At 40.7% G+C, this 142,284-nt stretch overlaps 8 protein-coding genes, 9 long non-coding RNA genes and 1 pseudogene across 20 annotated transcripts; 8 read left to right on the top strand and 10 right to left on the bottom strand.

The window, feature by feature from the left end:
- Nucleotides 1–15,681: 15,681 nt before the first annotated feature.
- Nucleotides 15,682–17,802, bottom strand: LOC124337826. The gene is made up of 2 exons (XM_046791840.1): nucleotides 16,587–17,802; nucleotides 15,682–16,457 (listed from the first exon to the last, which is right to left on the bottom strand). The coding sequence occupies exons 1-2, from the start codon at nucleotides 17,800–17,802 to the stop codon at nucleotides 15,682–15,684; spliced, it is 1,992 nt and encodes a 663-aa protein (XP_046647796.1).
- Nucleotides 17,803–24,907: 7,105 nt separating this feature from the next.
- On the top strand, nucleotides 24,908–25,692 carry LOC124335941. Its single transcript, XR_006916962.1, has 4 exons — nucleotides 24,908–24,994; nucleotides 25,056–25,333; nucleotides 25,400–25,596; nucleotides 25,663–25,692. It is a non-coding gene; the product is annotated as an uncharacterized LOC124335941 (long non-coding RNA).
- A 19,981-nt stretch (nucleotides 25,693–45,673) lies between these two features.
- Nucleotides 45,674–47,764, bottom strand: LOC124337825. Its single transcript, XM_046791839.1, has 2 exons — nucleotides 46,579–47,764; nucleotides 45,674–46,449 (listed from the first exon to the last, which is right to left on the bottom strand). Exons 1-2 carry the CDS (start codon nucleotides 47,762–47,764, stop codon nucleotides 45,674–45,676), a joined length of 1,962 nt encoding a protein of 653 aa, XP_046647795.1.
- Nucleotides 47,765–54,933: 7,169 nt separating this feature from the next.
- Nucleotides 54,934–56,123, top strand: LOC124338608. 2 transcript variants are annotated; one of them, XR_006917903.1, is made up of 4 exons: nucleotides 54,934–55,020; nucleotides 55,082–55,367; nucleotides 55,426–55,622; nucleotides 55,689–56,123. It is a non-coding gene; the product is annotated as an uncharacterized LOC124338608 (long non-coding RNA). The 2 variants fall into 2 exon arrangements; XR_006917902.1 differs by having other exon boundaries at nucleotides 55,082–55,359; nucleotides 55,689–56,122.
- A 2,457-nt stretch (nucleotides 56,124–58,580) lies between these two features.
- On the top strand, nucleotides 58,581–59,563 carry LOC124336706. Its single transcript, XR_006917158.1, has 2 exons — nucleotides 58,581–58,759; nucleotides 59,070–59,563. It is a non-coding gene; the product is annotated as an uncharacterized LOC124336706 (long non-coding RNA).
- Nucleotides 59,564–84,137: 24,574 nt separating this feature from the next.
- On the top strand, nucleotides 84,138–87,568 carry LOC124337824. The gene is made up of 3 exons (XM_046791838.1): nucleotides 84,138–84,184; nucleotides 84,238–85,456; nucleotides 85,511–87,568. Exons 1-3 carry the CDS (start codon nucleotides 84,138–84,140, stop codon nucleotides 87,566–87,568), a joined length of 3,324 nt encoding a protein of 1,107 aa, XP_046647794.1.
- Nucleotides 87,569–87,945: 377 nt separating this feature from the next.
- On the top strand, nucleotides 87,946–88,265 carry LOC124335744. Its single transcript, XR_006916889.1, has 3 exons — nucleotides 87,946–87,967; nucleotides 88,031–88,105; nucleotides 88,165–88,265. It is a non-coding gene; the product is annotated as an uncharacterized LOC124335744 (long non-coding RNA).
- On the bottom strand, nucleotides 88,237–89,403 carry LOC124335743 (mRNA-capping enzyme-like). 2 transcript variants are annotated; one of them, XM_046789175.1, is made up of 3 exons: nucleotides 88,787–89,403; nucleotides 88,461–88,612; nucleotides 88,237–88,406 (listed from the first exon to the last, which is right to left on the bottom strand). In XM_046789175.1, exons 1-3 carry the CDS (start codon nucleotides 89,290–89,292, stop codon nucleotides 88,252–88,254), a joined length of 813 nt encoding a protein of 270 aa, XP_046645131.1. In that variant the 5' UTR covers nucleotides 89,293–89,403; the 3' UTR covers nucleotides 88,237–88,251. The 2 variants fall into 2 exon arrangements, with proteins under 2 accessions (XP_046645131.1, XP_046645132.1); XM_046789176.1 differs by having other exon boundaries at nucleotides 88,237–88,397.
- Nucleotides 89,404–93,118: 3,715 nt separating this feature from the next.
- Nucleotides 93,119–94,011, bottom strand: LOC124335742. The gene is made up of 3 exons (XR_006916888.1): nucleotides 93,900–94,011; nucleotides 93,554–93,736; nucleotides 93,119–93,486 (listed from the first exon to the last, which is right to left on the bottom strand). It is a non-coding gene; the product is annotated as an uncharacterized LOC124335742 (long non-coding RNA).
- Nucleotides 94,012–94,937: 926 nt separating this feature from the next.
- Nucleotides 94,938–95,222, top strand: LOC124338493. Its single transcript, XR_006917854.1, has 3 exons — nucleotides 94,938–94,996; nucleotides 95,051–95,070; nucleotides 95,179–95,222. It is a non-coding gene; the product is annotated as an uncharacterized LOC124338493 (long non-coding RNA).
- A 1,415-nt stretch (nucleotides 95,223–96,637) lies between these two features.
- Nucleotides 96,638–98,605, bottom strand: LOC124338539. The gene is made up of 4 exons (XM_046792633.1): nucleotides 98,392–98,605; nucleotides 98,135–98,322; nucleotides 97,909–98,066; nucleotides 96,638–97,842 (listed from the first exon to the last, which is right to left on the bottom strand). The coding sequence occupies exons 1-4, from the start codon at nucleotides 98,525–98,527 to the stop codon at nucleotides 96,810–96,812; spliced, it is 1,515 nt and encodes a 504-aa protein (XP_046648589.1). The 5' UTR covers nucleotides 98,528–98,605; the 3' UTR covers nucleotides 96,638–96,809.
- An 11,114-nt stretch (nucleotides 98,606–109,719) lies between these two features.
- On the top strand, nucleotides 109,720–110,320 carry LOC124336663. The gene is made up of 3 exons (XR_006917152.1): nucleotides 109,720–109,792; nucleotides 109,980–110,094; nucleotides 110,163–110,320. It is a non-coding gene; the product is annotated as an uncharacterized LOC124336663 (long non-coding RNA).
- Nucleotides 110,321–112,307: 1,987 nt separating this feature from the next.
- On the bottom strand, nucleotides 112,308–115,436 carry LOC124338448 (mRNA-capping enzyme-like). 2 transcript variants are annotated; one of them, XM_046792522.1, is made up of 8 exons: nucleotides 114,616–115,436; nucleotides 114,290–114,441; nucleotides 113,956–114,226; nucleotides 113,637–113,895; nucleotides 113,382–113,567; nucleotides 113,191–113,291; nucleotides 112,918–113,123; nucleotides 112,308–112,846 (listed from the first exon to the last, which is right to left on the bottom strand). In XM_046792522.1, the coding sequence occupies exons 1-8, from the start codon at nucleotides 115,119–115,121 to the stop codon at nucleotides 112,737–112,739; spliced, it is 1,791 nt and encodes a 596-aa protein (XP_046648478.1). In that variant the 5' UTR covers nucleotides 115,122–115,436; the 3' UTR covers nucleotides 112,308–112,736. The 2 variants fall into 2 exon arrangements, with proteins under 2 accessions (XP_046648478.1, XP_046648476.1); XM_046792520.1 differs by having other exon boundaries at nucleotides 113,956–114,235; nucleotides 114,616–115,435.
- A 1,511-nt stretch (nucleotides 115,437–116,947) lies between these two features.
- Nucleotides 116,948–121,429, bottom strand: LOC124337822 (annotated as a pseudogene).
- Nucleotides 121,430–121,626: 197 nt separating this feature from the next.
- On the bottom strand, nucleotides 121,627–122,162 carry LOC124337931 (E3 ubiquitin-protein ligase rnf213-alpha-like). The gene is made up of 2 exons (XM_046791944.1): nucleotides 121,875–122,162; nucleotides 121,627–121,801 (listed from the first exon to the last, which is right to left on the bottom strand). The coding sequence occupies exons 1-2, from the start codon at nucleotides 122,134–122,136 to the stop codon at nucleotides 121,644–121,646; spliced, it is 420 nt and encodes a 139-aa protein (XP_046647900.1). The 5' UTR covers nucleotides 122,137–122,162; the 3' UTR covers nucleotides 121,627–121,643.
- Nucleotides 122,163–126,965: 4,803 nt separating this feature from the next.
- On the bottom strand, nucleotides 126,966–128,057 carry LOC124337821. Its single transcript, XM_046791837.1, has 6 exons — nucleotides 127,871–128,057; nucleotides 127,553–127,777; nucleotides 127,391–127,471; nucleotides 127,250–127,330; nucleotides 127,109–127,189; nucleotides 126,966–127,048 (listed from the first exon to the last, which is right to left on the bottom strand). Exons 3-6 carry the CDS (start codon nucleotides 127,449–127,451, stop codon nucleotides 126,966–126,968), a joined length of 306 nt encoding a protein of 101 aa, XP_046647793.1. The 5' UTR covers nucleotides 127,452–127,471; nucleotides 127,553–127,777; nucleotides 127,871–128,057.
- Nucleotides 128,058–134,909: 6,852 nt separating this feature from the next.
- Nucleotides 134,910–135,493, top strand: LOC124337933. The gene is made up of 3 exons (XR_006917580.1): nucleotides 134,910–135,045; nucleotides 135,103–135,346; nucleotides 135,413–135,493. It is a non-coding gene; the product is annotated as an uncharacterized LOC124337933 (long non-coding RNA).
- A 5,335-nt stretch (nucleotides 135,494–140,828) lies between these two features.
- On the bottom strand, nucleotides 140,829–142,047 carry LOC124337935. The gene is made up of 3 exons (XR_006917582.1): nucleotides 141,894–142,047; nucleotides 141,737–141,827; nucleotides 140,829–140,913 (listed from the first exon to the last, which is right to left on the bottom strand). It is a non-coding gene; the product is annotated as an uncharacterized LOC124337935 (long non-coding RNA).
- Nucleotides 142,048–142,284: the final 237 nt, after the last annotated feature.

The raw sequence follows: 142,284 nt of genomic DNA, 5'->3' as shown, positions 1-142,284 counted from the left end.
TTCTCTCTGCGCCTTCCGACAACCTCGACGGACATGTTGAGCAATACAATAATGGTTTACGTGCAGTGCTTGATTTTCATGCTCCTGTCCGGACCCGAACTGTAACTCTTCGGCCTGTCAACCGCTGGATGACGACTGAGATTATTGACACTAAGACGAAGCTTCGTCATTTTGAGCGCTGTTGGCGTTCTCGGCAACTGGCGATTGATTTTGAAATTTTCCAGACGCATCTTCTCGCCTACTCGGAGATGCTCAAGGCTGCTCGAACTCTTTTTTTCTCCACCGAAGTCCGTCAGTGTCGAGGTGACATGCGTGCATTATATCGTCTCGTCGGCGACCTTATGGGTTCAACTACCACGCCATCACTTCCCACTTGCTCGAGTGACCAAGAAGTTGCAGACGACCTGAACCAGTTTTTTCTGCGCCAAGGTCTCTGCTCTCACATCGCGCTTTCACTCCGACACTGATTCTCCTCGTTTCCCACCGCGACCAGCTACCAGCTCCTTCGTCTCCACTCATGGATACGACGTGCAGCTGCTCCGCTTTGACCCGGTTTCGAGCGACGATGTTACTAAACTCATCAACTCTTCCAAAACGACGTCCTGCAGTCTTGATCCTTTTCCCACACAACTGGTGAAAAAATTTGTCCACCTTCTCGCCGGTCCGATCTCTCTCATCATCAACTTATCCATCACTACTGGCTGCTTTCCTTCTACCTTAAAGCATGCTGTCATCACACCCCTCATCAAGAAGCCTGGACTCGACCCTGAGGATCTCGCAAACCATCGTCTGATTGCTGGACTCTTCTTTCTTTCGAAGTTGATTGAACGTGTTGTCCACCGCCAACTCTCTACTCATCTTGGGGCTTTCAACCTTCTTCCTGATCGTCAGTCTGCCTATCGCACAAATTACTCCACTGAGACTGCGCTTCTTGGACTCTACAATGACCTTCTCTGCACTGTCGATGCCGATCAGGCCACTGCCGTCTGCTTCCTTGATCTGACAGCTGCCTTTGATACTATCGATCAAACCATTCTGCTCGACTCTCTTTCAACTCGTTGTGGCGTTGCTGCTGATGCCCTACTCTGGTTTGCATCTTACCTTTCTGGTCGCACCCAGTGTGTTCGTGTTGGTGACTGCTTCTCCTCGAGTGTTCCAGTTCCTTATGGTGTTCCTCAAGGCTCCGTCAATGGTGCAATCCTTTTCATTCTTCTGGTTTCTGCTCTTCCTGACCAAACCGCAACCGATGGTGTCATTATTGATCAGTATTCTGATGACACAAATGGCCGAATCACCTTCCAACTACACTCTAAAACCAACCACTCTGACCAACAGGCTGCTATTGCAAACCTCAGTCACTGGACTTGTCGCACTGATCGATGGCTTTTTGATCAACACGTCATCCTCAACCTTTCTAAGTGTCTCTTCTTCTAAGCCGTCTCACCTCATCAAGACCACAAACTTGCTCCCCTACCGTTGGAAATGGGCTCCGGCATTCTTCAACCGTCTGCTGAAGTCAAACACCTTGGTGTAACTTTTGATTCTCATCTTTCGATGTCCTCCCACATTTACAATATTTGTCGGTCCTCCTTCTTTCACTTGTGGCGTATTGGCAAAGTTCGGCGCTTTCTTGATCCTCTTACTACTAAGTGCCTTGTTCAGTCTCTTGTCCTCTCTCGCGTTGACTATGCCTGTTCTCTCTTCGCTGGTCTTCCTGGCACTTTGCTCTCTAAGCTGCAGCGCGTGATAAACGCTTCCGCTCGTCTCATTCTTCGTGTGAGGAAGAGAGACAGCATTCGTTCCCATCTGCGCTCCCTTAATTGGCTCTGTGTCAACGACAGAATCACTTTTCGTATTGCCACCCTGACCTATCGCTGTTAAAATGGCTCCGCACCTCCTTACCTGACTCGTCTAATTATTCCTCTCGAAAACTCACGCAGCCTACGCTCATCTTCATCTGCTCTACTTCGCGTTCCTCGCACTCGCCATGTTAATCTTGGTGATCGATCTTTTGCAAAGGTCGCTTCCATCTGGAACCGACTCCCTCTTGCTGTTCGTAATGCCACCACACTCCCCAAGTTTCGTTCTCTTTTATTCAAGCACCTTTTCGATTGATGTGTCTTACGCTTTTTCTGTGACTCTTACTCTGACTGTACTTTCCGCGTCATTAGAACTTTATTTGGATAATGCGCGTTTAAATAAATCAAATCAAAATCGAATCAAATCTAAATCAAGGTCTCGTAAGTGGCTCCATTTCTGCTTCTCCTTTTCCCAATTCACGTTGAAATCGGCTCCTTTTAGCTCGGGAACTACGAGGGCGCGTTTCACATCAAAGAGTGGCTTTCTTGTTTTACACGGTGTAATTTGGCAACGTACGATAGTTATCGGCGAGGAAGGTGCTGCTCCAAAAAATGCTCCGATCCTGCGTGGTATCGTCTTCCCTTTAAGCCCCAGCACGTCCGCGACTCTTCGAGTGATGAGTGTGGTGTTGCAGCCGGTATCTAACAGCGCCAGCACTGTTATGCTCCGAGGGCCGTTATGTACTTGTATCCAGACATACAGCGGTAGATCGATGGTTTTCTTCACGGCTCCGAATTCTCTAAATTCACCGTTGGTTGAAACATTCCAAGGCGTGGTTTCGGTGCTGGGATCGGATTTCGCCTCAGCTGCCGGGCCATGTCTCGTACGTTTCTGGTGCTCATCAATTCTTCTTCTATCCAAATATCTAGGTCGCGGAGCGTAGGTACCTTTGGTAGCAGCTTATGCATTTTTCTTCCCCAGCGTGTTATCATTGATGGTGGTAGCTTATGAACTATCTCGGCCAATGCCACGCTTGAATTAAGCTCATGACCGTATCCAGCTGCTTCGAGCGTCGTTACCGCCCCGTGCAATTTTGCCGCAAACTCGTCGACTTCTTCACTTTCTTTTAGTGACGGGAGCTCCATGAGACTTCGTATGTAGCTTCTAACCACAAGGTGCGGATGTCCGTATTTCCGATGCAGTTCTTGGGGGGCATCACGGTAAGCCATCGGCGTCGTCAGTACTTGGCTCATCCCTATTCGTAATCGATTTTCCAGTCTTGAATGCAGCATTGCCAGGCGTTGGGCGTCAGAAGTGAAAACGTCGTGCACCATGCTCTTGAATGCTTGTATGAACATGGGCCAGTCTTTTGGGTCGCCTCCGAATAGTGGTAGGTTGGGTAGCATGGCCATGGTTACTAACTGCTGATTTTCTGCACCGGTGCTGACTTGGTTGAATGGCTGGTAGATCCAGGCATCGATTAGTACTCCTGAGTTTCTTCCTTCCGATGTCGATTGGTTGGATGGATAACTCAGTGGTGTGATGTTCAACGGCGGCCCTTGGTTACTATTTTGTCCCGTCTTGGGCGTCGAATTTAGCGGTCCTCCCGGCTGCCCGCTTTCATCCGTCCGTTTACGCGCTATGGCCAACTCGGTCTCGATTGCTTGTTGTTCTCGTTGCGACCGTCTGCGAATATCTTCAACACGCCTGGCTTCTTCTATCCGGGAGTCTTCGAGATCGTCTTCCAGTTTTCTTTTCTTAGCGCGAAGCGTCGCTTCCAGCGTCCTTGGGCTCCTCGGGTTCACGATCGGCTCCTCTTCTTCGCCGCCAGTCTGGTCGTTCTCGTTTATTAGCCGCGTCATCTCGGCCAATTTTCTTCTATAGGCGGTGTCTAGATCTTGGGCCTATTTAGTCGCCTTTTCGTTCTCGTCTCCTTCGAAGGCCACCTTGTTGACGTACGGGGTTGGTGTCACATACACTCTTCGTATATTTCGGACAAATTCTCTCTGTGTACCATTAGCGCGGCTGACGGTCCTCTTCTTTCCACATGGGTGTCAATGGTTCCCAATAGTCGTGTGAACCTAGCCTTAGTTATCATTCACAGCTTCTTAATTACCTCCGGTTCTTGGCTTTCCTCTTCTAAATCTGACATGGTGTCGTTCCTGTTGATTTTAAACGTTTAGTGAATTTGTTTGCCTTAAGGCCTTACGATGATTGCGATTACCACTTTGGTTACTGACGACGAAGTGCTAGTTATCTCAAGAGGGTTTCTGGTACGACTGAGTTTCTCCGTTCAATGTTTCGTCTTGTTGTCTTGGACCTTTCTTCCTTTATCTATGTTCGTTCATTTAATTTGATTAGCCGATTACGAATTTGTTTTTCACGATTTGCTTTACCTTCGATTATTGTTAATTTGTTTTGTACGTCGATACTTCAGTAAGGCGACTTGAGTCCGTACGAGGGTGTTTTATCTCTCAATTCGCGCTTGGTTTACAGCTGTAGAAAGGTTTAGAATTATAACTACATGAATTTGATAGATTTGTGTGATGATTGATGCGACGCTAGGGTTTGATTTGATATAATATAAATTTGACGAAATATCTGTTTAAGTTTTTTTTTTTTTTACATGACAGAAAAATGGGTTTGGCTAAGTTGCCATCAAGGCGAGATAATTTCCCTGTGACGCGAGGAACAACAAGGGACCAAGAAGGTATGGGAATACGGGCCAGAGGTATAAGGGAGGTATTAGGGACAAGATAAGGGCGGCTGGTGGGATCATTTTAGAGGAAGCCGCTTCTGACCCGGCAGAGAATTTGGCTACCCATCACATATTCACTTTAAGGAATAATGATATTCAAATTAGTTTGAGTTTCCCGTAGAGCCCGAAATTTCAATGTCAATGTCTACTTAATATCGTGATTGCTGATTGCCTAGTGCGATTTCTGCACTACGCGTATCAGCCTTATATGTTTAGTCCCTTGCCCAGCCTCTATGTGCTAATGGCTTCGCCTTTACCCTTAGCGCTTCCTTTAAGTATAGTTTATAAAGTTTATCTGTGGAGCAATCCCAAATGTCAAGGCTATTTAAGTTATTACAAAACTACATTCCCAGTACTCTAGTACTTTACATGCCCGTCATTGTGTGTCCTAAACTCTAGAATAATACACGTTTATTACAGTCGCACAGTACCTTTGCTTGCCTTGCTGTCAGCGTTTGGGGCGTATCGTCTCAAATCTTGTATTGCGGGTTTGCCCGTCCCGGGTTTCGGCACCAAATGTTCCGTTTGGAACTTTAAAGAACACGTTGTTTAAACCGGCCGGGATATCGAGAAAATACACGAGACTTGATTTGCTTTAAACACTTTTATTCAACGTCTTTCTCTCTCCGTCTGACAGTAATCCACTCACTGTTCTGCCAGCCTCGATCCTTCCGCCCCCTTTTTTTGTCCGCTCCTCCGCGCCATTACCTCTCCTTCATTTACGCGTTGCCAGCTCGTTTTTATGGATCGGTTGATCCGTAACATCCTCTCTTTCATATGACTTGAGGACGTTTTCCTCTGATCTCAATCGTTGAAGGAGATTGTCGATTGTTCGTTCGTTGAGAGGTACACTGGACCAAACCGACCTGACAACTCTGAATTTTTCTGGAAGGGTGGCTAGAGCCTTCGTCACCAACTGCATCTCGTCTAAAGGTTGACCAAGTTGTCTCAGCTTGTCCGAAACGCTTGTTAGCTTTTGAATATGTTTGGTCATGTCGTCATCTAGTGAGAGAGAGGACGTTAAGTATAACCTGGGTATTATCATCTTGCATTGTGTTAACGTACCAGCATGGTGAGTAAAGTCATAGAAGCTTTGCCACAGTAGATGTAGATTTTCAGCTGCTCTGAGTTGATATTGAGTGTCCAGTCTAGTCCACATGGCAGCTGCAGTCTCACATGAGTAGAGATTTTGCTTCATGGCTTTCGTCAGAGTTGTGAATATATAATTTCTGGCGGTGACATCCTTCAGGTGCCAAGCTTCAATTTCTGCAGCGTTGATAACAACCTGATTATCGTCCATTGCCTGTGATATAATAGGTGTTGATTAGTTTAGGTAATATATTTGTACATAGATCTCTCTTGATTAAAAGAGTTGCTATCATGATTGTGTACACGCTAATTACTGTATGCTGGAACAGTGTTGGGTAATCAGATTACATATGACTGTACATGTGTGTAGTTGAACACTTGTCAAGTGTCAAACATGTGTGGTCAACCGCTATAACAGTATCGAACATATGTAAGTGTACATGTGTTTAGTGTAGCACTAATGTTGCATGGAACATGTGGATCGAACATGTGTAACTGTACATGTGAGTGATCTGAACATTCAAAAATAAGTATTTCAGATCGTTGGGATTACCTCTTCTGGGAGAGTGTGTCCAGCTCTTGCTTCCACAAGTTCAATCAGTCCCAATTGTTGGAACATCATGCGGAGTTCATAGCTCCACTCACGAAAGTTGGTGCCATCGAACTTGGGCACGTGATTGACATCCTTAAGGTGATTGTCAATTAAATTTCCGGCCATTTCACTTTAGAAAATGCGTATACCTGGGCCCATAACCTGTTGATGTTAGTTAGTGAAATGATATAACAATAGAGACAATGATTTAATACTAGTCAGTCTGTATTTGACGTACCTTCTGCTTCTAACTGTAAGATACCTTTTCTGTCTTTGTAAAAGACAAGCGACAAGAGTTCTGTCATACAGTACAATGTGACAAGAAGTGAGCGAGATACGGGGCAGTAGCAGCCGACAACAGATTAACATTTTGGACACCAGAGGGATAGAGGTATGAGTTAAAGCAAACAGATAGGGTTCAGCAACAGCGTGTGGGTTTGATAAACTTCAACAATTTCAACAAACACGTGAAAACGTACTATTTTACTCATTCCTTTTTTCACGCTCACCAAAATAACCCTTTTCGTACTGCTTGCTTACTACAACCCTCTTTTGCCCTTAGGGCCTTAAGGCGAAATACGAAAAGGGTGATTTTGGTGAGCGTCGTCTACAAATTCATCAGACATTAAGCTCCGCCCCTAAAAAATGGCTGAGAGCCCGTTTTGTAATGGGAGGCGCTTATTTGAACTTTGAATGATAAATACACATAGTTAGGTTCATTTAAAAAATACTATGAGAATCAGCGTAAAAAACTGATTCTAAACAGGTATGTTTAAAACAAATCGAAATTTCATGCAACGACCCTATTGAAAAATAAAAACTAAAGACGCGTAGCGCAATAAGACGCCATGTTAAAAGCGGCCAAAATTGGTACAGTGTACCAATTTCGTTGGTAGGAATTGTATATTCTTGAAATTCCCTTATTTACTTTTTATCGGTGTCTCAACTTAGGAAGGTGTTCGGCCTATACTAAAGCATGCGACATGAAGTGTCCCGAAAACCCACCATAAGCTCCTGCCTTGCCAATGTGGCATTGCGAAGCTGATGATGATACACCCAGCAAAGAAGAAACCGAAGCTATTGATGATATATTTTATGAAAACTATGCTCTTAACCTAAGAGTTATGTTTGCGATTTAAAGAATTTTTCTAAAAAAGGAAAGTAATCATATTTCGTGGAAATTTTTTGACTGTAGAAGAATGCTAGCAAGATTCGCTTCCTTTTCCCCTGCCATAACACTTTTCACAATGCTTTTGAATGAAGAATTTCTTGGGTTTAAAAACAAATTTTACCCATTGAGATAGAGCCTGTACGATCTTGGGAATAGCAAATGCTTTTCTCAAGTCCGTAGTGACCATAGACGTGTTTACTGAGCATTTCAATCCCTCGGGTACGATACTGACAACCCTATTGGAAGTGGAACAAATGGACGATAAAAATAGCCGAAATCTTTAAGAAATGGCAATAATTTTACCAAGTTGGATTCAGAAGTCTGGTCATCAGGGTGGATACAAAAGATGATGTAAACGACAAAGCTGCTGGCGGAAGGAAAAGAAAAACAATTCACCGAGTTTTGCAGTAATTGGTGTGGCGGAATTCAACCACTTGGTTAATTTGTTTATGAGTTCGCGTTACAAAAAGAATTTTAGGAACAAATCCATTATCAGATCCATAACCTATTTTATGAATTGAAATTATTTGAAAGAATATTTAACCTCCCTATTCAGGAATTGATTTTTACCAACTCCTTTTCCTTCGATCACAAATTGAGCTTCTACAGGTTCAACTCTTCCTTGTAAATTTTTACCCAGTCCTTTACCCGGTTTATAGCCCATCTAAAGGTACAGCGAAGAGACTATTATAAGTAAAATAGAGTAGGGCCTATGAATAAAAATAGACAAGTTTAAACTTTAAGAAGCATCTTTGAGCCCATTCCTCTAGTGTAATTTTCCCACTCGTCAATCTCCGTTGCCGTTGTTGTTTGAAAATCGAAATCAGCTTGAGCTTCTACTTGTTTTCCTGCCATGCGTTAAAAGTAAAACAAAACTTAAGTTTTTACTTATTAAGGATACGACTATTTTATACCTTTTTCCGCTTTCTGCCACGCTAGACTTGCGCACAGCAAAGCTAAGGTTTTTCCAGAGCCAGTAGGACTCTCCAAAAGGCAGTTGCGATTGCGCTGCAATCCTTTAATCACCTAATAATTGCAAGAAATACATTTTATGTAATTAGAGCTAAAAGGTAATGACCATCTAGGAAACTTAAATTGATTACTTTTTCCATCATGGCAATCTGAGAGGGATAAGCCTTTGCTGAAAACTCCAAGATTCAGCATTTCAAGCCATATTTTTGAACTCCAGAATTACCATAAAACACAAGCAGCACCGACCAATCTGCTCTACATCAGTGTCTGTTGGTATAATCGAACAATGTGGGTTAGACGCCTTCGCCACAGGAAAGTGTGGGTGCTTACCAACGAGATAATCAACGAAAGGAAGTTGATCTGAAATAGAAGCTGCAAATAGCGGAGGCACGTCTAAAAATCTCTTCTGTTTATCTAGTGAGTAATTTCCAGTAATTGTGACAACTGATCCTTGATCGACCAGATCCTTCAGTTTAGTAAGGTTTTGGTTTTAAACTTGAACCAGAAGCGAGTCCATCTGTCTATTCTCTGGGAGATGTCTTTCAAATTCAGGTGTGGTATCTTCCTCGGGTCTGGTTCCAGAATCCATAATTGTGCTTCAGGTTGGTTGTATCCTCTGAAGTCTGCCCTGTTCTTAGAAGTTCTAAGTAAAAATACAATGAAAAATATAAGACAATTATCAATAAATACCTGCTAACACGATGGAAAATTGAACGCACTGCACGCCACGCCAACGTGTTAAAACCATTTTTTAATTACAGGATGTGTAAATCAATGTCCAATACACCATTTCAAGTCTATTGAATCAATAAATTCATAGAGCAAATCATGAACAAAACTTTTTAGAAAAACGCACATCACAGCAATTGAATTTTTAAAAATTATTCAAGTTATTTGAGTTCTATTGTCGGGTAGTGGATTTCTATTGTCAAGCACTTAAGTTCTGCATAGAAGAGCACGCCAGAGCACGCCAGAGCACGCCAAAGCACGCCAGAGCACGCCTGTGCACGCCAGTGCACGCCAGAGCAAGCCAATGCACGCCAGAGCACGCCAATGCACGCCAGTCTACGCCAGAGCATGCCAGTGCACGCCAGAGCACGCCAAAGCACGCCATTGCACGCCAGAGCACGCCAGAGCACGCCAGTGCACGCCAGAGCATGCTAGTGCACGCCAGTGCTCGCCAGAGCACGCCAATTCACACCAGAGCACGCCAGTGCACACCAGAGCACGCCAGAGCACGCCAGTGCACGCCAGAGCACGCCAGTGCACGCCAGAGCAAGCCAGGGCACGCCAGAGCACGCCAGAGCACGCCAGTGCACGCCAGAGCACGCCAGAGCACGCCAGTGCACGCCAGAGCAAGCTAGTGCACGCCAGAGCAAGCTACTGCACGCCAGAGCACGCCAGAGAACGCCAGAGCACGCCAAAGCACGCCAGAGCACGCCTGTGCACGCCAGTGCACGCCAGAGCAAGCCAGTGCACGCCAGAGCACGCCAGTGCACGCCAGAGCAAGCCAGTGCACGCCAGAGCACGCCAGAGCATGCTAGTGCACGCCAGTGCACGCCAGAGCACGCCAATTCACACCAGAGCACGCCAGAGCACGCCAGTGCACGCCAGAGCACGCCAGTGCACGCCAGAGCAAGCCAGTGCACGCCAGAGCACGCCAGAGCACGCCAGAGCACGCCAGTGCACGCCAGAGCACGCCAGAGCACGCCAGAGCACGCCCGTGCACGCCAAAGCACGCCAGAGCACGCCTGTGCACGCCAGTGCACGCCAGTGCACGCCAGAGCAAGCCAGTGCACGCCAGAGCACGCCAGTGCACGCCAGAGCAAGCCAGTGCACGCCAGAGCACGCCAGAGCACGCCAGAGCACGCCAGTGCACGCCAGAGCACGCCAGAGCACGCCAGAGCACGCCAGTGCACGCCAGAGCAAGCTAGTGCACGCCAGAGCACGCCAGAGCACGCCAGAGCACGCCAATAAACACCTGAGCACGCCAGTGCACGCCAGAGCACGTCAGTTCACGCCAGAGCAAGCCAGTGCACAACAGAGCACGCCAGTGCACGCCAGAGCAAGCCAATGCACGCTAGTGTACGCAAGAGAACGCCAGTGTGCGCCAGTGTACAATTCGCAATTGGCCGTGATGTTAACTTCCCCATCAACAAAATATTAGGGGCGGTCCCAGACCCAGTCCCTTCTGCTAATTATGTTGATTCCCTTTTAGAGAGGCTTCGTTATAGTTTTCAACGAGCCCATGAGCATAACAAAAAAGCACGGGAACAACAGAGGGAGCAATATAATAAGCGGGCTAAACTTTTTAATTACAAGCCGGGTGATAGAGTTTTATTAGATGTACGAGTAGTTCAAAAAGGCGATAATAGAAAATTTACTTCAAAATTTAAGGGCTCATATAGAGTGATCAAAGTAAATAAAAATCGAACGGTCGAAATAGCCGATAGTTCATTTAAAGCCCAACTTGTACACTGTAATTGACTGAAACCGTTATATGAAACTATGTTATGGACGGATGAAGCTATGCCTCCAATAGAGTCAACAATCGATCCGACTGTACGCTCACGAAAAAATTTAGTCACTCAGCCTAATTGTAATTCTGATGAAGAAGCTGATGACGAAAGGGATGGATTGAATAACATTGACTCTGATTCCCCTGACGAAATGGATGATCCCCCTTTACTTAATAAAGCTGCTAAAAATCCTGATCGTATTGAGATTTCTCTCCCAAATCTCGACTCAATTGTACGAAATGATTCCCCAATGAATGTTCCCAATCCTCGCCCTTTATCTACCATTGTTACCATTATTGAAAAAGAAACTGCTCTGCAACCAACTGAACTTCCCCGCCTACGATCGCGATCGGCTATCAAGCCGAGGCAGCGTTTAATTACGGAAGTTTAGTGGAAATGCGGTGTTTCGAAGAAAACGTATGATTCTATAAAAAAAGACAAAAAAACATAGGCGTGTTTCATGTACAAAGTAAAAATATATGTGTACGGAGAATCATTTGTTATATTCCCAAATCGAAATTTCAAAGATAAATAACATGCGCGATATTACAAAAATATGTCCCTTTTTGTCACCTTGTTCTTTTCTCTCTCTGTCTCTCTCTCTTTTCCTCTTACTATTTTTTACTTACTTATTTATTATTACTTATTCCTATACTTAAAATTCCTTAACTTACAACTACGCTGCATATGTTAAACGCGTATTCCATTAATCCCAAATCATGTTGCTCCTCATCATTATTAACTGTTCATCAATGAAAACGATTTAATTTGCATCATCCGAAGAACAACGTCACATCAAACATGCGCAAGTAGTGCCAACAGCACCGGATGTGTCAACTATTCAATACGCACTCATTCCTGTCAATTTTACTATTGAAATCACTATTTGTGGCGCACAGCCTCGTTTCAAAAAATTTTACTGTCAGCCGCACCGGATGGAAGTTAACTACTTTCACTCCTTGTTATTGGACTACGGGGACCGTGAATTTTAATGACTGTCTACATTCGTATCGCAATCACACCTGGGAGCTAGTTGAAACTTCAATCGTAGTCCCTCAACGTGATCTTGCCGACATTTTTCGCTATACTGACGTCAACTTTTTCGAATATCAGCAAAAAGCAAATCCTGCATATGCTGACACACAATCAAGTCCGATGGATATTATTGCCGATCTCACGGCCTCAATCAACGAACATTCGGCGAAAGATTCTACTCAAGATACTACTATTGGCGCATCAAATGTTATTGTCGCTACGGTGGAAAAAACCAATTCTACATTCCAAAATTTCAAAAACTTTATGCACATTTGTGTCATCGTTCTCTTTCTCTCGTTGGGTGCCGCCATCTGTCTTGTGACAAAATGTTTCGGGGAAGCGCATTTCTTAGCATTCTTGCATAAGAAATTCAAATCACCCGAAGGTTCTATATATTTGGATCACTCCGAATATGACGAGGCTCCTGTTTAGATTCCGTGACGTAATCTCATAGGGCCGGGAGCGATGTAACAGAACGCTCGGCTCACTCCCGTATCTGTTCCCTTTTTCCTGCTGCAAAACAATCGCCAAATCTGACTACTAGATGTCAGCGCCAACCGCGCTTATTCCACCAGAAGCGATTTATCAAGAAGCGCAAAAGCAAGACTCAACCGGGCGACAAGAGCGCGTTTAACTTTAATTACATTTTTCTCTTATTCCCTTACCTTTTATCTTTTACTCCATTACATTTTACTTCATGTTTTTCTCTTATCCCTTTAACCTTATCTTTTATTATATTTTGTGACTCATTTTACCCTTCTCGGAACTCTAGAAATAGTTGTTATATAACCTTTGTCGGTCTCGTCTGAACTTGGTTTTTGCCTCTTTTTGGCAAGGTCGGGCAGGATTATATAACTTTTTAACTTGTCTGAACCTGTTTTTCCCTATGCCTTGCGTGTTAAAAAACGCAGCCGGCATGAGTATATAAACCCGATGTAAAAGCTATTCTGTCTCCGCACTCCTATACCGCAGCTCGGCCGCACTTCTCTCTCTCATTTTACCCGTAACTTACCATGGCGTTCGCTCCTCTTTTCGTACTGTTTTGTATTAAATTAAATTCCATTTAAGTGTTGTCAAATCTTCTTTAAACTAGTATCGACCCTTTACTAGTTCATCACCTAGCCTGACGCTCGACCGCCGCCTACCATTTGTACTCAAGTAAATTGTCGCTATCGTTTATTCTTGTATAATTTATATTAGGCCTATTGTTCTGTCTTACTAGTAAAAATACACGGGTTAAACCAAAATCGTTCATGTTTGTCTTCATCATTTGTGCCATAACATTGTGAGTAAATTCGCCTCTTTAGTTATTAAGTATCTTCGTATTGGTGACACAATGATTGTGTTGGGTCAACCTTTACAGTACCACAGCCGTCAGAGCGCCCATAGTGGCCTGACGGTGCAATAGCTTTTGCATGTTCGACGACGTGTGGTTTGCATGGGGTGCCGAAAAGGTTGAAGTTGGTGCCGAAACGATCGAAATTGGTGCCGAAACGGTCAAATTTGGTGCCGAAATGGACAATATTTTTTCATAATCGAGGAAGTGTGGTTTGCATCGGGTGCCGAAAACGACGAAATCGAAGTGCCGAAAAAAAGTGCCGAAACTGGTGGACACCCACTATTTGATACTATTTGACAGATAAAGAATAAATAATGCCTCTTTCCCTATTTCTGTCTTTTTTGGTATAAACGCGCGAATATCCGAAATATCCTAAATGGTTGGCCAATTATTAATATCATGTTATAATAGACAAATTCATTTTCAATAATTTGTTAACCCTCTCTTCGAATACTCAATTTCTACATACTCGAGCAGACCAGGTTTTATAACAATTTTGTGATTCATATTTAATAATTTGTTAAGTCTCTTTTCGAATAATCAATTTCTACCTACTTTAGCAGACCAGGTCTCGTAATTATTATGTGTATTTCTCGAAAAATAAATCGATGTTACCGACTATCTTAACAGACCAGGTTCTGTGAACAGCCTCCTTTTCCGCCACCATCAAGTTAGACCAGGTGTCAAAGCAATAGGTTTCCTCAACTTAATGATGTCTGTTTCCTAAGCCAGTTGCGCATACGTGTGTTCCGCGCGATCTATATACCGTCTGCTAGACTTTATCTTTACATAGTTCGCGTCATCTCTTATACACATCTCTCCTTGTCTCCGACCGGTTTATATTTTATGTTACCCCTAACGATTTATTTTCATCTTGAATCAATCTGCTTTAACAATTAAAGAGAAGGATTTTGAGGGATTAGACTTGCAAATTGTTCATTACAATCAGCCTGCACTTGTCACCGTGTACAAAGATCCTGAGACACAGCAAGAGAAGGTCTAAATTCTTATTTCTCTACCAGAAGGCTCATCCGACGTAAAATTCTCTTTGGTTGGCAACGGCCCTGGTTCTTCAACCGCCCATATGCAGTTCGCAATCGCAACCGCCCAAGACATAGTTTGTCCCCTAGTGATGTACGATATTGATTCGTTGTTTGCCAAAGTTAGTATAAGAAACGAAAAAAATCTCTGAGTTTCACCCCCAAAAAATGCATTGAAATATTAATTGGAAAGCAACCGTGATTCGGTGGATTCTATTCCCCAAGGATTTATATTGAGATTCCCCTTACCATCCCAGTCCAGACGGCTAAAAATTCGTATAAATTTATTGGGGGTAAAAAGCCTGACGGGAGTATGTTTGTCAAGGCAGATCTAACTGCGTACCAAAATACTTTCAGTGTGAAAAAATCTGACATGAGACTTCCTTTTGTCGAGATTAAAAAAAATGGTTTTTGTCAAAGTCAAATTGTAACTATTCCCAAATTAAATTAAAAGAGTTCAAGCATTTTTTTATTATCTTTTTTTAAATTGAATTGTGTTCTGGCAGCTTTTTACCGCAGCTTCAAACTCTGTATTTTAGTATCAGTGTAAAAAAAAAAAAAAACAAAAAAAACAACAGATACTTTAGATACTTTTTAGTTACAGGAAACCGGGTTGTTTCTGTCGCCCAGCTCTTGCAACACAGAAAAAATTGAATTAAAAACTAATTTGCGGCTATTTGCTAGCGAAATTCATAACTTGGATGAAGCATTGACAAATTTGCTATCAGCTTTCTGTGATAAAAAAAATTGATAACAATCAATACATGAACAAAAAAATACATAATTATTCATACTGCAACTGAAACTGCAACTAAAGATCCATTCTCACGTGCAGTAACAATATCAGCAAAAGAAGAAATCCATATCGGCACAGTTTCTCATGCATTTATTATTATTATATTTATTATTATTATTATATTTAACATTTATATAGCGCCCTGTAACAAGACTTGATCAAAGGCGCTAACATTTTCATGGCCAGGGAAACAGTACAGTTTTGAATCAGCGGGGACAGTTAAACAGATGGGTTTTTAGGGCGGATTTAAAAGTTGAGAGTGACTCCTTGGTTCTAATATTCGGTGGCAGGCTGTTCCAAAGGACCGGCCCAACTCTGCAGAAAGCACGATCCCCATAGTGAGCTGTTCTTGTTTTCGGCACCAACAGATGTTTTGCACCTGCCGACCTGGTCAGTACCGTCGAGTCGCGCAGCTTCACCAAGTCGGCAAGGTACTGCGGCGCCAATCCGTGCAGACAGCGGTAGACTAGTACCAGGACCTTGAATTCAATTCTCCTCTTAACCGGCAGCCAGTGCAGGTCTCTCAGATGACGAGTGATGTGCTCTCGCCTTCCAAGGCGCAGAATTAGCCTAGCCGCTGAATTTTGTACTCTCTGCAGCTTTCCAATCACACTCTCTGGCAGGCCGACTAGTAGAGCGTTGCAGTAATCGATAGTCGATATCATCAGCGCTTGTACCAGCGTCCGTGTTGCGTTGATGTCCAGATATCTCCTGATTCTGGCAATATTTTTGATCTGATTGATCCCCCTTCAGGAGATTAAAGCTAGTATAAAGCTCGTTGTCATCCGCATAAGTATGTAGATTGATCTCATGCCTACTCACGACATCATGAACAGGACTCAGATGAGCGGTGAAAATTGTCGGGCCGAGTACTGAGCCTTGTGGCACACCCGACATTAAAGGCAGCGGCTCAGATTTCACACCGCACACACTGACGGACTGAGTTCGTTCGCTTAAATACGATTGGAACCACTGAAGGGCAGAGCCAGTTATCGAGAAGCGATTCTTGAGTCTCTCCAGTAAGGCTGTATGGTCTACTGTATCAAATGCCGCGCTCAGGTCAAGCAGCATTAATACTGAGCCATAGCCCCCGTCCGCAGCCATGAGCAGGTCGTTCACAACTTTCACCAAAGCCGTCTCCGTCGAGTGATACACTCTATAGGCTGATTGCGTCGGGGCCATTCGCCCCCCGTCAGTTAGGTGCACATTCAGCCTTTTAACAGCGATCCTCTCCAGAAGTTTGCCGATGAAGGGAAGATTTGATACTGGACGGTAGCTCGAGAGTAGTTCAGGGTTCAATGTCGACTTTTTCAGAAGCGGCGGAATGAGTGCCTGTTTTAGCTCCACTGGGACAAATCCAGATTACAGGGAGTCATTTATCATTCGAGTAAGCGATGGTGACAAAATGCCCACCATTCGTTTCAATAGAGACGTTGGAGTGGGGTCCAGGGAGCAGGACTTAGTTGGTGACGAACCAATTGTCAAGGCTACATCTTCCACCGAGACCGGCGTGAACTCTTCCATCTGTAATCCTTCTGACTGCTCCTGGTCGTCCGGAAACTCACGTTCATTAACTGCTCCGTCAAGTTCAGTCCTTATCTTGACAATCTTATCTTGAAAGTACGCCCCGAACTGGTTCAGGATTGCATTAAGGGATTCATGACTAGGTAACGTTAGTCCACGCTGCCGCCCAAGCATTCGGTTCACCACTTTAAATAGCGCACGCTGGTCTTTTCCACATTCACTTATACGCGAGCTGTAATAGCTGATTTTTGCAGTTCTGATGGCTTCCGACAAGCGGTCACGCATCCCGCAGAGGATCTGTTTGTCGATTTCCAGTTGACGGCTCCTCCAACGACGTTCAGCTGCTCTACTACTTCTCCTTGCCGCCCTAATCTCATCATTGAACCAAGGGTTCAGTGGACGTACAACTATTGTCTTCGACCTTGGTGGGAGTTGTTTATCCAAGCAGGAAATGATGCCAGAGTTGTATTGCCGCACTAGTTCATCACATGATTCAGCAGGCTCGCATACAAATGGCAGTTTGGCAACATCTTCTGCGAATGCCTCGTAGTCAATGGTTTTGAATGGGCGATAAGATATCTTCTTTGTCGGGAGAATGGGGCGGGACAATTTGAGCACGCACTCGATTGCAAAATGATCACTGAACAGGCCACCTACTTCCGCCGAAAGAATCAGGTTGTCCGATTTCCGTGATAGTACCAGATCAATGACGCCACCACGTATGTGCGTCACTTGCGAGACATGCTGCACGAGACCAAAGGATTCAAAGAGGTCCGAAAGACCCCGAGAGTACACATCTTGACTCTCGCCCCCCAGCATGTTGATGTTGAAATCACCAGTGATCAGCAGTTTCTCCTCCGAAACAATTATCATCTCGAGAAGTTCCGAAAATTGTTCGATAAAGACTGCTTTACTTTCCTTGGGTGGGCGGTATATGATCACTTGTCTAATTGTTGTTGACTTCACGGAAAAAGATACATCCATGTATTCAAACGAGGAGAAGGTGGTATTCTGGCGCTGGGTAAGTCTGATCGAATCTCTGTAAAGGAGAGCAATTCCTCCACCTTTTGTTGGTCCTCCCCGGGGTTTGTGTACTGCCGTGAAACCATCCGGACAGATAGAGAGTAGTTCCTCATTAGTCGATAGCCAGGTCTCTGTTACAGCCATGATGTCCAAGTTCGAATGTAGAATTAAATCAAGGACCCGTCCGCCTTTCTTGAGCACCGATTGTGCATTGATCAGGGCATATCTGGGGTAGCATTTGTTGGATTGCGCCCGACGTGCGTCAACGCCCGCCCGACAGCCTCTCTGTGTTGGATGCGCGCGTAGCACACATTGTTTGATCACCTTGAGGTAATTGAGCGGCAGCCGGGGGGCTACTTGTGGGGAATGGGCAATTGCCACTAGCGCTTGTTTGGTGTATGACAACAGTGACATAATGCTGAGATGGCCGTCACTCTAAAAACTCACAATAATTCACGATAACTAGACCAAACTAGTCAGGTGATGCCGCAAAACTGACCACTGAGCACTCATCAACATTTAAAAACTCGTTAAACTCCACAATTAACCGTCCAAGTACACAAAAAGTACAGTTTTTGATGGAACCGATGAAACTCGTGCAGCCACCAGGGCGCAGCAGACGAAGTATTTACAAATTCCAAAAACTGTACAAGGTATGCTGGAAGCGAAAATAAAGCCTGAAGGGTTGTGTTTACGTAACAAGTGTTACACAGTTATTCAACCTAAGACAGTAATGCACTAAGGAGAATTGTGAGAAATTTAAAATGAAACTTACCATATCTCGTACGGTTTGAGAACGTGTACGTTTTTGTGCAAAAACTATGTCTCACAAATCATAAACATAACATCTAGTGGTCTATCTAGTAAGAATTAATGAATAAAAAAGATGATTAAGAACATCACCATGATCTTTATTGAACGTCCTCAATAGTCAAGAAAGTGACGCAAATGAAGATAAATTGTATAAAAAAAACTATCGGGGAACTTTGATATTATTTTGTAACATTTCACAAGAAACAGTTTCAGACAGAACCCCTCCTTATTATTTAAAATCAAATGCTCTATAAAGTTAAGTGAATACACTGATTGGAAACTGTAAAATAATATTTATTTAATAAATTTTCCTGCATGGAAGCATTTGTTTGGCCAAAAAAGGCCAAAGAGTTGGTTCAGCATTTTCAGATGCAATGTTTCCTCCGAACCACTTTCTACCAACAAAAATTATTAAACGTAATGCTGCAATTACATCTGCTATTATACCTGTCTCATTTATACACAATAGCAATATTCGTATTAGCAATTGCTTTGAGTTTACTAAACTTTTCTAAGCATCTTTAACACCATGAATTGGTTCATTGTGACAGGATTGTTCCAATGCTTCCAAAATTTTTGTCCAAGCAAGATTTTTTTGTTCTCCCTAGACCAATTACCAGCAGCAAAAATTAAGTTTACATTAAAGTCATAAAAGTAACACCATTTTAGTTCACTTTCTTGCGACAATACCATCAAAAAGTTTATATTTGAAATAACTACCTCTTCTCTTTTATTGCTGGGGCGTGCAAGCCCTACTAACACAGCGATGTACCATGGATATGACTGCAGCGTACTCCCAAGGATAAGGGAGATACAAACAGCATATCCATGGAATGCTTCATGTTGATCCTTATTTCCCCTTCCCCGCTCGTACCATTTGTATGTCCCTTGGATATACCGGTTTGCGTATACATAGTATCCTTATATTGCATCCATCTCTGAATATGATTTTTGTTAGAAATAAAAAATAAAAGTCTCACCCCAGATTTGAACTGCAGACGTTCAGTTCTATAGCTCTCCTCTCTCACCTGACCAACTGTTCATACTATATTTGAACAAAAGTTTGGGAGTAATGGAAATTGAGATATTTTTTAGCAGTTTCATCCACAGTGTACCTAATATGGTTATACTGTGATGCACATTCTGTGTATGTACCAAATGGTATCACAACAAAATCATACCCCCGGGTATATTACTTTGACGTACAATCAGTATATTAATGAATATACGCTGGTGGATCTACGATGAATATTCTTTATTTGATCCCATCCTAGATCCGAATAAATTTATACCCACGCTATACTACCGCCCCCCAATTGCGACCTGGATCTATTCATCCCATATTTACCTACATCTTACATCAAGTGGATGGGCCGTGTTAGTAGGGATCGAAGCAATCATAACACGTATATCGTCTGCTCTTCTTGACACACTTGTTATGCGTCCAATTTGGACACTTTACACATTTAATCCATTTCTCAATAGAAACATTTTCAAGCCAGGACTCTTGACAGACGACGCACCACACATTTTCATCATTCTGTGCATCGTTAGGCCGAACAGCTGGTTTCTTTACCTTTTTTTGGTGTTTTTTTTTGCTTATAAGTTGTCCTATAACCAATAATTCTTCTCCTCAACGAAGGGTTTTTCTTTGCAAGAGTGGTCATTTGTTCCTCTTCAAGTCGTTTTTTAACTGTTGAATCAGTGAGGATTGTCGAGTTGAACTCCTTGGCGCGGCTTTTGGGAAAGGTCGAATGTCTTCCAGGACGTCCAGTTTATTGGCTCCATCAGAGAGACAGGTGATATCGGGTAAATAAAAATTCTAAAGAAATATGCAATATTGATCATTAGTTTAACTGATGAAAATGAAATATAAAAGTATTCTTACTTGGCCCTCAGTCAAAGTAATTTCGTTTGAATCATCGTCAACTGGCACATTTTCGCCAGGACTGTGTGGCTCTCGATTGTTGACTTGCACAGCATCTACGACAGGACTAGTTGGTTGACTCAGTTGTGGTTGGATGTGGTCTAGAGTTGGAGGTTGTGGTTGGATGTCGTCTAGAGTGGGAGCAGGTTGATCTGTCACGAAGGATGGGGCAAAATCGAAATCATTTTCAAAGATGAATCGATTAAATGGCACTAGGCCAGAGACTCTGAATCCTGACATTATGTTACAGGGCGTTGTCACTTACGGGAATGATTTTACCACAAGTCATGCAATATCATTGATTGTCATTGATTTCGAAGAATTATCTCGCATCCAGTTAGTTACAAACGAGTTGAAATATCTTTTCAACGGCCCAAATATTCTCCTGTGCAAAGGCTGGAGCTTGTGAGAACAATGTGGCGGGAAGGATATCATCACTATTCCATTATCCTTGGCAATATTCAGAACATCAATGGATAGATGAGAACTATGATTGTCCTGAAAAAGTTCAACCTTGTTGTTCTTAGTTGGCCGGACATGGCGGATGAAATGATTCATGAACTGAACGAAATCCCCATTTGTCACCCAACTGGATTTGTTAGCTGATCCCGCAGAGCCGAGAGGAGCACCATTCATAAAATGATTCTTGAAACGAACCCTGCAATACAAAAGGGATTAATAGGAATAAATCATTCAGATTACAAATGGTGTAACTTATCTTGGGAAGACAAAATATGGTGACATGGCAGTTCCACCAGAACTAACTGCTACACAAACTGTTACGAGAGCGCCACGCTCAGCAGAGGTTATTGAACCTATTTGCTTTTTACCTCGCGTGGCTAAAACTCCGTCTGGTCTATGAACAGTATTGAAACCTATTTCGTCAGCGTTGTAGAAACTGGTTTCAGGAATTCCCCTTTCCTTGAGATTTTTGACAAGATCAAAGAATTCTCCTACGTTATGACGATTGAAACTTGTAGCTCGGCTGAGGGATGTAGCTTGTTGCTTTCTGATGCACAGTTGAGGATTCTGTTTTAAAAGCTAGCCAGCTAGTCAGCAAGTCCTTCCCCGTTGTCAAATTCTTCGTCCAGTTTTGAGGGCATTTCAACTGAAGTTTGGTAGCAAAATCATATGCCAATTTTCTGGTATCCTTAGTCGTGAGAACAAAAAAGATGTCACTTGACCTTTTCAAATACTTGACGAGTAATTTTTCATGTGGATCAGTAAAAACCTGGAAAGAATGTAGACGATTACTATGTGAAAGGATGAATGGAACATCAAAAGACACTCACCTTCCAGTTTTTTATAGCCTCCCAAGGAAATTTCGAATTGAAGCTTAAAAATCTCAATTTTTTTGGTCTTTTTCAAATACCTCAAAAGTATCTACGTGGAATCGAGAATTTGAGTGAAAGACTAGTCACAGTTTGATTTTGCAACAATATTTCATGGACAGCTGTTACAATATGACCTGGTGGATAATCCACACGTTCGGTCTTACGAATATAATTTCTAACCATCGTTAAAAGAATCTAATTGCAAGGTAAAATGAAAAATGACACTTACGATTCGAGATCCTTTTGCAGCCATATATATTGACATTTTGCCCCATGTTGCACTTTCTCCACACAGGGGTGTCTACGCATTATTAGTATTTAACAGTTAAAAATAACTAGAAAAATAAAACAAACACCACTGAATAATAAGAAATAAAATTTTCTAACATAATCATACATTTTTTAAAATTTTCGCCATAGGTAAAGGTTAATACAACTAATTTACATTCACCAATTCTTAAAACGGAAAATTTAAAAAATTAATTTATTTGTTATCTTTCAAACCGTTAGTAATACAAAATCCAAACTTTAAATATTAATGTGCGTTCCTATAACGCATATACGGTTAAAAAATGGAAATTTTTATTGACAAATAACATAATATTTAAATATGAGCTACCTGCCCCCAGGCCGTATAGCCCCACTCTCCCCTAATTACGTTACGGCAACATTACAACATAGAAAGTACGAAACAGAAATTAAATGTCTACGAAACAACCCAAAAAGCTTGGAAAATAAAAAAGAACACCTAGAATATCGCATACACGATTTAAAAGCAAGGAAAAAAGCATATCAGGACCAAAACGAAAAGAATTTTCAGGAAATTGCAAATAAAACTTTTGAAACCACAAAATTCTTGGACGAACTCCAAAATTTTACAACAGGAGATTCTATTGATAGATCAATACACACCGAGCTGGACAACGAAAAAACAAACACCATAATATATCTTCAAGAAATCGTAGACAACCTCACAGCTCAGAATAACAGCCAAGCAACAACCATTTTTCAACTACAGAAACGAAACACAGTACTAAAGAAAAACCGTAGAGTCAGTATCTCAGTCATAGTATTAGACACCGGAGCCAGTCACTCAGGTGAAGACGACGTGAGCACATCACAGGGCCCTTTAACATAACAATTAAGAAAACTTTAATTAACACTCCTGATACGACCATTTTAGACAGCGGAACCAAACCGATGGCAAATGTACTAGGCGAATTATTTTCTCGAAAAGACAAAAATCCATACCAATATTTAAAGGTAACAGTACCGAAAAACTTATCCCCAAATGTCTAAATGCCACAGAACACGTAGCAAGAAACAACGATTGGGACGATGATCAAAAGATCCATTTCTTTGCAGACCGCCATAAGGGAGAAGCTCTTGAATGGCATGATAATTACGTAGAAGAATAGAGAAACGAATTAGATTATGACGATTAAAGATATGAAATCATTGAAAGATTCTAAGATTCATTTGACTTAGCGGCCCTTAGAATCTTTTTTAAAATAAACTCAAAAAATACCAGAGGAGAATTGTAGAGCATTCGTGTCGAGACTCACCATCCTCTAAGACAGCATTGAAGTAAGAATGGAAAAATTAGACGCCAAAAATAAAACTAAGAAAAAAAGTAGAAGACGGCTACATAGTGTGGTCAAGAAAATGAGAGTCGACATTAAATTAAGCAACTACTACAAGGACTATTACCCAAAGTAAAAGCCGAATTATATTTACGCATTCCGGAGGATTTTAACGACTTTTACCAGTTATGCAAACAATTATTCATTTCCGAACAAATCTTAAAAAATAGAAAAAACAAAGATAAAGAGATAACAGCAGTCATTGCTTGCATTACTCATCACGAGAAACAGAAAGACGATGCATTAACTAAACAAAAAACTGAAATGGACATAATCAAACAACAATTGGTGGATTTAGGTTCAATTGCTAAAAGACTACACTCTTCACAGGAAAATATTTCAACTATTGGGGCAGTGGATCGTTATGATCAACTTTTGGACAGCCGTCCAAAGGACTCCCAAGTTCGTTTTGACGGGACAAGAGCATAAAACACTTTTCGTTCACAAGAAAATCGTGATTCCAGTTACAACCGAGGCAGTGACAACGGTTACTCTCGTAGCAGAGAACAAAGTCCATCAAGCAATAGCTACCCCCAGTAGCTATTCACGTGGCGACGGACGTTCACACTCGAAAGGAAACGAGCAGAGATACCAAAATAACAGCTTTAGAGAACCCCATGAACCTAATAACTATAACCACAGATTTACCAATACACCCTCGACAAGACTACGGTGACCAAAGAAAAAATTATAATAACGCACCAAGAGCATGGCCTACCGTTCAAAATAATAGCGCATACATCGAAGGAACATAAAATGGAGTGCTGATGCATCGCGAACAGGGATATATTAAACATTAAAAAATGGAACATAAATGCGAAATAAATCCAGTTTATTATTAATTTGCCAACGAGCGTTAAAACGAATCTCTATCCGTCTCTATCCATGCAAATAAAATTATACTTATAAATTTATTTCAATTTTCAGACTGGACTAAAATACGAACCGTAAACTTCGACAGTGGTAAGTGAGTAGGCTAACCATTACCCCAATTATTATCAAAAATAAGTGAGGAAGCAAAAGAGTATCTATACTTTATGCCCACGTCTACACGAAAGTTAACAAAACTTTCAATAATGGTGGTGGAAAGCATTGCATAATTATCTAATTCTGTTCTGCATGTTATATTAAATGAGAGTAGGCCCTATTATTTCAATGAAATTTTTTTTCTTATCTGATGATTCAGTTTAAAAATTATTGAATAAATGTTGGCGAACATGATTAAAAAATTCATACATCTGTCATCTGCTATATCAATTATCAGAAAATTCACCATACCGTATCAGATTCATGTCATTTATTTGCAATTTTGCATTTCATTTTATCTTTTGCTTTATTATGTTCCTACGGGAACCTCGCACACCAAAACGGGATGCTAACATCCCTTTAATTACGTGACTTTGGAGAGCAAATTAACTGCTGTCAGACTGTAATATTCAAATATTGTTTTCATCTGAACTTGCAGATCTAGCGCTAGATGGCGAGGGATGGCGAGATTCTGATTTGGTGTGCCCCCTCTAGTGTGCGTTTTGATATCCACAAACTGTTTTCTGCCAGTGGTCCGCCATTGTTGTTTTGGTTTTCAATGCTTGAATTTTGTTATGTGAAACGTCACTCAGGTATTTTTTTTAATTCTATTTAATGGTTAATTATGTTATTATTATATTGACATCAATCCAGACGAAAGTCCAGCCCTATTTATACTAATGCTAGAGAAAAAAGTGATAGCTCTTTCCCATTTCCTTTACCTGAATTGCCAACATCACCAAAGATTCAGATCAAACCCAGACCAAGACAAGGTGGCAACAATTCTAAGAGTGTGGTTCTTGTAACTCCTCCTTTCCCCAAAAGTTCACAATCACCAAATTCAATGAATCTGTTTATTTTGATGTCAACATTTAGGGCCAGGCCCTAGGCTCTCGAAGACTCTTTCCTTTTTCAAGAATTAGATTTGGCAGGTAACGTGGTAAGAAAATATACATTTCATAATAACTGAACCATCATTATTTATTTATTATTTCCAGTTCCTCATGTTGCTATGGTGACCTTGACTGTTGGTTCAATTGTTGTCGACAGATTACAGACTAACCTTTACCAGTATAGGGACTCATTGCAATCAGGAAAATATCATTGCAATTATGAAATGACGAGTAGCAATAACACGAATTCAAATTTTGGATTTCTCATGAAAGATGGAGTTCTCTGTCGTGTGCAGCTCAGGGTAAGTGTTATAACATCTTATATATTTCATGAAACAATTTGACTAAAAATCGGTATTTTTACGTAGTACCGTAAAGCAGAAGTTGAAAAACCGGTGGAAAAGAAAGAGAGAAAAAAAGTAAAGGAAAAAAGTGATGAATTCAGACCATTCATGTAAGAACAGCTACTATCATAAAAGTTACCCAGCTGAAAAAGAACTGCAGTATTTTGCCGAAAACTGCAGTATTTTGCAAAAAATTTAGTTATTCTAATTTTACTTTAGTTTTCCATTACTATATTTATTTTACTGTAGTTTATCCTTGTAAAACTGTAGTTTTACCAAGTCTGTTTTTCCAAAATTTAAACAACTGAAGTTTTTTTAATAAACTGTAGTATAAATTTTAAAAACTGCAGTTCAGCAAAATGTATTTTAGTTTTTTATTACTATGTTTAGTTTACTGTAGTATAAATTTTAAAAACTGCAGTTCAGCCAAATTTACTCCAGTTTTTATTACTATGTATCTGTAATACTGAAGTTTAAACAGTTGTTTGATTTATAAAAATAGTTAAACGAATATGAAATTGTACGTGAACAATACATTTAATAGGAATTTTTCACATACACATATGACTTGGCAGTTATAAAATTCACAGTGAAAAAAAATTATTAAATATTATACAGCAGGAACACATTTAATCCATTTCAAATCTACAATTATTTGGGACAAATGACTAACTCTTTAAAAATAACCCTTACCCGAAATGATTCAGAAACAATAATCTTCATAAAATTAACGAGATTTATGTTTCTTGACTTTACAAGTTTAGTTTTCTCTATATGCAACAGCGGTACAGAATTATTTAAAGTCTATTTAATAGTTTATAGTATATCCATTAACCACTTTAGGCCTATTTAGTCAAGTAGATAAATTTTCATTTGCACTTAGCCATACATCACATTTTCCAACTTGAAATATTTTTATGCATCTCCCCTTGCTTATAATTTTACCAATTTCTTAAAACGTAAGTAGTCTAACGTATAATGTTAAGTCTAAGTACTATAATTGTATTTGTGAGTGTTTTCGACAAACACGCCCGCTACCTTCTTACTCCTGTTTTCTAAACTAACAAAGACTAGAAAACTTTCCAAGTCCATAGGTTATAGAAAACAAAAATCATAACCTATTTCATAGATGTCTACCAATTTTGTAGAAGGTTCGATCCTTTTCAAGTCGAATCTTTTTTTGTCGAAGTTTTTTAGCAGTGATAGTAATAAAACTGCATTTTTATTGAAGAAAAACTACAGTAATTTGATTTAAAAAAACTATAGTATTTCGGCCAAATTACTCTAGTAATGGAAACTATAATTAAACTACAGTTAAACTTAAGTTCTTTTTTAGCTGGGTAATTACTTGATGCATTTGTTATTCATTATTATTTGATATTCGTTATCCTTACAGGGTTTCCCAGCAATGTACAGAGGCAAGTCCACCATTGAGTCCTCAAAAGCAAAGAAAAAGGGCATGGTTTTTTAGGATGAATGGCATGAAGCCAGTTTTTTATTCCAAACCAAGGGGATCTTACAGTGTAAGCTTTTAACTTCATCCCAATCCATCAATTTTTGTGTTTTTAACTAATCCTTTTGTTGCTACATAGATTGATAACGTATCGTTACGAGCCAGGCTGTTTCAGCTTATGATCACGCGAATTCCGAAGTTGGGGTAGCCCGTCGATCACTCTGTCTGGGCCATGCAAGAATTAACTGATATCAACACAAAGTGCATGAAACGAGCAGCCATAAGCCAACCGGAAAGACCTTACAACATCATAATCAGAGCTCTGGTGCCTTGGCATCAACAATATCTCATCGCCCTTGAATTCGCCCCCCACAATCTTTTCGCCACGCATTCAGTGTCACTTGAGATCCGCAAACTTTGGGATTTGACATACCGTTCCTGCCACCTGTTTGAAAGTTCCTGGGACAAGAAAAATTCTCTGGATCCCGACGTATTTTTGGAGTTGATCCAGAAGCAATGCCTGTCACCTTTAAAGAACCCTGAAGTCCCCTTCAGAGTTCTTTAATTGAAAAGTGAGTGTTTTTTCATTATTATTAAAATAGGAGAGGGCACCGTTAAAATCGTCATTATGTTGTTACAGATAGATACCGGAATGCTGCGCAGTTTTAAATCGCCAAAAACCCACCTGGGCCTCCATGGTCCCATTAAAACGAGGCGAATCGTTGCAGCAAATCCTGCGCTTTTTCAACAGTTTAACGCGACTTAATTAACGCGAGTTAGTCAAAATCTTTTATTTTGTCACTGACAGTCTCATTTATATTTCTTTTTAGTTTAGTGTTTTAATTGAAGATCTAGGTCATGTGAGCTACGAATCGACTTTGGCAAAGTCGATAATGGATTACATTTTCACTAGAGAGTTATGCTGTAAAGTGTAGTGGAAGGGACGAAGTGGTAGAAGCAAAGACACTAGACCTGGAATTGGCCATCTAACCAATATGTTAGCCATTTTTGGAGGTAATGAATGTGCTGAAACTGTCGGAATTTAGTTCGTTCTTTTCATTTCACAGCTGTCATGGCTATATCTAACAAACAGACTAGAAGAGAACGTTATAACTACGTCGCTCTGTTGAAGCCGAATTCTTCCAACTTTTAAATTTGCAATTTATCCTTGATTTTCTTCTAATATAAAAAATATGCAATGCGACGCATTGTAATAAGGTCGAGCGACGTAGTTATAAGGTCTTCTTTTAGTTTGTTTGTTATTTATTAGTCAATTTTTTAGTTATTTGTTTGTAAAAAATTCTGATGATTTTTCATTTTACAGTTGTCATGACTAATGTCTTAGACCAGCACAAGAAGCCAATCCATATCTCCAAAGCACTCGAGTGTGTCCAGGCTGCCAGAAGAGTTCACCAATTTAATTATCAGAAATCAGTAAATGTTCCAGATGTTGCGTCCCATGGGGACGATGAAGACAATGGGGGAAATCTTGAAAAAAATGAAGTAATTTCTTTAGTGAAGCCGCGAACAAAATCTATTGTTGAAGCGCTTGAAAACTATCGAGAGCTTTAACAATCGGTGAGTAATTCAGTCATAGTATATCTCTGTCAGTGTTTTCTCAGTTGACCATCAGTATCTCTGTGAGTGCAATTTCTCAGTTAGAATGTCTTGCGGTGTCAGTGCAATTTCTCAGTCATAATCTCTTGCTGTATATCTCTGTCAGTGCAATTTCTTAGTCAGAATTTCTTTCGGGTATTTGTGTCAGTGATGTTGTGTGTGCTGTTTCTCTGACAATGAATAAAATGATGTTTCTCACTTCAATGCATGTGTCTAAAACTTCACTTTTAAAAATGTGTGGAGAAGAGATAAGAAAATAGATGAGTAAAAGTTGTTTATAAAAGGTAAACTTTGATGCGGGAAAAATTCAATTCAAATGCAAAATAAATATATAAAAACGCATTTTGAAACGAATTTTGGTTGCTTTTCCAAAAACGCATCCAGTGATGAAGAAAAAAACGGAAACAAGGCGTTCTAGAATGCAATAATAATGCATTATATGGTAAGCGTTTCAACCAAGCAGTTCCATTTAAAGCGTATTTCCACCGCGTTTCGCTACGGGAAAAATCTTCTCGGGTTACTTGAACCCATCTATTCAAAATATTACGCCATAATAATAAACTTACTATTAAATAACAAAATATTCATACACTTCCTAGAATCCCCTATTAATATCCAAGCAAAAGAATTGAAAGACATCAGTGCTACCGCTAGTCTATTTTCTTCGGAAGAATTATTCAAACTCCGAAACAAAAACATATTTTTTTTTACTTATTAATGGAAACCCCAGTCATGAGTAAATACTAAATACTAATGAAAGTAAATACTAAAAATATGGGGACCCATTACGATCACGTTCATAATGCGCAAATGTTACAAAACATCTGCCCATATATTTTTTTTGTGAACAGTCTGCCTATCGCACAAATTACTCCACTGAGACTGCGCTTCTTGGACTCTACAATGACCTTCTCTGCACTGTCGATGCCGATCAGGCCACTGCCTTCTGTTTCCTTGATCTGACAGCTGCCTTTGATACTATCGATCAAACCATTCTGCTCGACTCTCTTTCAACTCGTTGTGGCGTTGCTGCTGATGCCCTACTCTGGTTTGCATCTTACCTTTCTGGTCGCACCCAGTGTGTTCGTGTTGGTGACTGCTTCTCCTCGAGTGTTCCAGTTCCTTATGGTGTTCCTCAAGGCTCCGTCAATGGTGCAATCCTTTTCATTCTTCTGGTTTCTGCTCTTCCTGACCAAACCGCAACCGATGGTGTCATTATTGATCAGTATTCTGATGACACAAATGGTCGAATCACCTTCCAACTACACTCTAAAACCAACCACTCTGACCAACAGGCTGCTATTGCAAACCTCAGTCACTGGACTTGTCGCACTGATCGATGGCTTTTTGATCAACACGTCATCCTCAACCTTTCTAAGTGTCTCTTCTTCTAAGCCGTCTCACCTCATCAAGACCAAAAACTTGCTCCTCTACCGTTGGAAATGGACTCCGGCATTCTTCAACCGTCTGCTGAAGTCAAACACCTTGGTGTAACTTTTGATTCTCATCTTTCGATGTCCTCCCACATTTACAATATTTGTCGGTCCTCTTTCTTTCACTTGTGGCGTATTGGCAAAGTTCGGCGCTTTCTTGATCCTCTTACTACTAAGTGCCTTGTTCAGTCTCTTGTCCTCTCTCGCGTTGACTATGCCTGTTCTCTCTTCGCTGGTCTTCCTGGCACTTTGCTCTCTAAGCTGCAGCGCGTGATAAACGCTTCCGCTCGTCTCATTCTTCGTGTGAGGAAGAGAGACAGCATTCGTTCCCATCTGCGCTCCCTTAATTGGCTCTGTGTCAACGACAGAATCACTTTTCGTATTGCCACCCTGACCTATCGCTGTTAAAATGGCTCCGCACCTCCTTACCTGACTCGTCTAATTATTCCTCTCGAAAACTCACGCAGCCTACGCTCATCTTCATCTGCTCTACTTCGCGTTCCTCGCACTCGCCATGTTAATCTTGGTGATCGATCTTTTGCAAAGGTCGCTTCCATCTGGAACCGACTCCCTCTTGCTGTTCGTAATGCCACCACACTCCCCAAGTTTTGTTCTCTTTTATTCAAGCACCTTTTCGATTGATGTGTCTTACGCTTTTTCTGTGACTCTTACTCTGACTGTACTTTCCGCGTCATTAGAACTTTATTTGGATAATGCGCGTTTAAATAAATCAAATCAAAATCGAATCAAATCTAAATCAAGGTCTCGTAAGTGGCTCCATTTCTGCTTCTCCTTTTCCCAATTCACGTTGAAATCGGCTCCTTTTAGCTCGGGAACTACGAGGGCGCGTTCCACATCAAAGAGTGGCTTTCTTGTTTTACACGGTGTAATTTGGCAACGTACGATACTTATCGGCGAGGAAGGTGCTGCTCCAAAAAATGCTCCGATCCTGCGTGGTATCGTCTTCCCTTTAAGCCCCAGCACGTCCGCGACTCTTCGAGTGATGAGTGTGGTGTTGCAGCCGGTATCTAACAGCGCCAGCACTGTTATGCTCCGAGGGCCGTTATGTACTTGTATCCAGACATACAGCGGTAGATCGATGGTTTTCTTCACGGCTCCGAGGCAGGCCGTGTCTGAATTCAGTTCTAGTCATTTTCGCGCTACTCGGTCTGCTCCGTGGAGCAGTGTATGATGATGCTGGCCGCAATTGGCTACACCACACGTCGCATCTGTTTTCCGGCACTCGTTACTGTTGTGGTTCCTCCCCAAACATCGGAAACAATTTTTAAGATCGTATACAGCTTGTGCTCGTTTAGTAGGTTCCATGCTGATAAACTTGGGGCATAATGCTAATCGGTGACCGGGTTCTAATTTACACAGGCCACATTTATTATTTCCGGGACGTTGATCTGCATCCTTTTCAGTTGGCTTTTGGTTAACGAAATTCACCGTCGGTTGAAACATTCCAAGGCGTGGTTTCGGTGCTGGGATCGGATTTCGCCTCAGCTGCCGGGCCATGTCTCGTACGTTTCTGGTGCTCATCAATTCTTCTTCTATCCAAATATCTAGGTCGCGGAGCGTAGGTACCTTTGGTAGCAGCTTATGCATTTTTCTTCCCCAGCGTGTTATCATTGATGGTGGTAGCTTATGGACTATCTCGGCCAATGCCACGCTTGAATTAAGCTCATGACCGTATCCAGCTGCTTCGAGCGTCGTTACCGCCCCGTGCAATTTTGCCGCAAACTCGTCGACTTCTTCACTTTCTCTTAGTGACGGGAGCTCCATGAGACTTCGTATGTAGCTTCTAACCACAAGGTGCGGATGTCCGTATTTCCGATGCAGTTCTTGGAGGGCATCACGGTAAGCCATCGGCGTCGTCAGTACTTGGCTCATCCCTATTCGTAATCGATTTTCCAGTCTTGAATGCAGCATTGCCAGGCGTTGGGCGTCAGAAGTGAAAACGTCGTGCACAATGCTCTTGAATGCTTGTATGAACATGGGCCAGTCTTTTGGGTCGCCTCCGAATAGTGGTAGGTTTGGTAGCATGGCCATGGTTACTAACTGCTGATTTTCTGCACCGGTGCTGACTTGGTTGAATGGCTGGTAGATCCAGGCATCGATTAGTACTCCTGAGTTTCTTCCTTCCGATGTCGATTGGTTGGGTGGATAACTCAGTGGTGTGATGTTCAACGGCGGCCCTTGGTTACTATTTTGTCCCGTCTTGGGCGTCGAATTTAGCGGTCCTCCCGGTTTCCCGCTTTCATCCGTCCGTTTACGCGCTATGGCCAACTCGGTCTCGATTGCTTGTTGTTCTCGTTGCGACCGTCTGCGAATATCTTCAACACGCCTTGCTTCTTCTATCCGGGAGTCTTCGAGATCGTCTTCCAGTTTTCTTTTCTTAGCGCGAAGCGTCGCTTCCAGCGTCCTTGGGCTCCTCGGGTTCACGATCGGCTCCTCTTCTTCGCCGCCAGTCTGGTCGTTCTCGTTTATTAGCCGCGTCATCTCGGCCAATTTTCTTCTATAGGCGGTGTCTAGATCTTGGGCCTATTTAGTCGCCTTTTCGTTCTCGTCTCCTTCGAAGGCCACCTTGTTGACGTACGTGGTGTGGTGTCGCATACACTCTTCGTATATTTCGGACAAATTCTCTCTGTGTACCATTAGCGCGGCTGACGGTCCTCTTCTTTCCACATGGGTGTCAATGGTTCCCAATAGTCGTGTGAACCTAGCCTTAGTTATCATTCACAGCTTCTTAATTACCTCCGGTTCTTGGCTTTCCTCTTCTAAATCTGACATGGTGTCGTTCCTGTTGATTTTGAACGTTTAGTGAATTTGTTTGCCTTAAGGCCTTACGATGATTGCGATTACCACTTTGGTTACTGACGACGAAGTGCTAGTTATCTCAAGAGGGTTTCTGGTACGACTGAGTTTCTCCGTTCAATGTTTCGTCTTGTTGTCTTGGACCTTTCTTCCTTTATCTATGTTCGTTCATTTAATTTGATTAGCCGATTACGAATTTGTTTTTCACGATTTGCTTTACCTTCGATTATTGTTAATTTGTTTTGTACGTCGATACTTCAGTAAGGCGACTTGAGTCCGTACGAGGGTGTTTTATCTCTCAATTCGCGCTTGGTTTACAGCTGTAGAAAGGTTTAGAATTATAACTACATGAATTTGATAGATTTGTGTGATGATTGATGCGACGCTAGGGTTTGATTTGATATAATATAAATTTGACGAAATATCTGTTTAAGTTTTTTTTTTTTTTTTTTACATGACAGAAAAATGGGTTTGGCTAAGTTACCATCAAGGCGAGATAATTTCCCTGTGACGCGAAAAACAACAAGGGACCAAGAAGGTATGGGAATACGGGCCAGAGGTATAAGGGAGGTATTAGGGACAAGATAAGGGCGGCTGGTGGGATCATTTTAGAGGAAGCCGCTTCTGACCCGGCAGAGAATTTGGCTACCCATCACATATTCACTTTAAGGAATAATGATATTCAAATTAGTTTGAGTTTCCCGTAGAGCCCGAAATTTCAATGTCAATGTCTACTTAATATCGTGATTGCTGATTGCCTAGTGCGATTTCTGCACTACGCGTATAAGCCTTATATGTTTAGTCCCTTGCCCAGCCTCTATGTGCTAATGGCTTCGCCTTTACCCTTAGCGCTTCCTTTAAGTATAGTTTATAAAGTTTCTCTGTGGAGCAATCCCAAATGTCAAGGCTATTTAAGTTATTACAAAACTACATTCCCAGTACTCTAGTACTTTACATGCCCGTCATTGTGTGTCCTAAACTCTAGAATAATACACGTTTATTACAGTCGCACAGTACCTTTGCTTGCCTTGCTGTCAGCGTTTGGGGCGTATCGTCTCAAATCTTGTATTGCGGGTTTGCCCGTCCCGGGTTTCGGCACCAAATGTTCCGTTTGGAACTTTAAAGAACACGTTGTTTAAACCGGCCGGGATATCGAGAAAATACACGAGACTTGATTTGCTTTAAACACTTTTATTCAACGTCTTTCTCTCTCCGTCTGACAGTAATCCACTCACTGTTCTGCCAGCCTCGATCCTTCCGCCCCCTTTTTTTGTCCGCTCCTCCGCGCCATTACCTCTCCTTCATTTACGCGTTGCCAGCTCGTTTTTATGGATCGGTTGATCCGTAACATCCTCTCTTTCATATGACTTGAGGACGTTTTCCTCTGATCTCAATCGTTGAAGGAGATTGTCGATTGTTCGTTCGTTGAGAGGTACACTGGCCCAAACCGACCTGACAACTCTGAATTTTTCTGGAAGGGTGGCTAGAGCCTTCGTCACCAACTGCATCTCGTCTAAAGGTTGACCAAGTTGTCTCAGCTTGTCCGAAACGCTTGTTAGCTTTTGAATATGTTTGGTCATGTCGTCATCTAGTGAGAGAGAGGACGTTAAGTATAACCTGGGTATTATCATCTTGCATTGTGTTAACGTACCAGCATGGTGAGTAAAGTCATAGAAGCTTTGCCACAGTAGATGTAGATTTTCAGCTGCTCTGAGTTGATATTGAGTGTCCAGTCTAGCCCACATGGCAGCTGCAGTCTCACATGAGTAGAGATTTTGCTTCATGGCTTTCGTCAGAGTTGTGAATATATAATTTCTGGCGGTGACATCCTTCAGGTGCCAAGCTTCAATTTCTGCAGCGTTGATAACAACCTGATTATCGTCCATTGCCTGTGATATAATAGGTGTTGATTAGTTTAGGTAATATATTTGTACATAGATCTCTCTTGATTAAAAGAGTTGCTATCATGATTGTGTACACGCTAATTACTGTATGCTGGAACAGTGTTGGGTAATCAGATTACATATGACTGTACATGTGTGTAGTTGAACACTTGTCAAGTGTCAAACATGTGTGGTCAACCGCTATAACAGTATCGAACATGTGTAAGTGTACATGTGTTTAGTGTAGCACTAATGTTGCATGGAACATGTGGATCGAACATGTGTAACTGTACATGTGAGTGATCTGAACATTCAAAAATAAGTATTTCAGATCGTTGGGATTACCTCTTCTGGGAGAGTGTGTCCAGCTCTTGCTTCCACAAGTTCAATCAGTCCCAATTGTTGGAACATCATGCGGAGTTCATAGCTCCACTCACGAAAGTTGGTGCCATCGAACTTGGGCACGTGATTGACATCCTTAAGGTGATTGTCAATTAAATTTCCGGCCATTTCACTTTAGAAAATGCGTATACCTGGGCCCATAACCTGTTGATGTTAGTTAGTGAAATGATATAACAATAGAGACAATGATTTAATACTAGTCAGTCTGTATTTGACGTACCTTCTGCTTCTAACTGTAAGATACCTTTTCTGTCTTTGTAAAAGACAAGCGACAAGAGTTCTGTCATACAGTACAATGTGACAAGAAGTGAGCGAGATACGAAGCAGTAGCAGCCGACAACAGATTAACATTTTGGACACCAGAGGGATAGAGGTATGAGTTAAAGCAAACAGATAGGGTTCAGCAACAGCGTGTGGGTTTGATAAACTTCAACAATTTCAACAAACACGTGAAAACGTACTATTTTACTCATTCCTTTTTTCACGCTCACCAAAATAACCCTTTTCGTACTGCTTGCTTACTACAACCCTCTTTTGCCCTTAGGGCCTTAAGGCGAAATACGAAAAGGGTGATTTTGGTGAGCGTCGTCTACAAATTCATCAGACATTAAGCTCCGCCCCTAAAAAATGGCTGAGAGCCCGTTTTGTAATGGGAGGCGCTTATTTGAACTTTGAATGATAAATACACATAGTTAGGTTCATTTAAAAAATACTATGAGAATCAGCGTAAAAAACTGATTCTAAACAGGTATGTTTAAAACAAATCGAAATTTCATGCAACGACCCTATTGAAAAATAAAAACTAAAGACGCGTAGCGCAATAAGACGCCATGTTAAAAGCGGCCAAAATTGGTACAGTGTACCAATTTCGTTGGTAGGAATTGTATATTCTTGAAATTCCCTTATTTACTTTTTATCGGTGTCTCAACTTAGGAAGGTGTTCGGCCTATACTAAAGCATGCGACATGAAGTGTCCCGAAAACCCACCATAAGCTCCTGCCTTGCCAATGTGGCATTCCGAAGCTGATGATGATACACCCAGCAAAGAAGAAACCGAAGCTATTGATGATATATTTTATGAAAACTATGCTCTTAACCTAAGAGTTATGTTCGCGATTTAAAGAATTTTTCTAAAAAAGGAAAGTAATCATATTTCGTGGAAATTTTTTGACTGTAGAAGAATGCTAGCAAGATTCGCTTCCTTTTCCCCTGCCATAACACTTTTCACAATGCTTTTGAATGAAGAATTTCTTGGGTTTAAAAACAAATTTTACCCATTGAGATAGAGCCTGTACGATCTTGGGAATAGCAAATGCTTTTCTCAAGTCCGTAGTGACCATAGACGTGTTTACTGAGCATTTCAATCCCTCGGGTACGATACTGACAACCCTATTGGAAGTGGAACAAATGGACGATAAAAATAGCCGAAATCTTTAAGAAATGGCAATAATTTTACCAAGTTGGATTCAGAAGTCTGGTCATCAGGGTGGATACAAAAGATGATGTAAACGACAAAGCTGCTGGCGGAAGGAAAAGAAAAACAATTCACCGAGTTGGTGGCGGAATTCAACCACTTGGTTAATTTGTTTATGAGTTCGCGTTACAAAAAGAATTTTAGGAACAAATCCATTATCAGATCCATAACCTATTTTATGAATTGAAATTATTTGAAAGAATATTTAACCTCCCTATTCAGGAATTGATTTTTACCAACTCCTTTTCCTTCGATCACAAATTGAGCTTCTACAGGTTCAACTCTTCCTTGTAAATTTTTACCCAGTCCTTTACCCGGTTTATAGCCCATCTAAAGGTACAGCGAAGAGACTATTATAAGTAAAATAGAGTAGGGCCTATGAATAAAAATAGACAAGTTTAAACTTTAAGAAGCATCTTTGAGCCCATTCCTCTAGTGTAATTTTCCCACTCGTCAATCTCCGTTGCCGTTGTTGTTTGAAAATCGAAATCAGCTTGAGCTTCTACTTGTTTTCCTGCCATGCGTTAAAAGTAAAACAAAACTTAAGTTTTTACTTATTAAGGATACGACTATTTTATACCTTTTTCCGCTTTCTGCCACGCTAGACTTGCGCACAGCAAAGCTAAGGTTTTTCCAGAGCCAGTAGGACTCTCCAAAAGGCAGTTGCGATTGCGCTGCAATCCTTTAATCACCTAATAATTGCAAGAAATACATTATATGTAATTAGAGCTAAAAGGTAATGACCATCTAGGAAACTTAAATTGATTACTTTTTCCATCATGGCAATCTGAGAGGGATAAGCCTTTGCTGAAAACTCCAAGATTCAGCATTTCAAGCCATATTTTTGAACTCCAGAATTACCATAAAAACACAAGCAGCACCGACCAATCTGCTCTACATCAGTGTCTGTTGGTATAATCGAACAATGTGGGTTAGACGCCTTCGCCACAGGAAAGTGTGGGTGCTTACCAACGAGATAATCAACGAAAGGAAGTTGATCTGAAATAGAAGCTGCAAATAGCGGAGGCACGTCTAAAAATCTCTTCTGTTTATCTAGTGAGTAATTTCCAGTAATTGTGACAACTGATCCTTGATCGACCAGATCCTTCAGTTTAGTAAGGTTTTGGTTTTAAACTTGAACCAGAAGCGAGTCCATCTGTCTATTCTCTGGGAGATGTCTTTCAAATTCAGGTGTGGTATCTTCCTCAGGTCTGGTTCCAGAATCCATAATTGTGCTTCAGGTTGGTTGTATCCTCTGAAGTCTGCCCTGTTCTTAGAAGTTCTAAGTAAAAATACAATGAAAAATATAAGACAATTATCAATAAATACCTGCTAACACGATGGAAAATTGAACGCACTGCACGCCACGCCAACGTGTTAAAACCATTTTTTAATTACAAGATGTTTAAATCAATGTCCAATACACCATTTCAAGTCTATTGAATCAATAAATTCATAGAGCAAATCATAAACAAAAATTTTTAGAAAAACGCACATCACAGCAATTGAATTTTTAAAAATTATTCAAGTTATTTGAGTTCTATTGTCGGGTAGTGGATTTCTATTGTCAAGCACTTGAGTTCTGCATAGCATAGCACGCCAGAGCACGCCAGAGCACGCCAGAGCACGCCAGTGCACGCCAGAGCACGCCAGAGCACGCCAGAGCACGCCAGTGCACGCCAGTGCACGCAAGAGCACGCCAATGCACGCCAGAGCACGCCAGAGCACGCAATTGCACGCCAGAGCACGCCAGAGCACGCTAGTGCACGCCAGTTCACGCCAGTGCACGCAAGAGCACGCCAGTGCACGCAAGAGCACGCCAGTGCACGCAAGAGCACGCCAGAGCACGCCAGTGCACGCCAGTGCACGCCAGATCACGCCAGTGCACCCCAGTGAACAGCTCAGCACTTGAAGTTGCTATAACATTTATTTCACTTGTTAAAACCATTTTTTAATTACAGGATGTGTAAATCAATGTCCAATACACAATTTCAAGTCTATTGAATCAATAAATTTATAGAGCAATTCATGAACAAAAAGTTTTAGATAAATGCACATCAAAGCACTTGAATTTTTAAAAATTATTCAAGTTATTTGAGTTATATTGTCGGGTAGTGATTTTCTATTGTCGGGCACTTAAGTTCTGCACAGCAGAGCACAGCAGAGCACGCCAGAGAACGCCAGAGTACGCCAGAGCACGCCAAAGCACGCCAGAGCACGCCAGTGCACGCCAGAGCACGCCAGTGCACGCCAGAGCACGTCAGAGCACGTCAGAGCACGCCAGATCACGCCAGTGCACGCCAGAGAAAGGCTCAGCACTTACAGTTGATATAATATTTATTTCACTTGTTAAAACCATTTTTTAATTACAGGATGTGTAAATCAATGTCCAATACACCATTTCAAGTCTATTGAATCAATAAATTCATAGAGCAAATCATGAACAAAAAGTTTAAGAAAAACGCACATCACAGAAATAGAATTTTTAAAAATTATTCAAGTTATTTGAGTTCTATTGTCTGGTAGTGGATTTCTATTGTCAAGCACTTAAGTTCTGCATAGCAGAGCACGCCAGAGCACGCCAGAGCACGCCAAAGCAAGCCAGAGCACGCCTGTGCACGCCAGTGCAAGCCAGAGCAAGCCAGTGCACGCCAGAGCACGCCAATGCACGCCAGTCTACGCCAGAGCATGCCAGTGCACGCCAGAGCACGCCAAAGCACGCCATTGCACGCCAGAGCACGCCAGTGCACGCCAGAGCATGCTAGTGCACGCCAGTGCACGCCAGAGCACGCCAATTCACACCAGAGCACGCCAGTGCACACCAGAGCACGCCAGAGCACGCCAGTGCACGCCAGAGCACGCCAGTGCACGCCAGAGCAAGCCAGTGCACGCCAGAGCACGCCAGAGCACGCCAGAGCACGCCAGTGCACGCCAGAGCACGCCAGAGCACGCCAGAGCACGCCAGTGCACGCCAGAGCAAGCTAGTGCACGCCAGAGCAAGCTAGTGCACGCCAGAGCACGCCAGAGCACGCCAGAGCACACCAAAGCACGCCAGAGCACGCCTGTGCACGCCAGTGCACGCCAGTGCACGCCAGAGCAAGCCAGTGCACGCCAGAGCACGCCAGTGCACGCCAGAGCAAGCCAGTGCACGCCAGAGCACGCCAGAGCACGCCAGTGCACGCCAGAGCACGCCAGAGCACGCCAGAGCACGCCAGTGCACGCCAGAGCAAGCTAGTGCACGCCAGAGCACGCCAGAGCACGCCAGAGCACGCCAATAAACACCTGAGCACGCCAGTGCACGCCAGAGCACGTCAGTTTACGCCAGAGCAAGCCAGTGCACAACAGAGCACGCCAGTGCACGCCAGAGCAAGCCAATGCACGCTAGTGTACGCAAGAGAACGCCAGTGTGCGCCAGTGTACAATTCGCAATTGGCCGTGATGTTAACTTCCCCATCAACAAAATATTAGGGGCGGTCCCAGACCCAGTCCCTTCTGCTAATTATGTTGATTCCCTTTTAGAGAGGCTTCGTTATAGTTTTCAACGAGCCCATGAGCATAACAAAAAAGCACGGGAACAACAGAGGGAGCAATATAATAAGCGGGCTAAACTTTTTAATTACAAGCCGGGTGATAGAGTTTTATTAGATGTACGAGTAGTTCAAAAAGGCGATAATAGAAAATTTACTTCAAAATTTAAGGGCTCATATAGAGTGATCAAAGTAAATAAAAATCGAACGGTCGAAATAGCCGATAGTTCATTTAAAGCCCAACTTGTACACTGTAATTGACTGAAACCGTTATATGAAACTATGTTATGGACGGATGAAGCTATGCCTCCAATAGAGTCAACAATCGATCCGACTGTACGCTCACGAAAAAATTTAGTCACTCAGCCTAATTGTAATTCTGATGAAGAAGCTGATGACGAAAGGGATGGATTGAATAATATTGACTCTGATTCCCCTGACGAAATGGATGATCCCCCTTTACTTAATAAAGCTGCTAAAAATCCTGATCGTATTGAGATTTCTCTCCCAAATCTCGACTCAATTGTACGAAATGATTCCCCAATGAATGTTCCCAATCCTCGCCCTTTATCTACCATTGTTACCATTATTGAAAAAGAAACTGCTCTGCAACCAACTGAACTTCCCCGCCTACGATCGCGATCGGCTATCAAGCCGAGGCAGCGTTTAATTACGGAAGTTTAGTGGAAATGCGGTGTTTCGAAGAAAACGTATGATTCTATAAAAAAAGACAAAAAAACATAGGCGTGTTTCATGTACAAAGTAAAAATATATGTGTACGGAGAATCATTTGTTATATTCCCAAATCGAAATTTCAAAGATAAATAACATGCGCGATATTACAAAAATATGTCCCTTTTTGTCACCTTGTTCTTTTCTCTCTCTGTCTCTCTCTCTTTTCCTCTTACTATTTTTTACTTACTTATTTATTATTACTTATTCCTATACTTAAAATTCCTTAACTTACAACTACGCTGCATATGTTAAACGCGTATTCCATTAATCCCAAATCATGTTGCTCCTCATCATTATTAACTGTTCATCAATGAAAACGATTTAATTTGCATCATCCGAAGAACAACGTCACATCAAACATGCGCAAGTAGTGCCAACAGCACCGGATGTGTCAACTATTCAATACGCACTCATTCCTGTCAATTTTACTATTGAAATCACTATTTGTGGCGCACAGCCTCGTTTCAAAAAATTTTACTGTCAGCCGCACCGGATGGAAGTTAACTACTTTCACTCCTTGTTATTGGACTACGGGGACCGTGAATTTTAATGACTGTCTACATTCGTATCGCAATCACACCTGGGAGCTAGTTGAAACTTCAATCGTAGTCCCTCAACGTGATCTTGCCGACATTTTTCGCTATACTGACGTCAACTTTTTCGAATATCAGCAAAAAGCAAATCCTGCATATGCTGACACACAATCAAGTCCGATGGATATTATTGCCGATCTCACGGCCTCAATCAACGAACATTCGGCGAAAGATTCTACTCAAGATACTACTATTGGCGCATCAAATGTTATTGTCGCTACGGTGGAAAAAACCAATTCTACATTCCAAAATTTCAAAAACTTTATGCACATTTGTGTCATCGTTCTCTTTCTCTCGTTGGGTGCCGCCATCTGTCTTGTGACAAAATGTTTCGGGGAAGCGCATTTCTTAGCATTCTTGCATAAGAAATTCAAATCAACCGAAGGTTCTATATATTTGGATCACTCCGAATATGACGAGGCTCCTGTTTAGATTCCGTGACGTAATCTCATAGGGCCGGGAGCGATGTAACAGAACGCTCGGCTCACTCCCGTATCTGTTCCCTTTTTCCTGCTGCAAAACAATCGCCAAATCTGACTACTAGATGTCAGCGCCAACCGCGCTTATTCCACCAGAAGCGATTTATCAAGAAGCGCAAAAGCAAGACTCAACCGGGCGACAAGAGCGCGTTTAACTTTAATTACATTTTTCTCTTATTCCCTTACCTTTTATCTTTTACTCCACTACATTTTACTTCATGTTTTTCTCTTATCCCTTTAACCTTATCTTTTATTATATTTTGTGACTCATTTTACCCTTCTCGGAACTCTAGAAATAGTTGTTATATAACCTTTGTCGGTCTCGTCTGAACTTGGTTTTTGCCTCTTTTTGGCAAGGTCGGGCAGGATTATATAACTTTTTAACTTGTCTGAACCTGTTTTTCCCTATGCCTTGCGTGTTAAAAAACGCAGCCGGCATGAGTATATAAACCCGATGTAAAAGCTATTCTGTCTCCGCACTCCTATACCGCAGCTCGGCCGCACTTCTCTCTCTCATTTTACCCGTAACTTACCGAGGCGTTCGCTCCTCTTTTCGTACTGTTTTGTATTAAATTCAATTCCATTTAAGTGTTGTCAAATCTTCTTTAAACTAGTATCGACCCTTTACTAGTTCATCACCTAGCCTGACGCTCGACCGCCGCCTACCATTTGTACTCAAGTAAATTGTCGCTATCGTTTATTCTTGTATAATTTATATTAGGCCTATTGTTCTGTCTTACTAGTAAAAATACACGGGTTAAACCAAAATCGTTCATGTTTGTCTTCATCATTTGTGCCATAACATTGTGAGTAAATTCGCCTCTTTAGTTATTAAGTATCTTCGTATTGGTGACACAATGATTGTGTTGGGTCAACCTTTACAGTACCACAGCCGTCAGAGCGCCCATAGTGGCCTGACGGTGCAATAGCTTTTGCATGTTCGACGACGTGTGGTTTGCATGGGGTGCCGAAAAGGTTGAAGTTGGTGCCGAAACGATCGAAATTGGTGCCGAAACGGTCAAATTTGGTGCCGAAATGGACAATATTTTTTCATAATCGAGGAAGTGTGGTTTGCATCGGGTGCCGAAAACGACGAAATCGAAGTGCCGAAAAAAAGTGCCGAAACTGGTGGACACCCACTATTTGATACTATTTGACAGATAAAGAATAAATAATGCCTCTTTCCCTATTTCTGTCTTTTTTGGTATAAACGCGCGAATATCCGAAATATCCTAAATGGTTGGCCAATTATTAATATCATGTTATAATAGACAAATTCATTTTCAATAATTTGTTAACCCTCTCTTCGAATACTCAATTTCTACATACTCGAGCAGACCAGGTTTTATAACAATTTTGTGATTCATATTTAATAATTTGTTAAGTCTCTTTTCGAATAATCAATTTCTACCTACTTTAGCAGACCAGGTCTCGTAATTATTATGTGTATTTCTCGAAAAATAAATCGATGTTACCGACTATCTTAACAGACCAGGTTCTGTGAACAGCCTCCTTTTCCGCCACCATCAAGTTAGACCAGGTGTCAAAGCAATAGGTTTCCTCAACTTAATGATGGCTGTTGCCTAAGCCAGTTGCGCATACGTGTGTTCCGCGCGATCTATATACCGTCTGCTAGACTTTATCTTTACATAGTTCGCGTCATCTCTTATACACATCTCTCCTTGTCTCCGACCGGTTTATATTTTATGTTACCCCTAACGATTTATTTCATCTTGAATCAATCTGCTTTAACAATTAAAGAGAAGGATTTTGAGCGATTAGACTTGCAAATTGTTCATTACAATCAGCCTGCACTTGTCACCGTGTACAAAGATCCTGAGACACAGCAAGAGAAGGTCTAAATTCTTATTTCTCTACCAGAAGGCTCATCCGACGTAAAATTCTCTTTGGTTGGCAACGGCCCTGGTTCTTCAACCGCCCATATGCAGTTCGCAATCGCAACCGCCCAAGACATAGTTTGTCCCCTAGTGATGTACGATATTGATTCGTTGTTTGCCAAAGTTAGTATAAGAAACGAAAAAAATCTCTGAGTTTCACCCCCAAAAAATGCATTGAAATATTAATTGGAAAGCAACCGTGATTCGGTGGATTCTATTCCCCAAGGATTTATATTGAGATTCCCCTTACCATCCCAGTCCAGACGGCTAAAAATTCGTATAAATTTATTGGGGGTAAAAAGCCTGACGGGAGTATGTTTGTCAAGGCAGATCTAACTGCGTACCAAAATACTTTCAGTGTGAAAAAATCTGACATGAGACTTCCTTTTGTCGAGATTTAAAAAAATGGTTTTTGTCAAAGTCAAATTGTAACTATTCCCAAATTAAATTAAAAGAGTTCAAGCATTTTTTTATTATCTTTTTTTAAATTGAATTGTGTTCTGGCAGCTTTTTACCGCAGCTTCAAACTCTGTATTTTAGTATCAGTGTAAAAAAAAACAAAAAAACAAAAACAACAGATACTTTCAAAGGTTGGGTTACCTTAGGCAACCTAACGTTAAACTGACAATAAAATATTGTAATTTTTTAATGAAGGAGACAACTGCGCTAGAATGTCATTATTTTTAAATATATGAAAAATATGAAACAAAGATTTTCATTGCCACAGTATAGAACAAAAATCTTAATAGAATTTCATCTAGTAGTCAACTGGTAATTGGGCAAATTCAAGACCATTGTGACACCCTAAGAACACTAGACCCGCAATTAAGCGCAATCGATGGGTCAATTTTTATAAGTAATGCTGGACTTGTCTGTCACCAACAACGTCTTCCAGCCACCAGGTGAAAATTTAAGTGTACAGAAGTTGATTTTTCGCCCGCAGGAAGGAGCGTTAGTTACAGGAAACCGGGTTGTTTCTGTCGCCAAGCTCTTGCAACACAGAAAAAATTGAATTAAAAACTAATTTGCGGCTATTTGCTAGCGAAATTCATAACTTGGATGAAGCATTGACAAATTTGCTATCAGCTTTCTGTGATAAAAAAAATTGATAACAATCAATACATGAACAAAAAAATACATAATTATTCATACTGCAACTGAAACTGCAACTAAAGATCCATTCTCACGTGCAGTAACAATATCAGCAAAAGAAGAAATCCATATCGGCACAGTTTCTCATGCATTTATTATTATTATATTTATTATTATTATTATATTTAACATTTATATAGCGCCCTGTAACAAGACTTGATCAAAGGCGCTAACATTTTCATGGCCAGGGAAACAGTACAGTTTTGAATCAGCGGGGACAGTTAAACAGATGGGTTTTTAGGGCGGATTTAAAAGTTGAGAGTGACTCCTTGGTTCTAATATTCGGTGGCAGGCTGTTCCAAAGGACCGGCCCAACTCTGCAGAAAGCACGATCCCCATAGTGAGCTGTTCTTGTTTTCGGCACCAACAGATGTTTTGCACCTGCCGACCTGGTCAGTACCGTCGAGTCGCGCAGCTTCACCAAGTCGGCAAGGTACTGTGGCGCCAATCCGTGCAGACAGCGGTAGACTAGTACCAGGACCTTGAATTCAATTCTCCTCTTAACCGGCAGCCAGTGCAGGTCTCTCAGATGACGAGTGATGTGCTCTCGCCTTCCAAGGCGCAGAATTAGCCTAGCCGCTGAATTTTGTACTCTCTGCAGCTTTCCAATCACACTCTCTGGCAGGCCGACTAGTAGAGCGTTGCAGTAATCGATAGTCGATATCATCAGCGCTTGTACCAGCGTCCGTGTTGCGTTGATGTCCAGATATCTCCTGATTCTGGCAATATTTTTGATCTGATTGATCCCCCTTCAGGAGATTAAAGCTAGTATAAAGCTCGTTGTCATCCGCATAAGTATGTAGATTGATCTCATGCCTACTCACGACATCATGAACAGGACTCAGATGAGCGGTGAAAATTGTCGGGCCGAGTACTGAGCCTTGTGGCACACCCGACATTAAAGGCAGCGGCTCAGATTTCACACCGCACACACTGACGGACTGAGTTCGTTCGCTTAAATACGATTGGAACCACTGAAGGGCAGAGCCAGTTATCGAGAAGCGATTCTTGAGTCTCTCCAGTAAGGCTGTATGGTCTACTGTATCAAATGCCGCGCTCAGGTCAAGCAGCATTAATACTGAGCCATAGCCCCCGTCCGCAGCCATGAGCAGGTCGTTCACAACTTTCACCAAAGCCGTCTCCGTCGAGTGATACACTCTATAGGCTGATTGCGTCGGGGCCATTCGCCCCCCGTCAGTTAGGTGCACATTCAGCCTTTTAACAGCGATCCTCTCCAGAAGTTTGCCGATGAAGGGAAGATTTGATACTGGACGGTAGCTCGAGAGTAGTTCAGGGTTCAATGTCGACTTTTTCAGAAGCGGCGGAATGAGTGCCTGTTTTAGCTCCACTGGGACAAATCCAGATTACAGGGAGTCATTTATCATTCGAGTAAGCGATGGTGACAAAATGCCCACCATTCGTTTCAATAGAGACGTTGGAGTGGGGTCCAGGGAGCAGGACTTAGTTGGTGACGAACCAATTGTCAAGGCTACATCTTCCACCGAGACCGGCGTGAACTCTTCCATCTGTAATCCTTCTGACTGCTCTTGGTCGTCCGGAAACTCACGTTCATTAACTGCTCCGTCAGTCCAGTACGCCCCGAACTGGTTCAGGATTGCATTAAGGGATTCATGACTAGGTAACGTTAGTCCACGCTGCCGCCCAAGCATTCGGTTCACCACTTTAAATAGCGCACGCTGGTCTTTTCCACATTCACTTTTACGCGAGCTGTAATAGCTGATTTTTGCAGTTCTGATGGCTTCCGACAAGCGGTCACGCATCCCGCAGAGGATCTGTTTGTCGATTTCCAGTTGACGGCTCCTCCAACGACGTTCAGCTGCTCTACTACTTCTCCTTGCCGCCTTAATCTCATCATTGAACCAAGGGTTCAGTGGACGTACAACTATTGTCTTCGACCTTGGTGGGAGTTGTTTATCCAAGCAGGAAATGATACCAGAGTTGTATTGCCGCACTAGTTCATCACATGATTCAGCAGGCTCGCATACAAATGGCAGTTTGGCAACATCTTCTGCGAATGCCTCGTAGTCAATGGTTTTGAATGGGCGATAAGATATCTTCTTTGTCGGGAGAATGGGGCGGGACAATCTGAGCACGCACTCGATTGCAAAATGATCACTGAACAGGCCACCTACTTCCGCCGAAAGAATCAGGTTGTCCGATTTCCGTGATAGTACCAGATCAATGACGCCACCACGTATGTGCGTCACTTGCGAGACATGCTGCACGAGACCAAAGGATTCAAAGAGGTCCGAAAGACCCCGAGAGTACACATCTTGACTCTCGCCCCCCAGCATGTTGATGTTGAAATCACCAGTGATCAGCAGTTTCTCCTCCGAAACAATTATCATCTCGAGAAGTTCCGAAAATTGTTCGATAAAGACTGCTTTACTTTCCTTGGGTGGGCGGTATATGATCACTTGTCTAATTGTTGTTGACTTCACGGAAAAAGATACATCCATGTATTCAAACGAGGAGAAGGTGGTATTCTGGCGCTGGGTAAGTCTGATCGAATCTCTGTAAAGGAGAGCAATTCCTCCACCTTTTGTTGGTCCTCCCCGGGGTTTGTGTACTGCCGTGAAACCATCCGGACAGATAGAGAGTAGTTCCTCATTAGTCGATAGCCAGGTCTCTGTTACAGCCATGATGTCCAAGTTCGAATGTAGAATTAAATCAAGGACCCGTCCGCCTTTCTTGAGCACCGATTGTGCATTGATCAGGGCATATCTGGGGTAGCATTTGTTGGATTGCGCCCGACGTGCGTCAACGCCCGCCCGACAGCCTCTCTGTGTTGGATGCGCGCGTAGCACACATTGTTTGATCACCTTGAGGTAATTGAGCGGCAGCCGGGGGGCTACTTGTGGGGAATGGGCAATTGCCACTAGCGCTTGTTTGGTGTATGACAACAGTGACATAATGCTGAGATGGCCGTCACTCTAAAAACTCACAATAATTCACGATAACTAGACCAAACTAGTCAGGTGATGCCGCAAAACTGACCACTGAGCACTCATCAACATTTAAAAACTCGTTAAACTCCACAATTAACCGTCCAAGTACACAAAAAGTACAGTTTTTGATGGAACCGATGAAACTCGTGCAGCCACCAGGGCGCAGCAGACGAAGTATTTACAAATTCCAAAAACTGTACAAGGTATGCTGGAAGCGAAAATAAAGCCTGAAGGGTTGTGTTTACGTAACAAGTGTTACACAGTTATTCAACCTAAGACAGTAATGCACTAAGGAGAATTGTGAGAAATTTAAAATGAAACTTACCATATCTCGTACGGTTTGAGAACGTGTACGTTTTTGTGCAAAAACTATGTCTCACAAATCATAAACATAACATCTAGTGGTCTATCTAGTAAGAATTAATGAATAAAAAAGATGATTAAGAACATCACCATGATCTTTATTGAACGTCCTCAATAGTCAAGAAAGTGACGCAAATGAAGATAAATTGTATAAAAAAAACTATCGGGGAACTTTGATATTATTTTGTAACATTTCACAAGAAACAGTTTCAGACAGAACCCCTCCTTATTATTTAAAATCAAATGCTCTATAAAGTTAAGTGAATACACTGATTGGAAACTGTAAAATAATATTTATTTAATAAATTTTCCTGCATGGAAGCATTTGTTTGGCCAAAAAAGGCCAAAGAGTTGGTTCAGCATTTTCAGATGCAATGTTTCCTCCGAACCACTTTCTACCAACAAAAATTATTAAACGTAATGCTGCAATTACATCTGCTATTATACCTGTCTCATTTATACACAATAGCAATATTCGTATTAGCAATTGCTTTGAGTTTACTAAACTTTTCTAAGCATCTTTAACACCATGAATTGGTTCATTGTGACAGGATTGTTCCAATGCTTCCAAAATTTTTGTCCAAGCAAGATTTTTTTGTTCTCCCTAGACCAATTACCAGCAGCAAAAATTAAGTTTACATTAAAGTCATAAAAGTAACACCATTTTAGTTCACTTTCTTGCGACAATACCATCAAAAAGTTTATATTTGAAATAACTACCTCTTCTCTTTTATTGCTGGGGCGTGCAAGCCCTACTAACACAGCGATGTACCATGGATATGACTGCAGCGTACTCCCAAGGATAAGGGAGATACAAACAGCATATCCATGGAATGCTTCATGTTGATCCTTATTTCCCCTTCCCCGCTCGTACCATTTGTATGTCCCTTGGATATACCGGTTTGCGTATACATAGTATCCTTATATTGCATCCATCTCTGAATATGATTTTTGTTAGAAATAAAAAATAAAAGTCTCACCCCAGATTTGAACTGCAGACGTTCAGTTCTATAGCTCTCCTCTCTCACCTGACCAACTGTTCATACTATATTTGAACAAAAGTTTGGGAGTAATGGAAATTGAGATATTTTTTAGCAGTTTCATCCACAGTGTACCTAATATGGTTATACTGTGATGCACATTCTGTGTATGTACCAAATGGTATCACAACAAAATCATACCCCCGGGTATATTACTTTGACGTACAATCAGTATATTAATGAATATACGCTGGTGGATCTACGATGAATATTCTTTATTTGATCCCATCCTAGATCCGAATAAATTTATACCCACGCTATACTACCGCCCCCCAATTGCGACCTGGATCTATTCATCCCATATTTACCTACATCTTACATCAAGTGGATGGGCCGTGTTAGTAGGGATCGAAGCAATCATAACACGTATATCGTCTGCTCTTCTTGACACACTTGTTATGCGTCCAATTTGGACACTTTACACATTTAATCCATTTCTCAATAGAAACATTTTCAAGCCAGGACTCTTGACAGACGACGCACCACACATTTTCATCATTCTGTGCATCGTTAGGCCGAACAGCTGGTTTCTTTACCTTTTTTTGGTGTTTTTTTTTGCTTATAAGTTGTCCTATAACCAATAATTCTTCTCCTCAACGAAGGGTTTTTCTTTGCAAGAGTGGTCATTTGTTCCTCTTCAAGTCGTTTTTTAACTGTTGAATCAGTGAGGATTGTCGAGTTGAACTCCTTGGCGCGGCTTTTGGGAAAGGTCGAATGTCTTCCAGGACGTCCAGTTTATTGGCTCCATCAGAGAGACAGGTGATATCGGGTAAATAAAAATTCTAAAGAAATATGCAATATTGATCATTAGTTTAACTGATGAAAATGAAATATAAAAGTATTCTTACTTGGCCCTCAGTCAAAGTAATTTCGTTTGAATCATCGTCAACTGGCACATTTTCGCCAGGACTGTGTGGCTCTCGATTGTTGACTTGCACAGCATCTACGACAGGACTAGTTGGTTGACTCAGTTGTGGTTGGATGTGGTCTAGAGTTGGAGGTTGTGGTTGGATGTCGTCTAGAGTGGGAGCAGGTTGATCTGTCACGAAGGATGGGGCAAAATCGAAATCATTTTCAAAGATGAATCGATTAAATGGCACTAGGCCAGAGACTCTGAATCCTGACATTATGTTACAGGGCGTTGTCACTTACGGGAATGATTTTACCACAAGTCATGCAATATCATTGATTGTCATTGATTTCGAAGAATTATCTCGCATCCAGTTAGTTACAAACGAGTTGAAATATCTTTTCAACGGCCCAAATATTCTCCTGTGCAAAGGCTGGAGCTTGTGAGAACAATGTGGCGGGAAGGATATCATCACTATTCCATTATCCTTGGCAATATTCAGAACATCAATGGATAGATGAGAACTATGATTGTCCAGAAAAAGTTCAACCTTGTTGTTCTTAGTTGGCCGGACATGGCGGATGAAATGATTCATGAACTGAACGAAATCCCCATTTGTCACCCAACTGGATTTGTTAGCTGATCCCGCAGAGCCGAGAGGAGCACCATTCATAAAATGATTCTTGAAACGAACCCTGCAATACAAAAGGGATTAATAGGAATAAATCATTCAGATTACAAATGGTGTAACTTATCTTGGGAAGACAAAATATGGTGACATGGCAGTTCCACCAGAACTAACTGCTACACAAACTGTTACGAGAGCGCCACGCTCAGCAGAGGTTATTGAACCTATTTGCTTTTTACCTCGCGTGGCTAAAACTCCGTCTGGTCTATGAACAGTATTGAAACCTATTTCGTCAGCGTTGTAGAAACTGGTTTCAGGAATTCCCCTTTCCTTGAGATTTTTGACAAGATCAAAGAATTCTCCTACGTTATGACGATTGAAACTTGTAGCTCGGCTGAGGGATGTAGCTTGTTGCTTTCTGATGCACAGTTGAGGATTCTGTTTTAAAAGCTAGCCAGCTAGTCAGCAAGTCCTTCCCCGTTGTCAAATTCTTCGTCCAGTTTTGAGGGCATTTCAACTGAAGTTTGGTAGCAAAATCATATGCCAATTTTCTGGTATCCTTAGTCGTGAGAACAAAAAAGATGTCACTTGACCTTTTCAAATACTTGACGAGTAATTTTTCATGTGGATCAGTAAAAACCTGGAAAGAATGTAGACGATTACTATGTGAAAGGATGAATGGAACATCAAAAGACACTCACCTTCCAGTTTTTTATAGCCTCCCAAGGAAATTTCGAATTGAAGCTTAAAAATCTCAATTGTTTTGGTCTTTTTCAAATACCTCAAAAGTATCTACGTGGAATCGAGAATTTGAGTGAAAGACTAGTCACAGTTTGATTTTGCAACAATATTTCATGGACAGCTGTTACAATATGACCTGGTGGATAATCCACACGTTCGGTCTTACGAATATAATTTCTAACCATCGTTAAAAGAATCTAATTGCAAGGTAAAATGAAAAATGACACTTACGATTTGAGATCCTTTTGCAGCCATATATATTGACATTTTGCCCCATGTTGCACTTTCTCCACACAGGGGTGTCTACGCATTATTAGTATTTAACAGTTAAAAATAACTAGAAAAATAAAACAAACACCACTGAATAATAAGAAATAAAATTTTCTAACATAATCATACATTTTTTAAAATTTTCGCCATAGGTAAAGGTTAATACAACTAATTTACATTCACCAATTCTTAAAACGGAAAATTTAAAAAATTAATTTATTTGTTATCTTTCAAACCGTTAGTAATACAAAATCCAAACTTTAAATATTAATGTGCGTTCCTATAACGCATATACGGTTAAAAAATGGAAATTTTTATTGACAAATAACATAATATTTAAATATGAGCTACCTGCCCCCAGGCCGTATAGCCCCACTCTCCCCTAATTACGTTACGGCAACATTACAACATAGAAAGTACGAAACAGAAATTAAATGTCTACGAAACAACCCAAAAAGCTTGGAAAATAAAATAGAACACCTAGAATATCGCATACACGATTTAAAAGCAAGGAAAAAAGCATATCAGGACCAATACGAAAAGAATTTTCAGGAAATTGCAAATAAAACTTTTGAAACCACAAAATTCTTGGACGAACTCCAAAATTTTACAACAGGAGATTCTATTGATAGATCAATACACACCGAGCTGGACAACGAAAAAACAAACACCATAATATATCTTCAAGAAATCGTAGACAACCTCACAGCTCAGAATAACAGCCAAGCAACAACCATTTTTCAAATACAGAAACGAAACACAGTACTAAAGAAAAACCGTAGAGTCAGTATCTCAGTCATAGTATTAGACACCGGAGCCAGTCACTCAGGTGAAGACGACGTGAGCACATCACAGGGCCCTTTAACATAACAATTAAGCAAAACTTTAATTAACACTCCTGATACGACCATTTTAGACAGCGGAACCAAACCGATGGCAAATGTACCAGGCGAATTATTTTCTCGAGAAGACAAAAATCCATACCAATATTTAATGGTAACAGTACCGAAAAACTTATCCCCAAATTTCTAAATGCCACAGAACACGTAGCAAGAAACAACGATTGGGACGATGATCAAAAGATCCATTTCTTTGCAGACCGCCATAAGGGAGAAGCTCTTGAATGGCATGATAATTACGTAGAAGAATAGAGAAACGAATTAGATTATGACGATTAAAGATATGAAATCATTGAAAGATTCTAAGATTCATTTGACTTAGCGGCCCTTAGAATCTTTTTTAAAATAAACTCAAAAAATACCAGAGGAGAGTTGTAGAGCATTCGTGTCAAGACTCACCATCCTCTAAGACAGCATTGAAGTAAGAATGGAAAAATTAGACGCCAAAAATAAAACTAAGAAAAAAAGTAGAAGACGGCTACATAGTGTGGTCAAGAAAATGAGAGTCGACATTAAATTAAGCAACTACTACAAGGACTATTACCCAAAGTAAAAGCCGAATTATATTTACGCATTCCGGAGGATTTTAACGACTTTTACCAGTTATGCAAACAATTATTCATTTCCGAACAAATCTTAAAAAATAAAAAAAAACAAAGATAAAGAGATAACAGCAGTCATTGCTTGCATTACTCATCACGAGAAACAGAAAGACGATGCATTAACTAAACAAAAAACTGAAATGGACATAATCAAACAACAATTGGTGGATTGGATCGTCCAAAGGACTCCCAAGTTCGTTTTGACGGGACAAGAGCATAAAATACTTTTCGTTCACAAGAAAATCGTCATTCCAGTTACAACCGAGGCAGTGACAACGGTTACTCTCGTAGCAGAGAACAAAGTCCATCAAGCAATAGCTACCCCCAGTAGCTATTCACGTGGCGACGGACGTTCACACTCGAAAGGAAACGAGCAGAGATACCAAAATAACAGCTTTAGAGAACCCCATGAACCTAATAACTATAACCACAGATTTACCAATACACCCTCGGCAAGACTACGGTGACCAAAGAAAAAATTATAATAACGCACCAAGAGCATGGCCTACCGTTCAAAATAATAGCGCATACATCGAAGGAACAGGCCCAGGAAACAACCAGTGGTTAGGTCAGAGAGATATTGTTTGGTATAATTAAGGAGAAAAGGTTAGAAAAAAGGGAAAAGCCAGCCCAACCTCATCAGGCACCGCCCATCGTGACCAACCGATTTAACGCAGTTATAAACGGTTATAAAATGGAGTGCTGATGCATCGCGAACAGGGATATATTAAACATTAAAAAATGGAACATAAATGCGAAATAAATCCAGTTTATTATTAATTGGCCAACGAGCGTTAAAACGAATCTCTATCCGTCTCTATCCATGCAAATAAAATTATACTTATAAATTTATTTCAATTTTCAGACTGGACTAAAATACGAACCGTAAACTTCGACAGTGGTAAGTGAGTAGGCTAACCATTACCCCAATTATTATCAAAAATAAGTGAGGAAGCAAAAGAGTATCTATACTTTATGCCCACGTCTACACGAAAGTTAACAAAACTTTCAATAATGGTGGTGGAAAGCGTTGCATAATTATCTAATTCTGTTCTGCATGTTATATTAAATGAGAGTAGGCCCTACTATTTCAATGAAATTTTTTTTCTTATCTGATGATTCAGTTTAAAAATTATTGAATAAATGTTGGCGAACATGATTAAAAAATTCATACATCTGTCATCTGCTATATCAATTATCAGAAAATTCACCATACCGTATCAGATTCATGTCATTTATTTGCAATTTTGCATTTCATTTTATCTTTTGCTTTATTATGTTCCTACGGGAACCTCGCACACCAAAACGGGATGCTAACATCCCTTTAATTACGTGACTTTGGAGAGCAAATTAACTGCTGTCAGACTGTAATATTCAAATATTGTTTTCATCTGAACTTGCAGATCTAGCGCTAGATGGCGAGGGATGGCGAGATTCTGATTTGGTGTGCCCCCTCTAGTGTGCGTTTTGATATCCACAAACTGTTTTCTGCCAGTGGTCCGCCATTGTTGTTTTGGTTTTCAATGCTTGAATTTTGTTATGTGAAACGTCACTCAGGTATTTTTTTTAATTCTATTTAATGGTTAATTATGTTATTATTATATTGACATCAATCCAGACGAAAGTCCAGCCCTATTTATACTAATGCTAGAGCAAAAAGTGTTAGCTCTTTCCCATTTCCTTTACCTGAATTGCCAACATCACCAAAGATTCAGATCAAACCCAGACCAAGACAAGGTGGCAACAATTCTAAGAGTGTGGTTCTTGTAACTCCTCCTTTCCCCAAAAGTTCACAATCACCAAATTCAATGAATCTGTTTATTTTGATGTCAACATTTAGGGCCAGGCCCTAAGCTCTCGAAGACCTTTTCCTTTTTCAAGAATTAGATTTGGCAGGTAACGTGGTAAGAAAATATACATTTCATAATAACTGAACCATCATTATTTATTTATTATTTCCAGTTCCTCATGTTGCTATGGTGACCTTGACTGTTGGTTCAATTGTTGTCGACAGATTACAGACTAACCTTTACCAGTATAGGGACTCATTGCAATCAGGAAAATATCATTGCAATTATGAAATGACGAGTAGCAATAACACGAATTCAAATTTTGGATTTCTCATGAAAGATGGAGTTCTCTGTCGTGTGCAGCTCAGGGTAAGTGTTATAACATCTTATATATTTCATGAAACAATTTGACTAAAAATCGGTATTTTTACGTAGTACCGTAAAGCAGAACCCGTAGAAAAAGTTTAGCTTAGCCGATAGCGCGACTGCCTGGTGCAAACTGGTTCCAAGCTTTAGGCTTGGAACCAGCTTGCACCAAGTATACCCTAATGAAGTATTTGATGGACTTCTTTTTAATGCTGAAACTAAAGCCACTCCAAGCATGTTATTTTCTGTATTATATTTCCCCTTTTTATTTATGCTTGCGCAAGGCTATTTCAAGGCAATAGTTTTTAACTTTTTAAATTGATTGCTCAGAATGAGGCTATTCCAAGCACAGCAAACATGAAATGTTTGCTGTGCTTGGAATAACCTTGGCGCAAGCATAAATATTAACAAATTAACTGATTATATATTATAGGCTAATTATGAAATAAATATTGCATATATGTTTCATTTGAATTCCTTATATGAATAAAAATATATTTATACTTTAAAGTTGCATTTTTTCTTTCAAGATCAACACTGCAAAGCAGCGGTAGGATGCTTATTTTAGCCCTATTTCAGCACTTTAAGATTACTTAACACGTTAAGCATTTTGGTAAGAATTATAAACAAACTGAAAAGCAAAATGTCATGCTTCTTCGAAGTGTAACATGCTTACAAAAAAATAAGTATGTTTATAAAATGAAATTAAGTATGTTTACAGAACAAGTACTTTTAGCAACACACTTATCATAGATTTAACGTACTTATAAAGTTTTAAAAAGTATGTTAATGCTTATAAGTATGTTAAATAAAAAAGAACAAGTCCTTTAAGCAACACAATTATCATAAACTTAACGTATTTACTTTATTTATAAACGTACTCCAATGTTTTCTCTGCTGCAACGAAAAAATGACAGAGTCCATTTCATTAACCATTAATGTAATTACTACATACAATTTGCCTCTATTGATAAGGTCTCTATAGCTGAGTGGTTAGCAAGCTGGGTTAAAACTTCAGTGGTTGATGGTTCAAACCTCATCAAAGTCATAGCTTTTTTTCAATAATACGTAAAGTTTGCTTATCACAACATTAAAATAAAAGGCTTGGGGAAACCTTGAATAAACAAGTTTGGTCCAAGCTTAAAAACAGTATTATTAAAAGTTAAAGTTTTTAAGATTGGAATCCGCGAGCTTGTGCTGGGCTTGGCAACAAGTCTAGCGCAAGCCTGCTCTAAGCCGTTTATTTTCTACGGGAAGTTGAAAAACCGGTGGAAAAGAAAGAGAGAAAAAAAGTAAAGGAAAAAAGTGATGAATTCAGACCATCCATGTAAGAACAGCTACTATCATAAAAGTTACCCAGCTGAAAAAGAACTGCAGTATTTTGCCGAAAACTGCAGTATTTTGCAAAAAATTTAGTTATTCTAATTTTACTTTAGTTTTCCATTACTATATTTATTTTACTGTAGTTTATCCTTGTAAAACTGTAGTTTTACCAAGTCTGTTTTTCCAAAATTTAAACAACTGAAGTTTTTTTAATAAACTGTAGTATAAATTTTAAAAACTGCAGTTCAGCAAAATGTATTTTAGTTTTTTATTACTATGTTTAGTTTACTGTAGTATAAATTTTAAAAACTGCAGTTCAGCCAAATTTACTCCAGTTTTTATTACTATGTATCTGTAATACTGAAGTTTAAACAGTTGTTTGATTTATAAAAATAGTTAAACGAATATGAAATTGTACGTGAACAATACATTTAATAGGAATTTTTCACATACACATATGACTTGGCAGTTATAAAATTCACAGTGAAAAAAAATTATTAAATATTATACAGCAGGAACACATTTAATCCATTTCAAATCTACAATTATTTGGGACAAATGACTAACTCTTTAAAAATAACCCTTACCCGAAATGATTCAGAAACAATAATCTTCATAAAATTAACGAGATTTATGTTTCTTGACTTTACAAGTTTAGTTTTCTCTATATGCAGCAGCGGTAAAGAATTATTTAAAGTCTATTTAATAGTTTATAGTGTATCCATTAACCACTTTAGGCCTATTTAGTCAAGTAGATAAATTTTCATTTGCACTTAGCCATACATCACATTTTCCAACTTGAAATATTTTTATGCATCTCCCCTTGCTTATAATTTTACCAATTTCTTAAAACGTAAGTAGTCTAACGTATAATGTTAAGTCTAAGTACTATAATTGTATTTGTGAGTGTTTGTTTTAACTAATCCTTTTGTTGCTACATAGATTGATAACGTATCGTTACGAGCCAGGCTGTTTCAGCTTATGATCACGCGAATTCCGAAGTTGGTGTAGCCCGTCGATCACTCTGTCTGGGCCATGCAAGAATTAACTGATATCAACACAAAGTGCATGAAACGAGCAGCCATAAGCCAACCGGAAAGACCTTACAACATCATAATCAGAGCTCTGGTGCCTTGGCATCAACAATATCTCATCGCCCTTGAATTCGCCCCCCACAATCTTTTCGCCACGCATTCAGTGTCACTTGAGATCCGCAAACTTTGGGATTTGACATACCGTTCCTGCCACCTGTTTGAAAGTTCCTGGGACAAGAAAAATTCTCTGGATCCCGACGTATTTTTGGAGTTGATCCAGAAGCAATGCCTGTCACCTTAAAAGAACCCTGAAGTCCCCTTCAGAGTTCTTTAATTGAAAAGTGAGTGTTTTTTCATTATTATTAAAATAGGAGAGGGCACCGTTAAAATCGTCATTATGTTGTTACAGATAGATACCGGAATGCTGCGCAGTTTTAAATCGCCAAAAACCCACCTGGGCCTCCATGGTCCCATTAAAACGAGGCGAATCGTTGCAGGAAATCCTGCGCTTTTTCAACAGTTTAACGCGACTTAATTAACGCGAGTTAGTCAAAATCTTTTATTTTGTCACTGGCAGTCTCATTTATATTTCTTTTTAGTTTAGTGTTTTAATTGAAGATCTAGGTCATGTGAGCTACGAATCGACTTTGGCAAAGTCGATAATGGATTACATTTTCACTAGAGAGTTATGCTGTAAAGTGTAGTGGAAGGGACGAAGTGGTAGAAGCAAAGACACTAGACCTGGAATTGGCCATATAACCAATATGTTAGCCATTTTTGGAGGTAATGAATGTGCTGAAACTGTCGGAATTTAGTTCGTTCTTTTCATTTCACAGCTGTCATGACTATATCTAACAAACAGACTAGAAGAGAACGTTATAACTACGTCGCTCTGTTGAAGCCGAATTCTCCCAACTTTTAAATTTGCAATTTATCCTTGATTTTCTTCTAATATAAAAAATATGCAATGCGACGCATTGTAATAAGGTCGAGCGACGTAGTTATAAGGTCTTCTTTTAGTTTGTTTGTTATTTATTAGTCAGTTTTTTAGTTATTTGTTTGTAAAAAATTCTGATGATTTTTCATTATACAGTTGTCATGACTAATGTCTTAGACCAGCACAAGAAGCCAATCCATATCTCCAAAGCACTCGAGTGTGTCCAGGCTGCCAGAAGAGTTCACCAATTTAATTATCAGAAATCAGTAAATGTTCCAGATGTTGCGTCCCATGGGGACGATGAAGACAATGGGGGAAATCTTGAAAAAAATGAAGTAATTTCTTTAGTGAAGCAGCGAACAAAATCTATTGTTGAAGCGCTTGAAAACTATCGAGAGCTTTAACAATCGGTGAGTAATTCAGTCATAGTATATCTCTGTCAGTGTTTTCTCAGTTGACCATCAGTATCTCTGTGAGTGCAATTTCTCAGTTAGAATGTCTTGCGGTGTCAGTGCAATTTCTCAGTCAGAATCTCTTGCTGTATATCTCTGTCAGTGCAATTTCTTAGTCAGAATTTCTTTCGGGTATTTGTGTCAGTGATGTTGTGTGTGCTGTTTCTCTGACAATGAATAAAATGATGTTTCTCACTTCAATGCATGTGTCTAAAACTTCACTTTTAAAAATGTGTGGAGAAGAGATAAGAAAATAGATGAGTAAAAGTTGTTTATAAAAGGTTAACTTTGATGCGGGAAAAATTCAATTCAAATGCAAAATAAATATATAAAAACGCATTTTGAAACGAATTTTGGTTGCTTTTCCAAAAACGCATCCAGTGATGAAGAAAAAAACGGAAACAAGGCGTTCTAGAATGCAATAATAATGCATTCCATGGTAAGCGTTTCAACCAAGCAGTTCCATTTAAAGCGTATTTCCACCGCGTTTCGCTACGGGAAAAATCTTCTCGGGTTACTTGAACCCATCTATTCAAAATATTACGCCATAATAATAAACTTACTATTAAATAACAAAATATTCATACACTTCCTAGAATCCCCTATTAATATCCAAGCAAAAGAATTGAAAGACATCAGTGCTACCGCTAGTCTATTTTCTTCGGAAGAATTATTCAAACTCCGAAACAAAAACATATTTTTTTTTACTTATTAATGGAAACCCCAGTCATGAGTAAGTACTAAATACTAATGAAAGTAAATACTAAAAATATGGGGACCCATTACGATCACGTTCATAATGCGCAAATGTTACAAAACATCTGCCCATATATTTTTTTTGTGAAACCCAATACGAGATAAAGAAATACCTAGGCTGAAATTCTCACTCACTCAACATCTAGTCTAGAAAAATTTTGTTTTTTTATTTTCCGTTTTGCACTATTTTTTATGCAAATTGATAGAAGACTCCTTAGAACAGTAGAATAAATAATTTTATAATTTTATATTTATTTATTTAAAAAAAGGTTTAAAAAATTAAATTCTTCCGGTCCGGGAGGGGGGGGGGGGGCTCTAGACCCAAAGCCCCCGCCCCCCCCCCCCCCTCGTACTCTACGCCTATATCTAATGAAAGTTTGAATAATGGAGTATTGGTTCGAATACTATTACCAGCATCTTTTTAATTATTTCGAAAATCACTCAAGGGGTGTTCCGAATTTATAACAAAGTCAAACCCGTAAAAAAATTCGACAGGAAACACAATTTCCCTCAGATATTCGATGTAGAAAAAATTCGTTGTTCTCATGGTGCAATGGGTTTAGTGCTGACATGAATGTCATTTTCATTGAATGTCATTATCATTGAATGTCATTTTCAGCCCCGTGTTCAAATTCAGAAAATGTTCGAATTCAGAAGATGTTCGAATTCAGAAGATAATTTTGATAGACTTCAGATTGAAATATTATTCAAAAGATAACCACAGTAAGTTTGGAACCCAGAACCGATAACTAAAACTTTCGTTAGAGGCAGGCACTAAACCACTGTGACAATACAATATATGAATAGTGTTCGAACTCTTTAATGCATGATAAAACCAATGAGAAATGGCCGTCGAATTAATTTTACTGGTATCTTGACTGTGTAATAAATTCGGGACAGCCCTGAGGCGATTTTTGAAATAATTTAAAAAATTTCTTTTCTGAGATTCGAACCAACGAAAAATAAAGAATAACACTTCCTAGGCAGTCACTTAATCACTGTACCATGGATACATATCAATTTATTTCGATCTCTTCAATGTATGATGCAGACCAAACAGAAATGGCCGCAGAATTAATTTTACGGGTATCCTTACTGTGTTATAAATTCGGGAGGCAATTTTCTAAATAATTTTCAAAATGCCGTTCCTGGGATTTGAATGATGAAAAAAACGATTTACTACTTCGTTAACTGTGAACTTAATCCACTTTGCCATGAGACACTGTCGAAAATAAACTCTTTATGTTTATTACTATTAACAATAGTCGCGCAATAAGGAATAAGAGGGATGCTGACGGATGCTGACTGTTAAAAATTTTGATTAACGATTATCCATACTATGATAACAATTAATGTGAAGGGAATCGATCCCGGACCGGGGTGCATATTGATATGGTAGCTCAACATGTTATCCATTAGACCATTTAAGGTTGTTGATTTTCATTACTGTGTTTTCATTACTGGTTTTCATTACTTTCATTACCGCATTTGGTTTCTTTGTCCCATACTTTTTATCGGTGTCTCAACTTAGAAAGGTGTTCGGCTTATACTAAAGCATGAAAAATGAAGTGTCCCGAAAACCCACCACCAGCTCATATCCTGCCTTGCCAATGTGGCATTGTGAGGCTGATAATGATACACCCAGCAAAGAAGAAACCGAATCTATTGATGGTATATTTTATGAAAACTATGCTCTTAACCTAAGAGTCATATTCGCGATTTAAAGAATTTTTCTAAAAAAGGAAAGCAATCATATTTCGTGGAAATCCTTTGACTGTAGAAGAATGCTAGCATGATCCGCTTCCTTTTCCCCTGCCATAACAGTTTTTGCAATGCTTTTGAATGAAGATTTCCGTTTTTGATGAACAGACTTGCAATTTCCGTTCTTGTCTCATCATGATGACCAATTTCTGATTTCTGCGACTGTGCCTGTTGGGAGTGCAACACGGTACTATCTGTTGGAATCCAAACTGTCACGCTGGGACTATTGGACTCGCAACTTATAATCCTGTTGGACTCCCAGCGGGGATTTGAACCCACCCCTTTCTTGTTTCCAATTGACGCTTTAACCCACTCAGCCATACCTCCCCATTGCAATTCAGTTTGAATGACAATTAATTCGGCAGATTAAATACAGTGAAATTTTTTTCGTAACCCATTTTTTATTTTTTGTTTCGATAAACAGCATCCAGTTTGATTGGAGAAACCGCCTATGTAATTTGAGTTACAGATCTCTTCTTCCTCCTTTTTAAATTTCCCTCTGTCATCATGTATATACCGGAATTAGTGTGGGTGTATTTGCGGGTCTGGGGCCCTTTTCCCAATTCTGCCTGGAGGATTCAACTTATCAGCGGATGGATGAATGCTTTGGCGTATTTCCCAGGTTAAAAGGTAGGAAAAACTTATCTCTATTTTTCATTTTTTACCATTTGGTGGCGTTGTAAACCGTAATATAGCACGGAATACGATTATTCTTGAGCTATGCCATTGACTGGAACTGTTTTTCTCTTGCCGATTTTGTTTAATCAGTTAGGTTAGTTAAATAACTCACACAGTAGCCCTGCGAATTATTTGACGATTGATATTTATCGCCCATTTCTTAGCAAAGATTTTGAACATGAAAACGAAGGAAAGAGAATCAAATCATTTGCTTTTGATTTGCATTCAACAGTCAGTATTCCTCCACGATTATCTTTATTGCAGAGCTATAAATTGCTTATATTAGGCATACATAAGTAATAGGCCTACACTAATCTGTATAGAAAAGGAGAAAAAAAAAAGACAGCTGATGATATTTTCGGATGGGCGCAAATTGGAGATGGCGAATCGTTGGCTGTTTCTCTCTTTTTTCGTCCTTGACTCTCCTACACACAATGTAGCATACAATTATTATTTCTCTTTTGTTGTTGTGTTTCTCTCTCTTTTCTTTCTTTCGTAATCTGAAACGTATAACGCCACGAACGCACGAACTCGGCAATCTAAATAGGTAGTCGTAGTCGGATTACGTATACAGTACCTACCCGAAGTTTGGAAACGCGCGAGAGAAGCTTATGTAAAAAGCCGATTTTCGCCGCGTTCCCAAAAATCAGGTTTTTCACGGAGAGTATTGAAATTTTTTTTAAAAGTAGCCATAATGGTTGGCTACTTCGTGAATTTTTTTCAGATTTTTATAACTAGGGGGAGGGCATCTACAAATGGATGTAAAAGTTTGGAAACACGCTGTAGAAGCGTATTAAAAAGTGGCTACTTTGCCGCTCTCTAAATAGGTAAAAAATAACCCTATAAAAACGTTAAAAAGTGCAAAATAAAGAGCTTCGTTAGCTCTATGACATTTGTCATTTTCAATTTTTTTGACTTTCATTTAATATAATGAATTTCAAATTGAAAATGAGATTTATCATTTTTGCCCATTTCCACCCTTCTATCCCACAGCGCGGTGTTGTCGCGATTTCTCCTTTGTTTCATTTTCGGAGGTGGGAAATTTTCGCCTTTGCTCTAGTAGGCGATATTTACCCTTCCTCTAAAAATAAAGAGCGGCAAAGTAGCCACTTTTTAATACGCTTCTACAGCGTGTTTCCAAACTTTTACATCCATTTGTAGATGCCCTTCCCCTAGTTATAAAAATCTGAAAAAAATTCAGGAAGTAGCCAACCATTATGGCTACTTTTAAAAAAAATTTCAATACTCTCCGTGAAAAACCTGATTTTTGGGAACGCGGCGAAAATCGGCTTTTTACATAAGCTTCTCTCGCGCGTTTCCAAACTTCGGGTAGGTACTGTATGTGTTTAAGGTCTAATGACATGTTAAAGGGAAAGACACCAAAGACACATCGGTTGTTGGTTGTTGTCGTTGGCCAGAAGGGTAACGAGCGAGGTTTCAACTTGGCGTGTTATTGTGACATCACGCAAGTGATATTACTACGCTACTAGAGCGAATGACGAAAACGCCAAAACCAATGGGGCGAAAGTTGATACCTGTTAGTATCCCATTTTGGCCAATACATTTTTAAGGGGAAAAAGAAAAGGAAAGAAAAAAAAGGGAAACGAGTGTAGACTATTATTTTCGAAGAAAAAACAACGCCTATATCGTCTATGATCTCCATTAAAGTGCCTATACTGCCCTTTAGCGGCTTGACACTGTGGCGATGTGACCGAGATCGGCCGCGTGAAATCTTACACCAACCTCTAAAAAAGCGAAAGCATCGCGTCGTTGGAGCAAGCAGGGGCCAGCACACAGCTGCTGCAGCAACTCCCCAATGGAAAACGAGTCCCGGTACAACCTTTTTCGACACTATTATGTATACACACGCTAGATAGATGCTATAATACCGTGCAACATTAAAAAAGAAGAAAAAAAATAGTAAAACGTTTTGGGGAAATTTTTGCTATGTTGGTTTTCCTTTGTCGCCGTTGACATATCAAATCCTTTTGGATTCATTCCCAAATTTAAAAAAAGCGACGACGAAGACTCCTACCATGGACGAGGATGGATTTTAAAAAGGAAAAAATAACGCGGCACAGGATTTCGCCGAAACGCGTGTATAAATAAATAAGATTGCTTTTTTCCTGTTTCATATTTAGATTTTTGGGGAGATATAATGCATTCATGTTGTTAACACTTTCCCTCCGTCGTGCCTGTTACGCACTGATATCAATATAAAATTTAAAAAAAAAGTACAGACAATAAGAGAGAGTAGATATTCTATGTGATAGTTTTTCGCAGATGCCTCTCTCACCTTTCGCTGATCAGCTCGTCCATTTGGCGACGCGGTCACTCAGTGGAACATCCTCGGTCCGATTCGACAATCATAAAATAAAATTCCGCCCGATTACGAAGCGACTCTGTATATAAATGAGTCGATAAATTGACATTTTACGGCTCCGTTCTCATTCGTTGTACTAGGTTACGCAAATATGCACGCACCAACAATCGACGCGGGCGACATGTCGGCGCGCTTGTTTATGAAATCACATTTTCTCTCTTTCTCTCTCTCTTTTTCTTGTGTGTGTGTTTGTTTGTGTGTTCGTCTTATTCTTGTTTGAGGTGCTGGACGAGAGAGTGAGTGGCGCGAGTGATGGTCTTCGCATCGCCTGGCTGCACGAGATAGATTTCTCGACGGCATCACGGCGGATGAGAGCAGCGGCAGCCTTGCCGGCGGGTTTCTGAAGAAGATCCCGGAAGATCCCTCATCTATACAGATTGCTTTTTATAATTCCCATCCAAATACCTTTGATAAGATTGCTGTTCGCCCACCTCACCCCCATTTTTAGCTTGGGCCTGATGAATGCGTGCACTTTTCTGTGCATAGCTCGAAAGGGAAAAAGAAAGAAAAAAGGTTCCCAGAAGAAAAGTTGTGTGTGCTGTATTATAACGAAGACAAAAACCGAGAAATTTCGCGTGTTTTGGACTTTGGAACCTGGCTAATCACCTGCTTCATCAATAAAAATCAAGAAAGAAAACCATGCATTGTGTAAAGCTAGCTCGGGAAAAGAAAAAAAAATAAGAACGCCTTCGGAATGAAGAGGAGCACGTCTTATGAATAATTCACGAATCATTTGGATTTCGTCATGACTAGACTATGCGGAGGCCGCATGGCCTTGGGCAGCATGGTTAGTCTTTTCTCTCTCTCTTATTCTCTACGGCGAAAAACAAGCGACTCGCAACGGTGGGCTTTCTGTTGATTAGATTCTTACATAAGACTCTTCATTATTATGTAGTCGGTCGAGAATTGAATTGTAATCAATTTGGTGTGTCGTTATATCGACATTACGGCCAGCACCATCATCGTATTGTCGCGTACAGTTTAACACAAACGTCGATCATCGAGACGATTCTGGGAAACGACGATAAGGGGACGACTGTACTTAGACGATGATGACATAAAGTCACCTTGGATTTCCCTACATTTAAGACGACCCCCCTAGTAGTCGTAAGAGTGGAGTGGAGTTGGGACCTGTCTGGTGTGTGGGTCTCTCGTTTTACTGGTGTTGGGCACTGTCGTCCGTTTTCGTGTCTTGGGAGTGACGGCAGTGCATGTGCTTTGGTGGAGGCTGGGCTCGTGCAATCACAGAGCCAGCTCCGTTAAACTACACCACTGGTCGGCCACAGCAACGTGAAGCCCGCATTGACCCGCCCGTGACAGTATGATGATATGATGATATCATATCATCATCATATTTGGCGCTGGGTATTTTCTTCTCATCATTCGTGATTTTCTAAAAAGAATTTCACCAACGACTTCAACGCAAGAGATATGACCCCCCCCCCCCTTCGCCAGATAGTTGAAGAGAAAGTCAGCGTTCTGGCGCCATCCAGAGCCCAAAAGTCTGATTTTTTTTAATTAGTTGGTATTTTTCTCTCCTCTTGGTCTCATAACGCCATTGTTCCAATGGAAAATAAAATTTGGATCAAGAGTAAACCACCTATAGCGTAACAACTGTCATAATCGCTATTTGGCGAAATTATGCATCCGCGCCCGCTCCACCCGAGCTCCGCCGAGACATTCTCTTTTTTCTCTTCTCTTCACGCGGGAACCTCTCCCGTAGGTAAGCTACACGATTTGAGATATAGAACGTCGTTTGTAAACGGATGCGTGAAGGTTGGGATCGACAAAAGGGACGCGACAATGTCGGAATTTTCTTTATCGATTCCAATTTGTGTTGGGGATTTTAAATTTTTTCGGTAAAGTGTACCTAGAGGCGAAATATCTGGGACCTTGTCGAAATCGATGCCGTTCAATACATGGGGAAAGATGTTGCTGGAGCCCTTCTTTCATCCATCTCACCGATGTCCTTGTAGCGGTTTGTCTTCCCCAACTGACATTTCAATGGTCGGGCATGGAAAAATTTCCCTGCCAATTTGGTCGGAATCAAATGTCGAAAGTGCCGCTATGACGAATACGGTAACGAAGAATATTGGCAGAAATGCTATTTGGAAATCGGTTGATTGTGCAATCAATAATCGCTCACACTGATGCTTCGCGCGAAAGCCGCAAACACCTTGTGTTTGTTTTCGTTGCCGCTTCGGGAAAACGGAAAGCCAAGGCAATAAAAGAAAAGTTGCCATAAAGATGGACGGTGCTGGGTTTCCCCAATTCAGCATCTCGTAGTCGTAGGCAGGGTGACAGTTCTTTCTCAGCTTCTTCAACTTTCTTTCATCAATAAACGTTACATCCATTTTGAAAGAACAATATAGTACGTATACACCTTTCAGGTGAAGGCCAAAAAAATCCGCTTGAATAATTAGACGAATTACAAAATAAGACACCATTCTTTGTTTTCTCTTTTGACTCCGTGAAGTCTTTTTTCAACCTTAAGGAAGAAAAAAATCTTAAGTCAAGATTCTGAAGATGTTAACGAGGAGGTGCCAGATGTGGTGGCAGGTCCCTCTTGGTTAAAAAAATGTTCTCGTTGAACTTAGCTTTTTAAATATTTTTCAAATTTGATTATTTGCCCACAGACAAAGTTGTGATAATGAACCAAGCCTGATGTGCATTCATTCTTCAAGTGAGTTATTTAAAAAAAAAACTGATTAAGCAAAAACGGCAAGAGAAAAACAGTTCCAGTCAATGGCATAGGTCAAGAATAATCGTATTCCGTACTATGTTACGGTTTACAACGCCACCAAATGGTCAAAAATGAAAAATAGAGATAAGTTTTTCCTACCTTTTAACCTGGGAAATACGCCAAAGCATTCATCCATCCGCTGATAAGTTGAATCCTCCAGGCAGAATTGGGAAAGGGGCCCAGACTCACAAATACACCCACACTAATTCTGGTATATACATGATGACAGAGGGGAATTTAAAAAGGAGGAAGAAGAGATCTGTAACTCAAATTACATAGGCGGTTTCTCCAATCAAACTGGATGCTGTTTATTGAAACAAAAAATAAAAAATGGGTTACGAAAAAAATTTCACTGTATTTAATCTGCCGAATTAATTGTCATTCAAACTGAATTGGAATGGGGAGGTATGGCTGAGTGGGTTAAAGCGTCAATTGGAAACAAGAAAGGGGTGGGTTCAAATCCCCGCTGGGAGTCCAACAGGATTATAAGTTGCGAGTCCAATAGTCCAAGCGTGACAGTTTGGATTCCAACAGATAGTACCGTGTTGCACTCCCAACAGGCACAGTCGCAGAAATCAGAAATTGGTCATCATGATGAGACAAGAACGGAAATTGCAAGTCTGCTCATCAAAAACGGAAATCTTCATTCAAAAGCATTGCAAAAACTGTTATGGCAGGGGAAAAGGAAGCGGATCATGCTAGCATTCTTCTACAGTCAAAGGATTTCCACGAAATATGATTGCTTTCCTTTTTTAGAAAAATTCTTTAAATCGCGAATATGACTCTTAGGTTAAGATAGCGCTCCCACTCGAATCAATTCGCGTCAAAAATCGCAATTCGAGCTGAATTGCTTTTTTGACGCGAAATGTCTGCTCCATCTGGTGGAACCGACTGGTGTTTGACTCTTTGCATTTGCGCAAGGGTTTCATATCCAGTATAATATTTTCTTCGTTTCTTTTTTGGTTTTGTTTTGGTTGTTGTTTAGTTTTGCCGTTGGAGGAACGCGGAGAGATTAGAATACGAAAAGCGTCTATAAAAGAAACTTGCCGAGTTCTTTTTTTTTGGGTTTCGGTTAACGGGTGTTTATTTCTTCTCGATTAACCGAGGTAAATCGTTCTCGACTTCCTCTCGAGGAATAAGAGATGATTCGTTGCCGTCTGATGTTATTTGAATGATGGACGCCGAAAGCGGGTCAGAACTTGAGATAGAGAAAAAAAACCAAGAGATCGTGAGGGTCTTAGCGTCGAAAATTCAACCCTGGAAGAAGAAGAAGAAGATAAGGCAGCCGACAAAGCGTGCAATGTTGAAACCGTTTTGAATAACATCAGGGAGGGCCAGTTTTCTTCCGAGCAAACCAATTAAAACGACGAAGCCAAGGAGTACGCGCGCGCGCGCACACAATTTAACGCTACGAGACGAAGAAACCATTTAACTGGCGATACGACCGGGTGGGAAAGTAGAAAGTTTCAAAAGGGGGCTCTTCTCTTCTTCTTCTTCTTTCGTTCAAGAGGGTGGCGTATCAAATACCCACACCAGTGCAAATAGGGGTTAATGCTGGCTTGATTGGTGTCAAGGAAGTTGGCTGCTGATGCAAACACAAGCTCTCGTCTATCTTTATATCCTTTTTTCTGAGTGCGCGACGAGCCAGAAGAAATCACAGAAAAAGAAAGTCACCTGAAAAGGTGATGGGCGCTCAAGTCGAAAGTCCGTGACTCGACGATTGCTGGGTTGTTTGGGAACCACCCTATTATTGTCGATACCAATATAGTACCGTGCGTTGTGTTGCAACTCGAGATAACTCCGCACTTTCTTCTCCATCCACTACCTGGAACTTTGATTTTCAAATGTTTTGCGATCGTCATTGAAATGAAAGCGCGTGTGGGATTTTTTTCCAGATTCCAACGGCGATTGTATTATTATTATATCCGTCATTATTAATTTATAAATTCCTTTTTGCCCCGTTACTTCTTGCAGCTGCTGTGTGAGGAGTTGAATACCGAGAAATTCGTACCTGTTTCGTGGCCCAAGTCGTCGCCGCTGATCGCCGCCTACGACGAGCACGTCTTAGTCAACCACTTCAAATTCGGCTTGCTGCACCAGCGGTTCGGCCAGACGACCGAGGAGGACATTTTTAACACTAATTCACCGTGAAAAAAACAAACATTATTTATGCGCAGCACATCGTAAACTGTGTCGAGCCATAGGCGCTGCTCATCTCGTTAAACTATCAATTAAAAAAAAAATAACCATTGCCGCAACGTGAAAATAATTTTTTTTTCAAGTTCTTTTTCTTTTTTCGTGATTAGAATTTATTGCGTTTAGTTTTTTTTTTTTTGCTTCGTGGCAATTTGCTGCCTGGCACCAAAAGTCCCTCGAGTGCAATAGCCATTCATGACATGTGGGTGTATATCAATTAGCGCAGTCACCAGGTGCTGTGTTGAACCGGTGAAAGTTGAAGGAATTGATCAGCAGCCCGGCGCTAGAAATAATAGAAAATAAAGGGGGAAAAGAAAACTAATCGAATCAAAAGGAAGAGAGAGCGTCGATATAATAAACGGGGCCGTTGATGGCCGACGTTGCCCATTCTACAACCAGGAGAGTCGTGTGCACCTTTTTTATACGGCCGTTTCAAATAAAAAGGCTCGTAATAATAAAAAGGCAGAAACAAAAAGGAGAGCCGGGCAAAACAAACATTACGTACATTTGGCATTGGCTCTTCTCTCTGGTTGTCTATGTGTTGTGTGTGTACCATTTTGATGATTATTATTTCTGTCGTATATAGCGCAGCAGCAGCAGTAGACCCAATAACCTTTTGGCAGATAAAAAACCATGGAGAAAAGAAGATGACGAAAGCTGCAGACTAGACGACCTTTTACATTATGTGCGGTACGCTAGCCTATAGAGCATATAGGAGTGCTCGCATGTCCTTTTTTAATATTCTATGGCGACCGTGTGCTGCTGCTTTCCATCTGTTACGCGAACCGCGAATATAAACGCCGAAAGCACTGCCGCCGTCGAACAGGGGCACTGTATACACACGCAACAATCAAATGTTTTATGCAATATCTATCGCAAAAGTTGAAAAATGCTAATCTAAGTAGGAGAGCTAGCTTTTGACGGGATGTATATTTTATTTTGCAGGACGAAAAGTTGTCCCCAGTTGCCTTATAGTTCCCCGTAGACATCAGTAGACAACATAGTCGAAATCTGCTGTTGTTGTTTTTCCAAATAGTTGTGCGCTTTATTTTTAGACTTTTTTTTTGCTCTACTTGTTTTTCTCTCTCTCTGAGGAGTTGGACTGGAGGCGAACGTAATTCACGGAAGATAAGGTCAGGGTCCTTGTGCTCCATCCGTCTGTTTATATAGGAGCGGGAGTTATAGTGTAATTCCAAGAAATCAAACCAAACGGCTAGACTTGATCTATTTAGCTGGAAATATGTAGGCTACAACCTCGATATGCGCATTTGAAATTGAGGTTGAATATACTGAACTGGTCGAGGGAGGGAGATAGAAAAGACTTTTCTAGTCGCGTTGAGGGGTGAACCCATCGCGGGTCTCTTTTTTGTCTTTAGCTTCATTTATATTATCCGTATACACATAAAGAGAGAGTGTGAGAAGGGTCTTTGAACTGCGCTTTTCCTTTTTCCCAGCACTGCTATGCTCTCCTCCGCACTCAAGTCTCTCTTCTCCTATTACCCAAACGCCGCCCAAATGACTCTTTCACCAATTTTCCCTTTTTTTATTTTTTATTCCTCTCGTCCAGCAGCACAGCTTGAAAAATAAAAAAATAAAAAAAGGTCTCTTAAATATCAGCCCATAGGGATTGACAATCGAAGATTATTTTTCTTCGGGGCGACTCTGAAATTGATGCCTTTATATGCGATGCCTATGCGCTTTGGAAGACGAAGAATTCTCCTATGCGCGTTTCTTTCCTGTCGGCTGGACAACATGAAAAGGATCCTCCTCCTTTCGACATAGAGAAAAAGAGGCGAAAGAATTCTAAAAAGCGGCAGCAGTTAACATTCGTTGATTAAAGACGGCCCTCCTCAGAATGCGCTAAAATGGGAATTTTTGTCAATTCCTTCTTTTTCGCGCTCTCTACCATCAGGATCTTCTTCTTCTTCCGAGATGATAAAAAACTGAGGGACTCTTATTATCTTTCTCTCTCCCCTCACACACACAGACATTTATACTCTGTGTGTGTGTACATGTGATAGTGGTGATGATGATGATGGAGCTCTTTCTCGTCGTCGTCTTTTCCGTCCGTCGTCTCATCATCAACATCGAGGTGCTAATCGCTTTCTTCTGCGGATGAACCCAACTCCTTTTGGGTGGGGGTTTCTCCGCCGGGGCCCCTCCTATTTTTTGGTTGTTTCGGTTCGTCAGCACCAACATCGCATCGTCCGTTGTCAGCTTTTCCGTGGGAAACGGATCGGGGTCATGTGCGGAGAAGAGACGACCATCATTCTTCGTCTGCATATTTTTATCACCTTCCATATCCAGCAGATAGAGTGGAAGACGGACACACCAGTGAAAAAAGATAAACTCTTTTTATTTCATTTTTCCGGGTTTTCTGCTGGGCTGTCGGTGCGCTAAACAGAAAGTCCGTGATGAATTCAGTTGGCAGCCTTGAACTGCACATTTCGGATTGAAATATATTTCACGTGACACACCTTGAACTGGAAAAATAGAAATTTATTTTTTGATGATTTATTATTTTTCGTTTATTTTCTTTGTGGGGTGTGTAAAGGGAATGATGGGCGTGTTGCCAATGATGACATCCACGGGAGCAGGTTGATCCGAGATTGGCGCCTCTTTTCTCCGCCGACGTCTGTTTCGACGAAATTGAACGCCGGGACTTCGTCGGTCGGTCGGTTCTACTACCCTGGGAAATCAATGCCACCAACGACAGCTTACCTTTCTGTCTCTTCTTCTTCTTCTTCTCTTCTCCTCCTTCTTTCTATCTCTTGTGTAAAAGAGAGAAGCGAATGGACGACACTTTTTGTGATGTGTTCCGGGGGGCCGGCCTCCGCCCGTCTCCCAAAAGCCCCCTACTAGTAAAAGATATCGGGTGTTTACCGGCTCTAAAAGGTTTTCTCTCTCCTTGTATGTATTCTTATTTTTTTTTCTGTTTTTTTCTCTCCTTCCAAAATGGTTTAGGAGGGGGGTTGCTCACATCCACGTCGCATACCTCTTTATATACTTGTGTATGCACGTAGTACGGTACATTTATAACAACCACCACCCCGTTAACACGAAACTGCTCGCATGGAAATCTGTTAAAGAGGTTTCTGCGTTGGAGAGGTGTCCAGATGTGAACATGTGTGTCAGTTTTGGGGCTCCTATAGATCGCACAGGGACGACCGACCGACCGACCGTGGGGAGTTATATGTTACACCCGTCTCCCTATTACCTGAGGGATGTGGCTATTCTTTCTCCTGCTTCTCTCCCCCTCTCTCCATCGTTCTTATATCTTCCTATTTTTATTTATAACATAGGCCCTATATATCTTCAGCGCGTCTCTATGTATATGCAGCAATCTTTTTTGGCCTAACTCCCCCCTCTCTCTACACTTTCAATCTCCATCATCCATAAATGGGGTGGGACTCGCATTCGGTTAACTGTGGACGAGACCGAGGCAGGAGGTGACGGCCGTGGTGGTGGCCACACACTTGAGTAATGGCTGACATGCCATCGACGCGTTCGCCTCTCATTCGCTATACGTAATAATAATAACCCAAGAGGAAATAATATCTAAAATAAAAAAAGATACACAACGGGAGCTGTTTGGCACTTTTTGTAGAGTTTTCAGGAGCCTATGGGCGCGCAAACAAGAGAGAAAAACAGGGTGCTGGCTCCTGTTTTGTGTGTGTGTGCTGCTGGGGTTGGAAGACACAATGGTTGTAACCATCTGAATATATATGGAGAAGAAGAAGGGGGGGGGAGAGTTATACAGGAGCTATGGCCTCCCCCCCCCCCTTCTCTCATCCCATTGATTGAGATGCTGATGAGTATTGGCTGGGCTTCATGGGGAGACCCTTTTTTCCTCCCTCTATACGTAGTAGTAGGGGGTGGCCATAAGTCTGTAACTGACGTTTTGTGTACAACGCACGTAAAAGTCAGACGCACTCGCATCCAATAAATCTCGGCCATTTCAAACTTTCCATTTCATTTAAATTTTATTTTTATTTTTAAATTCACAACCCCCCAAATTCACGCGAATTTTGTGACTCTCGTCAACTGCTAAGGGGTGTGGCTTGAGAGATCGTGATTGCGTCACATGATTTCTATTCGCAGTGAACGTTTTAGGAGCGCCGATTCCGGCGGGGGGATCGTCGTCGAAGAGAATCGATGCGATCCTGATCTGTTGACACGATCTCGTGAGAGAAGGAGGAGGGAGGGATAGAGGGATGGAGGGGAGCAGCCCATGTTCAAATAAATCTGCTTCAGATCATTTCACGCTGGTTGGCTTATTCGGGCAGACGCATACACAAAAATAGGGGTGGGGCGCGGTCCGTGATTCTCCTTCTAATAGATACGACGACAGTTTGCTCTCCTCCGTGCCCGACATGTTCGTTCAATGTTCAATCCCGCACCGATTTTATTTGGTTATTTGAAATTCCGTTGTCCCCTCTGCATCTATCTGCAATTCAAAAATGTCGTCCACCTTTCCATCTTCTATTGAAGTGCGTGTGTCGGTTGAGGAGGAGCTGGGGAGTGTATTTGTGATGATATAAACGCGGTCAACTGTGTCGTCACCAAAAGAGAAATGGCTGCTGGGCATCATCTTCTTTAGACTCTGATTCATCCCAGTTCTTCTTCTTCTCCCGTTGCCTGTGTTGATTTAGCCCGTCCAGGTCAATATCCGATCTCCTTGTATTATTATTATGTATGTCTAGTGTATAGTAGTAGGGGGGAGTTTGTGCATAGGAGAGAGCCGAGGAGCTGGATGAAAGACGGACGGACCCAGCAGAAGCAGCAGAGAAACCTCCCTCCTACATTTATACATCCAGACTTCCAGAGAGAAAAGGAACGGACGGACTGCTGTGTGTCGAGCGCCGATTCAGCACAAGCCGCTCGTCAGCAGGGCCGCCGCCGCCGCCCCTCATCCAGTCGATCGAGTCAGCACAATGACAACACACGAGCAGATATCAGCACACCTCAAAGTGTACAAAATGGATGTGTGTGTGTGTGTAGTAAAAGGAGGGGCCAGGGCTCAGCTTGATAAAACACACGTAACTCTGTAATGCCTTTGCCGAAGGTGCTTTATAAAGCAAAAACCCATCCCCGGCGGGCGTGTCTCAACATTATTTGTGGTAAATGAATCGTTTTTAAAGCGACTCTATTTTTTGGTGACGACAACATTATCAACATGTACTACTCTCAAATGAACATTATTACACAGTATCCAAGTGAATGTTTACCATGGTCCACACTATAATATTCCAATTTAACAATCTACAGTAACTGATTAGTTGGCAATTGTTTCACAATGCGAACTTTAAGAATGGCAACGTATATAATGTTTGAGAATTGTTTAGTGTTGTGAAGTCGCCTAGCGGGATTCAATTTCGATTCGTTAAGGAACGATGAAGAATGAACAGACAACAGAACTGTCTGTTCAGACTCTTCGACCGGTGACAAAAGAGATATTTATCCCCCTTTGATACGCATTGAAATTAATCAAAGTAAAGAACATATTTAAGGGGTCGTAAGTGGTAAATTGAAATGGCGAAACTCGTCATCTTACTGCAGCAGCACATGGTGCTCTAATTTCCTGACCGCAAACAATTTTGTCAAATCGTATCCACTGCCTGCGCCCAGAAAAGTTCATTTTCAAAATTAATTGTATGAGTATAAAAAGAGTATGGCGATTGCCGTTTAGGGCTCAGCTTGATAAAACACACGTAAATCTGTAATGGCCAAGGGAGAAAAAACAAAAAGGTTGAAATGATGACGGCGTCTTTTCAATTGTCTTTTTTTTTTTTTTTTTTTTTACCTCCGACCGGACTCGATTTGGATAAAGCGTTTGGGCTGCATACAATGACGTAAGGTGAGCAATCTAATTTAAATAGCAGTCAGCTTCAATTTCCATTTGAGATATGGGGAAATGTCACGACAAAGAGAGAAATGACATGTGAAAGGATCGCGAGAGCCCAACCTTTGAGCATCGAGAAGAAAAAAGAAATTTCTGCCGAATAAGAATAATAATAAGAAGAGCGTTATGTAATAATAATAATAAAGAGAGGTAGACAGGTTGGGCGCCTCTCCTCTTATATATGGGGCGGGATATATTGGGCGGCATTTCATCCGAGTAAAGAAGGGGTTTATAAAGGAGCTCCCGGAATGAAAAATCTGGGAGAGAAAGGAAGTGTTTAAAAAGAGGAGAGACTAGAGAGAGAACACAGTGTAGGCCTCCCTCCCTCCCGCCGCCACCCCACCCCCACCCGTGAGCCTATGGGGAAATAATAATCACAGGCAGACGAAAAAAATAGATAAGGTGGAAGGGAGAAAAAGGAAAAAAAACGAAATAAGAAGAAGGAGGTGTGTTTATATTCTTATATATTTATATGTAAGATCTACACAAGACACGCCTACAGCAATCCCCCTTCCTTTCCTTCTTTCTCCTTCCAGGGAACAGGGAACTGGGAACTGGGAACTGGGAACTGGGAACTGGGAGAGAGACGGAGACCAGACGAGCCCCGATCAATGTGAACCTGGCGCAACTCCATAGGGAAACGGTGTGCCTCGGGCGGCAGCAGCAGCACCGGTCGTGACGTCGTCAGCGTCCCTATATAATGTACCGGAAGGAAGTCAAAATCCAAAAAAAGGAAGAAAAAGGAAGAAGCGTCATCAAAATATTATTATACACTTTGATTTTTTTAGGAATCAAATAAAATTTTCGGACAAATTTAAGAAATTTTAATTTTGTTTGTTATTTTCGATTCAGTTTTGTTGTTGTTGCAACAACATTTTATACTCATATATCATCCTGCTCAACATGTAAATTAGGAAGGAATGATGAGTGCAGCAGCGTTGATTGGTGAATGTCGTCAACGCCTTTTTGACGGCGGAGAGTAGAGAGAAAAATAAGAAACGAGCCGAGGAGTCAACGAGTTGAGAATTGATCGTGACACGAAAATCCCATCCGCCCCGGGGGGAAATCGTTGCACAGCACAGAGTGGCTGGGCTGGGCTGGCCATCGGGTCAACTGTCGACGGGACAGGCTCACACGCCATACACACGTGATGAAATCTGGACGCGTGTAAATATTCATTAAAAAATTGGAGGAAAAAATAAATTCGTCGCCGATTGATGTTGAGAAATCGAGCAACATCATCGGCTTTTTTTATTTTCATTTTCTCGTGCCCTCAATTTTTCTCCTGAACATTTCTAAATTTTTTCGTTTTGTTTTCTGCACCAGTCAACTGAAATAATCAGTGACGTCATAATCTGCTGCTGCTGCCCTGCTGCTGGGTGTCCGTGTGTTTATTGACATTTGTCTTTTGTCTCTCTCGTTCTCTTCTCCTCGGAAAATAAAAGACAAATCGAAAAGCGATGACGATGTGATGAAAGAAAGTTGACGGGATAAAAAGACATTGGCGAAGGGCAACGGAAGGATGTGCCCAGCCGTGCTCTCTCCTTATCAATTGCGCAAAAGCTTTTTGCGGCCACATCTCGTCGGCGGCCACCGATCACCTCACGCTCGTCTCGTGACTGCACTTGTCAATGATGACGGCCTTGCCCAGCAGCAGCAATTCTGGTTCATCCAGGCAATATCTAATATTCTTTATATTATAACTCGCCCCTTTTATTCTTTGTTTTAATTTTCAGACGGAAGAGAAAATTCCGCCTCCTACATGAGCAAATATTGTGCGGATCTCTGAATTGACCGGAATTATAATATGAAACACGGACGTGACAGCTGTCGTCTGCTGCTCTAATGTCTTGCAATGTACGTGTGAGCCGCGTTGCTTATTATTATTATTAATATGAATCGATGGCGCAATGATTTCTTATCGTTTTCACGTCCCTCCAGCCATACTTATAATGAAGAGAGTCGTCTCGAAAAATTGCGCAGAGATAAAAAGAAAAAGTAAACGAATGCGCGCGGACGGGATTAAAGGTTGATGGCCAACGGGATGCGTCAAATCAATTGCGTATCGATTTCGAGCGTCATGTCAAATAGAGTCGACGATCGGCAATTCGATTGCTCCTGATGCGCACGACTTTTGATTTCTCCAAATAAAAGTTGCGTCACCGTGTAGTAGCTGCTGGTGATGCCCTACAGCTGGGCCAAAGTAAACAACAGGCAGCAATTGACGATAAGCAAAAAGGACGATCCTCTCTGGGCGATCCGGCGAGATCCATCATTTCCATCCACCCTCCGTCCCTCCCACATGTCGCGATATTACGGAAGCGGAGGAGAAAAATAAGAGAAAGAAAAAGACCAGATGAAAGAGGGTGGATAAGAGAGAGAGAGAGAAAAACAGTGGATGCTGCTGGGCCGGGCGTGGAATATTGGAACACACAAAGAGAGAAAAAGGTAACGCATTAAGAAGAGAAGAGAAAGAGAAGAAAAAAAAGCTGAATGTATTAAAAGGGGCCAGTGTGTGGGGTAGAAGGAGGGGGGGGGAGTTATGGCAGGGGGGTGTAGGAATATTAGAAGAAGAAGAAAAAAAAGATTTTGGCTTTGGCGCGTGCGACGTCGACGTCGAAGGGTGGGTGGGTGGGTGGGGGGAAGTAGAAATGGCTTTTCGCTTCAATGCGTTTGCTCTGCTGCTGCAGAAAACCACCCGACGCACAGCCTCCCCTTCATATTTATATATCGAAAAATAAGCGGACGGGGGTGGTGGTGGTGGGGATGGATGGATGGATGGAAGGTGGACTGAAAAGGTGCTCAACGCGCTCGGCTGCTGCGACTACCTCCGTCGGAAGCAGCACGCGCGCCCGCCCGCCGACGTTGCACATGCTGACGCCCAGATTTTTCACGGCCATTCAGACCAGTCGCCATTGGACATGGGAGAAAAAAAAATAACCAAATTTAAAGCGACGACACACACAAAGACCTCGGCATCATCGTCATAATAATAACAATCGGCGTCGGCCATTTTTCGGGTGGGGGGAAATCATAATATTTGAATCGCCAAAGATTTTTGGCGCCCGTTTTGAAATTTTTTCTGCGATCGTGTGATGACTCATAATCGGTCGCTGGCCAGTCCGTGACTCGACAACAGCGGCGGGCTCTGTCATCCACGTATAACGACTCTGTTTGGTTTTGTTATAAATTATCGCCTGATCGTTTCCCGATGTAAATCAAATCATTGAGTCCCATCGTGTATGAAGACGAGTTAATCGATAACTATTGTTTTCCCTCCCCAATCTTTTTTCATCCCAGAAGATCTCGTTATTAAAACAATGTTTGGGAATAAAAACAAATCAAATCGATTTATTTTCTTTTTCTTTCTCTCTCCGATCATCATCATAATAATAAAGTTATTTTTTTTTGTTGGTTGTTGTGTTGTGAAAAAATAGCCGACGCGACTTTATTCTAATCATTTCCAACGCCATTTTAATACCCTATCAGAAACCTCCGGATATTACAAAATATAAAGAGGCGGAGATCTCTCTCCCACTATACAAGGAGGAGGATATAGAAAAAGAAAGGGGGGGGGGGGAAATAAAATCATAATCTTAATATAAGAGATTCGCTGTTGCGCTATCGCGTTGGGCAGCAGCAGCAGCGACCACCGCGGAAAAAGACTTTTCCATGTGAGCCAGCATAACTCACCTCTACTGCTGCTGCTGCTGCTGCTGCTGTTGCTGCTCTTATATATAAAAATACAATTCTTTTCTATCGCCCACTTTTATTCTTCTTATATACAACATCCCACCCCTCTTCTTCTTCTTTCTTTTTTCTTTTTTTGTTGGCTATAGATGTATCAGTTCCGACAACGGCCATTACCGGTCCGAGTTTACCCCGCCCATACATCTAACTGGCCCCTGTCTATATTTTTTATTTTTTGGGTTGTTGTTTCTTCTCTCTCCTATACTGTATGTGTGTAGTACTATATAAAGATAACCGACTATCCCGTTAAATATGATTCAATTACGTCGGCTGTAAAATTTAATTATTTGTTCTTTTTTTTTACAAAATGGGAGGAGGGAAATGATGATGATTATTCGATTCATCATTCACCCACACCTATACACTGGCTGATTTAATCCCCCCCCCCCTTCTTTCTCTATTGGATAGTTGCGACGTTGTGTGTGTGTTATAAATGGAGAAAGCCACATTTGTCTTTGTATTTTGCGGTGGTTGTCCCGGAACATAACGAGCGGTGCGGGTCTTTTAGCCCCTTCCCCTTCGCCGGATTATGCGTAATCAATGTCGCCATATAAGAAAGAATACGTCAAACACCTTCTGCACATTACGGCCGTGCTGCGGATGGCTTCAATATAGTATATGGGTCTCTCTACACATACACAAGAGCTCTAGGCTGATGATGGCAAAATACACACGGCGCATTAAATCCTAATAGAGTCGAAAGACGTCTGCTATAACGCATTTACAATAATATCTTTGATATCTCAGCCAGGCCAGCCAGCAGCCAGCCCGTCGCATGTTTATATACGTACTTGTGTGTGTTGTTGTATATAATACCTATACATACTGCCTGGCTTTTGTGCTGGATGTTTGTCACTGTGTGCTGTGTGGTGGGTCTATATCCATTTTGCGGCGGTTCTTCTATAACCGCTGCTGCTGCTGCATGTGGCCATCACGTCGCACCCACAATAAAAATAAAAAAGACGCCTGTGCTTTGCTTTGGCTCCGATTGATCCTAATAAAACCCAACGACAACAACAACAACAACGGGCTCTGTGTGTATTAGATTTTTATGAGTAACAGGACGACATATGGAATCAGCAGCCGATACTTTTTTTCCAAAAGGCATTTTTTTCTTTTTCGTTTAACAAAAAAAGGGGAAGATGGACTCTGACGCCACGTAAATATAAATACTACGTAATAACGTCATATTGTCGAGAATTGAACTGACACGACGACGCTCTATGCATTTCTTTTTCTTCTTCCGGCGGATAAGTTGTAAAAAAGGGCGGAAGGCTTTACGGTTTTCGTGGAATTTTCTGAATGTAAGGGTTAAACTATTCGTTTGGGAGGGGGGGGATTTATTATTCCTATTTTGGCAACGTGTGAGAATATGTCGGCGTGCCGAGCTGCTGGTTGCTGTGACTCTGTAGCCAGGGATTTGATCGAAGAGCGCTGATATAGAAACAGTTATCAAAATAATATAAATATAGTAAAAAGATGGCAGTGGTGTGCGTCGTTATGTAATAAAAGGTACATACACACATAGTATACCATAACCCTGCTGCCAGATTTATTTTGCTTTTATATATAGTTGGGAGATGAAGTATAAGAGAACCCCCCTCTATATCCCCCCATCACCACCACCCAAAAGCTAATACTCGACGACTACTACTACTATACTAAAAGAGAGCTGGAAATCTGCTACTGAAGAAGAACGTTAAAAAGAGTATAGTACAGTGGGGGGGGGGGGGAGGAGTGGGAGGTGGTAATGCGGTGGCGGGTGGGGACGTCGAGTTTTTCCTTTTTCCTCCGCTGCTGCTGCTGTACACCTAAAAACCTGGGCCGGTGCACACGGACAATGGAACGTCGTCATTGCTTTTTTTTCCTCTCTCTTTATACAAGGGGGATGGGGGAGGAGGGGGAAAGGTCGACGGGTTAGAGCGGCGTCGGCTTGTTTAAGCTTTGACAAACGTTTGCACAGTCGATCACGTCCGACATCGACGGGAGTTTCATCGGTGGAGATGGAGGAGGAAGGGGGGAGAAGCAGTTGCTGCTGCTGGCCCGTAGCTTTTTCTATTCATTCCAATCCCCTCCACTACCTCCTCCTCATCTTCTCCCTGTGATCTCTCTCTCTCCCTTTTCCTCCTCCTTCTCCTCCTCCTTCTCCTGTTGTTGTTATAAAAACCGACGCTCGGCTGCGCACGCGCCCGCACACATCCCAACTCATCCCGGCGATCATCCGAAAAACGGACAGAGCGATGCTCTGCTCTGCTCTGCTCTCTCCTACACACATAACACACAATTTGTTACAACATTTATTCATCAGGGGAAAAAGGAGGGTGGTGGGTGGGTGGATGGGAGGGAAATAACAGGCGTCCATCCGACCATGTTGCGCGTAAACTACGTCGACGCTAAAGTGAAGAAGAGAAGAAGAGAAACGACGCCACACATACCTGGACACAAAGTCCGACGCCGACGCCGACGGCGGACCTTTTCTACTTAATTGCCTTTTTCTTTTCTTTGTTGGGCGCCTTTTCGCCAAGAAGATGAAAATAAACGTCTCGAGATGAATTATTTCCCCCCTTTTCCCTTCATCTAAATAATAATAATCATAATAATAATAATCATCATCATCATAATAACGACTTTGGTCATTTCCTTTTTCCAGCGTCCGTCCGACTAGCGTACAACGACGTCAGCCTCCTACGTCTATGTACCGATGATAATTTATATATTTTTATAGGCAGGAAGGAGGGTAAATAAATAATCAAATTGATCCGCAAAGGCCAGTGCCGGCCAAAGCAGAAGAAGAAGAAGGAAAAAATGGTGAGATCCAGCAGTGGATACGGGAGGTATATCATGAAGAATGGGCCCTTCTCTTCTTGTACATTTCGGATGACACGCGCCTGCGTCCTTGTTCCTACACAGACGGGAAATGATGGTGGTGGTGGTCGAGAAATCTCGCCACGTGTAGTATCTCTTTCTCTCCCTATATGCACACTGTTCCGTTTGTAACGCAAAATAAAATGAGGGAGAGCAGCCAAGAGTTCCCCCCCCCCCCCCCACCCCGGTATAGAGAAATGGACGGACGTCTAGACGCTGCGCTCATTGGCGGCCGGGCGAAAAGAGAGAGGGAAAGATGAATAGGACGGTGATGAGTCCGACTCTACACAGGAATAAAAAGGGAGAGAGAGAAGAGTGCTCCTGCCCGTCTGCTACCGTGTGTGTACGGTGCGGATTAGAAGCCAACCCCACTCCGACCGACGCCGAGATTAGCATCACTAGAAAGAGAGAAGAGGAGAGAAGAGAGAAAAAGTTACAAGGATCTTTGGCGCTGATGCGTTTTATTATACAAGAGAGCCAACTCGATTCTTATTGCGACAACAGACTATGGCTATTTGCTGCGTTGGAGAAAAAAAGTCTTATCTATATGTTACGAATAAAACAGGGGAGTCTCATCTCCATTTGCATCCGCTTTTGACATTTTTACATAAAGAGATTGAGGAACCAGTTTGACGAGAGAGATATCTCAATTGACCTTGTCTACCCAATCAACGGCAATCGATCATCTTCGTTTAAAAACATTCGCAATTGGGCGGCAGGGTTTTTTGGTTTTTTTTAAATAGTCGGAGAAAATGGCCTTGTCATTTCCCTGAGGTTATCCTATTATCATCGGCGTGTTTGTGTTTAACCACCACCCCAAAAAAAGGGGAAAAACGAAATTTTGGTTTGGCGGTTTTTTCGGTAACGGAAGCCGAGGAAAAAGAAGGCGGTGTTGAACCGGACCCAGAGTACACGCAACTTTCAGGAAATATTACTTACGTAATTACATGTGTAACCACCACACGTGAAGTGGCGTCTTCCAATTGATCTCGTAACAAACCTTGAAAGGCAATTATCCCGAAAAAATGTAATTGATATTTTTTTATTTTTTTATTATTTAAATAGAAAAAGGAAATGAATGAATTGAAACTGAATTATAGATAAGGGGAGATTGAACCCCTGCGGGTGGTTAACTGGATTTTGACAAATTATATGGCGAATGAAGGAATCATTTCCACTTTGTATTGATCAGAGGAGAGCTGCACAGCAGCAGCACACATACACAGTGGCACACACACACACATCAGTAGCAGCCGATTCATTTCCATGCGTCACTCTCTCTTTCTACTTCCCTTCTCAATTAGCATAACAAAAGAGGTGTCGGGGCTTCGGAGCTGACACTATATAGCGTCTGCACACAAAAAAGCGAAATAAAAAAATACCAATAATAAAAAAGGGGGGAGAGATAAATCGTGCCTTGCGGAATTGTTCGACGACACGAACACACAAAGTGTTCACATCCCCCCCAACTCCATTTGATTTTTTTTCTACGAAGGGGGAGGGGAAGGTCATTCACGAACGAAAAAAATAAAACCCAATGGATCGACAATTTCTTTTCGCACTTTACACACACCTGGTCTGGTTGTTGTAATGACGAACAGACGAAAAAATAATAAATTCGCCAACAACGCGCAAAGACGAAAAACGTGTGTGGTGGAATGAAATAAATCTGCTGGCGATAGAAATATGTTGATTGCCTATTCAACAGCTGTTTGCAGTTAAGAGAAGACAAAAGATTATGAACCAACCGCCATCAGGAGCCGATTGGGTTGGCTCATCCGTGGCGTAATAGCAGACAGCATCACTGTTTCCGCTGTCCGTATCCACCACGTCACCAGCTCTGCTCAACTGGAAGACATCGCTTACGAATTACGCCGTTTCTGTGATACAGAAAATTTTGGAACGGAATCTACGTTGGTGGCCATGTCTGCAGACGACCGACAAGCTATCAGCATTTTGGAGACCGGTACGAAGAAGCTGGATCTCGGTTATGAAGTACCTATTACCTGGAAATCCGGGGAGCCGAGTCTAGTGTGCAATCGACAAATGGCTCAACAGCGTTTTGGCGGATTGCTCAGGCGTTTCAGCAGAGACGCCGGATTTGAAGCCGACTATCGTGCTGCGGTGCAAAAGACCATCGACAAGGGTTACGCAACCATCCTATCCGAAGAAGAATCCCTTTCGGCGAAATACTTCCTAGCTCATCATGGCGTATACAAAGGACCGAAGCTCAGAGTGGTCTTCGATGCTGCAGCCCCATTCCAGGGGAAATGTTTGAATGATGCCATTTTAAGCGGTCCAGCTCTTCAACCTTCTCTTCCGTCAGTATTGATTCAATTCAGAGAAGGAGCAGTTGCCTGGGCCTCAGATGTGGAAGCTATGTTTAGCCGGTTTAGGCTTAATCCCTCGGATGCCAAATATTTTTGCTTTTTGTGGCAGGATCTTTCTGCTAATGTGGTAGTGTGTCGGATGGATCGTTTACCTTTCGGTGCCACATGTTCTCCTTTCATTGCTATTCACACCACACGTCGAGCAGTTTCGGATGCAGATGTTGGTGAAGAAGCTGTCAACGCGGTGAAGAAGAAAATGTACGTTGATGACTACCTAGGGTCCGCCAGAAACGTCGAAGAAGGATCGAAGGAAGCGTCGATCGTCAGAAAAGCATTAGCTGACGCTGATTTACATTTCCCAGTTTGGATTTCTAATTCCGAAGAATTTGTTCGAGTGATGCAAGGCGAAAAGAATACCACTTCATCTGACGTTCCTTTAATCGACGATGGCAACAAGAAGGTGCTGGGCGTGGTGTGGAATACCCGCGATGACACGCTTGGTTTTCGAGTCGTCAGCATGATGGAAGAAGAGTATACGCGTGTCAGCCTCACCAGCAAAGTGGCCACCGTTTTCGATCCGCTTGGACTAGCTGCACCACTCATCGTCAAGGCCAAGATCCGTCTTAGAGAATTGGGCGTGAAGGGATTGAGATGGTCCGATCCAGCGGATGAAACTGATCGCGTTTGGTGGGAATCCTGGTTTGCAATCATGCGTGAACTGAGTCACGTCTCCCTTGAACGCTGTCTATTTCCGGAAGAAACTGAAATCGTCAATTCTTAGCTGCACGTGTTTGGAGATGCTTCGGAAGAGGCGTATGCAGCTGTTGTGTATATCCGCAACACCTACAGTTCCGGTCAAGTTATCATCCGACTTGTTAAAGCTAGTAGCAAACTGGCGCCTAAGAAGACTATATCCGTGCCAAAATTGGAACTGAACGCTGCTCTACTTTCTTCTCGCGTTGCTGCCGCTATCCAGAACTGTATTACTCATCCTATTCATCAGAGATTCTTCTGGACGGACAGCAGCACTGTGCGTAATTGGATACGTGCAACGGCGTCATTTTATCAGGTCTTCGTGTCCAACCGGATCGGAGAAATCCAAACTTTGACTGAAACAGAAGAGTGGCGGTTTGTTCCCGGAAAATTGAATCCTGCTGATGCTGCTACTCGGTCTACCATTGGAGAAGAAGTTTGGCCCAAGATCTGGGTAGATGGTCCAGAATTTCTCCTCAAACCCGATTCTGATTGGCCGACCGATCTACCTTGGTTGGCTGCCACAGCGGAACTGAAACACACGAAGCAATATCACGTTCACGCCATCGCGGATCCGTTTGATTGGTCAGACTTCCACCTGGATCAGACTAACCTTTCCTCTTTTCTTAAATTAGATGACAGTGCTCTCAAATTCGTAAAGCAGTGTCAAATGGAAGCCTTTGCCGACGACATCTATCGACTCAAATCGGGAAAAGCACTACGTCCCTCTTCTCATCTGCTAGCTCTGAGTCCAACCTTGGGAGAAGATGGATTATTACGCTTAGGAGGTCGAATTGGACGAGCGAAGTTGCCCTATGATGCTCTTCATCCACCTCTGCTACCGAACAAACATCTGTTGACAGAGAGATTCGTCAGAGTTCTACACGACCAGATGCATCACGCTGGAACGGATTATTTGCTTTCTAAACTCTGCCAACATTTCTGGATTATTCGAGGAAGAGAATTAGTCAAGAAGACTCGTCGACTCTGTCTCAAATGCATCAAGGAGAGAGCTGCTCCCGCTGCTCAGATGATGAGTGACCTTCCAGCCGAACGTCTGAATTCTTATTCTCCACCCTTCACCCATGTAGCAACAGATTATTTTGGACCTATCGAAACCAGTGCGGGTCGTAATAGAGTTGTGAAACGTTACGGAGCTTTATTCACCTGCCTGGTAACCAGGGCGGTTCATTTGGAGTTGGCGGAATCTCTTTCAGCCGAAGATTTTCTGTTAGTCTTTCGGAGATTCATCGGACTTTACGGAAAACCAGCATCAGTCCATTCGGATAACGGAACCAACTTCGTAGGAGCAGAACGCGAATTGAACGAGTTGATCCTAGTGCTGAACGATGACCCGAAGCTTGTGAAATTTCGAACAGAAAAACTCATCGATTGGCATTTCCAGCCACCACGAGCACCGCATTTTGGCGGAGCTCACGAAAGCCTGGTACGCTCTACCAAGAGAGCTCTGTATCGAGCTCTGGATTTGGAAAAGGCTGGACTTCGCTACCCAGCCGATGAGATGATGCGGACTTTGTTATCAGAGATCGCAGGCTTCCTGAATGCACGTCCTTTAACTTACGCGAGCTCTGATCCGGAAGACTTCCGGCCATTGACACCAAACGACTTCCTCAATCGACCGCCAACAGCTGATCTGTTACCAGGATCGTTTGATAATGCTCTACCGAGAGAGCGATTTCGCTACGTCCAGCGAATGGCCCAGCTATTTTGGGATTTGTGGACGAAGTTGTACCTGCCATCCCTCATTCCGCGAAAGAAATGGCGATCCGCTCAGCAAAATCTCTCTGTAGGCGACGTTGTTATGATGCTGGATCCCAATCAACCACGCGGACAGTGGAAAATTGGGCACGTGAGCCAAGTCCACCCTGGAGACGACGGCCTCGTTCGAGTCGTCAAGGTTCAAACTGAAGATGGAGTTTATTCAAGAGCAATCCATCGTTTGTGTCTACTAGAGCGAGCTCCTATCTCCGATGCCGAGTCCAAAGAAATTCCGATCAAGGCTAAAGTCACCTCTCTTCAAACAATTCATTGTCTTTATTTAAAACGTATGTTTTCCACCTTATAAGAAGCTCATCAATATTCCTATTCCGCCGGATCGTAATCTGATTCGGGGGAGAATGTTCCGGCGAGAAAACTTTTAGTTGGATTATTTCCACTTGGCAACGTTTTGGTTTAAGTCAAATTCTCTTCCTTATATTTCCCATACTCTTTCTCCATTGTCTCGTCTGCTATTTAATGGAAGTCTAAAACCACGCGAGTGTCACTTCTCGTTTTGTTACCTCTGAACATAATTCTACTCTGTGTGTGTTCTAAACTTCTGTCAATCAGGTACGATAATGTTAAATCATGTATGCAACTCTTTCTTAACTAGTTTGTATTTCCCTATCCAGTTTTATATTGATTTGACTGTCTGTCAGTCTATGCATAATCTGTCCAGTGAGTGTTTGGCTATCCAACTCATCTGGTAATTATTCTATTCATCGATTATTGCAAGTTTACTTTATGCTCATGTTTCCCCTTTCTTAAGGTCTTGCTCTTTTGCACATTTATCTGTGGTTTATGGTCTGGGTGGCATCTCAGCATTCTACTCGTGCCATCCCAGGTATTAATTTCTATAGTTTCATTCCGTGCTTTATTGTTAACATCTTTATTATCCTGCAGATACCACTGGTCAATCTCCTTTGTAATTCATACTCATTTCGTGTAAGAATTGTCATCATAATATACCACGTAAAGTAACGAGGCTCCTTACAAGCATAGCGTCGAAACAATCTCCATATCGGTAACCAGATTGACGTTGGGTATCCCTTCCATGAATTTGGCTTTGGCTTGAGCCGCTTCTCGTCGTGGTTTTTTCTTCTTGTCACCCGTACTGCCGCCGGCTTGGTCATCATCTTCGTTGTCTTTAATCGTGAACATGACTCTTAGGTTAAGAGCATAGTTTTAATAAAATATACCATCAACAGCTTCTGTTTCTTCTTTGATGTGGGTATCATCATCAGCCTCACAATGCCACATTGGCAAGGCAGGAGCAGGTGTGGTGTCATCTATGTCACCATAGAGAGTGAATAGTTGTCGTATATAGTCCTCCTTGTAGATTCCAGGGGGTCTATTAAAGAGAGGAAACACATGTTTGTTTGTTAAAGGTAAATAAGCATATTAGTAAATAGTAGTTGAAACTAAAGAGCACGTCTTTGTCAACCCTTTTTTTTAAAATTCAGGCCGATTTATTCATCTGTAGACTAAATGTTATCCTATTATGGTTCAAACTGGTGAAAGTTACCTTGCTTTAGAAAATTCATTGACCGCAGCTTCTACTGACCAGTCCATGGCCTGTACCAAGTATGAAACAATGAGAAAGCCAGTTCTGTTGAAGCCGTGGGTACAGTGGACTCCAATAATTTCTAAAGGATTTTGAGAAATGAATTCCGTGCATTGCTTGATGAAGAGGTCCACAGTTTCAGGGTTGGGAGTTTCACCATGTCCTTTGCATTTGAGTTTCACATATTTACATGAATTTTTTTCTACTACATTCTTGTCGTAGAACCGGCTGGTATTAGTAAGATCGATCCAGAGCCCAATTTTCATCTTCATATTCTTGACTGATGAAAATACCATTTCAGGGTGAAAAGTATATTCATCGTCGACTTGATTTTCGTATCTTGCATCAAGTGGAGTTTTGAATGCTAAAAATGTTCCTCCAACTGTAGAAAAGGCTTTTCGAGGACAGTGTAGCCACCGTTGAGGAATCGGGCCTGGCCCATCGTCAAGATGCCTTTTGCGGCTCATTTTTCGATATCAGACAATTGTTGTCAAAGTTGCTAAAATTTTACGAGATTTTAACTTTAATTCGCTTTACTTCCTGAGCTGATAGACGACGTCTGCCCACTACGCGAACGAAAATTGTTCTAGCCTCTGGGTTTCTTCTGACGGTTATTTTACCTTTTTGTTTTTTTCCTCAGTCCTCATGCTGTCGTAAACATGCTACAGCGTTCCGCAAGGGGGACAACAAATTTAGCTTTTTTCAAACCACTGTCGGCTGAATTTGAAATTTTTAACCGTTGAAAAATTTCTTGCACAAATGATGTTGATTTTCGGCACAATCAAAGGAACAGATCCTATATCCTTCACCTTCATCTTTCTTTCTCGCACTTTCTAGCTGCAGATCAGCGAGATTCTTTATTTGTTGACTAATAGATGGCGCCACTGCTCGGGTTGGCCCGAGAACTAGTTGTGGTGCGACTCGATGCCCTCCCCGGACAAAAAATACCTCGGTGGACGGTGGGTTCATATTTTTTTTTTTTTTCTTTAGCCCCGGGTGGTCCGGGTTGTCATGGCCCGGGCTACAGAATCGGCACAATATTTGTAGCAGGGCACAATATTTGCAATAGAAAATCTTTCTCATAGTAGTTCACAGAACAACAGTCAACTGGTTGCTGTTTACTAATTAAAATTTGGTTTTCCCGCCTGAAAGTAAAGCGTCCAAAAGGATTAGATCAGCCAGTGTATAGGTGTATGATTAATCGAATAATCATCATCATTTCCTTCCTCCCTTTTTATAAAAATAGAAAAAAATAAATTTTACTGTCGACGTAATTAAATGAAATTTAACGGGATAGTCGGTTATCTTTATAGTACTACGTGTACATCATCATCTTCGCTGTGATTAACGGCAAAGAACCACCATCAAATATTATTGAAATAACAATAAACGAACGGAATTCGTTTATTCCTTTTCGGCAAAATTATATCAACAGTGTTGGGCATGAAAATTGATAAACTAAGAAACGGAATAATTTTGACTTCAAGCCACGAAGGTATAGAATACACATTAATCACAGTTACCGATCGGTGATTCCACTCGCTGTAAATTTAAAAAATTGCATCCACCCATCGACACACGCCTATAGATACTGCCCCTTCATGGCGCTAACCTCCTATTAATTTCGGCTATAGCGGTTGCTAAATATAAGTATTAGCGGCTAAAATGAATAAAACAAATCATTTCGATTAAAGGAGATGACGGTAGACACTATTGCTTTCTTAGTCATAATCACCGATGTAATGGGAAAGAGAATGACCAGGATAATGAAGAGATACAGTAGTTACAACAGGATTTTTGGTCCTACAAACCTACAATATGTCCTACAATAGCTGAACCGAAGGACCAGACAACGCACATGTCCTTATTATCACCACCTCCTAGTGACCGGGTGTGAAAGCAGCTAAGCCCTCCAGGAGAGTCGAACTCAGTTCACTAAATGACACTATTACCTGACTCCGCCTTATCCGACTCAACCACCCAATCTATTAGAATAAGTATAAAAAATAGCATATCATTTGGCTTTTACGATAAACATGGAATCTGGAGTATAATATAATTAAAACTGTAATACAGGTAAATTGCAATTGGTTTCACATTCTCCGATTCAGTTTAGCCAGGAAGTGCTGGTTTATAGCGCAGCATCGAAAAAATAAAATTGAAAAAAAAGATGTGCAATTCCTTTCTTTGCCATTTCTCATTTTTCTCTGAATTGCCTTTGGGTTTCGACTTCCTTCTCCCGCCTTCTCCGATCGGGTTCCTTCTTTTGCCCCCAATTCCACATCTTTTGATTGATTCAATGGATGTGGCAATTGCCAGCCGAGTTTACACCCCATGCTATGATCGCGAAATCATCGGTGCAACTCAATTACTGATGCCTTTACGAAGTTGTTTTGTTTTCGTATGTGTTGATTCGCCTATCTGCCTGCTCCAATTCTATCGAGGGGTTGTCAACTCGATCCGAAGGTGTACGGATCTTAAATCCAAAAATGATTTTTTCAGATTTTTGGGATTTTTTCAGATTTTTTCAGATTTTCTCAGATTTTTTCAGATTGCTATAAAGTCTTATTTTACCAGATGGAACACCCATTGATTGACGTGGCTTTACTTTACAGATAATTGTCCAGCGCTGGACAATTTCTTTGCAAACCTCTGACAAAATTTGGAATGTAACTTTGTGCCCAGGTGAAAGTTTGAACTTGGACGGGCACCGTGAAAAGATAGATCCAAATATTTGTAGTTTTTCTTCTTTATTCATAATTTCGAGAACATCAGGATCACCAAGTACATCTCGGATGTACTCTTCAATCATGACACTTGACTCATTTACTTTAGCCAACGCTCGAATTCCACTAAAATTGAGATCGTTAAGTATTTTTTTAATACTTTCAGGTACAATGACCTTGTTTTCTTTAACAATTCCCATGTATCGTCATCCTCTCTAGAAATATAAGAATTTATAGAAGTCATTTTTCCCATCAAAAATTCCTAGCATGGCACTGACAGCAGACAGACCAAGAGACAGACAGAAGCCCAAGGGGAATTATTGACACAGTAAGGGGAATTAGAATCGATAACGAAAAAAATCGATTCTTGTAAAATTTTGTCGATTTATTAAACCAAAATTCTTGGAATTTTGGGATTTTTGGGATTTTTTGATTTTTTGATTTTTGGGATTTTTTAGGGATTTTTTTGAAAAAATCCGAGGGTGTACGAGGATTTTTTTGAGTTGACAACCCCTCGAATTCTATCTGATTCGATTCACTAGGATTTCCCAAATTTGTGTTGTTTTTATAAAGCATAAAGATGATAAAATACTATTATAGTGTCGAATTCAACGGATTTTTAAAAGGAAGTTTTTCAGATGTTGTTTTTCTGCAATAAAAGTATTTTCACAGCTTAAAATTATATGATGGCAAATTGCCAATCTTGACACAGTCTTCCGTCTTGGGAAGATTCATCTTCAAATTCTTTACGTCGAATGCCGATCGGCTCACGTTATCGGATAATCAAAAACTCCTATACCGTGACAGTGCAGCCACCTTTGGGGAATCGGACTTGGGCCAATGTCAAGATTCACTTAACGGCTCATTTTCTCGATATCAGAAGATTATTAAAAAAATCAAACTGTAGATTTATGGTGGCTTGTGTTATTCCATTCGTGGTTTTCACTTCTTTCAAATCTTAACTTAAAACTACGTAAATGAACAACCCGCTCAACTGGAGAGTTCAACCCGTCAACGGCTACTGAAAATGAATGAAGTTAAATTGTATACTGATAGATGGCGTACATTACATTCGAGGGCGGGATTTTCGATTTCAAACAAATAGTATATTTTTACTTGTGTCCAAAATCAGCCCATTTCATCTTGACAGAATTCTTGTTGGAAACTAAAATGTTTTCAGGTTTGATTGTAGTGTAATACTCTGGGACCTTGGTGAGGAAATAAACCGGAGCCTCTGTTCGGTATTGGATGGAGTAATACTTTGGTTTTTCGGTGTAGTAAACTGTGGCAGCAAACGCGGTTGCGTAATATTCGGCTTTTTCGGTGTAGTACTGGGGAACTTCGGTGTAGTAGCTAGGAGCAGCGTAGGTGGTGGTGTAGTAAACTTGAGTCACAATATTTCGGCTCAACGTAGTACGAAGGAGCAGCCGCTGTGTAGTAAGTATTTGCTGCGTAATAGTGGACCGCCTCAGTTTTAGTTTCGTAGCTCGGGGCAGAGTAGTATTTGTGCGCTTAGGTGTAGTACTCAAATGCCTTGGTGACGTAATAAGCTGGAGTTTCGGTGTAGTAGCTGGGCACAGAGTAGTACTTGGAAGCCTCGGTGTTGTAGGCTGGGACAGCATACGTAGTCTTGTAGCAATCCAATACCTGGGTGGTGTAGTACTTGGAAACCGCGGTGTAGTACTTGACGTCTTCGTTGATGTAACTCGGGGCAGAGTTAAACTTCATGGCTTCGGTGTAGTAGCTCGGAGCATCATAAGGTGTGGTGTAATACTCTGGTGCCTTGGCGGTCTAGTAACTGGTAATTGCGTATGCTGTGTAGTAAGGCGGCGGCGTTGCGGTTCGGTATCCGCCATACCCAGGAGACATGAGTACACCAGGTCAACCCAGTCGTCAACGGTACAACAACCAACAGCAGCACGACACTATAGTTAACTAGGCGGTAAATAATTGGAACATTAATATTAAATAACTGGAAAACTCCATGTAACAGAATATTTACCCGATTGCGTACTAATAATATGACGAAGAATGCACTTGGTGACAGTGCACTGCAGATGTTCATCCATGTTTCGTTGCCAGTATTCTTCTCTCCAGCCAATCGCCCTAATACAACAGCATGGTGGTGATGTTTCATACGATGACGATCCAATTTGCTATCACAAAAGAAGGCAGCATCTCCAGCCTAATACAAAATAAAGTCCAAAACCAATAATTAGAATCTAATTTAACAAGAACTTCATATCTACCAACTACCTAACAGCAACATCAGAGCAGTCAATGTTGGTTAAGTTTTAATCACAAGTATTACAATTAATATGAAATGAAAAATGTTCAAGGATTCTTACCAACCGGACGTTTGGTCGTGATTCAAGCTCAGCATTGACTCGATAACCACCAAAATTGGAATCTATTTTGAATCCAGAAGCGACAGCCAAATGCGTGTTTACGTCCACACCGACAGCATACGACGACATGGTCAGTTTAAATCTGCTGAAATATTTTTTAAATCACCTGTGTGTGTGACAAAAGAAAAGAAGAAGTTTAGTGAACGACGAAGAAAAGGGCGATGACCTTCCGAGAGCAAACGTACAGACACACACGCGTGCGCCATTTCGAATAGAGAAACCAAAGACTCTCGGGTGATCCCTCCTCCTCCTTTCGGCTCCACCCATCCATCATTAGTATTTTGATAATTCCTGTTGTGCTAATTCCTCACCCGCCCAATTCCCAACAACAAATGCAATAAGAATAGGCTGATGAAAAACCGACTCGCGTGTTTGCTGTTTCTGATCATCTCGAGCCAAAGACGGCCAAAGATGAACAACAAAAACGAAAGTTTCTCGCAGAAATCCACACTCACTTGCGATCGAACGAACGGCGCACACAAGGAAACAAGAGCACGTAGGCCTACTCGATAGATATTGGAAAACATTCAAGGAGTTGTTAAGAACGAGGAGGGCGGGGGTGTAGGAATAAAGGACAGCGGCAATAGTGAAGCGCGCACGAACGGTGAAAATGTTCACGATGGGCTCTATTAGTGACCGACTGATGTACAGCTAAAGAACGACGGGCTTGGGAGCCCAGCCCTGACAAACAGACATAATAGTCATGGGGACGATAATAGGAGGGCAAATAAAATAAATGAAATAAAACACGCACACACACCCAAGGGCTCCTTTCTGGATTCAGCGAGAAAAAGAGAAGATGGGTGAAACCATGGATCGTGATCCATGGCAAACGTATCGGATCGACCTTGACGTTTAACCGCTCCGCTTTTGGCTTCAATGTAAATGACGTCATCAATTTCAACACGTTCCTTCTGGGGAGATTAGTAGATGGAACATGGAAGGATCCCACCTGAGCTGCTTTGTTCCTTATGCTGTCTTCTGTCCAATGATTACATGACTGACAGTTTTGCCGTATCCTGCAAAACAAATAACTGGTAGTAAAATTTGACATAAATATCAACTGGGTTTTATATCTTTTACCTCCATAGGATTCTCACTTTCAACTGGGGTAAGTTCAATGACTTGTCCTTCATAAACTTCTTTAGTTTCCTTGATACGAAGGCCAATTTAGCTCTACGAAAGTTTTTTATTGAAACCTCAGTTTTCTTGATTTCAGTGCTGAAGACTTCTGAGCCCACCATAGGACAAAAAGAAACCTGTATGGGAAATGTTAATTTTCAATTTCAATAATTTGTAAACCGTTAAAGAAGGATTGACCTTGTTGCCTAAAACTTGGCGAGGGCAGTTTTGCCAGTTCCTGGTGGCCCGGCAAACAACACAGCCCTTTCAAACATACGTTTAGACCTGATCAACGTTCCACCACCAAACCAGCTGCCTGTGAAATGTAGAGCAAACAGTTGTTGTGTACATTTCTCTTAGAAAATTGAAAAGAATTGTGTGCTGTTACCTCTCTGGCTCGCGTTTGGACAACAAGGCTGGCAGCAATGTTTATGGCATTTCCAGATTCATCCAAACCGAGACCCTTCACGTGGTTGTGAGCCGAACTTCTTTGAGTTTTGAGACCGTGCTTCTAACTTTTTCAATCTTCATTCGATGTTAATTATAAAAGACTTTCAAATTTACAGAAAAATGTGGACGCCTAGAGGAGAACACGAGATGAAGTCGCTTCATGGTTTCTATGGTAACATACGTAACAACCGGCAGTCCTCCAGATTAAACGCCACCTGGTAGACGTCGATTCAACTGTGTAGTGAAATGACATTGACACGTCAAATCTTTTCCGCAGATATTTGGTTAATAATTCAAACCTTGCCTGTCTGGCGATGGTTTCCGGATCATTAACTTGGTTGAACTTAACACCCTTTTTCTTTACAATAAACAAGCATAAAGTCTCTGACTGATTTCGACTAGATTGTATTGTCAATTCGTCAGTTCTTCGGCTTGTTGTTTTGAAAACATTGCGACTAGTGACACCATCTACTGGCAGATGAAAATTGGATTCAGTTATGCAAATTTTCATTCACGTTCACTTAACTCTTCGTTTTTCACTCTTTGTTTTTCGCTCTGGACATCATTATTTCAAGTCTTTGTTTGAATATGTTGCTGTTGATCCATTCTTTTTTTATTAGAACTTTCGTGTTAGTTGGTGTTTTAACTCAGCAATTTTGATGTTTATGTAAAACAGGGATTCAGTTAAAAGAAATTTTGGATTAAAACGACTTTGAAATCCAATATATACTAAATTTTCCCCAACAACTTCGAACACTAACCTGTAAATCGATAATAATAGGTTCCAAGTTTGATGCTGAAACTGTGACTTTATTCTTTCCATTTTGATAAACAGTTTTAAAGCAAACGCTGAGCTTAGATAACACTGAATAGGAAAAGAAGGAAATTTCAATCCCAATGTCAACTAATTAATGGAAGATTACATTTAAAAAACCGGTGGTCGCTTCATTATTATTTTGACTAACACCCCAATGTTTTTTTAGTAATTTTTTTACGTTTTTTGCAGCCAGAAGTCGAGTCATCAGTAATTTAATTCCCCTTTTTTAAATCTGAACCCTTATTTTCCCCAATCCATAAGCAAACAAACACACACACAAAAACATTTGATCCCAAATCATCCTTTTGTATTGTCACAGAGGTACAGTATTGTTTGGACTAAGCAACGGAGGTGAACGGCACAATTTCTTATCAGACAAGTGTTGATTCATTCGTAAAAAGCAAGCAAGTTTCTGGCTTCGTTAAATAGGCGTTGGTAAATGATAGACAAAAATGGGTGAATTAGAAAGGAATCACTAAAAATTCGATGTCCAATTGCCGGTTTTTCAGAACCATTTGCAAATTCCAATCTTCTAATATCTCTTTTGTATACTTTTGCCAACTTTCAATAATTTTGATCTTTTTTAACGGAGTTTTCTCGTTCAACAAGAAATTTATCCCTCTTTCAGTCACGGGACAATAGTTTAATTCAAAATATTCAAGGTTAGGAAATGAATGCTGATCATATGCCTGCTGCAGGATGTCGTCGTTGAAAGTTTGGCAATGTATCAGTACAATAGACTTCAGGGAAGACGACGACATGAGTGTGATTAAGTTATCGGTTGAGATCTTAACAGATATAAGAGTTAGTTCTTGAAGTTTTCCCAGTGTTTTTCTTTCCTGAATATTAGAGAATTTCTTGTTTTCAACATTAGGCTCAGTGTTCCAACCACCGTAATTAAGCGTGAGTTTGCGTAGATTAGGACAACAATCGATAATGGTGCATAAGTTAAAATTAATAACAAAATTAAGCGAAAACTCTTCAAGCGAATTCCCAATCATGTTAAAAATTGGAATCATGATGCCATCAAATTTAGCGTTTTCCAATATATCCCATCCCTTCATGCATAAATTGGTAATTAAAGGGCACTGGGACACCACTCTCTGAAGGCGATCAATTGAGGTTTGATTTGAGATATAAAACAGAATCTTGGTCAAAGCGTATTTTGGAATTTTGTTCCTTTTTTCAGGGTTTTCCCAATCTTCTCGATGCATTTCACCGAGTACATATGCAGTATCGTGATAACCCAATACTTTCAAAGAACGTAGTTTCTGAAGAGCCTCTTGAATTCCCTTTTCAGTAACTCGTGTCCCTTCCAAATATAAGATCTCCAATGAGTTGCTAAGTCGAGGAGGTGCGCAGTTTTCTTGCCATTCAAGTTCACTTGCTTTAGAAATTCGCTTATCTTCATCATCTTCTTTTTCAATGTAATCAAGACATAATCCTTTGATTCCAAAATCCGTAACTTCACGACAAAACTGTAAATGCAGAAATCTTTAAAATTCAAATTGAAAATAATTAAAAATAGTAATTAAAATATTAAATTTATTAATGACACACCTCAAGTATTTACAGTGAGTTCCCAGGGCCCACAGGCAATTGTCTCCTGCTGAGGTAATTGCAAGATCTAATACTTGCAAATTTTTGAATGTGGGTAGCAATCCAATGAAATTCTCCTCATTAAGCACATTGTAAGTTAGATTCAAATTTTTCAGCATCTATAATATATGAGGCAAAAAACAATTGATACCCAACACACCCACAACAGCAAAATGTATTAATATACTGAGCATTTGACGGAAGCACACTTTAAGTGTTCAAACATTTGCTTTTCAACAGGCTTGTTTCTGTCTTTACAACCTTCTAACGATAGATCTAAAGAGTGAAGTTGTGGAAGAATAATCCATCTAAGATATTTTTTTAATAGTTTCTTCTTCCTAAGTATACGAATGACTTCTTCTAAAATCTCCGTGGCTGTAATCAAATGTAAGAAAATTCACGAATATTCAGAATGCGAAATATGAAATTTGAACTGTTACTCACGTAAATGTTCGAAGGGATTCGATGAAACCTCTGGATTGACGACATCCGAGACCTTACTCGATTTTTGCCCCCATTCACGTTCCATTTCTTCTATAATACTATCAACACAAAATTCAAATAGCGTCTTTTGCAGCATGGTGAAATGCAATTAGTCGGTCGACTTATTCATTGGTACACACAACTTCAGTTATACTTATCGACATTCAGAGCTTCAGCATTGTTAATGTTAACGCAATGTAAACGTTTCACAAATTTCACATCAACAGATTTAATTCCAGGGTTGCCAAAGATTTGTTGTTATACAAAATAGAATCAGAGCTATCAAAGGAGAAAGGACTCGCATTCGCAACAGAGTAATAGATAATTTATCTATTACTCTGATCACAGTTTCCCGGCGTTTTATTCCTTTCTTTATCAATCAAAATACGCAATTTTAGTTTCATGATGACAATTGTAAGGATGGACATGGCGGGGGTTTGACAGTTAACTTAATAACAAACGAGTTGAGTTTGTGTTCTCGTTGTAGTTACGCAATTCGCCACGCAATTAAACTGGCGGGCACCACAAGAAGCAAGCCATCAACTACGTCCTTCCACGTACACTGCATGGGTTAAATCAATCATCAATAATCAATCAATAATAAAGTTAAATTAAAGATCGGATGGCAATTTCGGAATCAGAGAAATAATTGATGTTCGCTCATTCTATACCCATCTTGTTTTTTATAGTAGATGTATCTTTTTTTTCCGGTTGATGGCTTTCTTCTCTTCTTCGACCATAATGGAGAAAACGGGCTGGAATAAGTCTTTTCCTATAGCATAACTGCCGAGTTGAATGCCGCATAATATAGCCGTTTGCACATCTATCTTTCCAAAAACCAAGCAAAACGCAAGGGGTTGCGTCTTGCGTCATAATCGACTGACTTTATTGCCGGCGAGCAAGTTACGAGAGGCATCTCTGGTATACATTCATGTATGTATATGATACGCAGAGATTAGTGAAATTAAAGAATCGTCGAGTAGTAAGGCAGCGATGGCAAATATTTTAGTAGCCAGACGATTTCTCCCCCCTGGTGCGTCGTCGTTCACCCTCGGTGATTCTTCATTTCTGTCAGATTCTTAAGAGCAACTCACCAGTTACGACGACGAGTGATTGCGCTCCGACAGAGTCGAGAGTTTAGGGGTCATGTCTCTTGATCTTTTGTGCTTGTCTTAATGCCCATCATCTTTGACTGTGATCATCCGGTTTTCACTTTTCAGCCTTCATACGGCTTCCTTTTAGCCCAGGCTCTGTATAGCATCAACCTTTTCTTTCCCCCCCCCCTTCAGCTTTTGAATCGTGTGCCGGCGGTCACGCACTTTGTGGAGTGAACGTTTGCCACCGCCGCCACCACTTTTTCACGCCCATCGCAGGAAAACTTTGGCCAACTTGTGTTGTTGTATAGTGGTCGAAGTTAAAAGTAGGTTCGGTCCTAAGGCGGTGGTAGAACAGTTGCGGCGGCGGAACAAGAGCGATGACACTTTTATTAACGGCAAACTGACGTGATGAACGATGGAGGTTTTGCGCTCTGCGTTCGGGGTCAACTTTGGTTGATGATGAAAAACAATGAGAGTAAAATGCCCCCCTCGCCTGTTTATGGAATCCAGTTCTTATCGTCCATTTCTATACATAGCGGATTCGTTCTATTGTGCGCTGCGTGATTTTCCGAACTGTTTCGTTCCGTTTCATCGCTCGGCCTTCCCGCCGTATCATCGCATTGTCGTGCGTGTAAAAGTCATTTTCGGTATAATTATTTCCATTGGTGCCCCCGCACATATCCGTTCAGCTCCCCCATTTTTATTTTGTTTCCCTCCAGTCGGACGATTATTTTCAATACCGGATTTCCAAACGTAACAAAATGTTTGGGTCTCTCCTGTACTGGTACTACCCTTGTATACAAGAGAGAAACACACACCATGTAGACAAAGACTGTGCGAAAGGTAGCGGCTCATTAAGCAAGCGGGAGACGGCCGGACGCGGAAACAGAGAAAAAATAGCGTACATAGTAGGCACACACACACACACACACACACAAAAAGGAGGTTCACGTTACAGCAGGACTGGCAGCTACCGTACCGGAGAGAGAAAATATAATGACGAGCGTGACACGGGGGGACGGGAGTCTTCGATTCCCAACAACGCCCTGAACTCGACTCATTTACCGTTGCGTCACGCTTGACAGTTATGTATGTCTATTTCATTCTTCGTTTCTGTATAAATACGAAACATGACACAAACCAAGTGCATAAGAGAAAAAAAGGGGGGAATTAAGGTTACCAACAAAACAACAAAGTTTTGTAATATCTTAACATCGGTTATGTCTAGAAACTAAGGTAGAGTCTGTCATCATCATTGATCATATAGTCTTCTTCCCTTTTTTTCTCTTTCTCTTTTGTACAAACTCGGTGCGCGGTTTATAGACACGCGCCCACTGGACAGCAGCCAATATGGATGTTGTATACCTGCTGGGACTTTCTTTTTGTTGTTGTTTTATGGAAGAGGTTGATGTCGTCTTCTAGAGAGATGATGAAAAAAAAAAGAGAAACGGTTGAATGACAGCTGGGCTCGATCGGTTGTGAACCATATATCCCCCCTCTTGTGTAGATGGAGCGCAGTTCAACCAGTTGATATAGTATCTTTTTTTCTTTTTTCTTTTAAACTTTGTGCGTCTTATTTCTACACTGAGGAATAGAAGATGGAGATACTCGAAACTAGACGACGACTAAAAAAATGAGACCACAGCGATGGGCGAGTCCAAAATCGTCGTCGTCGCGGTAGGTACAGTTCAGGAGCGATGATCCATCTGATATACTAATATCTGGGACCATCTATGTTGATGACTTGTTTGGAGGGGGAGACGTCTGCCTGTCTATTCCACTGTGCAGTACTATTTACATACAAAACGTCTTCCTTTTTTTAGAAAAAAAAAGAAAATGATTAATGGAAATCGTTATTTTCTTTAACGAGATGTCGCGGTGTATTAACGAGTGTAGCGAGGCGGGAGCGATGCCTCTCAAGGTGAAAGCCGTCAGCCTTTTATGACAAGGCAGGCGCTTTCAACCTTGATACTTAGGTTGCTTCGGATGGTGCAATGTTAATTGCGCCATCCGACAAACATCTTTCTCTTCTTGCACCACCACATCCTGGTGATGGTGCAACTGTATACGTGTCTTTATCTATGTTGCAATAACTAACCCCAAGTATAAAAAGCCCACGCTCTGCCTCATCCCGGCAGAGTGATTCCGGCAGTGTACTCCCTAACAAGTGGTAAATAAAGTTTCCTTATAATCTACTTTGTGTTTGTGTTTGTGTTAGTGTTAGTATAAGTGTAACTTCAGTGTGAGTTTATATTGTGATCGTCCAATCATCACAAATTGGTGAACGTGCCAGTATGGCTACGAACATCCGACCTTTTTTCAACAACCATCGAGGAAGGTGTGAGACACCAAAGCGGTAAGTGAATGACGACTCCTACGTTACCTTCTAAAGATACATCTTATGCTGCTTTAAACGAGTCCCTGATAGGGGAGATAGACTTAGAAGAAAACAGTTACATCAGATCCCTTCCACGAAATATTTTACCCATTAGAGAAAGATTTTTTATCGCAGTGGAACGAGTTATTAAAATTACAACAAGACGTCGCCACTAAAGAATTATCATTAGATTCTTTAAGGCAAACGAACAAAGGGTTAAACTTGATTATATAGACTTGAGATATAGCTACGTTACAACAACAGTTAGCACAGCAAACAGCACAAATCACTCAACCTCCAAACATGACTTCAACTCCTCCAACACCGCCGACCGCTCCTATACAAATTCCTTTAAACCCACAGCAAGGCCCTAGAGCACCTTCCCCCGATCCAAACAATATTCCATTGACTAAAAGTCATCTCCGTGAACTATACTCACAGGATGAACGAAAATCAATCCCAGTTTACAAAGGGAAAAGAGGAGATCAACTTATAAATAATTGGTTAAAAGACGCCAAAAGAGTAGCGCAAAGCGCAGGATGGAACGCAAAGGATAAAATTAAATATTTTTCAGATAGATTAAGAGGTGATGCCGCGGATTGGCACAGTGACTACATAGATCACGCTGCGGATAAAGAAGATTACGATGCGTGGGAGAAAGCTATCATTAGCAGATTTTTAACGGAAACAGAGATCGAGAACCTTAAGAAACAATTAAATGAACTAAAACAGATGCCTGATCAGAGTACCCAAACTTATGTTTCAAGACTTAATCATTTGTATGACATTATTTATGGAAAAGAAATCGTTTTTAATGAAACAATTGCACCCCCTGAAGCCGTAGTTCTGGCTAGATCCCTTAGGAAAATTAGAGGAGAAGCAAAACAAAAGATATTGCTAAAAGGCTTGTTACCAAAAATAGTACAGGCCGTGTGGACCAGAATTGACGTAAATAGCCATTATGAAGATGTTTGCGAAATAGTTTATGCAGCAGAAACTATAGTAAATAGAATGGAGCAGAATGAAGAGAAAAGTCTAAAAGCAACAATTGCAGGTATTTCGGCTCACGAAGACGAGCAAGACGTAGAGCTTCAGAGACAGAAAAAGAAGCTTTTCAAACTTGAAAAACTAGTAGGTCTAAATATCGAACAGCGACCGTAGGACTTTTAACCACACCAATGTACATAAATTACCAATTATAGCTAATGTAGCTGAGCTAGTGAGAATACCAGTAACATTTAGTAACTTCAAGACACAAGCATTAATAGATACCAGTGCGGCTGTAAGCTTCTTAACACACCGTTTGTTAATATGTATTCCGTATAATGATATTAGAAATTACAAGTTAAGAATTACAAGTTTCTAACCCAAACGTACAGTTATTTAGAACAGTTTCAGTAGTAGTAGTTAAACCTATTGGTAGATATGAATTAAGCATTAGATTAGCTCGTAGACAGCCATTTATTCACCAATTTTATGTTATCACAGATCTAGATGAAGGTTGTATTTTAGGCTATGATTTCCTCGCAGCTAACAAGATTGTTATTAACCCCAGTGAACGTATTATTAGTTATACACATGAGAATGAATTAAGAAACTTGATCATACCCCCTTTATCAATATGTTCAATCAGTATAGCCACACCTCCACAGCTCGATTTAGCAGGAGTCCCAGTCGAGCAGAAAGAAAATTTGAAGAACCTGTTGCTTAGCTATTTTTCCCTTTTCACCGAAAATATTAATGAGTTGGGTAATGCGAAATCGATTAAACATTCAATTCATACCACGCGATTACCGGATGTTATGCCCATGAGGCGCACTCCAGAGAGATTGAGATAAGTAGTAAAAAAACAGATTGAGGATATGTAAGAAATAATATGATTAGACCAAGTACCAGCCCATTTGCCTGTCCTATCTTGCTCGTAGCGAAGAAGGAGAAAGGTCAAATGAGGTTTTGTGTCGACTATCGCCCGCTAAACAATGTAACAGTTAGAGACAGATATCCAATTCCCAATATTAAGTTGATTATCGATAGCCTTCACGGCGCAAAATATTTTTCAACTTTGGATTTGCTCAGTGGATATTGGCAAATCGAAATAGAAGAAAAGCATAAATACAAAATTTGCTTTCATATGCGCGTATGGACTTCATGAGTTCAACTGCATGCCTTTTGGTTTGTGCAATGCTCCGAGTACTACTTTCCAGAGGGAAATGAACACCTTATTTAAAGATGTCTTATATGAATTTGTACTTGTTTATTTGGACGACATCATCGTTTTTAGTAAAACGATGAATGAACATATTCGGCACTTGCGGATAGTATTCGACCTGCTAACACAAGAGAATCTTAAACTTAAGATAAGTAAATGTGACTTCTTTAAGACAAAGATAAAGTACCTAGGACCTAGATAAAGTAGCTAGTGGATTTCATCCCGACGACGGGAAAACACGTTCCATACTAAACTACCCTGAACCGTTGAACGTTAAGCAATTATCGTCCTTTTTAGGTTTGGCTAATTATTATCGCAAATTCGTGCGCGAGTACGCGGAAATAGCTCACTTCTTGACAGAACTAATGAAAAAGATAGTACATGGGTATGGGGCGAGAAAGAAAGGGACGCCTTTCAACGTATCAAACATTGCCTAACAAGCAATCCACTTCTGAGGTATCCAGATTTTACCATGGGAATTTCTAGTCTACGTGGACGCCTCAGGATACGGGATTGGTGAAGTATTAGCGCAGATACAGTATACACCGCCCTCAGAAACGGATCCAGAAGCCATACACGGAGAACACGAAGTAGTAATAGCATACACTTCGCGACATTTAGACGAACGAGAACGAATTTGTAATATTTCAGAAAAAGAATGTTTAGCCATTGTACATGCATTAGAGCATTTCAGACCATATCTTTATGGTAGAACTTTTAGAGTATTTACAGATCATAAACCGTTAGAAACGTTGATGAAGAAAAAGGACCCACACGGAAGATTAGCACGTTGGGCGTACGAAATGCAGGCATATAATATGACACTTATACACCGTCCTGGCCAGGAGAATCAAAATGCAGATGGTTTAAGTAGACAACCACTCCCAGTAATAGGCGCTATATTAAAAACCCGAAATAATGCAAAACGATTGGATAACAGCACAACGTAACGAAAAATATTGCAAAGAAATAATTCGAATAATTAGTGAATGCGAAAACGACAAACAAGAATTTCAATTTGATAATGCAGGTTTACTCGTAACCTATGACGGAAAAAATTGTAGTACCAAAAGAAAAGATAGAAGAAATACTAAAGATGAATCATGACCACATGTTAGTAGGGCATTTAGGAATTGCAAAGAGCTTAGCGAGAATTAAACGCCAATACCTTTGGCCCGGACTAGGCAACGACGTTAAAGCATATGTGAGCAATTGCATCACATGTGCTAAACGCAAAGCCTACGGCTCAATTAAAGCACCAATTAAACCTTTGCCACCTGTGACCAAAGTTTGGGAACAGATCGCAATGGATATAGTTGGACCGGTCACGGAAAGTAGTAATGGAAACAAATATATATTAGTTCTGTCTGATTATGCAAGTAGATTTGTTATGACCATTCCAATGGAGAATCAAAAAGCTTATACGATAGCTGAACACTTATTAAAGAAAGTTTATACTAAATATGGTCCACCAGAAAGAGTACTAACCGATCAAGGTACCAATTTTCTTTCAAAACTTATCTCTCATATCTGTGTGTTATTTAAAATCAAGCAGATCAAGACCACTAGTTACCACCCACAAACAGATGGCCTTGTAGAAAGATTTAATCGCACACTATGCGATATGCTTGCTTGCTATGTTAACGAAGAACCAGAGTCTTGGGATATGTACCTCGACTTTGTTACATTCGCTTATAACACTTCGCAACACTCAAGCATCGATAGTTGTCCATTTAATCTATTCTTTAAACGTAATCCAATTATACCCAATGACAATGCGATAACGCAAGACGTTCAAGTCTTTGAAGACGGCAATGACTACAAAAAACTTTGGAAAAAAGCTCTAGAATATTCAAGAAATAATCAGAAAAAGCGCAAGTAAAGCAAAAGCAATCTTAGGATCAAGGGAGTAAATTAATGATTAAAAATCAATGATCATGTTCTTTTAAAAGCATATGTAACAACAGGAAAATTTAGTAATAGATGGATAGAACCTTACATAATATCTAAAAAATTATCTGATCTTAATTATGAAATTATAAAATTAATTAACAACGTAGCCAGTACATTATCCAAGGACAAATTTGTTGTAAATGTAAATAGGATTAAGTTGGTAACAGAAAATCCAAATGAAGTATTTGTTTCAGATACCACCCCTATAATAGCTAAAATTTGGGGTACACCTGAAATTTAAAAAAATATATACCTAACCCACGTGTAATCCTAAACGTAGAGGCCGAAAACCTAAACAGCAGCAACCGCAACCAGATACAATTCTAAGCGCATCAAACTCTGACACTAATATGCAGACCCCTATTATAGTAAATCATAGATACAATTTAAGGCGTAGAAATTAAATTTATAACATTAGTAATAAGTTTATGTTTTCCCACATAAATGGAAACAAACAGCATTTTTCAACAAACAGCGTTGTTTCTTTTCCGTTACTTCTTTTCCTCTAGCATTTTTCTTTAAAATTTCTGTCACTATTTGTTTTCCCTTTTCTTTCTTTCGTTTTTTTAGTAGTTTGATTTTTAAAAAAAAACAATAAAAAGAATATTCCCGTGTCGTGTTGTTTTGTCTTCCATATTTGTGCCAAACTTTAAATTGGCTGAATACGGAATATAAAATGCGGCGAGAATGAGGAAATAAAAACATAAAATAACAAGAGTAAAATAAGCACAATTCAATCGAAGTGAATGAAATAAATCAGGGCGGACAGTAACTGAATTAAAAACAAAGATCAATAGCTAAACACGAATAAAAATAACGTCGAAACTAACACGAATCAATTCGATAAAAAAAAAACCCTATTTTGTTTTCAGTCGTTTTCCGTTAGGCATAGGCCTACTGTTCAATTATTCTCTAAACTTGAAAGACAAACAAGAGATTAGTAAAATTCTTCCTAAAAATCTCCAACTTACCTTACAAAAGCATATCTGATTAGAACAGTAAAAGTAAAATATTCTTCAACATCATTTTTACAAACTCTATACAATTTAAAAAATAAATAAACAAAATGAGTCAATGACCCCGCTGGCAATATGCATACCTTAACGAAAGTGAAAGCATCGCTCAAACCGAATTTTCACAAGAAAGTGAACGCATACGCCATCTAGCGCTAAAAGTAAGAACCACCCCGCTCATATAGCAGTTATTGTAAATTTTCTCTCCTTCCGTAATAACCAACACGAGCAAATAGATATAAACTAAACCTTTCCCATATAAAATTCAATCATATTAAAAGTAAAAGTTAACCTAAATTTATCATAATACCCTCCATTTTCTTCAGTCAAGTAAAGTAAAAAAAACCTCCATTCTACAAATTCCCCCACAATACAAGCATATTTTCGTTTTTCTATCATTCATTTTTCTTTCTCTCCCCCCATTTAAACTATAAAAAAAAGAGACACAAACTTTCGAATATTAAAACCGAACTGGAGCGACAGCCACCATTTCGCCACAAAAATACAAAGAAGATTAACAACATGGTGGAGTTGACTATACAATAATTCCACCCAGACGGCGCCATTCAGCCGATGTATCGCCACTTTCAAAACAAAATGTTAAGGATGACTATCTATATCCTTCTACTGCTGAGCGTCTACGCGGTCGCCTTCGAGACTACAATTTGTAACTGCAAGGATCCAATAAGACGAGAACATCTCCGAATCGATGACGAACTTTGTCAGCCAATTCGCCGCCCGACTGAACGCAACGCAGACTACGCTGTTTGGACCGATAGAAAAGATGGATTGCAAGTGCGCGGTTATTGCCCGACAAACGTGCAGTCGACACAACGGAAGCCGAATGTAAGATCATGGCACAAACCAAACGTTGTGAAGAAATGCCGATGAAATTTGCCGACGGAAAATGGCTGTACGTGCCGGAACCATCAGAAAGTGGTGCGTGGATGCGCACTATATCGACTCAAGTATTGAACTGCATGGTGGAAGAAACTATAATTCTACATGAAGAAAACGATTTGATCGACACTCCATTGGGAAGAGCTAACATCTCAGATGGTGTACACACGCATAACCACATGACTTTAATCTGGGATGTGGCCGATGCAGATCGCATCGCACACACACCGCGGCTTCTCACACAAGGAAAGGCTACAATCACTCAAACATCTACAGCAACAACTTTCAAATTAGAAGACGACTCCAATCAACTAGCATATACTCATGATTTAAAATTGAGGACGAAAGGAGCCCGGAAAGACACGCAGCAATGGAGGAAGAACAAGAAGAAGGAGAAATCGTAGACGAAGAGGAAGAAGAAATTTATGAAGAAAGAGAGGAACTGGAAGAAGGAGAGATCGTGGACGAAGAGGAAGACGAAATTTATGAAGAAAGAGAGGAAGCAGGTGAAGAAGAAAACTCGGACCAAATGGTGCCTTGTCGTTGGGAATCATTAGTACCCTATGCGGATACTGATGAAGACTCAAATGACACCATCATCAATCCCCATAACCCAATCTAATTGTTTCTTTTATATATTATCTCGTTTATTATACTTATTTCACATTTACTCGTTTTGGTGTTGTTATAAAATTTTGCCAATTATGTATTAGTCAATCGCTTTCTCTATACAATATATGCTATCAATTATGCTTGTTCAATTATTGGGTTTTGTTTCACCCTCCTACCCAGAATTTCTTCGGGTAAGGGAGGAATGTAGCGAGGCGGGAGCGATGCCTCTCAAGGTGAAAGCCGTCAGCCTTTTATGACAAGGCAGGCGCTTTCAACCTTGATACTTAGGTTGCTTCGGATGGTGCAATGTTAATTGCGCCATCCGACAAACATCTTTCTCTTCTTGCACCACCACATCCTGGTGATGGTGCAACTGTATACGTGTCTTTATCTATGTTGCAATAACTAACCCCAAGTATAAAAAGCCCACGCTCTGCCTCATCCCGGCAGAGTGATTCCGGCAGTGTACTCCCTAACAAGTGGTAAATAAAGTTTCCTTATAATCTACTTTGTGTTTGTGTTTGTGTTAGTGTTAGTATAAGTGTAACTTCAGTGTGAGTTTATATTGTGATCGTCCAATCATCACACGAGTTACTAATCGGCGACTAATCGGAGGCTCGCCTTTTTTTCTGGCAATATTCATTTGTTTGTAAGCTATAGCCTATATATATTTGCTTATCGGATTACTAGAACGTTTTGGTCCAACCCCTCTTTTTTTCTACCAATTTTTCTTTTCTGTATGCGTAGCCTCTGCTTCCATTAGCTGTTCTCATTTGAAGAGGTGGGGATAATCCCCTCCACACAAAGTGTATTGTGTGTAGCCTTTTTTGTTTGTGTGTGTGTATGTGTGTGGACAAAATCCGGCGAATTTTGACACTCTTGAATGCCCGCAAACATACAAACACATGGGGCTGTACCGCAGAGCGGATGATTGATCCGATTGTGGTCGATATTATGATGCAGATTCCCTTTTCTTTTTTTTTCGTTGTTGTTTATGTATTACTTCCACTTTCTTCCTCTCCCCCTCATTCACATTGACAACAATTGTGGTGAACCCACTAGCCGTTCGTCTATGGCGGCTGTGCTGGCAACATGAACCGTTTCAAAAGCTTCGATAGTTGCACCACCTTATGTTCGCCATCCGATCGAACTAGACCAACAGAACCGGCTCCAAGCTATCCTTCTCCTTCAACCTCTAATGGTTTTTCCTTTTATTTTCTTTTCAAACTTTTAATTTTGAGCGTTTTTCCGCTTTAATTTCCGCTTTAAATCAATGCGATTTTTTCGGCATTGTAATTAGCTGCTTATTTAGTTCATTGCTTGTTCGGTGTGGGGATGCCTTTAGTGTTTTACAAGACCATTAATTCATTTATTGGTTCCCCTAACAGAAAATGAAATCGATGTCGGACCCCCCGAGTCGATTAACAAACCCTACGACAGTGAACCGTGTTCTGAGGCCAACGCCAATTGTCGTGCTATCAGTTGTCCATACGGAATTGAAAGGTATTATACAATATACATAGGATTCATGTGAAATATTCCGACTAAACAAAGTAACATTATCATTCCAGGTTCACATCCAATTCCGGATGCGATGAATGCCGATGCTACGAGCCTTGCCGTGGCTATTCATGCCCAGAAGGGACCGAATGTCAAGCCGAATTGGTTCGCGATGAGTCCGATCCTAATCAGTCAGCCACTCGTATCTAACCTGCGTGCAGACAAGGTAATAAAGCATTTCAATTCGAATCGTCATAAACTAAAAGGGAATATTATTTTTAGTCAATATTAAAGAGGGTCAGTGCCCTTCAATTCAGCGACGAGGATCAAACTGCGAAGAAGAATGCCGCTCTGACGCTAATTGCCAGGGATATCACAAGTGTTGCTTCAACGGTTGCGGTCGCTCTTGTCTCGCGCCTGCCACAACATACGACGAACCAACGACAACGACACTGGGCCGCACCTGCCAGAGGTAATCGCCTAACTCCTAGCGTTTTGCATGATTATAGTCATTTCCTAAATGCGCTAAACCGAAATTCGATTGTAGGCACTTCACCGCGAATCGTCGACGGAGAGACTCGTGTGGTGGCCGAAGAAGGTAGCGTTGGCGAAATGCCATGTGAAGCCACTGGATCACCTAAACCAACCATCTATACTGGCGTCGAGCCAACGGAGAGGTATGAAATTACAGAAGCATTTATGGTATTATATGACCAAGTAAATTTCAACGTTGAACAAATGAACATGTAGGCGGTTAACGATGAAGGCAAATTCAAAATTCAATCGAATGGTTCCCTCAACAATCATTGGGGTCCATCGATCCGATGCTGGCATGTACACCTGCATCGCTGACAACGGAGTCGGCTCTTCCGCACTCAAACAAATTCAATTTGAAGTTAAAGGTAGGATGAACAAACCAACCCTTTTTTATATTATTATTTTAAACAATTTGTTGATTCTAACATCTCCTGGACTCATTTATTTAAAAATGCTATAATCAGCTTTGACTAACAAAAACCAACTTCCTGTCCGCTTTTCAAATGACTAACCTATTATAATCTAAACCTTGGTGATTGGCATCCGCTCCTTTCTGTTACGTCAAAAGACCCGACTGTTCGTGCTGCGGATATAGTGACCTATCAGAGTGTGACTGTCGTGACTCTGGGCTCTCCGATCATTATCCATTGTCACGCTTACGGCTGGCCCAGGCCATCTGTGACTTGGTGGCGCGGCGAGAGAATGCTTCCGCTGTCATCGGAGCGTTATGAACAGTTCCGCGATTATTCACTTTTGGTCCGCCGTGTCTCCTTCCGTGATCTGGGCCCTTACACCTGCCAGGCCTACAACGGCTATGGTCACCCTTCGTCTCACACGATGATTCTTATATTCCTTCGATGATTGTCCCGGTTGTGACTCTGTAGCCAGGGATTTGATCGAAGAGCGCTGATATAGAAACAGTTATCAAACTAATATAAATATAGTAAAAACATGGCAGTGGTGTGCAGCGTTATGTATACCATAACCCTGCTGCCAGATTTATTCGGCTTTTATATATATGTTTTTTTCCTCCGCTGCTGCTGTACACCTAAAAACCTGGGCCGGTGCACACGGACAATGCGCACAAAAAAATCCACTAATCAATTAACAATATGGTTGATTAAAACTGATAGTTTTCCCAACATTCAATTGCTAACATCAAAACAATTTGTTAATCAGACTGTGCAAAGTCTCAAAATTTTCACATTGAAGATAGACCAATAGAATTGGAAAAATTAATAGTTGGACAGGAAGTTTCAGTTGAAGGAGCTAATTTAAAGTCAGTCAATCACTATTGCATGGTAGGCTTAGTTGAATTGTACACATGTTATTCATTCCGTAGAGTGTACCACACACCTGGTCACAGCACTGACCACATTATCATACATTTGAAGGAAGATAATTCTTTATTCGGTGGGGACTGTATTTTAGTTTTAAGGGACTGCCGCCCTTGAGGACCTGTACGATTTACATAAACTCACTGAAAACTTTACTTGGCCTTAATCCAAGTAAAATTTAATTTAATAATTTATCCTGGACACGGACCGTCGATTGAGATGAGCCTACATTGTAATAATCTAATAATTTTCTGTTTTTTTGTCTCACTCTGTTCTTGTCGTATTTAGGATCCCATTCAACGAATAGAGTACTATATCCATCATCAAAACGAAAGAGAGAAGCAGATTATCAAATACCTTTTATCTAACCATGGGAATAAACTGTCATTGTTAAGGGTAATTATGAAAATTCAGACTCAAGGTTTTATCTTGCTGCTGAGAGGAATGTTGAACTACAACTTAAGAAATTGGATAAAGAAGGTAAAGTCGGGTAAAGTTAAAAAAATTTGCGATACTGTCGAGCACAATTTGATCGATGGTTCAAAGCCCTATTATTTCTCCCAACTTTCTACAGTGTATGAACTCAAGTAATTAATCAGACAAAATAAACTGAAGCACCTACAGGGTTAAATTAAACATATATTCTTCTAAGTCGCGCCTCGGAACACCTTTGAGAATTAATTAAACAGTTGGCGGAAAACTGAGCGACGTCAAAAGTAAAAGTAGCGTGGGAGGACCATGAGGAAGAGAGGTGACCACGACGAATTCCTGCTAATGCGGTCTTCGCTGGGGCGGAGGAGGAGGAGACATTCGTCTTAGATTAAGAATGAATTCCTCTAACATCTCCTTGGTAACCGGTTCTCTGATACTTCGACAGACAGCTGAAAATATTTTTTTCAATTTACGTGTTCAATAAGAATTGCCGATATAAGAACGATAGCACTTGATTTACCTGTAGCAGTATTAAAGCTATTGGGGAAGCTTTTGTCCGTTCTTTCCCTCATAAAGACCCATTTTCCTTTGCCGTTGTTCATTTCAAATCGACATTCAACTATTTTATTGTCAAGGGGGACCATCTCCTTAGTAGCTTTCATTATCGCAAAAGGAGTGACATTCTTCCCTCCGACAAACAAATAACCAAGACGTTGTCGCAACATGCTAAAAAACAAAATTAAAATCAATCTCAACTACAAGTCTATCTGTTACAGAAAGATAACGAACTTACCCAGGACGGTTTTCGATAACAATTTCTAGTCGAAAATCAACAGAATTGTGAGAAGGTGGTTTCCACTTCAAAACGGATGGGCACTGACCTGGTGTATAGCTCTATTCATAAAAACACACAACATGTTGGCAATTAAAGTTAAATTTTAAATGATTTTGTTGCCATAGGTAAAGTGCAGAATTTTTTTTTACCTCTTCTATTGGTTGGAAAACGAGACCATCAGGTTCATGCCCAAGTTTTTTCATAAACTTCTCTCCTAAAAGAGCGGAGGTAGCTGGTAAATCCCAAAAATCTTTACGTCGAATGCCGATCGGCTCACGTTCTCGGATAATCCGTCCCGATTTCATGGCAACCACTCTAGGTTCAATTATTTCTTTCTGGAATTAAAAATGATATTCAATAAATCAAAAAGAAAAATCCATAGAATAAATGTAAACACTGGTTACCATGATCGTACGATAGCGGATCGTAAAATGTTCTTGAAAAACTTTATTCCCTTCTAGGGAGACGAGATCGTAGATCAAATAGCGCGGATGGCGCATCCCGTCAGCCTTATCAATGACCATCTCACCGTCTACTAAGGTGTCAACCAAATGACGCTTGCCATCATGCGAAGAGAAGAACGATACACCCTCGATCTGAAACACTGCGTTGTCTCTGTCTATAAAGTAGACCTGTTCTTGTCCCATAACAAACATCATGTACCTGAATCCGACGTGAAAAAGTTTAGAGGTACCGTAAGACTATAAAGATTAGATCAATTACCTGGTGCCGTCAGCTTTCCATGACACTTTGTAGGGATTGTTCAGTAGTTGGATGTTCCTTCTATCCATGGAAACTGGTTGACAACCAGTGAATCCAGACGATTTTAACCCCGTGAGGTTTTTGATCCGTTTTTGTACTCTAGATGTTATCTCCATATCGGTAACCAGATTGACGTTGGGTATCCCTTCCATGAATTTGGCTTTGGCTTGAGCCGCTTCTCGTCGTGGTTTTTTCTTCTTGTCACCCGTACTGCCGCCGGCTTGGTCATCATCTTCGTTGTCTTTAATCGTGAACATGACTCTTAGGTTAAGAGCATAGTTTTAATAAAATATACCATCAACAGCTTCTGTTTCTTCTTTGATGTGGGTATCATCATCAGCCTCACAATGCCACATTGGCAAGGCAGGAGCAGGTGTGGTGTCATCTATGTCACCATAGAGAGTGAATAGTTGTCGTATATAGTCCTCCTTGTAGATTCCAGGGGGTCTATTAAAGAGAGGAAACACATGTTTGTTTGTTAAAGGTAAATAAACATATTAGTAAATAGTAGTTGAAACTAAAGAGCACGTCTTTGTCAACCCTTTTTTTTTAAATTCAGGCCGATTTATTCATCTGTAGACTAAATGTTATCCTATTATGGTTCAAACTGGTGAAAGTTACCTTGCTTTAGAAAATTCATTGACCGCAGCTTCTACTGACCAGTCCATGGCCTGTACCAAGTATGAAACAATGAGAAAGCCAGTTCTGTTGAAGCCGTGGGTACAGTGGACTCCAATAATTTCTAAAGGATTTTGAGAAATGAATTCCGTGCATTGCTTGATGAAGAGGTCCACAGTTTCAGGGTTGGGAGTTTCACCATGTCCTTTGCATTTGAGTTTCACATATTTACATGAATTTTTTTCTACTACATTCTTGTCGTAGAACCGGCTGGTATTAGTAAGATCGATCCAGAGCCCAATTTTCATCTTCATATTCTTGACTGATGAAAATACCATTTCAGGGTGAAAAGTATATTCATCGTCGACTTGATTTTCGTATCTTGCATCAAGTGGAGTTTTGAATGCTAAAAATGTTCCTCCAACTGTAGAAAAGGCTTTTCGAGGACAGTGTAGCCACCGTTGAGGAATCGGGCCTGGCCCATCGTCAAGATGCCTTTTGCGGCTCATTTTTCGATATCAGACAATTGTTGTCAAAGTTGCTAAAATTTTACGAGATTTTAACTTTAATTCGCTTTACTTCCTGAGCTGATAGACGACGTCTGCCCACTACGCGTACGAAAATTGTTCTAGCCTCTGGGTTTCTTCTGACGGTTATTTTACCTTTTTGTTTTTTTCCTCAGTCCTCATGCTGTCGTAAACATGCTACAGCGTCCCGCAAGGGGGACAACAAATTTAGCTTTTTTCAAACCACTGTCGGCTGAATTTGAAATTTTTAACCGTTGAAAAATTTCTTGCACAAATGATGTTGATTTTCGGCACAATCAAAGGAACAGATCCTATATCCTTCACCTTCATCTTTCTTTCTCGCACTTTCTAACTGCAGATCAGCGAGAATTCTTTATTTTTTGACTAATAGATGGCGCCGCTGCTCGGGTTGGCCCGAGACCTAGTTGTGGTGCAACTCGATGCCCGCCCCGGACAAAAAATACCTCGGTGGGTTCATATTTTTCTTTTTTTTTCTTTAGCCCCGGGTGGTCCGGGTTGTCATGGCCCGGGCTACAGAATCGGCACAATATTTGTAGCAGGGCACAATATTTGCAATAGAAAATCTTTCTCATAGTAGTTCACAGAACAACAGTCAACTGGTTGCTGTTTACTAATTAAAATTTGGTTTTCCCGCCTGAAAGTAAAGCGTCCAAAAGGATTAGATCAGCCAGTGTATAGGTGTATGATTAATCGAATAATCATCATCATTTCCTTCCTCCCTTTTTATAAAAATAGAAAACAAATAAATTTTACTGTCGACGTAATTAAATGAAATTTAACGGGATAATAGGTTATCTTTATAGTACTACGTGTACATCATCATCTTCGCTGTGATTAACGGCAAAGAACCACCATCAATTATTATTGAAATAACAATAAACGAACGGAATTCGTTTATTCCTGTTCGGCAAATTATATCAACAGTGTTGGGCATGAAAATTGAAAAACTAAGAAACGGAATAATTTTGACTTCAAGCCACAAAGGTATATAATATACATTAATCACAGTTACCGATCGGTGATTCCACTCGCTGTATATTTAAAAAATTGCATCCACCCATCGACACACGCCTATAGATACTGCCCCTTCATGGCGCTAACCTCCTATAATATAAGTATTAGCGGCTAAAATGAATAAAACAAATCATTTCGATTAAAGGAGATGACGGTAGACACTATTGCTTTCTTAGTCATAATCACCGATGTAATGGGAAAGAGAATGACCAGGATAATGAAGAGATACAGTAGTTACAACAGGATTTTTGGTCCTACAAACCTACAATATGTCCTACAATAGCTGAACCGAAGGACCAGACAACGCACATGTCCTTATTATCACCACCTCCTAGTGACCGGGTGTGAAAGCAGCTAAGCCCTCCAGGAGAGTCGAACTCAGTTCACTAAATGACACTATTACCTGACTCCGCCTTATCCGACTCAACCACCCAATCTATTAGAATGAGTAAAAAAATAGCATATCATTTCGCTTTTACACTTCTAAATCTAAACTTAAAACGACGTAAATGAACAACCCGCTCCTGGAGAGTTCATCCAGTCAACAACGGTTACTGACAATGAATGAAGTTAAATTGTATACTGATAGATGGCGTACATTACATTCGAGGGCAGGATTCGCGGGATTTTCGATTTCAAACAAATAGTATATTTTTACTTGAGTCCAAAATCAGCCCATTTCATCTTGACAGAATTATTGTTGGAAACTAAAATGTTTTCAGGTTTGATCGATGAAAGAGAATGGAAGAGAGATGAAGAATGTGAACGACTTATTAGTCAAGGCGGTCTTCAGTGTAGAGTTTGGCTACAAGTGAGGTAATGGCCAAGCCGATTTTATTTCTCTTGGCTTTTCCATATTCAAGGGAAGCGGAGAGAGTGCTGGCGGAAGATCCGGCAGCCTTGAGCGCTTCCATCATTACATAAGGCGATGGATACATTTTGATTATTGCTTCAGCTTTTTCAGCGATAAAACGTGAAGCTGCATTAGCTGCTTGGCAAACATATAAAATTTAAATCAGTATTATTAGCGCGGCCCAGTGCCAAGTGCTTCTAGCAGAAAACGAAATATTTACCTTTGATTTGGTGGAATTTGTTTACACGTCTTTGAAAGTGACTAAACTTGTCTGCCAATCATGTCCAACTTTTTCTTGACAACCTCGGCTTGTCACAGTCTTGCCCTGGGAAACAAAAATTTATTTTCTAAAGTTATACACATGTACTAACTCTCAATTCAATTTGCTTACTCTTGGTAGAGTTCCGTTAATTGCTTCGTCATTTGGACGAGGAAACCAACAGACCCATCAGATTTTTGTGTCCAAGTTATTTGAAATTTCTCGATGATCAAGGTGTTGGCGATGGCTTGCTGCAACACACACATACCAAGATTTTGTCGATTACCGAATTCTTCAATCATATGGGACGAGCTAATCCACTGTGTTTCAATCGGAACTATATAAATATAAAATAAAATGATCAACTGCAAAAAAAATGTAATTTATTCATTTTTTGTTTTATTTACCTTTTGTTCTTTGAATCAACCGTCTTTGATACTCAAAACTAAGTCATCCATTCGCTTACGTTCAACGACATATGGAAGCACCAGTGACCAGTTCACGATCAGACCTAGTTCCTGAACTGGCTTTCGGCTTGCAGATCCACAAGTAATCATCAATCGAAAGTTTGTGTACATCGTAAGGTACTCCACAATTCTGAACGAATTTGGCTGCTGATTCTTTCTGATTATTTCCAGAACCACTAATAATTCTGCAATGGCCAATATAATGATGATCAACTTCAGTAATATTTAAAAATACATAATGTTTTTATACCCAGACACTTCAGCAGTGTCAACGCATAAGACGATGTCATATTCGCCAGCTCTGAGTGTAATGTTGTTACGAACATGTACGTAGGGTTCCGGTTCCGGCTCTTCGACAACTTCATCTTCGGGTATAGAAGGTTCAATAACAGGCTTCGCGGGAGCACTTATTCGTCCATTTGAGTTCAACAATAGATTATGTTAGGGATAAATGTCGAATTCGTCATCATAAAAAAAAATGATGTACTTTGGGCTGAAGAAGTCCACTCGTTGAAGGTAATTCAATGTTTCGTATGGCGTCGATGTTTGTTCAGTCGATTGATGGATTGCTTTTTCAGCTTTTATAACTGTAGGAACTTTTTCCACGCCCTTAGGAGCAGCTTTTGGGATGGAGGGCGCTGGTTTTACAGGTGATTTGCACCATAGTTAGCGTCAAAGGCTGTAGAAGAGATTGATGAGCAAGAGTTCAAATTCGGCTTGGTCCAACCAACGAGCTAAATTCCTGCCACTGTCTGTCAGATGATATTTTGCAGGATTTCCTGTTTTACCCACCAGATGTTTGTTGACCAATGTTGACATTGATGACCAAGCATTAGAATACTGAGCATTTAGTATGTCAGTTTGGGAGAATGAAACATCAGCGTAAAGTTGAGCTAGATCTTGTAGATCCTTCTTTTTCAGGTAACCATCTATAGCTTGCTTGTAAAGTGCCATAAGTAATGCATATTATCCTGATCGTGATCTTCTAGTGGGAATGTATTCTTTTGATTTGGAAGATGCATTCTTAGACTGTTTCCTAGGACGGTCATCCTCATCTGAACAATTTCCGAGGGTACCTAAAAGGAAAAAAATTACCTCAAATAATCATTTAATAAAAACCAGGGATATAGAAACAACCTTCACGGGCTATGTGCTCTGTGAGTTTATTGTCAATTATTTTGCACAACCCCTCGCCAAAATGCTGAAGCACTTTGCATTCTTTGGCACTTTCAAGTACTTAAAGATATTTCTGCAATTATTTCAACGCCTGCAAGTAACACATAAGGTTTAAAGTGACTGACTGTGCAAAAATGCAGATTTTTTTAAATCTTCAATTCTTAAATGATCTTAATTTCATGCCATAAGGCATAAGCATAATGCAGTTGATTCTTTTCTAACAGCATCCCTTCAATTCAATTAGCCATTTCTCGAAAAGTGGATTCGGACAAGATTTTTGTTTGCGAGTCACTCGAGTTCTTTTTTTCGCTCGAGCGTCGCAGCCATTTTCCACTGTTTACAAATTTGAAAACGTCAGGCTAGCTGATTGGCTAAATGACTACTACTTTTTGTTGTTGCTGCCCTACAACGAATTTATATCGTTTTATTTCGTTCTAAAAAAAAACTCGTTTTCTCCCAAGCGTCCCAAGTTCCAAGCCAAGTCTTTCACAAAATTAATGTTTATCACAAATTACCCCTTTTTAAATAATTAGTTGGCATTATAAAATCAGAATAAAATGCTGAAATCGGTAGCGACTCAGAAATCGTTTTTATCGACAAAATTATAAAAACAAAAACCTGCTTCTTATCGATAACGTGTTTCGCTCTGACGCGGAATGATGTCGCTTACCCATGATTACGTCTCGTTTCACACGAAAAAGATTGATGACGCAAATAAATACGTTGATTTTTAGGTTTCTGTTTTCGTCCGTTTTCATATGCAACCGCGCATACATCAAGATTATTTACTATAACTTAGCACCTCATGCATGAATACCGGTACAGAAGTTGCACGAAGCAGGGAGCTCTGGGAAAACTGTATTTAAGTAATTCACTTTAAAGATAAAACATTTGCAGCCAAAGAATTATCAAACTTCCCAAAATTTGGTTGAGAATTAAGCAACGAAGTATCTGCTATCATTTTGATCGGCTATACCACGGCTTTCAAGAAGATTACGGTTATTGTTCTGCCAGTCCTAAATACACGAGAATTTAATTAGTGAACGAGAATTTTACGGAATGCGTGAATAGGTGTGAATATAATGCTGTCACTTACTTCCAATTGCTGACTGAGGAAATGAATTTAGAGTTCAGAATTGTAAAGATCACTGAGTAGTTGGTTCAATTCTTCACTCGGATAGTGCAGGCGGTTACATTTTATAAATCTTAGGGCACCAATTTCCCCGAATAGTTCTCCGTAATCATCCACAGATCTTCCATCCAAAATACTCCTGACGATGCAAGTGAAGTAATGCATGCGCACGAATAGAATATGAATCCACGTCCCACATATAAGAGTTCTCCAGCTCCTTTTCAGACAACAGTTCAAGGGACGAAAACACGTGTTGATCCACAGCGTGGACATTTGTTCCAGCTCCAAGTAGCAGTTGGATCACTTTGAATTCGAATGTTTGACCTTGGTGCTTGGCGCATAGTCTTAGCAATAGGGTTGGTGTACACTTTGCACGGGTTAGTTCGTACAATCTGACGTAGGTTGCTAGCTGGGTCTTCAAAAGTTCACTTTCGGTCTCCGTCTTAGGTATGGCCACCAGTAGGTCCAGGATATTAAGAATGATATTAGATATAATCGTTCTTTTTCATTTCTGTCGACCGAAGAGAGATCTTGAACCTGGAGCTGGTATTCACAAGTGAAAACCAGAGCAGCGAATAGATGCTCGAATGTCAAGACGGACTCGTGTTGGAAAAGATCAAGTTGATTTAATCTTCGATTTTCAAGAAGATTGTTAAACTCGATGAGAGTTAGATGTAAAGCGTTTTTCGACTCCGTTGGCTTGACAATTAGTTGATCCATTAAACGTGAACTTTCAATCATCTCAAATATGTAGAACGAGGCAGCAAAACAGCTGGACCGAGTTTCCAATTTCTTAGGGCAAATTTGTACATGTTGCAGATGAAGAGACGATTAGGAAAGCAATCTTGTTTCGTGGATTTAAATGTTGAAGAACGCTTGCATGATCCGCTTCCTTTTCCCCTGAAATAACAGTAGTCGCAATGCTCTTGATGAATTCAGAATTTCTTGGGTCGAAAACACGAATTTTGCCTATTTAGATGGAGCCAGTACGATCTTGGGTATGGCAAACGCTTTTCTCAATTTCATTGCTTCGAGCAAGCATTTCAAGCCGTATTTTTGAACTCCAGAATTATCAGTAAAAAAAAAAAAAAAACAATTCGCGTACTTCAATGACATGCTCTATGTTGGCTGGTAGAATCAGTGCTTCCATATGCCGGATATGAGAATCAAAATTTGAGTCACTGAAGGCCTCGACTACGTTCCAGGTGATTCTGCTCTCTTTTACTTGGGATTAAACACTCTGTTGATAAAAAAAAAAAAAAAATCAAAATCAAAACGTTTCTTTAAATATAAAATACTAGGCCTGTGTATACCTTTCAGCAATTCGAGCAAATGTTCATTGCCGGGTAGTCCTAAGGCCGTCCTCATTCCACTGTAGAATTGCCCCCTGAAAGAACGTAAGCTTGTAAGGCTTGTCTGCAAATCGGGACCGAGCATTTCGAGCAAAAGTGACTTTAACGATTCGTTATTCGGCAAATTCTCAATACAACTCGATAATCCAGGCGATTGGATGAGCTCTCTCAGTGGTATTCGGTGTCAAAAGATTCTCGGATTCAAAAAGGGCTTAGAATCCGGAAGATGTTTACATCGGAGAACACTGGAAATAAAGTTCAGTGATGGCCGGCAAATCTCCTAAACTGTGCCGGAGTGTGTGGTTGCCAGGAGATAGAACCAGCTTGAGGATTTCCACTGACAAAGATTTCGATGATCCAGGGCGTCCGACAATAATCAAGAAAATTCCTAAATTGTTAACACGAAAAGGAGAAAATTAACATTTGATGACTAATTCCAAATTATGGATAATAATAATTACCATTTAGTACGCAAACGTACAAGGCAAAAAGATTCTCACAAAGGGCGTCGTTCAATGCAATGGCACCGGAACCAATGGAAGCTCCGTGCGCCTGCTCGTACAACATTTCGCCGATAATTCTGGACACTTCCGTCATATTCTTGGTTTCGGATTTATTTTTTCCAAAGACATTCTCCAAAAAAATATTGCGTTGGTGAAACCGAAATGCGTAGACCAGATAGATGATCAAATCGGCGGCTTTTCTCGGATCATTTTTGGACATTTTTTGAGCTGCCGGCGCTTGACGAAACCAGCGGAAGAGTTGAACTGCTCGAGCAGCATCACGAAGGGACACAGCCGAATCAGGATCAACACTCAACGCTCTGGCTACTCGGTGACTTGTTTGAATTATTTTAACGAGCCATTTAAAGCAATCCGCACTGAAACTCGATCTCGGTAGTCCGTGTTGACAGATTTCATCAATGTAGGTGTTCTCGCCTTCGTTGCAGAGGTGGCCAAAATCGTAAATGTGATCATAAAAGGCTAACGGTAACTCGTTGACGCGGTACACCAAAATCCACGTCAAGTCGGTTCGAGCGTGGCTTCCATCGTCGTTTTGGGTTGGCTGGGCAAAACGAAAAGCCAGTCCGACAGGCTTCTTTTCAACTTCGTGCAAGTGTCGGTAAGGATTGGCGGCGCCCATTAGATGCACATTTTCGGGCAAAATAGTTCGACGATAGTGGCGATCGAGCATCAACTCTTTGAAGAAAGCAATGACAGGAGGATCGGCCGTGTTCATTTCGTCGAAAAAGAGAAAGATTTGAGCTCCGGGTTTCCTGGCGTTGATTCTCATTGTCGACTCGATAATATCCGTCACGTCTTGAATTGTAGTTCCGCTGTTCACGTTACACACTTCGAATGTGTGTCCCAGTAACGTCTGAATCAGGAATCGGAAAAGAGCACTTTTGCCAACGCCAGCTTCTCCAAAGGCAACAACGGGCAGGCCACAGCGAATCCGATAAAGAGCAAACATCATTTTCGTGATATTATCCCCCGTCAGCACGTACCTAACGAACACAAGTTGCAATTTAATATAAAAGAAATATTGGACAATATATAAATAATGTTTCAACTTACCCTTGTTCCTGCTCAGTAAGTTGGCTTAAACATAGACTAGCTGGAGTGTTTTAAGGGTGGCTGTCCAGTTGGGTGACTTTAAGAGCACTGACAGCGGTTCCATCCAGGAGCAATAGCGATCTCATTGCGTTCAGAATAACTTCGGCGTCGTATGTAGTCTCAATCAAATTTCTAAATCCATGAAGCTCCTGAAACCGCAGACACTGCAGCTCCAGAATGGGCAGCAAGCTAGCGTGAAACATACTTTTCAAGGCGACCGCGTCACGTCCGACAATGTTCATACCGGTGAACAATCCATCCTCGTCTACTCTGAGCAAGATCATAGCTCGTTGACGGTTGATCCAATTCATCTCTGCCATTTTCCGTTTCTTTTCGTTTCTTCGGATTCGGCTAGCAAGGAATTGGCTATCGACATCGTCATTCATGAGGGTCATGCCCAGCAGCTGGAAAGCTTGCTCTCCCATGAAATGCTTGAGTTCTTCCATTGAAAGCGATCCTGTCGGTTCCAAGCGAATTTCAAGTGAGCTTGGTTAGTTTCTCTTTCGCATCTTCAGATGGTGAAATTATACTAGCGCGAATAGCATCTTGAATCTCGGGAAGCATGTTTGTGATCCAATTGCAATAAATCGGCTAAACGCGGCCAGAAAGGCGCTCTGGCGCTGGGCAAAACGTTCTTCTGAGTTACGAACGAACTTCTAGCAACAATTCCTGGTACGTATTGAATTCGTTGTGCAGAAAAGGAGCGATCCGAGTTCTGAGAGTCTGCAGCTGACCTGAAGTAAAACTATCACGTTAAATAACAACGAAATGAGATTTTAAAAACCAAATTACCGTAGGCCTCCAACAGAGTTCTTTGTAGAATTTTCCCCATAGCTTAGATGTCTTTTTCGTCCTTTTCTCTCAGCCATGCTATAAGGGGATAACGATTTTCCTATTTGGTTGTTAGGGAACCAACAAACTGCATTGCATTCCTTGTTTCGGGTCGTTCCAAGTCGATGTTCAGTTCTTCATTCACTAGTCGGAGAATTCCCGTTCTGCGATCTGGACCAAAGTTGTACTATCCCAATTTCTTAACAAGTTTTTGCACACGAAATCGTACAGACTGTCGATGGGGCCTTTTTCTTTGATCGAGAAGAATCGAAGAGCCGCCACAAATGGGCCGATGAGGTGTCGTAGTTCTTGAAGATTTCGAAAATCCTTGTATGCTTTTGCAACACCTTCAACTGGTTGAGGCGTCAGATGACTTTGCGAAAGAAAATTGGGGTCCGGTTGGAATTTGCTGATTTGATCCATTTGCTTGAATGAAGCGGTTCCGCGGGCAACGGTGTTGGCCAATTCCTTCCATCTAACGGCGCATTCACGGACGAAGACTTTCAAATCCTCTTTGCACAATGGATAAATAACCTGAGACTTGACGTTTGGATGCCATACTTTTTCCATGAACAAAGCACAATCCTTGAGTTCAAACAGCCATTGTGCAGAAATTGTTGATAGAGGTACCGGCAATGATAAGGCTTCTTCCAGAGTTAAATTACTCATCTCCGAATCAATGTCGTTCAGGTAAGCCTCCCATTTTTTGGAATCAAAGAGTTGAGTGGTTTTTCGATGGCTGACATTTGCATCGTCATCTTCATGGCTGTCTTCGGGATTTTTGGTGATCACATCAGAACAGGAATATCTGCTGTAGAGAAAGCCGTACAGGCAATGACGTTGTCTCAATTCTTCGACTTCTTGGCGAAATTTAACTTGATTCGATTCTGTCAGACCAAGATTCTTCAAACAATCTTGAACTTGTGGATCCTAGCATTGAAACGTAACCATAAAAATATTTATTGTAAAAATTATAAAAATATTAACAGACAACAAGATGAACTTACATTGAGACTTGCCAATTTGATCAGTGGAACTTTCCGGCTTTGTATTTTATTCAGAATTTTGTCTAGCTGGTCAAAGTGATTCTCTAGCTGCACAACTACGCTCCGGGTGCTTCCGTTGCGGTAAGGTTTCAAAGTTTTGTCGACCGAAATTCCAGGTTTCTCAACAACAGAGTGCAGATTCTGGAAGAATTTTAGAGGCAAACTGCTCATAGCTTCTTTGAGATCTACTATCTTAGGGCGCTTGAGAAAAGGAATGCTACCCTCACTTTCAGTCAATACTAGCAAGACTAGTTTTAATGAGGCAACGTCCTGAAACGATCCTGATTTCACAAGGTCAACAGAAAACATGGCTTCGATCCCTTGTTTAGATTGAGGAAAATTGACGAATTTAATATCTTCTTGTTGGGCAAAGTAACGATACCGGCTAAAATTTGAGAGCGTTTTCAGTTTCGTTTCGACAATAGGCCCGACGAACGGTAGCAAATAATCGGGTGTAGAATTAGCTAGTCTTGCGACATCTGAAGTAATTGCTGGCACATCTACACTATTTGTCCCGGTTTCCTCAAGTGGTTTCACATCATCTGTAAGGGCTATTGGGGGTTCTGTAACATCAGCTGACTCAACTTCTTCCTTCATGGTTTCAACTTTGGTAGTGTTTTGTTGGCAGGCTTGGTTATTGAAATTCATCCTTCATCATATTTCAATTCATTATTTCTAGCACCAACCACTCCTAAAAATAAATAGGTCAATATATTATTAAAAGAAGGAACATAACAAAGAAAGCTTTAGGAATGAAGATGTGAACTAATTGTTAAATTATTTCCAAAATTTAAGATAAAATTCTGAACAATAAGCAGTAATGGGAAATCGTGAAGATAAGTCAATTTTGGTCACACCTATGCTTGTCACTGTCAGTAAAAAAGATCTCATGGAAATTGAAGCATGGTTTTAAATCAAGCACTATCTATAATTTAGTTGCAACATTCAGCATTAAAAGTGAGATAAGGTTACCTATTTAAAGAATGTCTACTAATGATTGATACACATTTATATCAATTAACAGTTTGTACAGCTGAAAGATGAGTTCAAGATGTAACGAATTTCTAGGAATATTGCCTTACCTTTCACATACTGCCATGACATTAAAGATCAAATCCAAGACTCTTCAATCTGAAAATTTCAAACTGCTGCAATAAAAAAATAAATCTAGTTCATTATAGAATACTGATAATGTTGAGTAGTGAGTACAGCGATAGAAACAAAAAAAGTTGAAAGAAGCGTACAACCTTCTTAATCCTGGAAAAAAAACTCGTATCTATTTCGTGAGTACATGAAAATCAAAAGACTAGTTAGATCAAATCTGTTTTCATAACTTTCAATTTTTAAGATTACCATTAAAATCATTAAAATGTCCAACTTGATTTTGCTTTCAACGTGCGAAACTTATAGCAAATGGGATTCTTAGAGATGCATCGATAACTTGTTCGATTTCATCAGTTCGACGACATTTTGTTTGACGTTTGTTAACTAATTTAGACTTTTAGCATAGCCTACTGTATTTAAGGAAGCCGAAAGGTTTGGCCTTTTTCTTGAAGCAAATTTGCCTTCCCTTCCTCCAATGTTACCCAGCCTTCAAGTGGACCCACGGAAAAATTGGTTTTTAAGACACCCTTTCTCGCTTATTTTGTGACGATTTATAATGAATCGTGAATCGATGGATTCTTGTGCCGTTGGGGAAGGACAATTTAGGCGCCAAATGAATAGTCTATTAGTCCAGCGTTTCACGATTCACTATAAATCGTCACAAAATAAGCGAGAAAGGGTGTCTAAAAAACCAATTTTTTAAGGAACCAAAAAATAAACCATCTATTTGACATTTTTATTACATAATCAAGAAATCACAAACAAAATTACACAGGGAAAAGTAAAAATGTAGCACAAATAGTAATTTTTTAAAATTAAGGTGTGTGAAGACTCCAATCAGTAGGGATAAAGGAAAATTCACAGAAAAGTCTCCTCCAAGTCGATCGCAGCGCCGCAGCGGGAGCCACGAGCATGATCCTCACTGGCTGTATAGGAGATAGTCGTCTTTATAATCTTAGTCTGTGGTAGAAGTGACAGGCACAGGAACTGAATCAATCAGAGTGTCGTCTTCAACAATCGCTTGGCTTGACCCAGGATCTAATTTTACAAAATGAAATATAACAACAGTTTGAAACACTGTGTAGTGTTTTGAACTACCAGGAAGAGCATAAGTGACAGGCACAGGAACTGAAACCATGATAGTGTCGTCTTCAACAGTGGCTTGGCTTGACCCAGGATCTAATTTAAAAAAATGTAATATAACAACAGTTTGAGACACTGTATAGTGTTTTTAAATACCAGGAAGGGCAGAAGTGACAGGCACAGGAACTGAATCAATCAGAGTGTCGTCTTCAACAGTGGCTTGGTTTGGCCCAGGATCTAATTTTAAGAAATGAAATATATCAACAGTTTGAATCACTGTACAGTGTTTTGAAATACCTGTTAGAACAGTAGTTATAGGCACAGGAGCATAACCCATCAGAGTGTCGTCTTTAAACATCACATGGCTGGAACCAGAATCTAATAAGAAAATAACAAATAAAAAAATTATTGATTTAAAGGAAATTGCTCAATCAACATAAGTTGTTGATAAAGTTATACCTGAGAGAGCATTTGTGCAAAGCAATTTAGTTGTAGGTTGGGAACTGTTCCTACGATCTGTGTGGTGAATAGTAGTTAACTGATTTTGAACAATGCTGGAAATAGGTGTCCCCAAAATTGACGTAATTGTTTTGCATCTTGGCTGCAGTTTCTTCTTCTTCACAAGACCATTTAGAGGCAAATCTTCCAATGCTGGGCGTCTGTTGTTCTGTTGTCTTGTAGGCCCTGAAAAAAATATGTTGTGAGGCCCTGAAAAAAATATGTTGCGTGTGAGTTATACTGACTGAAGAGTGAAGCAATTATAATTTACATTGTTACCTAAAAGATGCTTTGGTGCAGCTCCATCTTTCAGTCGTCATCGTTGTTGTGGATGAAATTGGCCTAAAATAAATTTACCCTTCAAGATGTCATCTTCATCAAAATGACGCCAGCACAAGCGTGACGAGGCCAAAAGCCCCATTTTTGGAAGAATCACTCTCCATTCCTCTAGACGATGTTTTGGAATTGTAAATGTAGGATTTTGACATAATTGTAAGTGAGGGTGCAACACATCACTTTAATAGGCACACTCATCTTATAATTATTCACACAGTTAATAAATTATATACCTGGGATATGTAGTGATGTTGAATGATTACTTTTCAATAGTGATTACACTTATGAAAAGTTTACTTTTCTATTACGTTCACTAACGTAATACCTGTAATTACAAACTCTTTGTAATTACTGAACTATTTTTCTTATCAGATAAATAGGTTCCAAGCAAGCGGGTGTTTGACACCCCGAACGCGCTCCTTTTCTGAACGCGGCCCTAGCCTTATAGTCTACATTTGGTTGCCTAGCAAGCACTGATTGGGTGGGTGGGTGGGAATCTACGTGCTCTTGATGCTAGGCTTCGCTTGTGAATATCGTCTGCTTGCAGCAGTGTGTACACTGCTGCCAGACATAATCATATACGGTGTATATGATTATAGAATGGTCTACTACCATTCTCTCCATAGAAAAGTAGTTACTTTTCAATAGTGATTACACTTATGAAAAGTTTACTTTTCTATTACGTTCACTAACGTAATACCTGTAATTACAAACTCTTTGTAATTACTGAACTATTTTTCTTATCAGATAAATAGGTTCCAAGCAAGCGGGTGTTTGACACCCCGAACGCGCTGAATGAAACGTGGCAGTAATGGAACTAATTAAATCTGATTAATGATCGTCTGCTTTAATTTGATTGTTATTTAATCGTTTTGTCGTCTGCTTATTTAGTCATTCAAAAAATTCACTTTTTTGTTTTGGTGGTCAAATTTCGATTTAATGTTATGGAAAGTCAAAGTTCTAACTCTTCTGTGGTTGCGGTGTATGATTCGAGTTTGTCTGCTGGTTTGGATATCGCCCAGTATTATCTTTCAAATTCAGTTAAAGGCTCTACTAAGCAGCAGGTTTGTTTTTGGTATTTCTATTGAAATACACCCGTTACATTATTTTCCAATTGGTATTTTCAGTATGACCGTATTTACGATATTTGGCGTAATTTCTGTCGTGAAAATGATGTGGAAGAATTTGGAGGGGACCATAAACCACTGGTTGCATGTCTTTCTTTTGTTATGATGCAAAGTGGGTCATATGCAAAAGTAGAAATGCTGAGAGCTGCCATCGCACACGAATATCGAATCCGTATGTTGTCGTCGCCTACTACCCATGAGACTATATCGGTTCTTTTTCGTGGCTTCAAAAATGCGCATCCCCATGAGAGACAAGCTAGACTGCCAATCACCGAAGAAATTCTGATTAAGATGTGTGCTCAGCTGTATCAGCCGATTCATGGGAGAGATGGCTTGCTCGCTTCTGTTGTTCTTTGGAGAACAATTTGGCGAATCTGTCTGGAGTATCATACTCTGGGTAGGTTTAGCGATATTGTAAAATTGAAGCGTCAAGATGTTATCTACGAATCAAGTCCGTCACCGCATCTTAAAATTATTTTCAAAGGAGGCAAGAATGATCAATACTCTGAAGGCAGTGAAAGAGTTGTTGCCGCCCATCCCGATAGTCAGTCCTGTCCAGTGAAACTCACAATTAATTATTTTCAATTTTTGGGCCCCTCTTACGTTGGGTATCTTGTTCCCTCTTGTACTCCGCAAAACAAACCAAACCCGGAGAAAGCCGTACCCTACAGTGGAGCTCTCAGTGATTTGAAGAAATTATTAACTTCATTGGGATATGACTCGTCGCTCTACGGTGAGCATTCTGGGAAAAGAGGAGGAGCAACTTCGGCAGCAGCGAATGGGGCAACTGATAAACAACTTAAACGATTAGGGGGCTGGCGCTCAGATTCCATGCCAGCCAAATATGTTGATCTGTCTGTCCCAAGTCGTATTTTGCTCTCTGAATTGTTGCATAAAAAATCCCATCCCTAAACTCTTCCTTTGATCAATAAATTGATTTTGTACAGGCAAGAATCACAATAGGTGGTTGGTTTACAAATTTTTCTTGTATTTATTCAATGAACCAGACAAATTTTAATTTGTCTCCACTTAGTGTGAGTCAAATTCAATTGCAAGGAAATTAATTTTGGCTCGTCCTGTAAAAGGAGATCTGTAGCTGAGAATACCTTGGATAATGTAGGGTTTGTGAATTTCGACAGATTTAAAGGGCCACATTAATTGAGCTTCTTTGTCGAAAATCTCTGTCCAGTAATCCGCCGTCTTCCATTCGGGGATGAAAAGGACTCCGCTGACTTTCGACATCTTCAGTTTTCTTATCGTTCTGATTACTTCTCTAATTGGTGGGCAGATCCAAGCCACTTCATCTTCCCATGAGTGTGAGAACGCATCGATGCCAAAAGTGTTCGTGCAGTAAAAGTTTGAGAAAAACTTCTGGCACTTTGTGTTGCGGTCAGACGCGAATAAATCGATAGTGAAACTGTATCTTCTGTTGATTCTTTGGTAGGTTTCGTGATCCACCTGCCAATCGTCTGTATCCGTCATCTTCGATCCGTCGTCTGCCATCTTAATGCGTGGATCGTCACGTAACAAGTGGATTGGGATTATTCTAATGTTCAGTTTTTTGCATAGGGTCATTATGCCGAACACCTCTTTTTGAATAGGGCCTTTGCTGGACCCTTTGGTAAGAAAGGTGGTCATGTTTTGACTGTCAGTGAGCCAATAAACATTTGTGGCTTGAGAATTAGTCGCGTTTGTGCTCTCGTAATATTTCAAGGTCTTCGTAACAGCAATAAGTTCCCTGTGGCCGGATGAAAGTTGTCTCTCTTCCTCATTCAATGTCCCTCGGAAATAGAGGTGGTCACCTTTTATTGAATACGCACAAGTCGCGTATCCTGACGCGTCGCTGGCCCAAATTTTTTCATTATCGGTGCGTGCATGATTAGCCACAAATCCTTTCTTGATGAAATTATCTGGTGGCCCGATTATTGACAACACAGAAATCTCCGTAGCTGCTGATCGGATTGGTGAATTGTCGAAACTGGAGCAGTTTTCGGCGAAGAAAGTGAGTCCGTCAATGGATTCCTTGTCCATTGTTAGCTGTGTGTGCCATCCTCGGTCGCACACAGCTTCATCCAATCTTAAATATGCGGCTCTTGCTGCCATGATGACGACTGGTCCCAATGCTGGTTCTGTAGCTACAATTTTTCCTAACGTTTTTGCCAATTCCTTGGCTGGTAGCTTGTTTGATCCAAGAGAAATTGTCTCCCATACTTGTTTGAGGATCTGTTGTTTTTTGGCATCTGTTAGGCGTACAGTCATATTGATTGTGTCGATAAGAAATCCTAAGTATTCTTTTAATTGACTTGCGTCTCCCTCTTGATCTGATTTTTTGTTTTCTAGAATCCATCCAGCTTTCCGTAGAGTCTCATAAACTGTGATGCGATTTTCCTCTGCTTGAATTTTTGATGCTGCCGTGATTCTCCCATCATCCAGGTATATGGAGTGTCTGATGCCTCTTCCATGTATGTAAGCATTGACTGGCTTGAGAATTTTTGTCATACAATGGACGGCCGACGATAAACCAAAAGGGAGGTATAAGAAAACGAAGTACTGTAAGTCCCCTTCCGGCTTTGTTACCGCTGCTCCGAGGTACTTGGTTTGTGTAGGGTGAATTTTAATGTGGTGGTAAGCGGATTTTAGGTCGTAAGTCACTTGGTAATCTTTCTCTCGTGTCAACTCCAAGGCTCTTTGAAAATGACTGAGAGTGACCTTCTGCTCCTTTATGCATTTGTTTATGCATCGCGATCCGTCCAAACAAAGTCTTTTCTTGATTGAGCCGTCTCTTCCGGTCTTGTATGAGACAGTGAGTGGTGACACACAGTGTGGTTTTTCATTGATAAACTTGACTACTCCAGAATTCTTCAATTCAAGAACGGTTTCGTACGTGAAAGTCATTTCGCGAATGGCCGATACATTATTGGGTTCTTCATACTTCTGGGGGAACTCTTTGAAAGGAATAACGTAGCCTTCTTTCAGTGTCAACATCACCCATTCATTTGCATTTAGCTCCTTCTTCCAGAATTCTCTGACCTCTTCTGAGTGGATAGATCCTGGTGAGAACTGAGCTTGGGCATGCTGTGTCTCTTTATGTTCAATGTCAATTTGCTCTACAGGAGCTTCTTTCTGTTGGGTCATTGTGTCAGCATTTTTAGTATCATCATCATTAAATTCCGTACAATTCCTGAAAAACACAGATTTTTCCTTATTTAATGATATGAAAGGTCTCAATATGTTGCTGAATATCACAAGTTTATTCTTATCCCTGTCGTACATCACAATGTTTATGTCGATTTATCAACAATATTTACTTTGTGCAATTCTTGAAGAAATGCTCAGTTGATCCACACTTGTGACATTTGTTGTCGGGTCCTGGCTGTTTTCTGCCTCTAGTACCTCCTCCACGACCTCGTGATCCATATCCACCGCGCCCAAAATGTTGTTGGCTACTGAAGTCTGGTGAATTTGAGCCGTGACCTTCGTAGTATGATCCTCGGAATCGTTTCGGTTGACTGCGAAACATTTGTTTGTCTTTCGGTTCACGTTTGATTCGGTCAGCTCTTTTTTCTTGATCCTCCAAGACCTTGGCAAGATCTGGATCCAGGAATTCACCAGCTTTTCTCCTGGCAAATTTGTCTGCCGTTTCCTGGTCATATTTTCGCCACACCTGGGTCATCGTTAAAATAAGTATTTCAATGGGCTGAACTTCAATACTTTGTCAATGGGATAACACTGACCTGTAATATAAACAAACGGTCTCGCATTGATGCATCAGCTTTACGTAGCTCTTCCAATACAGCGGTGGCTTCAGCTTTTTCCGTATCCTTCGTTAATTTGGCCGTCAATTTAATCAATGCGATTATTCCATCCTGGACCGGCATCAAACTTTTTTGTAAAGCTTCCAATTGCTGGAATAAACAAAACAAGAATGATTACAATCAATAGATTTTTTAATTATCTCTATTGTTGAATTGTGTGTGTGCCAATAAATCGTTAACTCATATCTGAAACATGTAGTTATATTTTAATGAACGCATGTCTTATACCATTGAACTATATTCAGTTCCTGTCTGGTTGCATGTTGTTGTGTCTACTCATGACTGGGTACATGCATTTTCAATGAACTCATGACTGGATACATGCAGTTTGAATAACTCATGACTGGGTACATGCAGTTTTGATTCAACTCATGGCTGGGTACATGCAGTTTTGATTAACTCATGACTGGGTACATGCAGTTTTGGTAACTCATGACTGGTTACATGTAGTTTTTGAATTAACTCATGACTGGATACATGCAGTTTTTTTAAAATAACTAAGCTCATGACTGGATACATGCAGCTGTAATGACTAAGCTCATGACTGGATACATGCAGCTGTGAATGGCTGAGCTCATGACTGGGTACATGCAGCTATGTCTTTCTCAATTGTGTTGGTATCAAACCATAACAATATGAAACTCAAAATTTTTGGCAACGGGCCCTTTGTGGCTTGTTAAAGCACCGTCGGAAAGATAAACTTCCTCTACCTAGGTTTAAAATTGTATTTGATTAGAGTTAACTTACCACAGGGTATGAATATGTACCTGAAAGACAAATTTTGTTTGCTAGCAAAACGACTACCTTCCAGGTCTTTGACAGATCATGACTGGTTACATGCATCTTGTCGTTTGCTTGCTGTTGATTAGTTGTAAATCTTTTGGCTCATGACTGGTTACATGCAGCTTTTGGATTTATAAAGTTGTGTAAAATTTTAAATTTAAGAGACGTAACTTACTAGTTCAATGTTGGTTGATATAATAAAAGAGTACCTGAAACGAAAAAAGTTTTTGCCAACAAACGACTACCTTTCAGGTTGTTACTCATGACTGGTTACATGCAGTTTGTCGTTTGTTTCTGCTTGATTAATTGTAAGACTCATGACTTTCACATGCAGACTTAGTCGTTACCTCTGTCAAGTTGTAACATGATGTTTGGCACACACACAAATTCACACATATCCACTAGTATGTTGTTCTTATATATGGTCATAAGTTTAAATTGTATATACCTCGCGTAAAACCTTTTCCTTGTCTGGCACGGCTTCAATGAAACCAGCAAATCTTGCTCTGGCAGTTGATAGTTCTTCTGCCGTGATAGTCTCCCACTCCTTTTGGAAAAACGGTATTGCCATTGTAAAACTCGTTTGATTTTACGCTCTTGGTAGCAAATTTAGTTTATTTGCAAGTTCACTTGTCTACTTTAATTCAAAACTAATGAAAATGGAGCACTGACAAAATCTACGTGCTCTTGATGCTAGGCTTCGCTTGTGAATATCGTCTGCTTGCAGCAGTGTGTACACTGCTGCCAGACATAATCATATACGGTGTATATGATTATAGAATGTTCTACTACCATTCTCTCCATAGAAAAGTAGTTACTTAACCAAGTGTAAGGGAAAAGAGCTAGCGTTTATTGCAGATAGCTAGTTCACTATTCAACTGACAAGAAGCGTGGTTTTAGGATAGCAGACGACAGACCATACAGTGGTGCCACATCATGTCTAGATGGTGCGCATGGAATAATTCCAACACTCCTCCTCAGGTCAGAGCAATAGATCCCTGGTCGGTTCACGGCTGTGTTGGCTTCCCTATCCCGGTTTCAGGGTAAACGTGGTCCGATTTGGAAAGATGGATGAGCGCCTCTAGTGAGTGTGTCAGCTACTACGTGAAGCCAGCCAATCAGGAAGGGTCTATGAAAAACTCATTGGCCAATCACAGCTTACTTTTCTACAAGAAGTGAACAATAATGAAAAGGTAGAAATATCCAACTGTCAAACCTCTAAGTTTCAAGCCGAATTTATATTCGATTTTGAATAGCCGGTTGTTTTCGCACAATTCTAAATTAATTTGCCGTAATTTATAAAATGTTGTACTATTTTCAATGAATGTTTTTATTTTCCAACTATTAGGCTCGTAACTTCAGCACCAGTTCATCATCCCAGCAGTTGGTGAAGGTAAATCATGTGAGTGTGGTACAGGTACATTTTAACCTAATTGTGTAATTGTTATAGGCTCCAGTCCAAGTTTTTGGGTTGTATGGTCGCTATGCCTCAGCACTCTACTCTGCTGCTTCCAAACAGAAATCTTTGGACAAAGTTGAGAGCGAGTTGAAGGACTTTCATGCAACTATCGCCAAAGATTCTCGTTTGGCAGAATTCATTGCCAACCCCACTTTGAAGAGATCACTTAAGAAAGATGCTCTTATTTCAGTTGCCAAGAAATTGAAAATGAGTGCTGTTACAGGCAACTTCCTTGGTAAGTTTTTCTTTTCTATTGGTTTTCACTTTATTCTAATTGTTATTCATATGTTTATGATTACAGAACTCCTTGCTGAGAATGGAAGACTTAACAAATTGGATGTTGTCACCGGCCATTTCTTTAACATGATTGTTGGAAATGGGAACTCTTGTTGGCGGTGTCGACCGTTCAACTTCCAAGATTGAGACAAGAGATGACACCTTTGTTGTTGCTAGTTCGTCCTTATATTTCACACTGCCGTATAATACAGCATTTTGGTATTTTAATAGTTGGTTTAGGGTTGAGTAGGGTAGGGAACAATAGATTGAATGGGAAGAGAGGGTAAAATTGGGGCCCTCTGTTGAGGTCCCTACAAATTACACAGAATTAACAGTAGCAATAATGTCGATCACTGTTGGGATGCAATAAATTCCCAACACACTCCCCAGTAGAGCCCGTTCAATTGGCTCGACATCCTGATCGACTTGATATCCGTTGGATTGGAGATCTGAAATGCGGTTGAAGATGGATGGCCTGGATTAAGAGGAGCTGTTCCGTTAACTGGCTCCGGATTCCGTTAATTGTCCATTCTATTTGATTCCGATTGAGAGTTTGCTGACTCTTTGGAAGGTTGCCACCAGGATCCCATACCGATTGTGGTGTGCTGGAATCTTCTTCGATGGCCTTTAACACAAGAATATTTTTTAGTAGATGTGAAACGATTTTGTTTGGTACCTGGGTTAACGAATAAGAGAACAGCAACTGGTTTATGAGATGTTCTTCTATACTTGATAACCTTGAGATGCGTTTAGGAGCTGGTTTTACTGGCTCCAAGCGCTTCCGTTTCATTGAGTTTTGTTGATTGGCAAATTCCGGAAGAATTGCTGCTTGACTGCACGGCGACCTGAACTTCGGAATGATTTCTTGGTTGCTTTCTACGTTTGTTGAGTTGACAAATGCAGCGGCTTCTTGAGGATTTTCTTTCGAAGCTTCCTGGATTTCTGGCGATGATGACAAATTTCCAGAAGAAGAGAAGTTGGTTTGTTGAAGTTGACTCGGAAAAGAGTTAAGTGTTTCCAGCGATGCAGCTGGCCTTCCCGAGGGGAAAAAAAGAAAGGTAGAAATATCCTTTTCTTTGGAGCCGGCTGGCGGAATCCTAATAATTGAATCTTTAGTTTTTAGACAATTGAATGTGTCAGGAACTTCTGCTTGATAAGTAGGAGTTTCTTGATGACTAAGAGAGTGAGGAGCTTCTGCCGGATTGGCTGGAGCTTTTTGAAGATTGAGAGTACCAGGAGCTTCTGCCGGAGTAGCTGAAGCTTCTTGAATATTGAGTGTGCAAGCAGTTTTTTCGTTGCTAGAGGAGCTCAAGAGATTTTTGGACTCCACTGCATCTACACCATCTAAGTTTGCAAATTTGAGGTTAGTTGCTTTCAGCTCGTCTTCAAACCTTTTTTCGTCTTTGTTTCCACTGGATTTGACCGGAATATCTGAGATTGATAGTCCTTTTTTTGGTCGTTGTTGGAGACTGGCTGTTCCAGGCTCCTTTTCCATCGGGACTTCTTTTGACTGGGCTGATTCGACGTTTTGGTCGCTGTAGCAACTTTTCGCGTTCGATGATGGGATTTTTTCTGCTCCTTCCAGATTTGCTGAGTTTTCTAACTTTGAAACAAAGGAATTATTTTCTTTTATTTCGTTCCTTTCAAACCTTTTTTTGTCCGGATATCCGTCAGGCCCATCCGGAGAATCCGAGAGTGAGTCTCCTTTTTTCGGTGGGTGAGGGAGACTGGCCGTTCCAGTCTCTTTTTCTTCCGTCTGGATATTTTCTTTTGACTGGTATGAAGGGGTGTTTGGAAAACTACAGCTTTCTGTCGTAAGCGACGACACTACTGGCGGAGTTGGGTTTGGCACTGATACTGCTGCAAATGTTGAGAGGGTTTTGAGGATTAACTCAACTGTTTTTGTTTGAGAAGCTGTTGGTGATAGGTTGACATCTCCTGGAGCGACGGGCACTGAATAGGCTGTTGAGATGGCTGCAATCACCTGACTGATTATGTCATGGTTGAGTTGTGCTTGGGTTGCTGCTTGGATTGCTGCCTTGATTTGGAGAATTTGGAGAATTTTTTCTCTGTCCTTCTCCCATTCTTCCTCAAACGCTTCTTCTTCGAGTTTTTCTAACCATTCTCTTCGTTTTTTCTTTAAGATGTGAATTTTGGCGAAAATAACCTCGTCCATTGTTTGGTACATGGTGGTGATGTCTGCATTGAACTCTTCTAGGTCTTCGCCTTCTTTGTACATTTCAGCCTGGATCCTTTTTGAGAATATTTCATAAGTTTTGTAGAATCCATCTAGCTTTTCTTCTAATTTTTCGACTTCGATAAACGCTTCCAACGTCATTTCTGTTGATTTGTACGTTTCGACGAGGTTAATAATACGGGTAAGATGCCTTTTGATTATAGTTCTTGCGAATTTTGGAGCCATTGTTGATACAACTGGCTCCACAAGAGCTGTTGAGTACAAGAAGAAGGAGATAATTAGTTTAAAAACTTTTGATTGAGTTGATTAGCCTTTTTTGTTTGTTGTTCTGCCCGGTCTTCGGAGATTCGTGGTGCCGAATTCAATCCTGCTTTCTTTTCCACTTTATTTGAATTCCTTTATGTGAAGATATCTGCTAGAACTAATTGATTTATGGAGCTAGGGTAATTTCCAAGCTCCGCACAATTGTACAAACGGCATAATAACAATTTAGGAAAAGGAATGAAAGAGTTTTTGACGCAAGAGGGCGTCTTTTAATTCCCAATTTTTTTTTCTACTCAGAGGGCGCAGTTGTGCCTTCTGAGAAAGAGAGAAGGGTTTTCTTTTACGCAATAATAAAAAATGCAAGAGCGTAAGAATGAGTGCGAGATTTGTTTTGAAAATGGCGGAAGGCCTTTGAAAAATAGAGAGAGAGAGATTTTAGTTTTTTTCACCCTAAGGCTCACACGAGGCGAACACGTTGAAGGGGTAGGGAGGTTTCCCGCTTTTTCTAGTTTTAAAGGGAAAGGGAAGCAAGCCCAAATTGAGAGAGAAATTTTCTTATTTTTTACTCAGAGGACGCGTTGTGTCTTCTGAGACAGAGAGGGATTCACGCACCAGTATTAAAATTAAATAATACAAGTGCAAACAATTATGAGAGAGAGATTTGTTTCGGGAAAATGGCAGAAGGCCATGGCAAAGAGATCGAGAAACTATAAAAATCTTTTTACCCTGAGGCTCACACGAGGCGAACTCTTTGAAAAGGTAGAGAAGTTCGCGCGTTTTCCCAATCTAAGAGGTAGGGAAGCAAGCCCCCAAAAAATTCTTGAAAGGGAAGAGATTCCCGCGTTATCCCAGTTTAAAGGAACGGGAAGTAAACCCAATCAGCTGAGATTAGTTTAGCAAATGCCGGGAGGCCTATCAAGAGAGAGCGAGAGGGAGAATATCACCTAAGGCTCACACGAGGTGAACACGTTGAAGAGGTAGAGACTAGAGAGCTCAATTAATGAACGAGAGAGATAGAGAGAATAATCAACTTAGGCGATAATAATTTGCGTGAAAAAATTCAACCCTCAAATTTGACAAAGAACTGTGTTTTTAATTTTACGAAATTTCTGAAAGATTTCAGCTTTAATTCAAGAGAGAGCAAATTTAATTTACTGTCTGAAGGGGGTCTATTTACTTACTAGACCCCGAGAATAATTAAGTTAAATTCAGAGAAAGAGATAAGAATACTAATAAGTGATTGACCAGCCATCATAAAAAAAAAATTTATGAGAGATGACGGCGATGACAATCAAAGGAAGATAACGAGAGAAAAATGTGAATGTGATAGGATAAACTTAACACTGGTTGGAGAAAACAAATGTTCGAAGGACCATGTTGGAAATGGGAACTCTTGTTGGCGGTGTCGACCGTTCAACTTCCAAGATTGAGATAAGAGATGACACCTTTGTTGTTGCTAGTTCGTCCTTATATTTCACACTGCCGTATAATACAGCATTTTGGTATTTCAATAGTTGGTTTAGGGTTGAGTAGGGTAGGGAACAATAGATTGAATGGGAAGAGAGGGTAAAATTGGGGCCCTCTGTTGAGGTCCCTACAAATTACACAGAATTAACAGTAGCAATAATGTCGATCACTGTTGGGATGCAATAAATTCCCAACAATGATGGCTGCATTCAGAGGTGAAGTTGTATGTGAGGTCACCTCAGCCAAGGTAAAATATAAATCTAAAAAACATTAAACAATTACATGTTTAAAAAAATCTATTCTTATATCAAGGCCTTGGATGCTGCTACATTGAAAGAGGTTACTGCCGCTCTTTCTGGATTCTTGCAGAAAGGACAGTCTCAAGATTTCAACCAAGGTGGATCCCTCCATTGTTGGTGGACTTGTAGTTGTCCTTGGAGATCGCTACATCGACATGAGTTTGGCATCAAAGATTGAACGTTACACCACTCTCCTTAAACAACCCGCCTAGAAATTTTAAGTTGGCTGCGTTATAGTGGGAAACAAATATGTACATCAAATGGCAAAGATATGCTGTAGTGGATATGAAAAATAAAAGAAATCGTATCACGAGGTTCTCCTTGTATGCAAACAAAATTGTCATTGTTATTTCAAACACCACATTCAGCTAAAGACAATAATTTGTGCACATTATATCTGGTTGAAACATTTGTCTCTTCTTGGTCCATAAGTTCTCGCATATACCCGTGTCTTCGTTCCCAGTTTCGACTAAGTTCTGTTGGGCAAGCCGAGGATTTCTTTTTGGAACTTTCAACTACTGCCAAATGATCCTTTAGATCGGGAAGATTACTCACAAAGCGGGATGAGACTTCAACGAGCTGTCGCATCAATTTAACATTCAGCATGCAGGGAGGGGTAACAAACCGGACGGTCTTCAAATCCTTCTCCTGAGCTGCTTGAATGATGCTTTTGGATTCGTGAATGTGTGAAGCGACGGAGCATAATACTCGGGCGTATTTGTTAAACGTAGAATAGTTTGGCTCAGCTTCATAGAGTACATGCCACAAATTGACCATCAACTGCATTAGCTCACACATGATCCAGGGAGCAATAACTTGTTGCTGCATAGGAAGTAAATTCCAAATAGGTTTTCTGCTACTGATTTTAGCATTCTGCATCTTGGGTTTGTTAGTGGTTTTGTCGGCGGTATCTTCGTCTTCGGCTTCCATCATTTCGACCTCCTGTTCAAGTTTTGCAATAGCTTCTTCGTCGTTCGTTTCTTTCGACTCTCTCTTCTTCAGAATGTGAGTGTAGAGCGTGTCCCACATTGTCGTCACCACCGACACCATCTGACTAGCTTCATCTGCAACGGTGTCGGTCAGCAAGAGGCTGTCAAGCCACATGATAAGGCCACGATGTTGAATCAAGTCATAACTTTTGGTTGTTTCCTTACTGTGGTAGCATTTGCTTCCACTACAATATATATTCAAGAATTGTTATTTAATATTAAACAAAATAAACATATGTAAAAATACCACTTACGTTATTTCTCCATTTGAAAACATCAACATTTTGCATTACTTGTTGACTAGATGTATCTAAAATGAAAATGGTTCGGTTTCTGTGCATTACAGATTGTACAGAACATACCCTAGTGGCACACGATGGCCTGTGGATATCCACCCATGGTCTTAGTTTGAGCCCAAATGATGTACTTTGGATGTGTTTTGGACATCTTAATTACCGTTCCATGCCAAGTCTCGAGGTTATCTGTGGCTGATCTAAAGTACATCCTGTGGTCATCCATAGGATGTCTTATGGATATCATATTACGATAATCACGCAAAGATTAAAGATTTTCATGTACACATATGCTTATATACATGGTACACTATTAGAGATGTACTCACATCATCACCATAGTCTTTCATCATACGTATCTTATTTTATTTTTGATGAAATACTTTTGACTGACTCTGGGTTTGAACCATCATCCTTAAGATTACCAGTCGAGTACTCTAACCACTAGACCATAGACTGATAGAAATTTATAATATGAAAACCTATAGGCTGCTTAGTGTTTGCGACCTCTGTGTGTTAACGAGACTCGCTGTGACACGCTGGGCGTTGATAATGATGTTCGGTGATGAGGGAAAAAAAATAAAAATAAAAAAAAATAAAAAAATAAAATAAAATAAAATTATAATTAAAAAATTATAATAAAAACGATGACCTAACGGATGTCTCCTGGAGGTAACAAGGACAAAAAAAGGACATCTTTAGGCTATCATTGCTAGACATCCTATGGCTGTCTTGTCTCCATCAGAAATTTTCAATTTGGATGTAGATATGGCTGGGATGTACAGACGTGCCATGGACGTCCAAGGGAGGAAAAGTGCCACTAGGGTACAATATTACTACCATTTAACAGAAAATGTTGGTTTCCAGGGCATTGCTCCAGCATTAAGAGTCCACCGTTTGTAAGGATGGAACACGTTCAAAATTTCAATCCCTGTTTGAAAGTCACTTTCGTTAAAATGACGGGAGCAAATATGTGAGGTGCTCGTCAAATTACTACATGGAATTAGTTCTCGCCATTTTGATAATGAAGTTTTAGGAATTGCAAACAGGGTAACCTCGTTTTCTTTTTGATTTCCTTTGAAATATGTTGATTTAAAACCAGGAACAGCACACCTGCCAACCATTTTTACAGAAATTATGGTTAGGCTTCATTCACGTAATACACGAAAATGGCCGCCGAAAGTATTATTTGAAAGTCAACGTCTTATCACTAGATGGCGCTGATTCATTTTTCCACTTCACAACTTCTGACAAGCTCCGCCCTAAAATGTCTGAAAATCGGGGATACGTTTACCCTGAAACCGGGTTAGGGAAGCCAACACGGCCGTGAACCGACCAGGGATCTATTGCTCTGCTCAGGTGGACACGATGGATCCTTTTTGCTGTCC

Source organism: Daphnia pulicaria, chromosome 4 (genome assembly GCF_021234035.1).
Source record: "Daphnia pulicaria isolate SC F1-1A chromosome 4, SC_F0-13Bv2, whole genome shotgun sequence".
Lineage (NCBI taxonomy): Eukaryota > Metazoa > Arthropoda > Branchiopoda > Diplostraca > Daphniidae > Daphnia > Daphnia pulicaria.
The sequence above is the reverse complement of the archived record's forward strand: the minus strand, read 5'-3'. Positions and strand labels throughout refer to the sequence as shown.

Bases quoted from the DNA above. Each gene is read 5' to 3' on its own strand.
- LOC124338448 (XM_046792520.1), bottom strand. From the start codon at position 115,121: ATGAGCCGCAAAAGGCATCTTGACGATGGGCCAGGCCCGATTCCTCAA. The intron at 113,124-113,190 runs GTAAGTTCGTTA...TTTGTTTTTTAG, and splicing joins GTTATCGAAAACCGTCCTGG to CATGTTGCGACAACGTCTTG. The intron at 112,847-112,917 runs GTAAATCAAGTG...AAATATTTTCAG, and splicing joins TAGCTTTAATACTGCTACAG to CTGTCTGTCGAAGTATCAGA.
- LOC124337825 (XM_046791839.1), bottom strand. From the start codon at position 47,764: ATGGCTGTAACAGAGACCTGGCTATCGACTAATGAGGAACTACTCTCT. The intron at 46,450-46,578 runs GTTCGTCACCAA...GATTTGTCCCAG, and splicing joins AGATGTAGCCTTGACAATTG to TGGAGCTAAAACAGGCACTC.
- LOC124337826 (XM_046791840.1), bottom strand. From the start codon at position 17,802: ATGGCTGTAACAGAGACCTGGCTATCGACTAATGAGGAACTACTCTCT. The intron at 16,458-16,586 runs GTTCGTCACCAA...GATTTGTCCCAG, and splicing joins AGATGTAGCCTTGACAATTG to TGGAGCTAAAACAGGCACTC.
- LOC124337821 (XM_046791837.1), bottom strand. From the start codon at position 127,451: ATGTTTAAAGACGACACTCTGATGGGTTATGCTCCTGTGCCTATAACT. The intron at 127,331-127,390 runs GTATTTCAAAAC...TCTTAAAATTAG, and splicing joins TATAACTACTGTTCTAACAG to ATCCTGGGCCAAACCAAGCC. The intron at 127,190-127,249 runs GTATTTAAAAAC...TTTTTAAATTAG, and splicing joins TGTCACTTCTGCCCTTCCTG to ATCCTGGGTCAAGCCAAGCC.
- LOC124338539 (XM_046792633.1), bottom strand. From the start codon at position 98,527: ATGCTGCAAAAGACGCTATTTGAATTTTGTGTTGATAGTATTATAGAA. The intron at 98,323-98,391 runs GTGAGTAACAGT...ATTTGATTACAG, and splicing joins GAATCCCTTCGAACATTTAC to CCACGGAGATTTTAGAAGAA. The intron at 98,067-98,134 runs GTATATTAATAC...CATATATTATAG, and splicing joins GTGCTTCCGTCAAATGCTCA to ATGCTGAAAAATTTGAATCT.
- LOC124337931 (XM_046791944.1), bottom strand. From the start codon at position 122,136: ATGTCCAAAAATGATCCGAGAAAAGCCGCCGATTTGATCATCTATCTG. The intron at 121,802-121,874 runs GTAATTATTATT...TTAACAATTTAG, and splicing joins GTACGTTTGCGTACTAAATG to GAATTTTCTTGATTATTGTC.
- LOC124337824 (XM_046791838.1), top strand. From the start codon at position 84,138: ATGAACCAACCGCCATCAGGAGCCGATTGGGTTGGCTCATCCGTGGC. The intron at 84,185-84,237 runs GTAATAGCAGAC...CCACGTCACCAG, and splicing joins TGGGTTGGCTCATCCGTGGC to CTCTGCTCAACTGGAAGACA. The intron at 85,457-85,510 runs GTCTCCCTTGAA...GTCAATTCTTAG, and splicing joins TCATGCGTGAACTGAGTCAC to CTGCACGTGTTTGGAGATGC.
- LOC124335743 (XM_046789175.1), bottom strand. From the start codon at position 89,292: ATGAGCCGCAAAAGGCATCTTGACGATGGGCCAGGCCCGATTCCTCAA. The intron at 88,613-88,786 runs GTAACTTTCACC...TCTCTTTAATAG, and splicing joins AATGAATTTTCTAAAGCAAG to ACCCCCTGGAATCTACAAGG. The intron at 88,407-88,460 runs GTATATTTTATT...TCACGATTAAAG, and splicing joins AGAAACAGAAGCTGTTGATG to ACAACGAAGATGATGACCAA.